Source organism: Bombina bombina, chromosome 2 (genome assembly GCF_027579735.1).
Source record: "Bombina bombina isolate aBomBom1 chromosome 2, aBomBom1.pri, whole genome shotgun sequence".
Lineage (NCBI taxonomy): Eukaryota > Metazoa > Chordata > Amphibia > Anura > Bombinatoridae > Bombina > Bombina bombina.
In genome coordinates, this window is record NC_069500.1 from 253,035,172 (window position 1) to 253,179,350 (window position 144,179).

Below are 144,179 nucleotides of genomic sequence, written 5' to 3' on the forward strand. Positions count from 1 at the left end.
GGGTTCTGGGAAGAGTTCTCCAAGTGGCCGTTGCCGCTGTTTGAATTTCCTCCGCAGCTACTTCCTACCCGGGTGTGCGTGTGACGTTGTACACGGAGGACCTATCAGGCAACCGGATCGTGGGGGGAGTGTTTCCTGTACTGGAGCCAAAAACATAATTTATGCTTACCTGATAAATTCCTTTCTCCTGTAGTGTAGTCAGTCCACGGGTCATCCATTACTTATGGGATTATGTCTCCTCCCCAACAGGAAGTGCAAGAGGATCACCCAAGCAGAGCTTCTATATAGCTCCTCCCCTCTACGTCATACCCAGTCATTCGACCGAAAACCAAACGAGAAAGGATAAACTATAGGGTGCAGTGGTGACTGGAGTATAATTTAAAATTTAGACCTGCCATAAAAACAGGGCGGGCCGTGGACTGACTACACTACAGGAGAAAGGAATTTATCAGGTAAGCATAAATTATGTTTTCTCCTGTTAAGTGTAGTCAGTCCACGGGTCATCCATTACTTATGGGATACCAATACCAAAGCTAAAAGTACACGGATGACGGGAGGGACAGGCAGGCTCTTTACACGGAAGGAACCACTGCCTGAAGAACCTTTCTCCCAAAAACAGCCTCCGAAGAAGCAAAAGTGTCAAATTTGTAAAATTTCGAAAAGGTGTGAAGTGAAGACCAAGTTGCAGCCTTGCAAATCTGTTCAACAGAGGCCTCATTTTTAAAGGCCCAGGTGGAAGCCACAGCTCTAGTAGAATGAGCTGTAATTCTTTCAGGAGGCTGCTGTCCAGCAGTCTCATAGGCTAAACGTATTATGCTACGAAGCCAGAAAGAGAGAGAGGTAGCCGAAGCTTTGTGACCTCTCCTCTGTCCAGAATAAACGACAAACAGGGAAGAAGTTTGGCGAAAATCTTTAGTTGCCTGCAAATAAAATTTCAGGGCACGGACGACGTCCAGATTGTGCAGAAGTCGTTCCTTCTTTGAAGAAGGGTTAGGGCACAATGATGGAACAACAATCTCTTGATTGATATTCCTGTTAGTGACTACCTTAGGTAAGAACCCAGGTTTAGTACGCAGAACTACCTTGTCTGAATGAAAAATCAGGTAAGGAGAATCACAATGTAAGGCCGATAACTCAGAGACTCTTCGAGCTGAGGAAATAGCCATCAAAAACAGAACTTTCCAAGATAACAGCTTGATATCAATGGAATGAAGGGGTTCAAACGGAACACCCTGCAAAACGTTAAGAACTAAGTTTAAGCTCCACGGCGGAGCAACAGTTTTAAACACAGGCTTAATCCTGGCCAAAGCCTGACAAAAAGCCTGAACGTCTGGAACTTCTGACAGACGTTTGTGTAAAAGCATGGACAGAGCTGAGATCTGTCCCTTTAAAGAACTAGCAGATAAACCCTTTTCTAAACCTTCTTGTAGAAAAGACAATATCCTAGGAATCCTAACCTTACTCCATGAGTAACTCTTGGATTCGCACCAATGCAAGTATTTACGCCATATTTTATGGTAAATTTTCCTGGTAACAGGCTTCCTAGCCTGTATTAAGGTATCAATCACTGACTCAGAGAATCCACGCTTAGATAGAATCAAGCGTTCAATCTCCATGCAGTCAGTCTCAGAGAAACTAGATTTGGATATTTGAAAGGACCCTGAATCAGAAGGTCCTGTCTCAGAGGCAGAGACCATGGTGGACAGGACGACATGTCCACTAGATCTGCATACCAGGTCCTGCGTGGCCACGCAGGCGCTATTAGAATCACCGATGCTCTCTCCTGTTTGATTCTGGCAATCAATCGAGGAAGCATCGGGAAGGGTGGAAACACATAAGCCATGTTGAAGACCCAAGGTGCTGTCAGAGCATCTATCAGCGCCGCTCCCGGGTCCCTGGACCTGGATCCATACCAAGGAAGTTTGGCGTTCTGGCGAGACGCCATGAGATCCAGATCTGGTTTGCCCCAACGCCGAAGCAGTTGGGCAAATACCTCCGGATGAAGTTCCCACTCCCCCGGATGAAAAGTCTGGCGACTTAGGAAATCCACCTCCCAGTTCTCCACTCCTGGGATGTGGATCGCTGATAGGTGGCAAGAGTGAGACTCTGCCCAGCGAATTATCTTTGAGACTTCCATCATCGCTAGGGAACTCCTTGTCCCTCCCTGATGGTTGATGTAAGCCACAGTCATGATGTTGTCCGACTGGAACCTGATGAACCTCAGAGTTGCTAACTGAGGCCAAGCCAGAAGAGCATTGAAAACCGCTCTTAATTCCAGAATGTTTATTGGAAGGAGTTTCTCCTCCTGAGTCCATGATCCCTGAGCCTTCAGGGAATTTCAGACAGCGCCCCAACCTAGCAGGCTGGCGTCTGTTGTTACTATCGTCCAATCTGGCCTGCTGAAGGGCATCCCCCTGGACAGATGTGGCCACCATAGAAGAGAATCTCTGGTCTCTTGATCCAGATTCAGCATAGGGGACAAATCTGAGTAATCCCCATTCCACTGACCTAGCATGCATAATTGCAGTGGTCTGAGATGCAGGCGTGCAAAAGGAACTATGTCCATTGCCGCTACCATTAAGCCGATTACCTCCATGCATTGAGCCACTGACGGGCGTTGAATGGAATGAAGGACACGGCAAGCGTTTTGAAGTTTCGTTGACCTGGTCTCTGTCAGGTAAATTTTCATTTCTACAGAATCTATAAGAGTCCCCAAGAAGGGAACTCTTGTGAGTGGTAATAGAGAACTCTTTTCTACGTTCACCTTCCACCCATGCGACCTTAGAAATGCCAGAACTAACTCTGTATGAGACTTGGCAGTTTGGAAACTTGACGCTTGTATCAGAATGTCGTCTAGGTACGGAGCTACCGATATTCCTCGCGGTCTTAGTACCGCCAGAAGAGAGCCCAGAACCTTTGTAAAGATTCTTGGAGCTGTAGCTAACCCGAAGGGAAGAGCTACAAACTGGTAATGCCTGTTTAGGAAGGCAAACCTTAGGTACCGATAATGATCTTTGTGAATCGGTATGTGAAGGTAGGCATCTTTTAAATCCACTGTGGTCATGTACTGACCCTTTTGGATCATAGGTAAGATTGTCCAAATAGTTTCCATTTTGAACGATGGAACTCTTAGGAATTTGTTTAGTATCTTTAAATCCAAGATTGGTCTAAAGGTTCCCTCTTTTTTGGGAACCACAAACAGATTTGAGTAAAACCCTTGTCCTTGTTCCGACTGCGGAACCGGGTGGATCACTCCCATTATTAAAAGGTCTTGTACACAGCGTAGAAACGCTTCTTTCTTTATCTGGTTTGTTGACAACCTTGAAAGATGAAATCTCCCTTTTGGAGGAGAAGCTTTGAAGTCCAGAAGATATCCCTGAGATATGATCTCCAACGCCCAGGGATCCTGGACATCTCTTGCCCAAGCCTGGGCGAAGAGAGAAAGTCTGCCCCCCCACTAGATCCGTTTGCGGATCGGGGGCCCTCACTTCATGCTGTCTTAGGGGCGGCAGCAGGCTTTCTGGCCTGCTTGCCCTTGTTCCAGGACTGGTTAGGTTTCCAGCCCTGTCTGTATCGAGCAACAGTTCCTTCCTGTTTTGGAGCGGAGGAAGTTGATGCTGCTCCTGCCTTGAAGTTACGAAAGGCACGAAAATTAGACTGTTTAGCCCTTGGTCTGGCTCTGTCTTGAGGCAGGGCATGACCCTTACCTCCAGTAATGTCAGCGATAATCTCTTTCAAACCGGGCCCGAATAATGTTTGCCCTTTGAAAGGTATGTTAAGCAATTTAGATTTAGAAGTCACATCGGCTGACCAGGATTTAAGCCACAGCGCTCTGCGCGCTTGAATGGCGAATCCGGAGTTCTTAGCCGTAAGCTTAGTTAAGTGTACTACGGCATCAGAAATAAATGAATTAGCTAGCTTAAGGACTCTAAGCTTGTCAGTAATCTCATCCAATGGAGCTGAGCTAATGGTCTCTTCCAGAGACTCAAACCAGAATGCCGCCGCAGCCGTGATAGGCGCAATGCATGCAAGGGGTTGTAATATAAAACCTTGTTGAGCAAACATTTTCTTAAGGTAACCCTCTAACTTTTTATCCATTGGATCTGAAAAAGCACAGCTATCCTCCACCGGGATAGTGGTGCGCTTAGCCAGAGTAGAAACTGCTCCCTCCACCTTAGGGACCGTCTGCCATAAGTCCCGTGTGGTGGCGTCTATTGGAAACATTTTCTAAATATAGGAGGGGGGGAAAAGGGCACACCGGGCCTATCCCACTCCTTGGTAATAATCTCTGTAAGCCTCTTAGGTATAGGAAAAACGTCAGTACACACCGGTACCGCATAGTATCTATCCAGCCTACATAATTTCTCTGGAATTGCAACCGTGTTACAATCATTCAGAGCTGCTAATACCTCCCCTAGTAATACACGGAGGTTCTCAAGCTTAAATTTAAAATTTGAAATGTCTGAGTCAAGTTTATTTGGATCAGATCCGTCACCCACAGAATGAAGCTCTCCGTCCTCATGTTCTGCCAATTGTGACGCAGTATCAGACATGGCTCTAATATTATCAGCGCACTCTGTTCTCACCCCAGAATGGTCGCGTTTACCCCTAAGTTCTGGCAATTTAGATAATACTTCAGTCATAACATTAGCCATGTCTTGCAAAGTGATTTGTAAGGGCCGCCCTGATGTACTTGGCGCCACAATATCACGCACCTCCTGAGCGGGAGACGAAGGTACTGACACGTGAGGAGAGTTAGTCGGCATAACTTCACCCTCGTTGTCTGGTGAAATTTTCTTTACATGTACAGATTGGCTTTTATTCAAAGTAGCATCAATGCAATTAGTACACAAATTTCTATTGGGCTCCACATTGGCCTTTAAACATATTGCACAAAGAGATTCCCCTGTGACAGACATGTTTAAATAAACTAGCAATTAGACTAGCAAGCTTGGAAAGTACTTTTCAAATAAATGTACAAGCAATATAAAAAACGATAATGTGCCTTTAAGAAGCACACAAAAACATCACAGTTGAAATAACATGAAGAAAATTAGTTATAGCAACCAAATTTTCACAGTTAATGCATAAAATTAGCAAAGGATTGCACCCACCAGCAAATGGATGATTAACCCCAAAAACGGATAACAATTTAAAATAAGCGTTTTTATCACAGTCAAAGCACAATCTCACAGGTCTGCTGTGAGTGATTACCTCCCTCAAAACAAGTTTTGGAGACCCCTGGGCTCTGTAGAGACGTCCTGGATCATAGAGGAAGAAATAGGAAGACTGTGACTGAATTTTTACTGCGCAATAAAGCGCCAAAATAGGCCCCTCCCACTCATAATACAACAGTGGGGAAGCTCAGTAAACTGATTTTATTCATAAATAAACGACAGCCAAGTGGAAAAATAATGCCCATAAAGTTTGATCACCAAGTACCTCAGAGAAAAACGATTAACATGCCAGTAAACGTTTTAAATGTAAAATTATGAAATGTTATTAAAAAGCCTGCTGCTAGTCGCTTTCACTGCAGTAGAGGCTTAAATATAAGTTAGATGTATACAGTATTTTCTTAGTGAAGTTCCATTCCCTAGAAATACCTCAGTGTAAATATACATACATATCAGCCTGATACCAGTCGCTATTACTGCATTTAAGGCTGCACTTACATTACATCGGTATCAGCAGTATTTTCTCAGTCAATTCCATTCCTTAGAAAATAATATACTGCAAAATACCTCCTTGCAGGTGAACCCTGCCCGCTGTCCCCTGTTCTGAAGTACCTCACTCCTCAGAATGGCCGAGAAACAGCAAATGGATCTTAGTTACGACCGCTAAGATCATATACAAACTCAGGTAGATTCTTCTTCTAATGCTGCCTGAGAAAGAACAACACACTCCGGTGCTGTTTAAAATAACAAACTTTTGATTGAAGAAATAAAAACTAAGTATAACAACCACAGTCCTCTCACACGTCCTATCTATTAGTTAGGTGCAAGAGAATGACTGGGTATGACGAAGAGGGGAGGAGCTATATAGCAGCTCTGATTGGGTGATCCTCTTGCACTTCCTGTTGGGGAGGAGACATAATCCCATAAATAATGGATGACCCGTGGACTGACTACACTTAACAGGAGAAATTATTTAAATTTATAATAGAATCACAGCCTAACTCACAGCTCTTTTTGAGGGCTCCCCACACCCACTTTGCACACTTCTACACATCTGATATTGGGAGCATATCAGACTTGGGGAAGCCAGTTGAGTCTGATCTACATATCACTCCACACCCCCCCTTTTCTAGTGCTCTTCATGTGCTAAAATATATATATATATATATATATATATATATATATATATATATATATATATATATATACACACTGTGTATATACATACTGTGTGTGTGTGTGTATATATATATATATATATATATATATATATATACATACTGTGTGTGTGTGTGTGTGTGTGTGTATATATATATATATATATATACTGTGTGTGTGTGTGTGTGTGTGTGTGTGTGTGTGTATATATATATATATATATATATTTACATATACATATATGTATGTATCTCAATATTAAAGCCCTTTGAAGCCTTTTTTTCCTAATAACTGAGGCATCAATACATCATATCTTTGAGCCCTTATAACTTTTTTGTGCATTTTTTTAATTTTTATTATTGGATGGTGTTATGAGTGTAACTATACTTTGAAGTGTATTTTTTGTGTTTTGTGCAACTTTTTTGTTTAGCGAATCAGTTTAACTAGAGCTCTGAGGACACAGTAACCCAACGCACGTTAACTTGAATTGCGCTCAAGCTTGCATTTACTTTAAACTTTTAATTCCGAGCGAAAAACTGACACACACAAGCACCTGCGATAAACCTTTTATCACTCATGCATAATTGTTAGTGCTCCAGTCGTAATCTGGCAAACAAAAAGACTGTGCTCTAAGGGCTCTTTAGCAAGAAGCACCTAGGAAGAGCAATATTAGTTCAATATGGAATTGCAAAATATTAGAGCAAGAGTATTACAATGTAGATGTATTAGCTTTCTAGAAACTGCCAATGATACAACCCTAGGCTGTAATTCAGAAAGCCGTATGAAATACCTGACATTAGTCATCCCATTAATATGATTAAAAAAAAATCTTTCTACAACCTTTTGGGGATATGGTCATTTGAATATTAGCACAAACAGTCTGTAAGTGCAGCACGTATATAGATCATTGCTTATTTACCAAGTACCATCAATACAATATATAACAAGTCATTTGTAATTTCAAGAATGTAATCATAGTAACTTGAAAATTGAGAATTGATATATGTGTAAACCAATCAATTTATATTTATTTTAACTATGTTGCTTTAATTTGTAGATTATTTAAGAAGATATTGAACAGCATATTTAAAATGTCAATGGAAGTCTTTTGGGTGCAATAATATCTTATAGTAGTATCTAGTGAAATAATTGTCTGATTTCATTTCTTTCTTAAAATATTTGTATTTGCACTTACCAGTAAATTCTACAGTCAAAATGACCCTGTTTGGTTTTTATGTCACTGAAATTGACAGCTGTAATGTAAAGTGCTTCAATTTGTTTTAAAAGAACAAGATCTATTGGTATAAGTTATTGATTTATCTAGATCAATAAGCAATTAACTCATCATGTAAATGTGTTTTCTTGAAAGATTTTAATAACCATGTCCCCATAGGATAATAGAAGTACTTACTGTTCCTTTGAAGTCAGAAACAAATTGATTAATACTACACCAAAAAGATCAAAAATGTTAGCAATCCTTGTATGTGGTGTGTTTGTTTGTGTAAACTGCCATTCAATAGTTTGGCAGTTGTTTGTTTTGTTTTTACATTAAAGGGACAGTTTAGTCAAAATTAAACTTTCTTGATTCAGATAGGGCATGCAATTTTAAACAACTCTCCAAAATACTTTTATAATCAAATTTGCTTTGTTCACTTGGTATTCTTTGTTGAAAGCTAAACCTAAGTAGACTCATAAGCTAATTTCTAAGCCCTTGAAGGCTGCCTCTTATTTCAGTGCATTTTGACAGTTTTTCACAGCTAGACAGCACTAGTTCATGTGTGCATATAGATAACGTGTTCACTGCAGTGGAGTTAAATTTAGCACTAAAATTAAGGTCTGAATGCAGGTCAAGAACTGAAATAAGGGGGCAGTCTGCAGAGGCTTAGATACAAGGTAATCACAGAGGTAAAACGTATATAAGTAGAACAGTGTTGATTATGCAAAACTGGGGAATGGCTAATAAAGGGATTATCTATCTTTTAAACAATAAACAATCTGGAGTAGACTGTCATTATTTGAAATGTTTCCAGTCTATGAAACACCTGAGTCTGTTATCTTATTAACACATCTTTATAATGTTTTTCATTATCTTTAATCCCTGAAGGATCTTAATAATGGCAGAAATCCCTGCTTAAGCACAGATCAATAAGTGGTAATGTATGATGCACCATATGAGCAGTGGCAGAGATAATATTTATTCCTGGTCAATCTAATCTGGAACAATAAGAAATGTTTAACTGAATTACTACATTTTGCTCCAATTAAATATCCTAATAAAAATCTTTTGCTAGAATTATAAACTTTTGTTTGCATTACTTTTTACACAATAGTATGTGAGGCTAACAAATTTTAATTTGTTTTTTCTTTCAAGTTATTTAATATATTAAGAACATTGTGGACCAGATTACAAGTGGTGCGCTATTATTTGCACGAGTCGTAATAAGCAAAATCGCGAACGTGCTAACATGCCCTATAATGGTTACACTATATATTGTTCAATTATATTGCAAGTGTGTATATACAAATATCAATACCTGGGATGTTCCAAGAAAAAAAACTATCATTGCTCTAAATAATCAGAGTATGTAATCTGCATTACTGACCATATTTTAATATATGTTTAACACCCATAATGGCATTAAACACATAGGTAAAGTCCCTCTTGTAAGAGTTGTAAGCATTAAAACTTCCAAACAGGATACAGCCATTGAGACAAAAATAATTTTGTTTCGTCAAATTAGTTTAGTTAAGTTAAATCATTTTCGGATCCATTCTTTATTCATATGCATTATTATATTCTGAACTTATAAAACAATGCATATGAATAAAGAATGAATCAGAAAAAAACATAAAGGATCTGAAAAAATGATTTAATTTAAGTTAACTAATATGCCGGTGATTGCCGAAACCAAATTATCTCAAATAAGCTATTAACCCCTAAACTGCCGTCTCCCCACATCACTAACACTACATAAACCTATTAACCCCTAAACCGCCGCCGCCCCACATTGCAAACACTAACTAAACCCCTAAACCGCCGTTCCCCGACATCGCCGACACTAACTAAACCTATTAACCCCTAAACCGCACCCCCCACATTGCCAACACTACCTAAACCTATTAACCCCTAAACCGCAACCCCCACATCGCCAACACTAACTAAACCTATTAAAACCTAAACCGCACCCCCCCACATCGCCAATACTACCTAAACCTATTAACCCCTAAACCGCACCCCCACACACACATCGCCAACACTAACTAAACCTATCAACCCTTAAACCGCAGTTCCCCAACATCGCCGACACTAACTAAACCTATTAACCCCTAAACCACACCCACCACATCGCCAATGCTACCTAAACCTATTAACCGCTAAACCACCATTCCCAAACATCGCCAACACTAACTAAACCTATAACCCCTAAACCGCCGGCCCCTGCATCGCAACAACCTAAATTAAACTATATTGACCCCTAAACCTAACACCCCCTAACTTTAACATAATTTAAAAAGACTTAAATTAAAGTTACAATTATTAACTAACTACCTATTTAAAAATAAATACAAACTTACCTGTGAAATAAAACCTAAGCTAGCTACAATATAACTAATAGTTATATTGTAGCTAGCTTAGGTTTTATTTTTATTTCACAGGTAAGTTTGTATTTATTTTAACTGAAAGATCTTTATTCCTGTCGGCTCCATCTTCATCCATCGTGGGACCGGAATCTTCTTCTTCCCTGCGGAGGCGGAGTGATCGATGCGCAGTGGCGGAGGTCCATCGGTCTGACGTGGAGGTCCTCTTCATGCAATCATCTGCCGCACACTGAGGATTCAAATGCAAGGTACCCCTTTTATACTGGGGTACCAATGCATTCCTATTGGCTGAAAATGTCAAATTAGCCAATAGGAATGAGAGCTGCATAAATCCTATTGGCTGTTCAAATCAGCCAATAGGATTTAAGCAACTCTCATTCCTATTGGCTGAATTTAATTTTTCAGCCAATAGGAATGCAACAGTACCACCAGTATAAAAGGGGTACCTTGCATTTGAATCCTCAGTGTGGGGCGGAAGATCGCATGAAGAGGACCTCCACATCTGACTGATGGACCTCTGCCTGGACCTCTGCATTGACCGCTCCACCTCTGCAGGGATGAAGAAGATGCCGGTCCTGCGATGGATGAAGATGCTACACCGCCTGGATGAAGATGCTTTGCATGACTTCAGCAACTGTGAGTACCTAAAGAGGGGTTAGTGTTAGGTTTTTTTAAGGTTTTTTTGGGGTGTTTTTTTTTTTTTTAGATTAGGGGTAATGGGCTGGTAAAAGAGTTGAATGCCCTTTTAAGGGCAGTAAAAGAGCTGAATGCCCTTTTAAGAGCAATGCCCATACAAATGCAATTTTCAGGGCAATGGGTAGATTATTATTTTTTTTAGTTAGGTTTTTTTATTTTGTGAGTTTGGGGGTGGGGGTTTCTAATGTTAGGGGGTGTTTGTTTTTATTTTTTAGCAAAAGAGCTGATTTCTTTACGGCAATGCCCTACAAAAGGCCCTTTTAAGGCCTATTGGTAGTTTATTATAGATTAGGGTTTTTTATTTTGGGGTATTAGAATAGGAATAATTTTTATTATTTTGGATAATTCCGTTTGTTATTTTTTGTAATGGTAGTTTTTTTTATTTTGTGTAATTGTAGTCTGTTATTATTTTTTGTAATTGATATAGTTATATTGTAGCTAGCTTAGGTTTTATTTTTATTTCACAGGTAAATTTGTATTTATTTTTAAATAGGTAGTTAATAATTGTAACTTTAATTTAGGTCTATTTTAATTATATTAAAGTTGGGGGGTGTTAGGTTTAGGGGTTAATATAGTTTAATTTAGGTTGTTGCGATATGGGGTCGGCGGTTTAGGGGTTAATAGGTTTAGTTAGTGTTGGCGATGTTTGGGAACGGCGGTTTAGGGGTTAATAGGTTTCGTTAGTTTTGGGGATGTTTGGGAACGGTGGTTTAGGGGTTAATAGGTTTAGTTCGTTTGGGGGATGTTTGGGAACAGCGGTTTAGGGGTTAATAGGTTTCGTTAGTGTCAGCGATGTTTGGGAAAGAGGGTTTAGGGGTTAATAGGTTTAGTTAGTGTAATATTATAACTTTAAGTAACAAATTAGTTCGCTTACACAGTAAATGGTCAGGTTTTTAAAAAGGTGGTGGATTTAGCCCTTAAGGGTCGATAGATACCCTAGGAAGTACAGCACCCAGAAACAGAAATGAAAGGAGGTGCTAGAATTGAAGAAAAGATGTAGACATATATATAATGCTGCACCAATTAGTAATATGGTTTTTTTTTCTTTTTTTTTTGGTGCTGGAAATGCTTAAGTGGCAACCCTTTGGGTGTCTAATGTTAAATCGAGTTAACCCCTTCCTGTTACTAATGTTAATTATGCCTTGTTTGTTTTTGTTCTTTTTTAGATAACAAATATGTATTGTGTACTGACAACAGTAGCACACATTGACTCCCTAGATGTGAAACCCCAGTTAGAACGCACTACATAACATATCAGATACTAGACCTGTTGGGGGGGGCCCTGTTGGGCCGTCCTACCTCCCTCTGTTTTACTTATTAACTTACTTTTCCTGTTCTCTTTCCTCAGACGGAATACTCCCGTCGGGCTTCTTCTCCCCCTCCCACTAAACTTCCCTATTGTCTTTGAAACTCCCCCCTCCCTCCTCTTTCTTTTTCTCTCCTCAATTTAGTTGGAAAATAGACACATCCAGTTAGCTGTTAGAGTGGTTTAAATCTTCAACACTTGAACACAACCAAAAAGCTCTGTCAAGTGCATTGCAGCCCACTTGTACACCAATCCAAGCGCCTATGGCACGCAATGCCACAATAAGTCACTTCAAAATAGCCTCACAAAATGTTAAAGGCCTATTATCCCCACAAAAACGCTCTTTAGCGTTTAACGACTTCTATAAAAAGCAACTAGACATTGTTATGCTACAGGAGACACACTTTAAAAAAAGAAAAGAACCAGCTCTATCACACTACTACTATGACCAACATTTTCTTAACTCAGGACCAACAAAACACAACGGAGTATGTATCTCTTTTAAAAGGGGAACATCCTTCGTTCTCCTACATAAATACCAAGATAATGAGGGCAGAATGTTGATTTTTGTTGGCCTTTACTATGGTAGACCGATTACCCTAGCCAATATCTATGCACCCAACCGCCCCGCCCCTTCCTTTTTCCGCACAGTTATCAACCACCTAGTGGATGTAGCCAAGGGCCCAATAATATTGGGGGGGGATTTCAACTTCCCTTTTAACCCGGCATTAGACACCTCATCGGGCAAATCATACATGAGACATAGTCAAATAAAAGCAAATTGGCAAGCCATCAAGAAAATACCTTTGTTCGACACTTGGAGGATCACACACCCCTCCACAAAAGATTTTACATTCTTCTCTCACCCACAACACTCCTATTCCCGGATTGACTATCTTCTCTGCGACCAAAATACCCTTACATCTCTAACTAACTCCAGACTGTATCATACCTCATGGTCAGACCACAGCATGGTATGTTCCATGTTTTCCTGGTCTTCTAGACCACAGCACCAGCAACACTGGAGACTTAATGATCACATACTGGCTGACCCACTTGTCACAACCGATGTAGTCGAGAAAACTACTGAATTCTTTGCTTTTAATGACCCAAGGGCTACATCGGCTTCTAATAACTGGGAGGCCTACAAGTGTTACATCAGAGGAGTGATATTAGATCACACCCATAGGCAGCGCAAACAGAGGGCAGCACAATACCTCACACTAACGACCAACTTTCAAAACTGCGAAAAAGCCTTGAAACAGAACCCCCTCTCCCCAAGTCTTCTTTTACAGTCGCGACTGGCTAGAGAGGATCTTAACCAATACCTAGTCAAGACTGCTCACCTGAGGGCAATCACCACTAAATCAAAATTTTACGTTGAAAGTAATAAATCCGGCCGCTTATTGGCCAGGTCCCTCAGAAAGAAAGGTTATAAAGCCTTTATCCCCAAAATAGTGGACTCATCAGGCACCCCACTCGTTAAAAATTCGGATATAGTGAATCAGTTTGCATCCTATTACTCATCTTTATACAACCTACCACAAGCTGATCCTATAACCAAAACAGATATGATCAATAATTATTTATCTTACATTAAACTCCCCACCCTCACTGCAGAGAGTAACGAGTCCTTAGACTCGCCTCTCACAATGCAAGAAATACTAGTGGCCATAAAAAACCTCCCACAGGGCAAAGCCCCCGGCCCAGATGGATTCACCCCTAAATTTTATCACCTATTCAAGACCCTCCTGAGCCCCCATCTTTTAGCAATGTACAACGCTTTGGATCATGACTGTCATTTCTCACAGTCTCAACTGGAGGCTACCATCTCGGTTATTCCTAAGCCCGGTAAAAATACGGAATTAGTTACAAATTATCGTCCAATATCTCTGATCAACATTGATATTAAGTTATACGCGAAGATATTGGCCACCAGAATTAATAATATTCTGCCCACGTTGGTTAACACCGATCAAGTCGGCTTTATACCAGGGAGAGAGGCCAAAGATAATACGATACGACTACTACAGACCATACACACTGCCAATATCATTAAATCCCCCCTAATTCTACTTTCCACTGATGCAGAGAAGGCCTTCGACGGGGTGGACTGGGATTTCCTGTGGGCCACCCTGTCGAAATTTGGCTTCTCAGCTAACTTAATCTCCCGTATTAAAGCACTATATAACTGCCCCTCTGCTCGTATTAGCGCTAACAATATCTTATCTCAGAAAATTCCTATCAGAAATGGTACGAGACAGGGGTGTCCCCTATCCCCATTATTGTTTGCCCTAACAGTAGAAGTCCTTGCAACCAGAGTAAGAGATAACGCCGGAATTGAGGGCATGCCCTTCGGGCCAGCCTGCCAGAAGTGCTTACTATACGCGGATGACATCATATTTACTATTCGTTCACCTTCCACTTCGCTACCAGCGCTACTGACAGAATTAGCGAACTATAAAAGGGTTTCGAACTTCTCTATTAATATGGAGAAGTCGAAGCTCCTGCCCCTTCACATAACAGATGAGGAACTGGGTTTTATTAAAACATACACTACCTTTCAGATAACCAATATCATTCATTATTTAGGTATAGATATATCCCCTATTCAGTCTGACCTGTTCGACCTCAACTACATCCCATTACAAAAAGAAACTCAAACATCTCTAGAGACGTGGCATAAGCAGGGTCACCTCTCGTGGATGGGCCGCATTAATACACTAAAAATGAGCATCATCCCTAAATTCCTGTACCTGTTTCAGGTCCTTCCCTTGGACATTCCCCAAACTTATTTAATACAACAACAAAAAGTATTTGATTCCTTTATATGGGCTCAAAAATGCACTAGAGTGAATAAAAACACCCTGTACCTTGATAGAGAACATGGTGGTCTAAGCGCACCGAATCTTGCAGCATACTTTAGGGCAGCCCACCTAGCGCGAATTGTGGCATGGAAACACTCCTCGCATGAAAAACCTTGGGTGCAGTTGGAATCCTACTTGGCGGGTGGTTATAATCTTGGAGATTTGTGCTGGATCCCAGCCAAGCATAGACCCCCAGAAGTTAAGGTTAACTACTACGTGGCAGCAACACTAAGGGTATGGGATAAAACATTAGCCTTAAACAATCCTATCTCAACTATACCATCCCCTCTAACCCCTGTCCTCAATAACCCCCTTCTAATACAACCACAGACCCTACAAACTCCGACAGTTGATAATTCTCCCTCTAATGTCCCAGCCCACCTGGCACTTAAGAATGGGCAAATCCGCTCCCAGTTAGAACTCTCGCAAATCTTAGGTCCCCCATTTCATCTCTGGTTCCCCTACCTACAACTGAGACATGCCATACTAAATAGCCCCTTCACAGATGACCTGACCAGAGCCTTGCACCCCTTTGAAAAATTGTGCACAACCACAGCCTTGAACAGGTCCCACATCTCTATGATCTATAAGCTTCTTAGAGGTTCGTTCCCAACTAAACGGCCATCATACATATCTAAATGGGAAGGGGAACTTGGCATTACCCTCACAGATACTCAGTGGAGTCATATTTTCACAGAAACCAAAAAATCATCCATATCCTTGGTGTTTGCAGAGATGAACTATAAGCTACTGTCAAGATGGTATCTAACTCCACACCGTCTTCACAGTATTTTTCCATGTTCCTCCCCTCTGTGCTGGAGGAAATGCGGAAATATAGGGACTCTCTCACACATCTGGTGGTCATGCCCCCTTCTTCAAAAGTACTGGGAGGACATAACTAAATACATTAATGCAACACTAGGGCTTTCCATCACGCTCTCTCATAGTATGGTTTTGTTAAATGACACCCCCTCAATTTCTTGTCTTTACCGTAAAAAATTATTCTCTTGTCTACTTAACTGCGCCAAACGCCTTATACCCCGGTTCTGGAAATCTACACAAACACCTGACTTACCCATGTGGTTAAGAGAAGTGGATCACATTTTATCATTGGAAAAAATACACTACACATATGCGGGACAACAAGATTTTATTGCAGACATTTTGTACATTTGGGAACAGAGACCTTCTCACTGACACAGTATGACATATAGCAATATAACACTCTATACCTCTTACTCCATGTAATGAAATGAAAATATATGTGTTGATAGAATTGTCAGAACTTATGTCAAATGTATAGACGGTGTGTAACCCCCCCTCAGTAGTTGTACCTCTATATGAAGTAATTAATTGCTTATGTACAATTGACTGCAACCATGATATCAGTAAGATAAGATTGGTGACTTGGAACTAGATAACATCAATCACTCGAACTGCCTGCTTACATATATGTGAATGCGCTACTGTAATGTGTCTAACAGTTTGTAATGTTACCCCTCCTGGATATTTGTTTGAAAACTCAATAAAATAGTTGATTACGGAGGGGCGGAGCCAGCAGCAGCAATGGAAGCTGTGTAATCTCTGAGCTCCGGGACCCAGTTCCATATATCAGCTCAAAACTACTCGCAAAGCCCTAGATTCCACTAAATAACATGCCCTCATAAACGCTCTATAGATCGGGAGTCAGGAGACAACATTTTTAAGCAGACCCAGCGGGCTTACTCTCGTCTTAAAACCTCACCGCATCTCTACCCGATAACGCACTAACGTTTACCCGGCTCGGAGCCAACCTTGAATCCGGGACTTCACTACGTTTCCTGACCATCTTGAGGGGATAGAACGGTGCCCTACACCACCCGGGCCCTAACTAGTGACAGGGGGAGCGAGTGCAGACAGGCACACTCATAGTGGAGACCAGCCGCTTATCCAGAGGCCTGCTGTACGGGGCCTAAAGATTTTAGCCTGCACAGTTAACCACGTGGCAGAATCACCACGCGGCAGTGTACCAACTAACACTACTCAGACCCCAGAGGTACTTGGGCTCTGCACCTGGCCCTTATTTCATCCCACTTTATTGGATATCACCATACTAACAACAGATCTGGTCCAGGCCTTTCCCTTTTTCTCTTCTAACCATAACTGCATAGGAAAGGGTATCTGTAACATTCTTTTACAACTTCCCCCTGCACAATGAATGCAAAACGCACTTCGAAACTGAATAAACCCTCTAAGATGCACAACCACAGAGACAGCATGGTCGCTCATTTTTTCTCGCCCCCTGCCTCAAAAGTGGGTGACAGTACTGAACCCGTCAAGTCGCCAAAAAAGAAATTACAGTCTTCGCAAGTACAAGAAGATGACACTGAGGAGAGCACACCTGTCCCCAACACCATCCTCTCTACCCTAGCATCCAAGCAGGATATAGCGGATATCATTCGCTCGTGTATCAGGGAAGAGATAGCAGAAATAAAGCAAGACCTCCACTCAGTGGGCAATAGAGTGGAGGCCTTGGAAGAATTCACGGACCACCTTCAAGTGGAAATCAATACAACTCAGGATTCAACAAACCATCACACAGCTCTTATAGCAGATCTCTTCGACAAAATCGAGGATCTGGAGAATAGGAGCCGCCGGAAAAATCTCAGAATCAGAGGTGTTCCTGAGTCGGTATTACCTAAAGACTTTCCAATCTATCTCCCAGCTTTATTCGCACATCTCAGAAACACCACTCCCTCCACAGATATCCCTTGGGTTCGAGCCCACAGAGCCCTTAGACCGAAACCCCCTGACACTGCCCCACCAAGGGACATCATCATGAAGTTTAGAGAGTTCAACGAAAAGGAGGAACTCCTAAACCTCTCTCGTAAGCACCAGCCTGTTAAATTCAGGGGGGTTGTTCTCCAATTTTTTCAAGACCTCTCCCAACGAACATTGCAAAGGAGGAGAGATCTGGCTCCTGTAACATCTCTTCTCAGACAGAAGAAAATCCTCTACAGGTGGGGATTCCCCTTTCATCTCTATGTTCTTCATGGAAATAGAAAGTTAATTTGCAGAACCCTAGAAGATGTCAACGCCTTTTGCCAGGCCTTGGAATTGGACCCTCCAGAAGAATTCTCTCCAGAGAACTCTCACGAACCCCCTAGAAAGAAATCTACAGGACCTGCCATGAGAGACTGGCAGCGTATTCCCCCCAAACCTCAGTCTAAACCGCAGGCCAAGCCCTCCGGCTTGCTCTCTAAAGTCACAACTTAATCAATTATTTTGTATCTTAGCTATCCCTACGAGCTGATCATTCTACTAGAGACTTTGCCCGGTGCTACAGCTTGGTCACTGGGTAATGTATAGCCTCATTGGCCATAAACCTTTTACTGTTAAACGACTTCTGATCTAGAAATAAGTAAATTTAGGAATTTAGGAATTATTGTATTGTACTGTTAGAAATATTTTACCAATGTAATTGAGCATTAGTTATCCCTAAATGTATATCACTTGCTATGGAATGGGTTATAATCCCTCCCTCTTAACACCAAAAGTTTAATGCTTGCATTAGTATCTAGATTTTTTACGAGAAAATGTATGTTTTGTTTTATGTTCTTATTCATGTTTTTTTTGCTATGCGACAGAGATACAGACCCTAGGGCATACTTAACACAACCTTCTTTCTATACTCTACAACCACACATGCATGCCTATCATTTATTGCAGTCATCTAATCACGGACACCAGTCACACCAGCACCATGGAAGGCCACACTAAAACTCTCACTTTACAGAGTCAGAATACCAAAGGCTTGAATTCTGCACAAAAACGCTCACTAGCCATGAGAGACCTACGTAGGATAGGGGGTGATATTCTTTTCCTCCAAGAGACTCACTTTTTAAAACATAAGGAACCTAATTATTTTGGAGGTTTCTATACTCAAAGCTTTCACAGCTCTTTTGACCACAAAAGGCACGGCGTAAGCATCCTAATCAGCAGACAGATCCCTTTTACTCACATCCACACCTACACTGACTCTGAAGGCAGGTTTTATGTGTAACTGGCACCCTGTTTGGCTCCCCGGTGACACTGGTCAATCTTTATGCTCCCAACACCAGACAGCTCCCCTTTTTCAGGAAAAGTTTCGCTAAGATTCTAGACCACACAATAGGTGCACTATATCTAGGGGGAGACTTCAATCTCCCCATTCAACCACATTTAGATTCCTCGAATCCTCGACCCACAACTCCTAAACACACAATCAAGCAACTATGGAAACTTATGCTAGACCAAACTCTATTTGACATTTGGAGATTCGTCCACCCTGAGAAGAGGGACTATACCTTTTTCTCTGCCCCTCATAGTTCATATAGTAGAATTGATTACCTTTTTACTAATCAAAGAGGCCTTTCCAATGTACTATCCTCCAGGCTTTCACATACCGTTTGGTCAGACCACTCGGCTGTACTAACAACACTCAAATGGCCATCAGCACCTGGTGGCAATTTTCAGTGGAAACTAGACGAGAAACTATTAGATTCCCCAACTCTAGTTCCTAACTTAGAAAAGCTTCTACAGGAGTACTTCAGATTTAATTCCTTACCGGAAACAGATCCTTTCGTTGTCTGGGAGGCTCATAAATGTTTTATCAGGGGGGAATTAATTAAACAACACGCACAAGCTAGAAAGAAAGCACGGCAGGTATACAATACATCCACTGACCTACTAGCCAAACTTGAATACGACCATAAGCGAAATCCTTCCTCCCCCCAACTATTAGCAGACTTAATGAAAGCCAGGAAAACTGTACATGACTTACAACTTAGTGAAGCTAATGCACTGGCCTTACTGACTAAACAAAAATTCTACTTTGAAAGCAATAGAGCAGGAAAACTCCTAGCACGCTCCTTAAAACTGAAAAAACTTAAAACCTTCATCCATGAAATTAAATCTCCAACGAACCAAACTGTCAATACCACTTCTGAAATACTTTCCCAATTTGAGGCATACTACTCTAATCTTTACAACCTCTCTAACCCTGACCGCCCCCCGGACCCCAGCAATGCCATAAACAACTACCTTCTAAACACCCCTTTACCGCAACTCTCTGATGCACAAGCAACAGAACTGGACGAACCTTTCTCAATGACAGAGCTCACAACCACCCTTAAAGACTTGCCATCAGGCAAAAGCCCTGGCCCTGACGGTCTCTCGGTCGCTTATTATAAAAAGTTCGCACCCACCCTGCTTCCACACCTCTGTACCTTATTTAACTTAGTTGACCAGGAACACCCTTTTCTCCCCCCTATGCTGGAAGCACACATTTCAGTGATCCCTAAGACCGGAAAACCCGCAGACAGCCCATCTAATTTTCGCCCCATTTCACTACTAAACGTAGACGTTAAGCTTTACGCTAAACTCATAGCTAATAGACTTAATAAGTTCCTCCCCCAACTAATTCACACAAATCAAGTAGGTTTTGTCCCCAAAAGAGAGGCGCGAGACAATACCATCAAAATCCTAAACTTAATCGAATACACGCAGTCACAAAACATTCCTTCTATCTTCCTTGCCATCGATGCCGAGAAGGCCTTTGATAGGCTGGATTGGTTGTTCCTTAGGTCAACGCTCACTCGTTTTGGCCTGAGCAACAAACTCATTGAGAAAATATTTGCCCTATACCATATGCCGAAAGCCCGTATTAAGTTAAACGATTCCCTGTCAAATGCATTCCCAATAACAAATGGAACGAGACAGGGTTGCCCTCTCTCCCCCATATTGTTTATTCTGGCCATGGAGGTTCTTGCCTCCAGGATCAGGAATGATGAAAAAGTCCACGGTATTTATATAGCAGATACCCACTACAAACTAACACTCTACGCAGACGATATTTTATTCTCACTGACTTCCCCCCCACAATCTCTAGAGGCCCTTTTACCGGCTTTGGGCATTTACAGTACTCTCTCCAATTTCAAAATAAATAAGCAGAAATCAGAGTTTCTAGGTATTGGCATCTCAGGCCAGACAGCCCAACAGATCACTAATCACTACCAATTCCGATTCCAACCTTCTTCCAAAAATTACCTAGGGGTAAAACTAACGTCCTCAAAAGAAGCTCTACACCAACAAAACCACCAACACCTTTTTGACTCCATCAGAACAGACATGAGAGCATGGCGCAACAAATTCCTCTCCTGGCTTGGTAGAGTCCAAGCATTCAAAATGAGCATCCTGCCTCGCTTTTTATATATGTTCCAAGCCCTACCCATACAACCCCCCTTACATTACATTCGTAGTGTGCAATCTTTCGTTAACGGCTTCATTTGGGCAAATAAACGCCCTCGAATCTCTAAAACCACCCTTTATAGGAAAAGGGATGAGGGGGGACTGGGAGTACCCAACCTCTTATTTTACTCACAGGCAGCACAACTGACCAGAATAGTCGACTGGTGCAAAAACAGTACTGATAAAGAATGGGTCAAGCTTGAGCATGATCTATCTACTTCTCGAAGTCTTGGGTCAGTTTGCTGGACATTCAGGCAACATAGGACACTACCATCTCTTACACCCTCGTTAGTGACTGATACACTCTCCACATGGGATCACCTTATAGGTTCACAAAAAGGCATATCGACCATACCCTCACCACTTACCCCCCTTCTACACAACATAGATTTTCCTCCACTACTTCAAAAACGGACCCAGGACCGGTACACACTATCAGCGGGTTTGCCCTGCCATCTTGTTCTAGAAAGAGGCACCATCATTCAGAAAACCGCCCTTGCGGACAGGAACATTAGCTTTTTTGATAGATGGTTCGAATATTTACAATTAGCACACTTTCTCTCCCACCATAAAGACAAACATAACCTGGTAAGAAACCTAAATCCATTCGAAACACTATGCCACTCCACATTATTAGCGCAGGGCACTCTCTCTAAGATATATAAAATACTAATTACTCTACACTCCAAAAACCTTCCATCATATACAAAAGCATGGGAAGCCGAGCTAGGCCATGAGATCCCCTCTGAGACGTGGGACATTATATTTCAACAAATGGGGAAGGCCCCCTCCTCAATGGGAATCACTGAAACGAACATAAAACTCTTAGAAAGATGGTACCTTTACCCCAGCAGACTCGCTAAGATTTACCCTCACACAGACCCACTATGTTGGAGAGATTGCAAACAAGTTGGTACACTCCTCCACATCTGGTGGGATTGCCCCACACTTCAGCCTTTCTGGTTGGACATCCATAGAGAAATCCAAAAGGTACTCAATACATCTATCCCCTTCAATCCTTTGACGCTATTATTTAACAAACCCCCTAAGATCAAATGCAAATACCGACAGGTCTTATTGTACATCATGCTTAGTGGGGCCAAGCAACTGATCCCTAGACTGTGGAAACAGCGACACATTCCTACTCAAAAAGACTGGGTACATAATGTCACTCTTCTCCTTTCCCTGGAAAGGTTTCACTATCAGAAAACAAAAAGGATGGATTTTTACTGCGCCATGTCCTTTTATTGGGAAACATACACTCTCACACTTTCTAGACCCCCGCCACAACTACCTAATAATTCCTAGTCACCCCGACACCTTATACAGCCACATCATCCCCCGTAACACATCTCAAAACTAGGACACATCTGACTCATCTGGAAATTCACCCTGGAGCCATACTTCCTCCGTGCTGGTTTGCTAGACCTTATACCCTATCACTTAACTAACTCCTTGATGACTGTAACTTACCTCTCACGTATATCAACATCAGTGAGACCTTTCTATCTTTCACATAGATCTCTGTCGCATTGCTTTGCTCTGTTTAAATGTTAATGTGGAAGTTTCATCCACATGTGTTATCTTATAAAAAAGAAAAATCCACAAGCTACTATGTCCAAGACCAGAACTTTATGCGGGACTCAACAAATGCATGGATTCTTGGACTTACATACAATGGTCATTACTGGTCTTGCCCTTTGTATATTTCACTTTCATTGTTTTTTCTTTTTTGTCTATGTTATACCACGCCGGATTGTTTCCATGGCAATTGTAAAATTAGTATTTATACCAATAAAGCTTGTTGGGAAAATAAATAAATAAATAAATAAATAAATAAATAAAAAAAAAAAAAATAGTTGATTACAAAAAAAAAAGGTGGTGGATTTAGAGTTATATGTTTTGACTCATGTAACTACACAATATTGTAGCATAAAAGGCAGATAAACTTTGTATCAGGTTAGTTGTAATCCAAAAGGAAGATATTATGACAGATGCTTGTGGAAATACGTATCATGATTGAACTGAAGATGAAAATAATCACAAAGAAATGTCAATTCAAGAAAGAAAATGGAGTCCAGAATGATTTAAACAGTCACAGGTAAGTATAATTAGAAATGCTGCAGATGCAGTCTTACCGCTACCGGAGCAATCAAACTTTACCAAATCCTTGAATGTAGGATAACTTCCTAGGCCGGTTGTGCAGAGTTGAGGAAGATAAGGATAACCGAACATGAAGAGTTCTCACAAACAGTTGCAGGAGAGCAGTCGGAGAACTCCAGCGAAGACCCGGAAGGTAGGAGGCGGAGATAGTTCCAATCGAGAGCAAGGAGTAGCAACTGTGCTGAGAGAGAAGGCTATGCTTCAGGTAGGTTGATGCAGGCGGTAGGATGCAAAGAATGAGCCTGCTAGGTAGATACGTAAGGGCGTAATTCACTGGCGTATGCAACAGTAATCAAACATTGATTAGTGGTTAAGCTGTGTTTAAATAGCCAAGCTGAAAGGAATACCTTAAAGCAGTGGCATATTTAGGTTTTGTGCTGTCCTAGGCACTCAAAATTCTGCTGCCCCCCCCCCCAAAAAAAAAAAAGGTTTTAAGCCTTTTTTGCCCTTAATATTTTTTTGGGAACAGTGTATAAAATGTTTTTTTTGTTGTTGTTGTTCATAAAAATTAAAAAAGAATATGGGCTAGCAAAACACTTGCATACAGATGGGTTTAATTGCATGCATCTCAAACTATTTTCTCCCTGAGAGAAGGGAGGGAAAATATGGGGAGGGGAGAAAAGGGAGGGAAAGCAAAGAAGGGAGAGAGAGAGAAGAGAAAAGTGGGAAGGGAGAGGAGAAAAGGGGGGAGGGTAATAAAGGAGTGAAAGAAGGGAGTAAGGGAGGGAGTTGAGAGAAATAAGGGAGGAAGGGAAAGAAATAAGGGAGGGAGTTGAGGGAGGGAGGAAAGGAAAGAAATAAGAGAGGGAGTTGAGGGAGGGAGGAAGTTGAGGGAGGGTGTTGAGGGAGGGAAAGAAGAATACACTTTGAAACAACCACTGCCCGTTTACTATTTACTCCATGGGTTCATGAATGCAGAGAAAGCTAGCTATTAGTAGCTAACATACATTAGTGCTGAGAGTTTACGATTAGACATCACAACTGATCTAAGCAGTGCACAGACGCATCCAGTCTGTTAGCTGCTAAGACCTGCAATAAGCACTGTGCTCACAGACCCACCACAGCTGACAAAGGGAGGCAGCATATCGGCACAAGGTCTTCTCCTCCAGCATCACCTTGTAAGCATATCCCCGGGCAAGTTTCTCACCAAGAACGCTTCCACTGCAAAAATGCCAGCAGCTCTAAATGAAGCAACGGTTTAAAGGAGCATTGCCTGTGAAGAGTAACCTTAATCAGCGCATGTACCTTGTCTTCTCTGTAAAAGCCTGCACTTTATCGGTCGCTGTACTTTGTGCTGGCTTTTAGAGAGAGGATAAGGCAGATGTGCTGCCCCTCCCAAATCTGCTGCCCTATGCACCGGCCTTGTTGGCCTAGGCCATAATACGCCCCTGCCTTAAAGGTATAGTGACCTAACATAATATAGTGTCAAAAGAATTTGAAATATTACAGTTAGTGTCGGCGATGTCGGGGAACAACGGTTTTGGTGTTAATAGCTTTATTTAGTAATTTAGTGTCAGCGATGTCGGGGAACTGCAGTTTAGGGGTTAATAGGTTTAGTTAGTGTCGGCAATGTTTGGGAACGGCAGTTTAGTAGTTAATAGGTTTAGTTCTTTTAGGGATGTTTGGGAACGGTGGTTTAGGGGTTAATAGGTTTAGTTAGTGTCAGCGATGTTTGGGAATGGCGGTTTAGGGGTTAATATGTTTCGTTCGTGTCAGCGATATTTGGTAACAGCGGTTTAGGGGTTAATAGGTTTAGTTCATGTCGGCGATGTTGGGGAACGGCGGTTTAGGGGTTAATAGCTTTAATAAATTATTTAGTTAGTGTCGGCGATGTTGGGGAACTGCGGTTTAGATAGAACAATGAAAAATTCCGAATATGAATAATGGATCCGAAAATTCGGAAACTAATTTATTCATTTTAGGAATTTTTTGGGATGTGCCGATTCGGAAATTTAAATGCATTTGAATCCCTGAATCGATCAAAATTTGGCCGAAATGAAGCGCACATGTCTAATGCAAACGTTCTGAGGCACCATGGGCATGTGCAAGAATTCCTAGTACTATATACAAATATACATTTTGTGATTGGCTGATGGCTGCCACATGATGCATGGGGAAGAAAAATTTAACTAACTGAATTTTTTAAGAAAAACATCTACTACTCATTTGATATTCAGACTAAATGATTCTGCATTGTATTTGTATAATGCATGTGTTGAAATATGCTATTCTACTATACATAGTGGTCCTATAAATAAACAAATGTAATAAATCAAAAATTTTAATTATTATTGGCATTATTAATTTATATTATCCCATGTTGTCTCTATATGTATATGTTCATATTTTTAATCACCTAATGTTATAGAAGTTGTTTTATAAATTGACTTTTGTATTTTAAAAATGTCTCAGATTGCATAAGTAAAAGGCCAATCAGTCTTGCCTACATAGAGAAGATGACTCAGTTAATATTATTATTATTATTATTATTATTATTATCAGGTATTTGTAGAACGCCAACAGATTTCACAGCACTATAAACATAGGTGGTATACAAAATAACATTTACAGGGGTCAAGTGGGTAGAGGGCACTGCAGAGAGTTGCACTGTTGTAGTCAGCTCTTATGAATGTGAACTACAAACAGCTGGGCTCATAGGCTTACATGCTATGGGGTTTAAGGGGATAGCAGTGGAGATTGGAAGGTTGGTGTAGGTTTTATGCATCCCTGAATAGTAGAGTCTTCAGGGAGTGCTTGAAGCTTTAAAACTAAAGGAGAGTCTTGTGGAGTGAGGCAGAGAGTTCCATAAAATGGGAGCCAGTCTGGAAAAGTCTTTTTAAAGGGAATGTAACAAGAGAGGAGGAGCGTAGGAGATCATGACCAGAGTGAAGGGGATGGCAGGGAGAGTATGTGGGGACAAGGTCAGAGAAATAGAGGGAAGTAGTGCAGTTGAGGGCTTTGTGTGTCAGAGTGAGAATTTTGTGTTTAATCCTGGAGGCAAGAGGAAGCCAGTGAAGGAATTGGCAGAGAGGTGCAGCAGATAAAGAGCGACGTGTAAGGAAGATGAGCCTGGCAGAAGCATTCATTATGGATTGTAAAGGAGCTAGGTGGCAGCTAGGTAGACCAGAGAGGATGGAGTTGCAGTAGTCGAGGCGGAAAAGGATGAGAGAGTGGATTAAAATCTTAGTTTTATCTTGTGTAAGGAAATGTCTAATTTTAAAGACATTGGAAGCGGCAGGCTTTAGCCAAGGACTGAATGTGAGGAGTGAAAGAGAGATCTGAGTCAAGTGTGACCCCAAGACATCGGGCATGTGAGTTTAGGGTAATGATGGAGTTATCAACAGTTATGGGGGCTGGAGATTTTGAAAGAAAGGGGGAAATAAGAAGCTCAGTTTTGGAGAGATTTAGCTTGAGGTAGTGAGAGGAGATCCAAGATGAGATATGAGAGAGACAGTTAGTGACACGGATTAGCAAGGAAGGAGATAGTTCTGGTGCAGAGAGATAGATTTGGGTGTCGTCGGCATACAAATGATAATGAAGCCTGTGGGACTTATTAAGGAACCTAATGATGACGTGTAGATTGAGAAGAGAAGGGGACCGAGGACAGAGCCTTGCGGTACCCCAACAGAAAGAGGTAACAGGCAGAGGATGCCTCAGAGAAGGCTACACTAAAGGTTTGGTTATACAGATAGGAAGAGAACCACAAGAGAGCTGTGTCACAGATGTCAAATGAATGGAGGGCTTGGAGCAAAAGAGGGTGGTCAACAGTTTCAAAGTCTGACAGATCAAGGAGGATAAGCAGAGAGAAGTGGCCTTTGGATTTTGCTGTAAGTAGGTCATTGGTAACCTTATTAATTGCTGTCTTTGTGGAGTGTAGGGGGCGAAATCCAGATTGTAGTGGGTCAAGGAGGGAGTTTAATGTAAGGAAATGGGATAGACGTGCATATACTAGCTTTTCAAGAATTTTTGAAGAAGGAGGGAGTAGGGAAATAATTTGGAATATTTTAAGACCAAACTATTAGCTTAGTAATGCATGTCACTCTACATGTAGAAATGCATTACTGTCAATTTAGGAGAGATAAAGGTCATTTTATGATTACGTAACAGATGCAGTTGAAGTGCAATTTATTTTCAGCCAAAGTAATTACTGATGTCATCAACAAATCTCCATCCTTGTTTATAAAAAAAAATAATGTGATTTTTTTTTTTATCTTTTGTGACATACGATTATACAAATGTATTTAAAAAAAATTCACTGGGTTAATATAGGGCATTAGTTTACTCTGATATCATGGTAAATTTTCAACACCCAGAAAACAATGACCTCAAGTCCATAAAATTGAGCAAAAAATCCTACTAATAATATGTTTGTTTTGTTTTTAGCACCTAATACTTTGAGGAAACACTTTGAGCAGGTTATTTTTGAGGACTAGTGGTGTGCATCAAAATGTGAAAAATATCACTTAAAAAGTTTAATGACACATAAAACACTACAGTACAGGTTAACCTTCTACATATATATCTTAAATTTAATTTAACAGATATGCTTAGCCCCACCAACTTTTCTCAGGATAAATGTGAAGCATTTGCGAACTTCTTCAGAGACAAAATTTCCTCAATCCGAACCGCTATCACAGCAGGCCAAACAGTTACACACCAGAACCATTACAATGGAATGCCAGATTGCCCCAGTTTATGGTCCACTTTTACAAATGTGAATATTAAAGGAGTTAAAAACACCATACAGAAGTTGCACCCTACTACGTGTGACTTAGACCCTGCTCCGGCTCATATCTGGATGCATTGAAACACTCGTCTCAGCCCTCACAAAAATAGTGCAGTGTTCACTAAAAACAGGAGACTTCCCAGATCCTCTAAAAGAAGCTGTGGTAAAAACACTCCTAAAGAAACCTTTATTAGACCCAGACTGCATGACTAATTACAGACCAGTATCCAACCTCCCATTTCTGGGGACATATTCAATCCTTTCCAGTCAGGCTTCAGATGCCGCCACAGCACTGAAACAGCGCTAGTCTGAGTGCTAAATGATCTCCTCATGGCAAAAGACAAAGGTGATTACTCCATCCTAATCCTCCTGGATCTCTCAGCTACATTTGACACCATTGACCATAGGAATCTAATAGAGCGCCTGCAGCACATCTGTGGTCTAGGAGGCACAGTCCTTAACTGGTTTAAATCTTTCCTCGCTGGTAGATCACAGAGAGTAATATCAGGATCAAGCTTATCAGCACCGACAGAACTGGCCTGCGGAGTTCCACAAGGATCCATCCTGTATCCCATGCTATTCGCAGTTTACTTACTACCACTGAGGGACATCGTTAACCAACATGGCCTAAGGTATCATTGTTACGCTGATGACACACAACTCTACTTCTCCTTTGCTCCAGATACTACAGACCCAGCATGCTGCATAAACAGTTGCTTAACAGACCTTATAGAATGGGTGAATGATAGTTGTCTTAAAATGAACCCAGACAAAACAGAGTTACTCTTAGTGAGGGGACCCCGGGCATCAAAAATATCCCACATACCCAACTGGCCTGGAGCTTGGAGGCTCTTAACTCGTTAGTTCAGCAAAGGTACAAAACCTCGGACTGCTGGACTATCTTTTAAACATCAGATTTCCTCTGTAATAAAATCTGCCTACTTTCATCTGGAAAACATATCCAGGATACAACACTTAATTCCAGCGGATGATATGCCAACATTAATCCATGCATTTGTATCCTCTAGGCAAGATTACTGCAATGCACTTTACTTGGGCCTCCCAAAAAAGAATTCCATCACCTTCAAACGGTACAAAACGCAGCAGCCAGACTACTGACCAATCAAACTCGCTCCTGCCACATAACACCTGTTCTCCACTCCCTGCATTGGCTTCCAATTAAATGGGGAACATATTTAAAAATTGGCCTGCTGACCTTCAAAAAATTAAACAACCAAGGCCCACAGTATCTGAAAGAGCTCCTGACACCCTACATCCCATCCTGCTCACTTAGGTCAGCCAACACATCCCTCCTCTCAGTGCCAAGAATAAGGACAAACTCAGGTTCCAGAGCAGTCGGCCACGCTGCCCCTACTTTCTGGGACTCTTTACCGTGCGCAATCAGAGAGACACCGTCCTTACAGACTTTTAAAAAAAAGCTAAAGACCCACCTCTTCCATCAGGCATTCAGTCCGCTTATCTGACCTTCAGAAACTCCTAACTTTTATCTCTTTATGTTAGTATATTTGTAAAGTGCTTTGAGTCTCACAGGGAGATAAGCGCTATATAAATCGCAAATTATTATTATTATTATTATAAGGTATACCTTATTTAAATCGTATTTGTTGTTAAATTTCCCTTATGGCATATGAATCTGAATCTGTAATGTAATTTGAAATGCAATGACCAATATTTAGTTGTGGTCTACAGGTCTTTTAAGTTTGAAAATAAGTCACAAACATCAAAAAGTGTGCCACACTATTTTATGTCTGATCTCCAGATAACAGTATGGTAAACATTGTCACACCATTAAACTGCATAAATCTCACCCAATGTAATAAAAAATGCCAGACGTCATCCACATATTCACATTCCAGCAGTCACTTTCTTAAATGGACATGAAACAATAAATATATTCCATGCACTACCCACCATTTTGGAACCTAGTTTTCACTGCAGGTATCTGAAGGATAGTTACTGCACATGTGCAAACACAACAGCACTGGAATGCTGTGAAAGCTAGATTTCAACATGGCGGCACCAATAATTAGAGGGAGGCAGAGAATAACCTCAATACTGTGATTTTAAAATATATTTAGTCTTTAATGTCCCTTTAAGTGACATTTATATAGGCCAGAGGTGACTGTCACTTTATACAGAGCAAAAACATATATAATATATGCTATTTATTTCTGTAATAAAACAATATGAAAATATAGCAGCCACAAAGAAAGTGCACTGGAACATCATGGAGCCGTCCACACAAAGTAATATAAAATTCGAAAATGTATTGCTTATATTAAAAACAAGTTAATAAGTTCAGCACACATCAAATCAAAGTGGTTAGGTAGATAGAAACACCTGCAGACACGTATCGTGTGCATGCCCCCTTGGTCACTGCAGTGACCAATTTTTGGATTTTAAATTACTTTGTGTGGATGGCTCAGATGTTCCAGTGCGCTTTCTTTGTGGCTGCTATTTGGTATGTTTGGCGTGGGGAGCAGACACGCTATCAGCAGCATTGACATCCTGTATACCACATGCCTACTCTCCATTGGGCCCGCGGAAAGAGAGACAGCTTTACAGCCTTCATGTTTTCATATAGGTGAGACTTATGTGCGCTTTCACACAGTGAATTGTTTGTACGATATACAATATGAAAAGATAACTGGTAAACTTAATTGTGTTTGTCATTAATTAGATGATAATCTCCTGCATAACAATCAAAAAATGTCTGTTCAAGTAGAGGACATATCACAAAATGTCTGTTTTTATGTCACCGTTAGGTATGGGAATTAGTACACGCTAATTTAAAAGTTGTTAGATTTGATATGTTATTTTCTTTTAAGCATTTAAAATAATTTTTAGCAATCCAGTTCGAAAAACAAATTCATAACCATAAACAAATAATTTCTTTACAGTTGGTGAAACAGCTGCAATTGAAAACATAAAGTTAAGTTCTATTGTAATTATGCAATAGCTGTGGGAATGAAAAGAAATATCCCTAAAACATATTGTAATTAAATGTATAGGCTATTTTCATTTGGACTAAAGTATTTAGGGAAATATGTATTTATACTTACTGAAATGGTTGTATACTGTAAATCATTGTCTTGAGTAATCTATTTCAGTAGATAAGGTAAGTATTGTGGTATACAGTATATCCCTAAATAACAGCAAATAAGTATAGAAATAAATTTTAATTTAATTTCTAAGTTTTTTTTAAGACAAAGGGCCCGATCCAATAAAAATCGTCGCCCGCAAAAGCTGGCGACGCCAATATTTGCAATGGTTTGGTATCCTATATACGGCGTAACCTAGAAGTTACGCCCGTATATTTCTGCCGTCGCCCGTAGTTTTTTGGGCCATAGGCAGGTATACCAAACCAGCGCAGTTTGGTATCCAATAAAACAGCGTAAGGACTTACGTGGCGAAAATGGAGAAATCTTACTCCATTTTCACCTCGCCACAAAAAGCAGCCGTAAGAAGCCTTACGCTGACTATTGGAGCCCCGTAACTACCTAAACTACCTGCTAAATAAAACCTAACACCTAACGCATGCGCAATGTCTATCTACCTGTCAACCGCGATCCCCCGCCGCAATCCCTAATAAAGTTATTAACCCCTAAACCGCCGCTCCCGGACCCCGCCGCCATCTACATAAACTAACCCCCTACTGTGAGCCCCTAAAACCGCCACCATCTAACTGATCTATCCCCTAATGTGAACCCCTAAAACCGCCGCCATCTACCTTATCTATCCCCTAATGTGAACCCCTTACACCGCCGCCACCTATATAAAAATTATTAACCCCTAATCTAATCCCCCTATACCGCCGCCAGCTATAGTATCTATATTAACCTCTAATCTAATATCCCTAAAGTAATAAGCTCTATTACCAGCCCTTAAAAGGGCCTTTTGCGGGGCTTTGCCCCAAAATAAACAGCTCTTTTGCCCTATAACCTGCCCTCCCTACACCGCCGCCACCTATATTAATAGTATTAACCCCTAATGTAAGCCCCTTACACCGCCGCCATCTATATTAAAAATATTAACCCCTAATTTAATCTACCTACCCCGCCGCCAGCTATATTATCTATATTAACCCTAAGTATATTATAGTTAATATAGTTATTACATTATATATATTAACTATATTAACCCTAATTATATTAGGGTTAATATAGTTAATATAGTTACTATAGTATTTATATTAACTATATTAACTCTATCTAACCCTAACACCCCTAACTAAATTCTTATTAAATAAATCTAATTCATATTATAAAATAAAATATTCCTATTTAAATCTAAATACTTCCCTATAAAATAAACCCTAAGATAGCTACAATATAATTAATAATTACATTGTAGCTATGTTAGGGTTTATATTTATTTTACAGGTAAATTGTTAATTATTTTAACTAGGTATAATAGCTATTAAATAGTTATTAACTATTTAATAGCTATCTAGTTAAAATAATTACCCAATTACCTGTAAAATAAATCCTAACCTAAGTTACAAATAAACCTACACTATCAATAAATTAAATAAACTAAAAATATCTATCTAAAAATACAATTAAATAAACTAAACTAAATTACAAAAAACAAACAAACACTAAATTACAGAAAAAAAAGATTACAGCAATTTTAAGCTAATTACACCTATTCTAAGCCCCCTAATAAAATAATAAAGCCCCCCAAAATAAAAAATTCCCTACCCTATTCTAAATTATAAAATACCCAGCTCTGTACCAGCCCTTAAAAGGGCTTTTTGCGGGGTATTTACCCCAAGTTAACAGCTCTTTTGCCTGTAAAAAAAAAGAACACAACCCCCCCCCCAACATTACAACCCACCACCCACATACCCCTATTCTAAACCCACCCAAACCCCCCTTAAAAAAACCTAACACTACCCCCCTGAAGATCTCCCTACCTTGTCTTCACCCAACCGGGCCGAACTCCTCATCCGATCCGGGCGATATCTTTATCCAAGCGGCAAAGAAGAAGTCTTCATCCCGGCGATGTCTTTATCCAAGCGGCAGCAAAGTCTTCTTCCATCCGGCGGCATCTTCCATCAAGCGGCATCTTCAATCTTCTTTCTTCGCTCCTCCAACGCGGAGCATCCATCCCGGCCGACGACTGAACGACGAATGAGGTACCTTTAAATGACGTCATCCAAGATGGCGTCCGTCGAATTCCGATTGGCTGATAGGATTCTATCAGCCAATCGGAATTAAGGTAGGAAAAATCTGATTGGCTGATTGAATCAGCCAATCAGATTGAGCTCGCATTCTATTGGCTGATCGGAACAGCCAATAGAATGCAAGCTCAATCTGATTGGCTGATTGGTTCAGCCAATCGGATTGAACTTGAATCTGATTGGCTGATTCAATCAGCCAATCAGATTTTTCCTACCTTAATTCCGATTGGCTGATAGAATCCTATCAGCCAATCGGAATTCTTGGATGACGTCACTTAAAGGTACCTCATTCGTCGTTCAGTCGTCGGCCGGGATGGATGCTCCGCGTCAGAGGAGCGAAGAAAGAAGATTGAAGATGCCGCTTGATGGAAGATGTCGCCGGATGGAAGAAGACTTTGCTGCCGCTTGGATAAAGACATCGCCGGGATGAAGACTTCTTCTTTGCCGCTTGGATAAAGACATCGCCCGGATCGGATGAGGAGTTCGGCCCGGTTGGGTGAAGACAAGGTAGGGTGATCTTCAGGGGGGTAGTGTTAGGTTTTTTTAAGGGGGGTTTGGGTGGGTTTAGAATAGGGGTATGTGGGTGGTGGGTTGTAATGTTGGGGGGGGGGGGTGTTGTGTTCTTTTTTTTTACAGGCAAAAGAGCTGTTAACTTGGGGTAAATACCCCGCAAAAAGCCCTTTTAAGGGCTGGTACAGAGCTGGGTATTTTATAATTTAGAATAGGGTAGGGAATTTTTTATTTTGGGGGGCTTAGAATAGGTGTAATTAGCTTAAAATTGCTGTAATCTTTTTTTTTTGTTGTAATTTAGTGTTTGTTTTTGCAATTTAGTTTAGTTTATTTAATTGTATTTTTAGATAGATATTTGTAGTTTATTTAATTTATTGATAGTGTAGGTGTATTTGTAACTTAGGTTAGGATTTATTTTACAGGTAATTGGGTAATTATTTTAACTAGGTAGCTATTAAATAGTTAATAACTATTTAATAGCTATTATACCTAGTTAAAATAATTAACAGTTTACCTGTAAAATAAATATAAACCCTAACGGCTAGATTTAGAGTTGGGCGGTAGCCGTGAAAACCAGCGTTAGAGACTCCTAACGCTGGTTTTTACCAACCGCTGGTATTTGGAGTCAGTCAGGAAAGGGTCTAACGCTCACTTTGCAGCCGCGACTTTTCCATACCGCAGATCCCCCTACGCCATTTGCGTATCCTATCTTTTCAATGGGATCTTTCTAACGCCGTTATTTAGAGTCTTGGCTGAAGTGAGCGTTAGAAATCTAACGACAAAACTCCAGCCGCAGAAAAAAGTCAGTAGTTAAGAGCTTTCTGGGCTAACGCCAGTTTATAAAGCTCTTAACTACTGTGCTCTAAAGTACACTAACACCCATAAACTACCTATGTACCCCTAAACCGAGGTCCCCCCACATCGCCGCCACTCTATTAAAATTTTTTAACCCCTAATCTGCCGCTCCGTACACCGCCGCAACCTACGTTATCCCTATGTACCCCTAATCTGCTGCCCCTAACACCGCCGACCCCTATATTATATTTATTAACCCCTAATATGCCGCCCCCAACGTCGCCGCTACCTACCTACACTTATTAACCCCTAATCTGCCGACCGGATCTCACCGCTACTATAATAAATGTATTAACCCCTAATCCGCCTCACTCCCGCCTCAATAACCCTATAATAAATAGTATTAACCCCTAATCTGCTCTCCCTAACATCGCCGACACCTAACTTCAATTATTAACCCCTAATCTGCCGACCGGATCTCGCCGCTACTCTAATAAATGTATTAACCCCTAAAGCTAAGTCTAAACCTAACACTAACACCCCCTTAAGTTAAATATAATTTAAATCTAACGAAATAAATTAACTCTTATTAAATAAATTATTCCTATTTAAATCTAAATACTTACCTGTAAAATAAACCCTAATATAGCTACAATATAAATTATAATTATATTGTAGCTATTTTAGGATTAATATTTATTTTACAGGCAACTTTGTATTTATTTTAACCAGGTACAATAGCTATTAAATAGTTAATAACTATTTAATAGCTAAAATAGTTAAAATAATTACAAAATTACCTGTAAAATAAATCCTAACCTAAGTTACAATTAAACCTAACACTACACTATCATTAAATAAATTAAATACAATACATACGAATAACTACAATTAAATAAACTAACTAAAGTACAAAAAATAAAAAAGAACTAAGTTACAAAAAATAAAAAATTATTTACAAACATTAGAAAAATATTACAACAATTTTAAACTAATTACACCTACTCTAAGCCCCCTAATAAAATAACAAAGACCCCCAAAATAAAAAAATGCCCTACCCTATTCTAAATTAAAAAAGTTCAAAGCTCTTTTACCTTACCAGCCCTGAAAAGGGCCATTTGCGGGGCATGCCCCAAAGAATTCAGCTCTTTTGCCTGTAAAAAAAAACATACAATACCCCCCCCCAACATTACAACCCACCACCCACATACCCCTAATCTAACCCAAACCCCCCTTAAATAAACCTAACACTAAGCCCCTGAAGATCTTCCTACCTTATCTTCACCATGCCAGGTTCACCGATCCGTCCTCCGAAGTCTTGATCCAAGCCTCCGAAATCTTCATCCAAGCCCAAGCGGGGGCTGGCGATCCATAATCCGTCTGAAGTCTTCTATCAAGCGGCAGCTGAAGAGGTCCAGAAGAGGCTCCAAAGTCTTCATCCTATCCGGGAAGAAGAGGAGATCCGGACCGGCAACCATCTTGATCCAAGCGGCATCTTCTATCTTCATCCGATGACGAATGGCTCCATCTTGAAGACCTCCAGCGCGGATCCATCTTCTTCTTCCGACGTCCAAATGAAGAATGAAGGTTCCTTTAAGGGACGTCATCCAAGATGGTGTCCCTCGAATTCCGATTGGCTGATATGATTCTATCAGCCAATCGGAATTAAGGTAGGAAAATTCTGATTGGCTGATGGAATCAGCCAATCAGATTCAAGTTCAATCCAATTGGCTGATCCGATCAGCCAATCAGATTGAGCTCGCATTCTATTGGCTGATCGGAACAGCCAAGAGAATGCGAGCTCAATCTGATTGGCTGATTGGATCAGCCAATCGGATTGAACTTGAATCTGATTGGCTGATTCCATCAGCCAATCAGAATTTTCCTACCTTAATTCCGATTGGCTGATAGAATCCTATCAGCCAATCGGAATTCGAGGGACGCCATCTTGGATGACGTCCCTTAAAGGAACCTTCATTCTTCAGTTGGACGTCGGAAGAAGAAGATGGATCCGCGCTGGAGGTCTTCAAGATGGAGACGTTCGTCATCGGATGAAGATAGAAGATGCCGCTTGGATCAAGATGGTTGCCAGTCCGGATCTCCTCTTCTTCCCGGATAGGATGAAGACTTTGGAGCCTCTTCTGGACCTCTTCAGCCGCCGCTTGATAGAAGACTTCAGACGGATTATGGATCGCCAGCCCCCGCTTGGGCTTGGATGAAGATTTCGGAGGCTTGGATCAAGACTTCGGAGGACGGATCGGTGAACCTGGCATGGTGAAGATAAGGTAGGAAGATCTTCAGGGGCTTAGTGTTAGGTTTATTTAAGGGGGGTTTGGGTTAGATTAGGGGTATGTGGGTGGTGGGTTGTAATGTTGGGGGGGGGGGTATTGTATGTTTTTTTTTACAGGCAAAAGAGCTGAATTCTTTGGGGCATGCCCCGCAAATGGCCCTTTTCAGGGCTGGTAAGGTAAAAGAGCTTTGAACTTTTTTAATTTAGAATAGGGTAGGGCATTTTTTTATTTTGGGGGTCTTTGTTATTTTATTAGGGGGCTTAGAGTAGGTGTAATTAGTTTAAAATTGTTGTAATATTTTTCTAATGTTTGTAAATATTTTTTTATTTTTTGTAACTTAGTTCTTTTTTATTTTTTGTACTTTAGTTAGTTTATTTAATTGTAGTTATTTGTAGGTATTGTATTTAATTTATTTAATGATAGTGTAGTGTTAGGTTTAATTGTAACTTAGGTTAGGATTTATTTTACAGGTAATTTTGTAATTATTTTAACTATTTTAGCTATTAAATAGTTATTAACTATTTAATAGCTATTGTACCTGGTTAAAATAAATACAAAGTTGCCTGTAAAATAAATATTAATCCTAAAATAGCTACAATATAATTATAATTTATATTGTAGCTATATTAGGGTTTATTTTACAGGTACGTATTTAGATTTAAATAGGAATAATTTATTTAATAAGAGTTAATTTATTTCGTTAGATTTAAATTATATTTAACTTAGGGGGGTGTTAGTGTTAGGTTTAGACTTAGCTTTAGGGGTTAATACATTTATTAGAGTAGCGGCGAGATCCGGTCGGCAGATTAGGGGTTAATAATTGAAGTTAGGTGTCGGCGATGTTAGGGAGAGCAGATTAGGGGTTAATACTATTTATTATAGGGTTATTGAGGCGGGAGTGAGGCGGATTAGGGGTTAATACATTTATTATAGTAGCGGTGAGATCCGGTCGGCAGATTAGGGGTTAATAAGTGTAGGTAGGTAGCGGCGACGTTGGGGGCGGCATATTAGGGGTTAATAAATATAATATAGGGGTCGGCGATGTTAAGGGCAGCAGATTAGGGGTACATAGGGATAACGTAGGTTGCGGCGGTGAACGGAGCGGCAGATTAGGGGTTAATAATAATATGCAGGGGTCAGCGATAGCGGTGGCGGCAGATTAGGGGTTAGTAAGTGTAAGGTTAGGAGTGTTTAGACTCGGGATACATGTTAGGGTGTTAGGTGCAGACTTAGGAAGTGTTTCCCCATAGGAAACAATGGGGCTGCGTTAGGAGCTTAACGCTGCTTTTTTGCAGGTGTTAGGTTTTTTTTCAGCTCAAACAGCCCCATTGTTTTCTATGGGGGAATCGTGCACGAGCACGTTTTTGAAGCTGGCCGCGTCCTTAAGCACCGCTGGTATCGAGAGTTGCAGTTGCGGTAAATATGCTCTACGCTCCCTTTTTTGGAGCCTAACGCAGCCCTTCTGTGAACTCTAAATACCAGCGGTATTTAAAAGGTGCGTAGCTAACGCACCCCTTTGGCCGCAGAACTCTAAATCTAGCCGTAACATAGCTACAATGTAATTATTAATTATATTGTGGCTATCTTAGTGTTTATTTTATAGGTAAGTATTTAGATTTAAATAGGAATATTTTAGTTTATAATATGAATTAGATTTATTTAATAAGAATTTAGTTAGGGGTGTTAGGGTTAGATAGAGTTAATATAGTTAATATAAATACTATAGTAACTATATTAACTATATTAACCCTAATATAATTAGGGTTAATATAGTTAATATATATAATGTAATAACTATATTAACTATAATATACTTAGGGTTAATATAGATAATATAGCTGGCGGCAGGGTAGGTAGATTAAATTAGGGGTTAATATTTTTAATATAGATGGCGGCGGTGTAAGGGGCTTACATTAGGGGTTAATACTATTAATATAGGTGGCGGCGGTGTAGGGAAGGCAGGTTATAGGGCAAAAGAGCTGTTTACTTTGGGGCAAAGCCCCGCAAAAGGCCCTTTTAAGGGCTGGTAATAGAGATAATTATTTTAGGGGGATTAGATTAGGGGTTAATATAGATACTATAGCTGGCGGCGGGGTAGGGGGATTAGATACTGGTTAATATAGTTTAATATAGCTGGCGGCGGGGTAGGAGCTCACATTAGGGGGTAGGTAACATAGATGGCGGCGGTGTTAGGGCTCACTTTAGGGGGTTATAGATTTAATATAGCTGGCGGCGGGGTCCGGGAGCTCCGGTTTAGGGGTTAATAACTTTATTAGGTGGCGGTGGGGTCTGGGAGCGGCGGTTTAGGGGTTAATAAAAAAAATTATTGTTAGGATAGTGAGGGGGGATAGCGGATAGAGGGTTAGACGTGTCGGGCTTACTTGGGGGAAGCGTGTTAGACAGTACGGGAGATTTAGACTTTAGTCAGGTTTTGTAGGCGCCTGCAGTTTCTAAAGTGCCGTAAGTTACTGGCGACTCCAGAAATTTGTACTTACGCAGTTTTCTGGACATCGCTGGTTTATCCGACTTACGCCAGTTTAGCATCTGACGGCGCCGTATATGGGATAGCTCGAGTTGCGAGCTGAAACTGCGGGCGACGCGGGTTCCCTCGCTTGCGCCAAAAACTACGCCGTATATCGGATCGCGCCCAAAGAGCTCTATTTATTAAGACTGTAGCTTATTTACCTCTTCACCATCTCCAAGGCCTAAAATGGGCAGTGTTGCACAAGCTTTTTCTTGTGCAATAGTAAATGTGGAACCTTATCTAACTGGAGCATGATAAATGGGGGCCTTAGAATCAGATAGGCCTTAACTGTATGTTGACCACGTTGAAATAGTTGTTTTGAAAGGGACATTGAAGACACTTTTAAAAATGAAAAGTGTACATTAGCAATAAAGCAATGCATTGCTAAAGATCTGCGTACAAAATAAAGGTTTCACAATCATTCAAAATAACAAAATGTGCATTGTTTTCTAGGCTAGGGGCATTCCCATTTAAAAGCCTCTAACGCATTGTCTATTTTATTTCTTTTGCAGTGGGCAATCAGGGAAAAACATAAATTAACTCCTGCATAGATCAAACAGTCCCTGTCTTAAATTGACAGTAATCTCAAAATTAAACATTCGTGATTTAGTTAGAGCTTGCAATTATAAACAACTTTCCAAATTACTTTTATTATTAAAATGTGCTTTGTTCTCTTGTTATCCTTTGTTGAACCATAAACCTAAGCAAGCTGATAGGAGCTGAGTAGTGTGCACGTGTCTTTAGCTGTTTATGGCAGCAGTATTTGCAACATTGTACTGCAATAAACAATGTTGCAAACATTGCTACCAGATGGCTATAGACACATGCACGCTCCTGAGTTTAGCTAGGATTACTCTTTAACAAAGGATACCAAGAGAACTAACTAAAATTGATAATGTGGGGTCAATTTATCAAGCTCCAATTTATCAAGTCCCGTGTTTTCGGCGAGCCTTCAGGCTCGCTGGAAACAGAAGTTATGAAGCAGCGGTCTAAAGACACTTTGATAAATATGCCCCATGATGTGCAAAATTAAACATTTAATATTCCTTTAGAAGAATATTTTATGGGTAATCCACTTGTGTGTTTAATGCTAATGTTTATATAATAAAAAATATCTGATGCAGAGTACAATTACAAAAAATACCTCTTGTATTGTCTCCTTTATTGCAGCTGAGCACTTTTAATTAATTCATTGAGACAATTTTTAGAATAGGTTTCAAGGGTAAATATTTTAAGTGAATTAAAAAACCTTCTGGTTTTTATCTGCCTTCAAAATCTATGGGCCGGATTACAAGTGGAGCGGGATTTAACGCTACCGCTCGAGTGCTAACTCCGCTAAAAGAAAGTATTTTGCGCACATCAGGTAGCGCTAATATTACAAGTTGCTAACCCAACGTGCACAAAAATCCGAACTTAGAATATCACACACGTGGTAATGTATTCCCTCATAGAAGTCAATGAAGCAAAAAAAGTGGAAATGAAACTTAACCCCTTATTCGCATGCAAACCCGATCTCATATTCTCAAGTGCACTACCCCAGCATGAAAATATGAATATTTTACATTCCAATGTTCTTCACAAAGAATAAGTTCTATGTGTTCATAAATGCTTATTTCTATATATATTTGATTTGTTTTTTTCACAAATATATATTTATACCTTGAATATATATATACAGTATATATGTTGCAGGTATAATCAGATATTGGGTAATCCTAGCATTACCCATGTAAGACGCACATGACCCAAGTGACTGTGGTTAAAGCCCGACGTAACATCCTAAATCTCCTCAGAGTGCATCAAGTCACTGCATCAAACATATATACGAAATAGTGTAGCTGGGGGAATTACATTGGGCTTTACCCACAGTCGCTTGGGTAATGTCCATTTTACCCGGTTAAATCCTAGAATTACCCGGATTCCTGACTTTACCCATTTTATTTATATATATATATATATATATATATATACTGTATATACAAAACCGGATACAGTTTGGGGCGTGTGTGGCAGACACGCCTGAAGTGGCAGCCTTTCTGATTGGATGACAACAGGGGTGTGTCCCCCGCCCACTCTCCATTGTGCCGGGCTACGTTCAATACACAGGGCTGCGGGAGGAGCGCAGACTACACAGTGAACTGTCTATACTTTATATACTGTATATATATATATATATAGTCTATATCCAATAAAGGGCTGCACTCACTGGATTTAGTTTCAGAAACCTTCAAATCTTTATTGTGGTAACGTTTCGGGGTTCGCAGACCCCTTCCTCAGACCAGACAACAGTGCAAGTGAACAAAGTGTGCAATATATAGCACTAGCCCCACCCATCACAAACATCAAAATTGCGCCAAAAATCCATCACCATGGTAACACACAAACAAGGCCCCATGACTATACCACCAGAAAACACAATCAAAATACAAAATAAAATAAAACAAACTGCATATGCAAGTATTTTGCATAACCTCATAGTTGAACACTAATATATACAATCATCAGTAGTAGTAGATATTCCGTAGTTACAATAGAATCACTGTAATTAGTTACTGATCCAGTTTAAGTAGCTTAAAGTATATTTAGACAAGCAATGATGGAAAACACACTAATCAAATAATCAAATAATCAAAGTAAACATCATGCAAGAAGAGGAATCTATCTATCAGTTGCACTGTTTAAAAACATATCCACCTCCCTGTATCAAGTTACAGGACTCAATCTTAAGGAAATATACACATAAGCCATATCATATAAACATGGCAACATAGATTAGGCATTTAAACTTCTAGCATTTGAACTAGATGAAAAATAAACAAATAATAAAAGTCAATCAGATATATATAGATATATATGAGGTCTGTTACTGCTAATTCAATGTCCCCCATATTTATCCCAAGGCTTGCTATGACCAATCCTATGTAAAAGTATGTGAGCTATAAGTACTAATCTGACATTCTGGCAGATACAAATATACAAAAATACAAAATTGTCAAGCCCCCTGGGCGCGCAGAGCAATGTGTTGTGTCCCATGCGAGTTGAATATAACAAAAAGGCCCGTAGTTCCCAGTATCAGGGTTCTATGCAGGATGTCTTAGCCGGTGTATTATACCCTAGTGTTGGGAGCTAAGATAGATGTAAACATGGGTGCGTGTATTTACCTATGTAGCAAGTCTGTGTACCGAGTCTGTAGTGCATCAGTGAAACAGGCGCGGCTCAACCCGGTATAGCGTGAGTGAGCTTGGAGCACGACCGCATGGCTAATTAGCATAGCCTGTCAGTCAGTCAATGGGCGTAGCTAGGTCACGGAGTGACAGCGGAGCCTGTGATTAGAGTTATGCCGGGCTGCTACTATACCTATCTCAACTGAGCTTCTTTGTGAGCCCCAAGAAAATCAAAGCTAGTATATCAGGCTTATATTAAATGGTCACATAGGTCTTAAATATGGTCTATTGTGAATAAGTATGTATAATCATATGTGTGCCTAAACATCAGAGCATTTGGTGGGAGCTATCAAAAACCGCTGTGTGCGTGATAATGGGAGGCAGGCAGATTCAGGATAAGACGAACCTAGAGCAACACGGATTTACTGCTTAAAACGTGAATCATTAGAAATTAAAAGATAAAAAATATAAAAAATTAAAAATAACCAAATTAATATTAAACCGTTAGTGAATAAATTAAATTAAATCAATAGCCAGCCTGCATCACAGGCCAAGTAGAGAAAAAAGGGGGGTAGTTGGGTACTGCCATCATGGGTCTTACATGCTCATAAGAGCCACTAGGGTGTAATTTATATGAATGTTAGATCATGCACCACAGATATTATTACGGGGTAATTCTATTTAGAATAGGCACCATAGTAACAGTTTGACGAATGGTATACCATAGTTCAATGGTCTAATACCCCTACAGGTCCTCCCAAATGTAACATGTATAAAACATACTTGTGCCCGAGAAGGTCACTCGTACAGTAGGATCTCAATACAGATATCATTGACCCCCTGTATACATATGGCAATCAAGTTGAGTTAGAGAGACACAATCAAAAGAGGGCACGCTACAGGTAGACATTTCAGTTGAGCCAAAATTTGCAGAGAATAGCAAAAGACAGAAAATATCAAAAAATCAAAAAATATATATCAAGGCAATATCAAGATGCTAAATGCACAGCGCCTACGGGTCACCATATCAAAAATGTATAGTACAAGTGCACCCTAACCAGCATATATAATACACTAAGTGCTGTCAATACGAATACATTGTTGTGCACAAGGACATATACAACTATGGTGAGTCAAGGCATCAGAGGAAACAGTGCCAATCATTCGACATGTTTAATCCTCTGGGGTAGATGGTATCTAGTCTATGGATCCATCTAGCCTCCATCTGCAAGAGTGTCCTGCCCCGGTCACCCCCACGCCTGAGGGGGGGGACGTGGTCAATTAAAATGAAGCGTAAATCTGTTACCTTGTGGCCTGCTTGCAAGAAATGTCTTGCCACCGGTTGATCCGAGGTCCCTTTGTCGATAGCAGTTCTTATCGCCGAGCGATGGTTTGCCATTCTTAAGCGTGCGTTGTCTGTTGTTTTGCCAACATAAAAACGTCCACAGCAACAGCTCAGTAGGTATACGACATGGCTTGTCGTACAGGTGATGAAGTGCTTTATAGTGAATTTCTGGGTAGTATGGGGGTGTCTGAATACTTTGCATGGGATCATACCGCTGCAAGTTGTGCAGCCCTTGCATCTGTAACAACCCATTTTGTTAGTTCTAAGCCATTTCTTGGTGTAACTATGTTGAGGATCTGTTTGCATAAGTATGTCCCTTAGACTTCTACCCCGTCTATAGCCCATGATTGGTGGATCCATATGCCCAAAGGGTAGTGTCCGGTCTGTGCCCAGAATCTCCCACCTGTTACGAATTGAATCTGCCAATGGTTTCTTTCCTCTGTCAAAGGTGGTTGTTAAGACCATCCTTGGGGTCTCTTTCCTAGTGATTGCTGGAGTGTCTTGTGCCATGTTTGTTTCAATTTCCTCTCTCACCTTCTTAATCAGGTTATCCTTATATCCCCTTTGTTGGAATTTCTCAGCCATCTGGTCCAGTTGGAGATCTCTATTTGTGGTCTCCGTGTTGTTTCGTACAACCCGTATCAGCTGTGATTTAATTATTGCCTTCCGGGTATGTGGGGGGTGATTGCTTGTGGCTTCTAGCAATGAGTTTCGGTCAGTAGGTTTAGAGAAAAGGGTTGTGAAAAGTCTATCATGTTTCTTATAAATCCGTAAATCAAGGAAATCTATCTTCTCTGGATCATATTTCAACTCAAATTTGATTGGGTTTGGTAGTGCATTGAGTTCGGTTACCCATTCAGTGAGGAGTCCCACTGGTCCATGCCACACAAAGAAGACATCATCAATGTACCTTCTATAGTGTCTTATCATTCCATGATTGAACACATCCATGACGTCTCTTTCAAATTGCTGCATGTAAAGGTTTGCATACGACGGTGCCATATTAGATCCCATGGCTGTCCCTGTCAGTTGCTGGTAGAAAGTATCTTCAAAGCGAAAATAGTTCAATTTTAGACATTTCTCAAGAAGATTTAGGATAAAGGTTGTGGGTGGTCCTATGTATGGGTACTGGTCCAATGCTGCTGCAATTGCATTTATACCCCCGGCATGAGGGATCACCGTGTACAAACTTCTCACATCCATAGTTACCAGGATATCATCCTGGGTGATACCCTCCACAGTGTTAAGTATCTTAATAAGTTCACCTGAGTCTTTGATGTAGGAGTCCATGGATCTAACGATAGGTTGTAGAACTACATCAACATATTGAGCCAATGGTTGTAGCAGAGAGCCCCTTGCGGAGACTATCGGTCTTCCAGGTGGGTTTATTTGGTCCTTGTGTATTTTTGGCAGGGTATAAAGTATCGGATGGATGGGATGTATAGTGCAGAGGAAGTCAAATTCATCCTGATCAATCCACTTAAGTTGTAATGCTTCTGTCAGTGTTGTATCAATCTCCATTTTGAATTCTTCAGTGGGGTTCCAGGTGAGTTTTTTGTATGTCACTCCATCATTGAGTTGCCTCAGTATTTCTGTCCGGTACTGCGTATAATTCATAATGACAATGGCCCCACCCTTGTCAGCCGGGCGTATGACAATATCAGGGTCAGAGGAGAGTGTCTTTATTGCCAATCTCTCTGTCTTGGTTAAGTTTGGACGATGAAATTCATTGTTACATTGTCCAGAATCCTTGGAAATTAGCCTAGTAAAAGTTTTGATACTAGTTCCACAGGTGTTAGGTTCAAATTTACTTTTGGCTCTAAATCTCTTGCGCTCTGTGTCCGCATTTAGATCTTTGAAATGTTCTTTAAGTTTTAGATTCCTCTGGAATTTTTGTATATCAAGGTACGTATCAAAGTCATTGTGTTTAAATGTGGGGATGAAGGTAAGGCCTTTGTTGAGAAGGCTATTTTCATCAGCCGTCAATGTCCTGTCACTGATGTTAATGACAATATCCAGTTTCTCTACCTGGGTGGTAGGGGTGGTCTTCTTGCCACAGTAGTTCCCCCTCCTCGGGTGCGGCCTCGGCCTCGGCCTCTTGTGTTGGCTGATCTGGTTGTGACCCCTAAAAAATGTGAGTTAGAAGTAGATGGTACCTGATCTGTATTTCCTTGTTCCACATAGTTAGCCTCATTATCTGATCCTGAGCTGCTGTCAACTGTGTTTAAGAATCTGGATCGGTATTGTCGCTGTCGTCTTGGTCTTTGTGTGTTTCTCTGTTGATTGCTACCATGTAGCCAATAGTAGACTTTTTTCTCCTTATAGTCATTGTCCACAGTGGCGATCTTCTGATTCTTAAAGGCCATGAGTTCTTTCTTGTACTCATTTACTTGTTTGCCGATCTTTTCCATCCATGCATTGTCAGGATCATCCATGAGTACTTGCAATTTCTGGTTGTTAAATATAGTTAGTTCTTCTCTGACTGTAGCCAAAATGTTTGTACATTCCTCAATGACAAGTAGAATCAGGTCCATTGAACACTTGTTAAGAATCTGACACCAGCGTAGGCAAAAGTTTTTATTATTCCTGCCTATAGTTGGCTGGTTCCTGATCCTGAATCCCCTTGGTATCTTATTACTCTTGTAGTATTTAGAGAGGTATACAGTGTGGAGTTCCAGGTCTGTCTCTCTCTTCCTCAGTCTCATTAGATTATTGAACACCGTTAAAGTAGTTTCAGTCTGTTCATTTTCAATCAGTTCTGAATCCACCAATATTCTTAGCGCATCCTCATTGGTAAATGCAAATGTTTTGGTGGTGAATTCCTCCTCTTGTGGATCCAAGTCACCCAAGGCCTCAGCCATTGTAGTAATGGTGTGTGCTTCAGTTATTGCTTGTACTTTACTTCACTCTATGAGGTAGCAGTGCAGAAATAAACACCAGTGTGTCCCAAAGTAAGGCCTCACCTAGGCCACAGTTTTGTAGTAGTATCAAAAAAGGAACCACCAGAGTGGAACCCACAGATGGAGTGAGGTTGTAGCAGATTAGTGGTAGTTGGGTGCTAGACACGTAGTATTACTCATATCCTCCGTGTGTGTCTGCACTCCCAATGCTGTGTAGTCATCAACCAGGGTGCAAAGTCAAACAAGTATACAGTCTATATCCAATAAAGGACTGCACTCACTGGATTTAGTTTCAGAAACCTTCAAATCTTTATTGTGGTAACGTTTCGGGGTTCGCAGACCCCTTCCTCAGACCAGACAACAGTGCAAGTGAACAAAGTGTGCAATATATAGCACTAGCCCCACCCATCACAAACATCAAAATTGCGCCAAAAATCCATCACCATGGTAACACACAAACAAGGCCCCATGACTATACCACCAGAAAACACAATCAAAATACAAAATAAAATAAAACAAACTGCATATGCAAGTATTTTGCATAACCTCATAGTTGAACACTAATATATACAATCATCAGTAGTAGTAGATATTCAGTAGTTACAATAGAATCACTGTAATTAGTTACTGATCCAGTTTAAGTAGCTTAAAGTATATTTAGACAAGCAATGATGGAAAACACACTAATCAAATAATCAAATAATCAAAGTAAACATCATGCAAGAAGAGGAATCTATCTATCAGTTGCACTGTTTAAAAACATATCCACCTCCCTGTATCAAGTTACAGGACTCAATCTTAAGGAAATATACACATAAGCCATATCATATAAACATGGCAACATAGATTAGGCATTTAAACTAGATGAAAAATAAACAAATAATAAAAGTCAATCAGATATATATAGATATATATGAGGTCTGTTACTGCTAATTCAATGTCCCCCATATTTATCCCAAGGCTTGCTATGACCAATCCTATGTAAAAGTATGTGAGCTATAAGTACTAATCTGACATTCTGGCAGATACAAATATACAAAAATACAAAATTGTCAAGCCCCCTGGGCGCGCAGAGCAATGTGTTGTGTCCCATGCGAGTTGAATATAACAAAAAGGCCCGTAGTTCCCAGTGTCAGGGTTCTATGCAGGATGTCTTAGCCGGTGTATTATACCCTAGTGTTGGGAGCTAAGATAGATGTAAACATGGGTGCGTGTATTTACCTATGTAGCAAGTCTGTGTACCGAGTCTGTAGTGCATCAGTGAAACAGGCGCGGCTCAACCCGGTATAGCGTGAGTGAGCTTGGAGCACGACCGCATGGCTAATTAGCATAGCCTGTCAGTCAGTCAATGGGCGTAGCTAGGTCACGGAGTGACAGCGGAGCCTGTGATTAGAGTTATGCCGGGCTGCTACTATACCTATCTCAACTGAGCTTCTTTGTGAGCCCCAAGAAAATCAAAGCTAGTATATCAGGCTTATATTAAATGGTCACATAGGTCTTAAATATGGTCTATTGTGAATAAGTATGTATAATCATATGTGTGCCTAAACATCAGAGCATTTGGTGGGAGCTATCAAAAACCGCTGTGTGCGTGATAATGGGAGGCAGGCAGATTCAGGATAAGACGAACCTAGAGCAACACGGATTTACTGCTTAAAACGTGAATCATTAGAAATTAAAAGATAAAAAATATAAAAAATTAAAAATAACCAAATTAATATTAAACCGTTAGTGAATAAATTAAATTAAATCAATAGCCAGCCTGCATCACAGGCCAAGTAGAGAAAAAAGGGGGGTAGTTGGGTACTGCCATCATGGGTCTTACATGCTCATAAGAGCCACTAGGGTGTAATTTATATGAATGTTAGATCATGCACCACAGATATTATTACGGGGTAATTCTATTTAGAATAGGCACCATAGTAACAGTTTGACGAATGGTATACCATAGTTCAATGGTCTAATACCCCTACAGGTCCTCCCAAATGTAACATGTATAAAACATACTTGTGCCCGAGAAGGTCACTCGTACAGTAGGATCTCAATACAGATATCATTGACCCCCTGTATACATATGGCAATCAAGTTGAGTTAGAGAGACACAATCAAAAGAGGGCACGCTACAGGTAGACATTTCAGTTGAGCCAAAATTTGCAGAGAATAGCAAAAGACAGAAAATATCAAAAAATCAAAAAATATATATCAAGGCAATATCAAGATGCTAAATGCACAGCGCCTACGGGTCACCATATCAAAAATGTATAGTACAAGTGCACCCTAACCAGCATATATAATACACTAAGTGCTGTCAATACGAATACATTGTTGTGCACAAGGACATATACAACTATGGTGAGTCAAGGCATCAGAGGAAACAGTGCCAATCATTCGACATGTTTAATCCTCTGGGGTAGATGGTATCTAGTCTATGGATCCATCTAGCCTCCATCTGCAAGAGTGTCCTGCCCCGGTCACCCCCACGCCTGAGGGGGGGGACGTGGTCAATTAAAATGAAGCGTAAATCTGTTACCTTGTGGCCTGCTTGCAAGAAATGTCTTGCCACCGGTTGATCCGAGGTCCCTTTGTCGATAGCAGTTCTTATCGCCGAGCGATGGTTTGCCATTCTTAAGCGTGCGTTGTCTGTTGTTTTGCCAACATAAAAACGTCCACAGCAACAGCTCAGTAGGTATACGACATGGCTTGTCGTACAGGTGATGAAGTGCTTTATAGTGAATTTCTGGGTAGTATGGGGGTGTCTGAATACTTTGCATGGGATCATACCGCTGCAAGTTGTGCAGCCCTTGCATCTGTAACAACCCATTTTGTTAGTTCTAAGCCATTTCTTGGTGTAACTATGTTGAGGATCTGTTTGCATAAGTATGTCCCTTAGACTTCTACCCCGTCTATAGCCCATGATTGGTGGATCCATATGCCCAAAGGGTAGTGTCCGGTCTGTGCCCAGAATCTCCCACCTGTTACGAATTGAATCTGCCAATGGTTTCTTTCCTCTGTCAAAGGTGGTTGTTAAGACCATCCTTGGGGTCTCTTTCCTAGTGATTGCTGGAGTGTCTTGTGCCATGTTTGTTTCAATTTCCTCTCTCACCTTCTTAATCAGGTTATCCTTATATCCCCTTTGTTGGAATTTCTCAGCCATCTGGTCCAGTTGGAGATCTCTATTTGTGGTCTCCGTGTTGTTTCGTACAACCCGTATCAGCTGTGATTTAATTATTGCCTTCCGGGTATGTGGGGGGTGATTGCTTGTGGCTTCTAGCAATGAGTTTCGGTCAGTAGGTTTAGAGAAAAGGGTTGTGAAAAGTCTATCATGTTTCTTATAAATCCGTAAATCAAGGAAATCTATCTTCTCTGGATCATATTTCAACTCAAATTTGATTGGGTTTGGTAGTGCATTGAGTTCGGTTACCCATTCAGTGAGGAGTCCCACTGGTCCATGCCACACAAAGAAGACATCATCAATGTACCTTCTATAGTGTCTTATCATTCCATGATTGAACACATCCATGACGTCTCTTTCAAATTGCTGCATGTAAAGGTTTGCATACGACGGTGCCATATTAGATCCCATGGCTGTCCCTGTCAGTTGCTGGTAGAAAGTATCTTCAAAGCGAAAATAGTTCAATTTTAGACATTTCTCAAGAAGATTTAGGATAAAGGTTGTGGGTGGTCCTATGTATGGGTACTGGTCCAATGCTGCTGCAATTGCATTTATACCCCCGGCATGAGGGATCACCGTGTACAAACTTCTCACATCCATAGTTACCAGGATATCATCCTGGGTGATACCCTCCACAGTGTTAAGTATCTTAATAAGTTCACCTGAGTCTTTGATGTAGGAGTCCATGGATCTAACGATAGGTTGTAGAACTACATCAACATATTGAGCCAATGGTTGTAGCAGAGAGCCCCTTGCGGAGACTATCGGTCTTCCAGGTGGGTTTATTTGGTCCTTGTGTATTTTTGGCAGGGTATAAAGTATCGGATGGATGGGATGTATAGTGCAGAGGAAGTCAAATTCATCCTGATCAATCCACTTAAGTTGTAATGCTTCTGTCAGTGTTGTATCAATCTCCATTTTGAATTCTTCAGTGGGGTTCCAGGTGAGTTTTTTGTATGTCACTCCATCATTGAGTTGCCTCAGTATTTCTGTCCGGTACTGCGTATAATTCATAATGACAATGGCCCCACCCTTGTCAGCCGGGCGTATGACAATATCAGGGTCAGAGGAGAGTGTCTTTATTGCCAATCTCTCTGTCTTGGTTAAGTTTGGACGATGAAATTCATTGTTACATTGTCCAGAATCCTTGGAAATTAGCCTAGTAAAAGTTTTGATACTAGTTCCACAGGTGTTAGGTTCAAATTTACTTTTGGCTCTAAATCTCTTGCGCTCTGTGTCCGCATTTAGATCTTTGAAATGTTCTTTAAGTTTTAGATTCCTCTGGAATTTTTGTATATCAAGGTACGTATCAAAGTCATTGTGTTTAAATGTGGGGATGAAGGTAAGGCCTTTGTTGAGAAGGCTATTTTCATCAGCCGTCAATGTCCTGTCACTGATGTTAATGACAATATCCAGTTTCTCTACCTGGGTGGTAGGGGTGGTCTTCTTGCCACAGTAGTTCCCCCTCCTCGGGTGCGGCCTCGGCCTCGGCCTCTTGTGTTGGCTGATCTGGTTGTGACCCCTAAAAAATGTGAGTTAGAAGTAGATGGTACCTGATCTGTATTTCCTTGTTCCACATAGTTAGCCTCATTATCTGATCCTGAGCTGCTGTCAACTGTGTTTAAGAATCTGGATCGGTATTGTCGCTGTCGTCTTGGTCTTTGTGTGTTTCTCTGTTGATTGCTACCATGTAGCCAATAGTAGACTTTTTTCTCCTTATAGTCATTGTCCACAGTGGCGATCTTCTGATTCTTAAAGGCCATGAGTTCTTTCTTGTACTCATTTACTTGTTTGCCGATCTTTTCCATCCATGCATTGTCAGGATCATCCATGAGTACTTGCAATTTCTGGTTGTTAAATATAGTTAGTTCTTCTCTGACTGTAGCCAAAATGTTTGTACATTCCTCAATGACAAGTAGAATCAGGTCCATTGAACACTTGTTAAGAATCTGACACCAGCGTAGGCAAAAGTTTTTATTATTCCTGCCTATAGTTGGCTGGTTCCTGATCCTGAATCCCCTTGGTATCTTATTACTCTTGTAGTATTTAGAGAGGTATACAGTGTGGAGTTCCAGGTCTGTCTCTCTCTTCCTCAGTCTCATTAGATTATTGAACACCGTTAAAGTAGTTTCAGTCTGTTCATTTTCAATCAGTTCTGAATCCACCAATATTCTTAGCGCATCCTCATTGGTAAATGCAAATGTTTTGGTGGTGAATTCCTCCTCTTGTGGATCCAAGTCACCCAAGGCCTCAGCCATTGTAGTAATGGTGTGTGCTTCAGTTATTGCTTGTACTTTACTTCACTCTATGAGGTAGCAGTGCAGAAATAAACACCAGTGTGTCCCAAAGTAAGGCCTCACCTAGGCCACAGTTTTGTAGTAGTATCAAAAAAGGAACCACCAGAGTGGAACCCACAGATGGAGTGAGGTTGTAGCAGATTAGTGGTAGTTGGGTGCTAGACACGTAGTATTACTCATATCCTCCGTGTGTGTCTGCACTCCCAATGCTGTGTAGTCATCAACCAGGGTGCAAAGTCAAACAAGTATACAGTCTATATCCAATAAAGGACTGCACTCACTGGATTTAGTTTCAGAAACCTTCAAATCTTTATTGTGGTAACGTTTCGGGGTTCGCAGACCCCTTCCTCAGACCAGACAACAGTGCAAGTGAACAAAGTGTGCAATATATAGCACTAGCCCCACCCATCACAAACATCAAAATTGCGCCAAAAATCCATCACCATGGTAACACACAAACAAGGCCCCATGACTATACCACCAGAAAACACAATCAAAATACAAAATAAAATAAAACAAACTGCATATGCAAGTATTTTGCATAACCTCATAGTTGAACACTAATATATACAATCATCAGTAGTAGTAGATATTCAGTAGTTACAATAGAATCACTGTAATTAGTTACTGATCCAGTTTAAGTAGCTTAAAGTATATTTAGACAAGCAATGATGGAAAACACACTAATCAAATAATCAAATAATCAAAGTAAACATCATGCAAGAAGAGGAATCTATCTATCAGTTGCACTGTTTAAAAACATATCCACCTCCCTGTATCAAGTTACAGGACTCAATCTTAAGGAAATATACACATAAGCCATATCATATAAACATGGCAACATAGATTAGGCATTTAAACTTCTAGCATTTGAACTAGATGAAAAATAAACAAATAATAAAAGTCAATCAGATATATATAGATATATATGAGGTCTGTTACTGCTAATTCAATGTCCCCCATATTTATCCCAAGGCTTGCTATGACCAATCCTATGTAAAAGTATGTGAGCTATAAGTACTAATCTGACATTCTGGCAGATACAAATATACAAAAATACAAAATTGTCAAGCCCCCTGGGCGCGCAGAGCAATGTGTTGTGTCCCATGCGAGTTGAATATAACAAAAAGGCCCGTAGTTCCCAGTGTCAGGGTTCTATGCAGGATGTCTTAGCCGGTGTATTATACCCTAGTGTTGGGAGCTAAGATAGATGTAAACATGGGTGCGTGTATTTACCTATGTAGCAAGTCTGTGTACCGAGTCTGTAGTGCATCAGTGAAACAGGCGCGGCTCAACCCGGTATAGCGTGAGTGAGCTTGGAGCACGACCGCATGGCTAATTAGCATAGCCTGTCAGTCAGTCAATGGGCGTAGCTAGGTCACGGAGTGACAGCGGAGCCTGTGATTAGAGTTATGCCGGGCTGCTACTATACCTATCTCAACTGAGCTTCTTTGTGAGCCCCAAGAAAATCAAAGCTAGTATATCAGGCTTATATTAAATGGTCACATAGGTCTTAAATATGGTCTATTGTGAATAAGTATGTATAATCATATGTGTGCCTAAACATCAGAGCATTTGGTGGGAGCTATCAAAAACCGCTGTGTGCGTGATAATGGGAGGCAGGCAGATTCAGGATAAGACGAACCTAGAGCAACACGGATTTACTGCTTAAAACGTGAATCATTAGAAATTAAAAGATAAAAAATATAAAAAATTAAAAATAACCAAATTAATATTAAACCGTTAGTGAATAAATTAAATTAAATCAATAGCCAGCCTGCATCACAGGCCAAGTAGAGAAAAAAGGGGGGTAGTTGGGTACTGCCATCATGGGTCTTACATGCTCATAAGAGCCACTAGGGTGTAATTTATATGAATGTTAGATCATGCACCACAGATATTATTACGGGGTAATTCTATTTAGAATAGGCACCATAGTAACAGTTTGACGAATGGTATACCATAGTTCAATGGTCTAATACCCCTACAGGTCCTCCCAAATGTAACATGTATAAAACATACTTGTGCCCGAGAAGGTCACTCGTACAGTAGGATCTCAATACAGATATCATTGACCCCCTGTATACATATGGCAATCAAGTTGAGTTAGAGAGACACAATCAAAAGAGGGCACGCTACAGGTAGACATTTCAGTTGAGCCAAAATTTGCAGAGAATAGCAAAAGACAGAAAATATCAAAAAATCAAAAAATATATATCAAGGCAATATCAAGATGCTAAATGCACAGCGCCTACGGGTCACCATATCAAAAATGTATAGTACAAGTGCACCCTAACCAGCATATATAATACACTAAGTGCTGTCAATACGAATACATTGTTGTGCACAAGGACATATACAACTATGGTGAGTCAAGGCATCAGAGGAAACAGTGCCAATCATTCGACATGTTTAATCCTCTGGGGTAGATGGTATCTAGTCTATGGACTTTTATTATTTGTTTATTTTTCATCTAGTTCAAATGCTAGAAGTTTAAATGCCTAATCTATGTTGCCATGTTTATATGATATGGCTTATGTGTATATTTCCTTAAGATTGAGTCCTGTAACTTGATACAGGGAGGTGGATATGTTTTTAAACAGTGCAACTGATAGATAGATTCCTCTTCTTGCATGATGTTTACTTTGATTATTTGATTATTTGATTAGTGTGTTTTCCATCATTGCTTGTCTAAATATACTTTAAGCTACTTAAACTGGATCAGTAACTAATTACAGTGATTCTATTGTAACTACTGAATATCTACTACTACTGATGATTGTATATATTAGTGTTCAACTATGAGGTTATGCAAAATACTTGCATATGCAGTTTGTTTTATTTTATTTTGTATTTTGATTGTGTTTTCTGGTGGTATAGTCATGGGGCCTTGTTTGTGTGTTACCATGGTGATGGATTTTTGGCGCAATTTTGATGTTTGTGATGGGTGGGGCTAGTGCTATATATTGCACACTTTGTTCACTTGCACTGTTGTCTGGTCTGAGGAAGGGGTCTGCGAACCCCGAAACGTTACCACAATAAAGATTTGAAGGTTTCTGAAACTAAATCCAGTGAGTGCAGTCCATTATTGGATATAGACTGTATACTTGTTTGACTTTGCACCCTGGTTGATGACTACACAGCATTGGGAGTGCAGACACACACGGAGGATATGAGTAATACTACGTGTCTAGCACCCAACTACCACTAATCTGCTACAACCTCACTCCATCTGTGGGTTCCACTCTGGTGGTTCCTTTTTTGATACTACTACAAAACTGTGGCCTAGGTGAGGCCTTACTTTGGGACACACTGGTGTTTATTTCTGCACTGCTACCTCATAGAGTGAAGTAAAGTACAAGCAATAACTGAAGCACACACCATTACTACAATGGCTGAGGCCTTGGGTGACTTGGATCCACAAGAGGAGGAATTCACCACCAAAACATTTGCATTTACCAATGAGGATGCGCTAAGAATATTGGTGGATTCAGAACTGATTGAAAATGAACAGACTGAAACTACTTTAACGGTGTTCAATAATCTAATGAGACTGAGGAAGAGAGAGACAGACCTGGAACTCCACACTGTATACCTCTCTAAATACTACAAGAGTAATAAGATACCAAGGGGATTCAGGATCAGGAACCAGCCAACTATAGGCAGGAATAATAAAAACTTTTGCCTACGCTGGTGTCAGATTCTTAACAAGTGTTCAATGGACCTGATTCTACTTGTCATTGAGGAATGTACAAACATTTTGGCTACAGTCAGAGAAGAACTAACTATATTTAACAACCAGAAATTGCAAGTACTCATGGATGATCCTGACAATGCATGGATGGAAAAGATCGGCAAACAAGTAAATGAGTACAAGAAAGAACTCATGGCCTTTAAGAATCAGAAGATCGCCACTGTGGACAATGACTATAAGGAGAAAAAAGTCTACTATTGGCTACATGGTAGCAATCAACAGAGAAACACACAAAGACCAAGACGACAGCGACAATACCGATCCAGATTCTTAAACACAGTTGACAGCAGCTCAGGATCAGATAATGAGGCTAACTATGTGGAACAAGGAAATACAGATCAGGTACCATCTACTTCTAACTCACATTTTTTAGGGGTCACAACCAGATCAGCCAACACAAGAGGCCGAGGCCGAGGCCGCACCCGAGGAGGGGGAACTACTGTGGCAAGAAGACCACCCCTACCACCCAGGTAGAGAAACTGGATATTGTCATTAACATCAGTGACAGGACATTGACGGCTGATGAAAATAGCCTTCTCAACAAAGGCCTTACCTTCATCCCCACATTTAAACACAATGACTTTGATACGTACCTTGATATACAAAAATTCCAGAGGAATCTAAAACTTAAAGAACATTTCAAAGATCTAAATGCGGACACAGAGCGCAAGAGATTTAGAGCCAAAAGTAAATTTGAACCTAACACCTGTGGAACTAGTATCAAAACTTTTACTAGGCTAATTTCCAAGGATTCTGGACAATGTAACAATGAATTTCATCGTCCAAACTTAACCAAGACAGAGAGATTGGCAATAAAGACACTCTCCTCTGACCCTGATATTGTCATACGTCCGGCTGACAAGGGTGGGGCCATTGTCATTATGAATTATACGCAGTACCGGACAGAAATACTGAGGCAACTCAATGATGGAGTGACATACAAAAAACTCACCTGGAACCCCACTGAAGAATTCAAAATGGAGATTGATACAACACTGACAGAAGCATTACAACTTAAGTGGATTGATCAGGATGAATTTGACTTCCTCTGCACTATACATCCCATCCATCCGATACTTTATACCCTGCCAAAAATACACAAGGACCAAATAAACCCACCTGGAAGACCGATAGTCTCCGCAAGGGGCTCTCTGCTACAACCATTGGCTCAATATGTTGATGTAGTTCTACAACCTATCGTTAGATCCATGGACTCCTACATCAAAGACTCAGGTGAACTTATTAAGATACTTAACACTGTGGAGGGTATCACCCAGGATGATATCCTGGTAACTATGGATGTGAGAAGTTTGTACATGGTGATCCCTCATGCCGGGGGTATAAATGCAATTGCAGCAGCATTGGACCAGTACCCATACATAGGACCACCCACAACCTTTATCCTAAATCTTCTTGAGAAATGTCTAAAATTGAACTATTTTCGCTTTGAAGATACTTTCTACCAGCAACTGACAGGGACAGCCATGGGATCTAATATGGCACCGTCGTATGCAAACCTTTACATGCAGCAATTTGAAAGAGACGTCATGGATGTGTTCAATCATGGAATGATAAGACACTATAGAAGGTACATTGATGATGTCTTCTTTGTGTGGCATGGACCAGTGGGACTCCTCACTGAATGGGTAACCGAACTCAATGCACTACCAAACCCAATCAAATTTGAGTTGAAATATGATCCAGAGAAGATAGATTTCCTTGATTTACGGATTTATAAGAAACATGATAGACTTTTCACAACCCTTTTCTCTAAACCTACTGACCGAAACTCATTGCTAGAAGCCACAAGCAATCACCCCCCACATACCCGGAAGGCAATAATTAAATCACAGCTGATACGGGTTGTACGAAACAACACGGAGACCACAAATAGAGATCTCCAACTGGACCAGATGGCTGAGAAATTCCAACAAAGGGGATATAAGGATAACCTGATTAAGAAGGTGAGAGAGGAAATTGAAACAAACATGGCACAAGACACTCCAGCAATCACTAGGAAAGAGACCCCAAGGATGGTCTTAACAACCACCTTTGACAGAGGAAAGAAACCATTGGCAGATTCAATTCGTAACAGGTGGGAGATTCTGGGCACAGACCGGACACTACCCTTTGGGCATATGGATCCACCAATCATGGGCTATAGACGGGGTAGAAGTCTAAGGGACATACTTATGCAAACAGATCCTCAACATAGTTACACCAAGAAATGGCTTAGAACTAACAAAATGGGTTGTTACAGATGCAAGGGCTGCACAACTTGCAGCGGTATGATCCCATGCAAAGTATTCAGACACCCCCATACTACCCAGAAATTCACTATAAAGCACTTCATCACCTGTACGACAAGCCATGTCGTATACCTACTGAGCTGTTGCTGTGGACGTTTTTATGTTGGCAAAACAACAGACAACGCACGCTTAAGAATGGCAAACCATCGCTCGGCGATAAGAACTGCTATCGACAAAGGGACCTCGGATCAACCGGTGGCAAGACATTTCTTGCAAGCAGGCCACAAGGTAACAGATTTACGCTTCATTTTAATTGACCACGTCCCCCCCCTCAGGCGTGGGGGTGACCGGGGCAGGACACTCTTGCAGATGGAGGCTAGATGGATCCATAGACTAGATACCATCTACCCCAGAGGATTAAACATGTCGAATGATTGGCACTGTTTCCTCTGATGCCTTGACTCACCATAGTTGTATATGTCCTTGTGCACAACAATGTATTCGTATTGACAGCACTTAGTGTATTATATATGCTGGTTAGGGTGCACTTGTACTATACATTTTTGATATGGTGACCCGTAGGCGCTGTGCATTTAGCATCTTGATATTGCCTTGATATATATTTTTTGATTTTTTGATATTTTCTGTCTTTTGCTATTCTCTGCAAATTTTGGCTCAACTGAAATGTCTACCTGTAGCGTGCCCTCTTTTGATTGTGTCTCTCTAACTCAACTTGATTGCCATATGTATACAGGGGGTCAATGATATCTGTATTGAGATCCTACTGTACGAGTGACCTTCTCGGGCACAAGTATGTTTTATACATGTTACATTTGGGAGGACCTGTAGGGGTATTAGACCATTGAACTATGGTATACCATTCGTCAAACTGTTACTATGGTGCCTATTCTAAATAGAATTACCCCGTAATAATATCTGTGGTGCATGATCTAACATTCATATAAATTACACCCTAGTGGCTCTTATGAGCATGTAAGACCCATGATGGCAGTACCCAACTACCCCCCTTTTTTCTCTACTTGGCCTGTGATGCAGGCTGGCTATTGATTTAATTTAATTTATTCACTAACGGTTTAATATTAATTTGGTTATTTTTAATTTTTTATATTTTTTATCTTTTAATTTCTAATGATTCACGTTTTAAGCAGTAAATCCGTGTTGCTCTAGGTTCGTCTTATCCTGAATCTGCCTGCCTCCCATTATCACGCACACAGCGGTTTTTGATAGCTCCCACCAAATGCTCTGATGTTTAGGCACACATATGATTATACATACTTATTCACAATAGACCATATTTAAGACCTATGTGACCATTTAATATAAGCCTGATATACTAGCTTTGATTTTCTTGGGGCTCAAAAAGAAGCTCAGTTGAGATAGGTATAGTAGCAGCCCGGCATAACTCTAATCACAGGCTCCGCTGTCACTCCGTGACCTAGCTACGCCCATTGACTGACTGACAGGCTATGCTAATTAGCCATGCGGTCGTGCTCCAAGCTCACTCACGCTATACCGGGTTGAGCCGCGCCTGTTTCACTGATGCACTACAGACTCGGTACACAGACTTGCTACATAGGTAAATACACGCATCCATGTTTACATCTATCTTAGCTCCCAACACTAGGGTATAATACACCGGCTAAGACATCCTGCATAGAACCCTGACACTGGGAACTACGGGCCTTTTTGTTATATTCAACTCGCATGGGACACAACACATTGCTCTGCGCGCCCAGGGGGCTTGACAATTTTGTATTTTTGTATATTTGTATCTGCCAGAATGTCAGATTAGTACTTATAGCTCACATACTTTTACATAGGATTGGTCATAGCAAGCCTTGGGATAAATATGGGGGACATTGAATTAGCAGTAACAGACCTCATATATATCTATATATATCTGATTGACTTTTATTATTTGTTTATTTTTCATCTAGTTCAAATGCTAGAAGTTTAAATGCCTAATCTATGTTGCCATGTTTATATGATATGGCTTATGTGTATATTTCCTTAAGATTGAGTCCTGTAACTTGATACAGGGAGGTGGATATGTTTTTAAACAGTGCAACTGATAGATAGACATCCATCCGGACCGACGACTGAACGACGAATGACTGTTCCTTTAAGGGACGTCATCCAAGATGGCGTCCCTCGAATTCCGATTGGCTGATAGGATTCTATCAGCCAATCGGAATTAAGGTAGGAATTTTCTGATTGGCTGATGGAATCAGCCAATCAGAATCTAGTTCAATCCGATTGGCCGATCCAATCAGCCAATCAGATTGAGCTCGCATTCTATTGGCTGATCGGAACAGCCAATAGAATGCGAGCTCAATCTGATTGGCTGATTAGATCAGCCAATCGGATTGAACTTGATTCTGATTGGCTGATTCCATCAGCCAATCAGAAAATTCCTACCTTAATTCCGATTGGCTGATAGAATCCTATCAGCCAATCGGAATTCGAGGGACGCCATCTTGGATGACGTCCCTTAAAGGAACAGTCATTCGTCGTTCAGTCGTCGGTCCGGATGGATGTTCCGCGCTGGAGGTCTTCAGGATCCTGCCGCTTCGCTCCGGATGGAAGAAGATCGAAGATGCCGCTTGGAGAAGATGTTTGCCGGTCCGGATGTCCTCTTCTTGCCGGATAGGAGGAAGACTTTGGAGCCTCTTCTGGACCTCTTCAGCACCGGATTATGGATCGCCAACCCCCGCTTGGGTTGGATGAAGATCTTGGAGCCAGGACGGATCGGTGATACCTGGATGGTGAAGACAAGGTAGGAAGATCTTCAGGGGATTAGTGTTAGGTTTATTTAAGGGGGGTTTGGGTTAGATTAGGGGTATGTGGGTGGTGGGTTGTAATGTTGGGGGGGGGGTATTGTATGTTTTTTTTACAGGCAAAAGAGCTGAAATTCTTGGGGCATGCCCCGCAAAGGGCCCTGTTCAGGGCTGGTAAGGTAAAAGAGCTTGTAACTTTTTTAATTTAGAATAGGGTAGGGAATTTTTTATTTTGGGGGGCTTTGTTATTTTATTAGGGGGCTTAGAGTAGGTGTAATTAGTTTAAAATTGTTGTAATATTTTTCTTATGTTTGTAAATATTTTTTTATTTTCTGTAACTTAGTTCTTTTTTATTTTTTGTACTTTAGCTAGTTTATTTAATTGTATTTATTTGTAGGAATTGTGTTTAATTAATTTATTGATAGTGTAGTGTTAGGTTAATTGTAGGTAATTGTAGGTAGTTTATTTAATTAATTTATTGATAGGGTAGTGTTAGGTTTAATTATATCTTAGGTTAGGATTTATTTTACAGGTAATTTTGTTATTATTTTAACTAGGTAACTATTAAATAGTTCTTAACTATTTAATAGCTATTGTACCTGGTTAAAATAATTACAAAGTTGCCTGTAAAATAAATATTAATCCTAAAATAGCTATAATATAATTATAATTTATATTGTAGCTATATTAGGATTTATTTTACAGGTAAGTATTTAGCTTTAAATAGGAATAAGTTATTTAATAAGAGTTAATTTATTTCGTTAGATAAAAATTATATTTAACTTAGGGGGGTGTTAGTGTTAGGGTTAGACTTAGCTTTAGGGGTTAATACATTTATTAGAATAGCGGTGAGCTCCGATCGGAAGATTAGGGGTTAATAATTGAAGGTAGGTGTCGGCGATGTTAGGGAGGGCAGATTAGGGGTTAATACTATTTATGATAGGGTTAGTGAGGCGGATTAGGGGTTAATAACTTTATTATAGTAGCGCTCAGGTCCGCTCGGCAGATTAGGGGTTAATAAGTGTAGGCAGGTGTCGGCGACGTTGAGGGGGGCAGATTAGGGGTTAATAAATATAATATAGGGGTCGGCGATGTTAGGGCAGCAGATTAGGGGTACATAGGGATAACGTAGGTTGCGGCGGTTTACGGAGCGGCAGATTAGGGGTTAAAAAATATATGCAGGGGTCAGCGATAGCGGGGGCGGCAGATTAGGGGTTAATAAGTGTAAGGTTAGGGGTGTTTAGACTCGGGGTACATGTTAGAGTGTTAGGTGCAGACGTAGGAAGTGTTTCCCCATAGGAAACAATGGGGCTGCGTTAGGAGCTGAACGCTGCTTTTTTGCAGGTGTTAGGTTTTTTTTCAGCTCAAACAGCCCCATTGCTTCCTATGGGAGAATCGTGCACGAGCACGTTTTTGAGGCCGGCCGCGTCCGTAAGCAACTCTGGTATCGAGAGTTGCATTTGCGGTAAAAATGCTCTACGCTCCTTTTTTGGAGCCTAACGCAGCATTTGTTTGAACTCTCGATACCAGAGTTAATTTTATGGTGCGGCCAGAAAAAAGCCCGCGGAGCGTTAACAGACCTTTTACCGCCGAACTCCAAATCTAGGCCTAAGTAATTATGGCATTTAAAGGGATCCTAAACCCAATTTTTTTCTTTCATGATTCATATAGCGCAAGCATTTTTAAGCAACTTTCTAATTTAATCCTATTATCAATTTTTCTTTGTTCTCTTCTTATCTTTATTTTAAAAAAGCAGGAATGCAAAGCTTAGGATCCGGCCCATTTTAGGTTCAGCACCCTGGATAGTGCTTGCTTATTGATGGCTACATTTTGCCACAAATAAACAAGCGTAATTCAGGTTCTGAGCCAAAACTGGGCCGGCTCATAATTTTTGCATTACAGACCCTGGTTTACTTTGGCCAATTTTCTATTAGTGTTCTGAATTGTTTTTGGCAATGAGCACTGCTCTGCTAGACAGCATTTTTAGGTAGCTACAAACTGAATTACAATGGCACCACAGTGGCAATCTCCCAATTATATAACTAAAGTTGTTTTCAATATGTATTTGCCTTCAATATCCATTTACTTTGTAATGTATATAAATATTTATATACATTTATTTATTGGGAGTGGTGCTCTGCATCTATAGAATAATAAACAAGATGTGAAAGAAATTCACAAAAGGATGCAATATAGAACTGTTTGCCTGGTATAGGCAGAATCATTTCTATTAAAATATAACTTTTATTTGTTAACTAAAATATGGGACCCATGAAAAAAAATAAAAATTTGTAATATAGTTCCTTTTTGTATAATGGTTCTTGTGTTATAGTAAATGTGTAGCCTTTGAGCTGTAAGCTTATTTACACAAGAATAACTGTCAAATGGTTAAAAATCTATAAAAAAAAAAAAATATAGTGGTTAGACAACCTAGGTTAATTTTGTATGGCACTATTGTATAGCTCTTTCATATATGCTGCTGACTACTAGTACTAAAGGCTTAGATACGAGGTAATCACAGAGGTAAAAAGTATATTAATATAACAGTGTTGGTTATGCAAAACTGGGGACTGGGTAATAAATGGATTATCTATCTTCTTAAACAATAAAATTCTGGAGTAGACTGTCCCTTTAAGCACAAATCAGTAATACAATTGTTACATGCTCTAACAAATTTGAGCATGTCATTTTTAAATAAGAATGCCCCATTAAGTATATATCAATGACATGATATCATGATTATTACTGGTTATTATGATTGCCTATCCAGGAAAAAGTTCAATTTTTTTTTTTTTAAATCTGCAAAAATAGAATAGTTTTAAAGAGGATGGGAAAAAAGCATACATTAATGCTAGAATTTAATTTCCCAATCAAACATTAAAAAGCATGTTAATCCTGAAATTAAATTCTATCATCAAATATATATTATGTTATATCCTTCAGGAAACCGTTATAGGTACTCACTACCCTTTAGGCTACACTATCTTACAGACTAATATTTGTGACTATAACTCCCACAAACCCCTGTTGCCAATTCGGTACTGAGCATACAAGGCTTTAACACCTTAAAGGTACATGAAATCCAAAATATGTATTTCATGATTCAGAAAGAACCCACAACTTTAAACAACTATCCATTTTACTTCTATTTTCTAATTTGCTTTGTTCTCTTGGTATCCGTTGTTGAAAAGCATACCTAGGTAGACTCAGAAGCTGAGAACAAGCTGCTGATTGGTGGCTACACCTATGCGCCTCTTGTGATTGGCTTATTGATGTGTTAAGCTAGCTCCCAAGAGTGCATTGCTGCTACTTTATTAATAGACACCAAGAGACTGAAGCAAAATCGATAATAGAAGTATATTGGAAAGTTTTTCAAATTATTATGAAATAAAAACCATCGGCTAGATTACGAGTCTTGCGTTAGCCTTAAAAAGCAGCGTTGAGAGGTCCCAATGCTGCTTTTTAATGCCCGCTGGTATTACGAGTCTGGCAGGTACAGGTGTACCGCTCACTTTTTTTCCGCCAATCGAGCATACCGCAAATCCACTTACGTCAATTGCGTATCCTATCTTTTTAATGGGATTTGCCTAACGCCGGTATTACGAGTCTTGGAAAAAGTGAGCGGTACAGCCTCTCCTGTCAAGACTTCTACCGCATTTAAAAGTCAGTAGTTAAGAATTTTATGGGCTAACACCGTAACATAAAACTCTTAACTAAAGTGCTAAAAAGTACACTAATACCCATAAACTACCTATTAACCCCTAAAACGAGCCCCCCCCCCCCCCACATTGCAAACACTTAAATTAATTTTTTAACCCCTAATCTGCCGACCGGACATCGCCGTCACTTCAATAAATATATTAACCCCTAAACCGCCACACTCCCGCCTCGCAAACATTAGTTACATTTTATTAACCCCAAATCTGCCGTCCCTAACATCGCCGCCAGCTACCTACATTTATTAACCCCAAATCTGCCACCCACAATGTCGCCACAACTATATTAAATTTATTAACCCCAAAATCTAAGTCTAACCCTAACAGCCCCCTAACTTAAATATAATTTAAATAAATCAATATAAAATTACAACAATTAAATAAATTATTCCTATTTAAAACTAAATACTTACCTATAAAATAAACCCTAAGCTATCTACAATATAACTAATAGCTACATTGTAGCCATCTTAGGATTTATTTTTATTTTACAGGCAACTTTGTATTTATTTTAACTAGGTTCAATAGTTATTAAATAGTTATTAACTATTTAATAACTTCCTAGTTAAAATATTTACAAATTTACCTGTAAAATAAACCCTAACTTAAGTTACAATTACACCTAACACTACACTATAATTAAATTAATTACCTAAATTAACTACAATTAATTACAATTAAATTAAATAAACTAAAGTATGGAAACAAAAAACACTAAATTACAGAAAATAATAAAATAATTACAATTTTTTTAAACTAATTACACCAAATCTAATCCCCCTAATAAAATAAAAAAGCCCTCCAAAATAAAAAAATCCCTACCCTATACTAAATTACAAATAGCCCTTAAAAGGGCCTTTTGCGGGGCATTGCCCCAAAGTAATCAGCTCTTTTACCTGTAAAAAAAAATACAATACCCCCCAACATTAAAACCCACCACCCACACACCCAACCCTACTCTCAAACCCACCCAATACCCCCTTAATAAAACCTAACACTACCCCCTTGAAGATCACCCTACCATGAGACGTCTTCACCCAACCGGGCAGAAGTGGTCCTCCAGACGGGCAGAAGACTTCATCCAATCTGGGCAGAAGAGGACCTCCAGACGGGCAGAAGTCTTCATCCAGGCGGCATCTTCTATCTTCATCCATGCGGAGCGGGTCCATCTTCAAGCCATCCCACGCGGAGCATCCTCTTCCATCCGACTACTAACACTAAATGACGGTACCTTTAAATGACGTCATCCAAGATGGCGTCCCTTGAATTCCGATTGGCTGATAGAATTCTATCAGCCAATCGGAATTAAGGTAGAAAAAATCCTATTGGTTGATGCAATCAGCCAATAGCATTGAGCTCACATTCTATTGGCTGATTGGAACAAACCAATAGAATGCGAGCTCAATCCTATTGGCTGATTATATCAGCCAATAGGATTTTTTCTACCTTAATTCCGATTGGCTGATAGAATTCTATCAGCCAATCGGAATTGAAGGGACACCATCTTGGATGACGTCACTTAAAGGTACCGTCATTTAGTGTTAGTCTTCGGATGGAAGAGGATGCTCCGCGTCGGATGGCTTGAAGATGGACCCGCTCCGCTCCAGATGGATGAAGATAGAAGATGCCGCCTGGATGAAGACTTCTGCCCGTCTGTAGGTCCTCTTCTGCCCGGATTGGATGAAGACTTCTGCCTGTCTGGAGGACCACTTCTGCCCGGTTGGGTGAAGACTTCTCAAGGTAGGGTGATCTTCAAGGGGGTAGTGTTAGGTTTTATTAAGGGGGGATTGGGTGGGTTTTATAGTAGGGTTGGGTGTGTGGGTGGTGGGTTGTAATGTTGGGGGGGGGTATTGTATTTTGTTTTACAGGTAATAGAGCTGATTACTTTGGGGCAATGCCCTGCAAAAGGCCCTTTTAAAGGCTATTTGTAATTTAGTATAGGGTAGGGATTTTTTTTATTTTGGGGGGCTTTTTTATTTTATTAGGGGGATTAGATTAGGTGTAATTAGTTTTAAAAAATTGTAATTATTTTCTGTAATTTAGTGTTTGTTTTTTTTCGTACTTTAGTTTATTTAATTTAATTGTAATTAACTGTAGTTAGTTTAGGTAATTAATTTAATCATAGTGTAGTGTTAGGTGTAATAGTAACTTAGGTTAGGGTTTATTTTACAGGTAAATTTGTAAATATTTTTTTTTTTTTTTTTTTTTTTAAATAATTTTTATTGAAGTCTTAAAGAAATACAATATATGAAGGGTATGCCTCAAAACATTTACAGATAGATGTATACACAATACAGTTAGAAGAGTAATGCATTCAAATACCACTAGCGTTACTATAAAATGTGGGCTATCTTATAGAGAGACTTCAGTTTTATTATAGAGTATCATAAAAGTTAAATAAACAGAAATGGTCCTCTCCCAGCTAGATAAAAAGAAGATTAGGGTATCTATTCAGAGAAGCTTGAGGCTAGCGAGGAGGTAGCTCTTATAATTTTATGGGGAAGGGGGATGCAGCGGGCAAGAGCCGCTCAAATAGAGTAGGGGGGGAGGGGTGGAGGGCGGAGCCAGCTAGTAGACTATGCATATAGATTTAGCGAGTACAATGCTCAATTAACAACCAACAGACAAACTAAACAGCCATAAACGAAATAGCATCAGAGATACCCTTATAAACCTTCCCTCTGTGGCTTTAGTAGGAGATCATAATCTGAGTCTTAATCCAACCAGTAATACAAGTGAATTGACTTTCTATAAAATGGATAGGGGTAACTTCCAACATTATTAAGTGGGGGGGGGACATTAGTATGTATGGAATATAAGGGATTTCCAGGTGAGCCCCTCCCCTAGGGAAATACCAGCTATAGGCGATGTGGGAGAAAGGAGTAGGGGTATGACCCGCAGGCAACCAGTACTGGCGGGAAAGGGAGGGGCCCACCAGAAACAGATAATTTGTATTAATATTAAACTCAACGTAAGCAATGTCATATCCTAGGAACATAAATATAATAAAGCATAAGCATAGCGTGATTCTATAAACAGTTATAAGAACAAAGAGTATTAAATACATTAAGTGTACCCACTAGCGCCTAAACATATACACATCTTTGCGGGCGGATGAAAAAACAAACTATATCTATATCTTAGCTTAGTCTTTGAACTTATGGTCAAGAGAATTGTCACTCTTAGATAAACATGATCAGATATCTAATATCATAGGATTGCCACTAAAAAAGAGTAACACTGCAACGTCTTGCTAATAATTCCCAGAGACAATTACTACACCCAGGTTAAGAATAGATGGCCAGTTATCTCTAACTACTTTCTAATATATTGGGGGAAGGTTAGGCTAATATTACATTATAAGGGTTAAATGCCCATAGAGAGCAATATGACATCCTAGACCAATATCTTATAGTAGAGGTAATGTGAGAGATGGACATAATAAATGTGGAATATCAAGGGCAAGCAATATATAATACATTCACAGCTGCATAAAATGGTGTATGAGCTTCACAGGAACCAAACATCTAAGGGATATAATGTAGAGCCCAGTCATACCAATATAACAGGCCTGAGTTAAAGGGGCTAAATACCTAGGGACAGTGGTATATGACACGGGTCTGAGCAGGGTAGAATATAATAACATTGCTACATCTCTCTCCTAGGGTTAACTATGAAAGAAAAGGAGAGATAATAATAAAAATAAAAAAAGAGAGAGAGAAAAAGGTACATCAGAGAAACCACTGCTATATAGCTAACATTACAGGGAGGATATTATAATGTCCCGAGCTATGGGTTCACATGCATCAGGCCCAAAGGCCATCATCCAGGGAAGAAAGCATCTAATGACAAATGGCTTGAAATCCCAAAAAGTATACCCAGTCTGATAAGAGTCCCCATGTTGTAAATATAACAGTGGTCTGCTGCGGCTTGTGTGAGGGGTAACTGGGCACTGCCCGATGTTCGTGTAACACCTAGTGAAAGTCCTGAGAGATATGATCATTACATGCACTGGATAAAACAAGAGTTTATTTCTCTCAGAGAGCAGCAGTGACTGTCATAGTGTCCCACATGGGGTTCAGGGGGAAGAGTGCTGTGGGTCGATGAGCTATGCGTGCAGCGTATCCCCATGGAAAGTCAGATGGCTAACCTATGCCTAGTCTATGCGGTATTAACGGGAGAACTAGAACCCCCTCTGCTATGAACAGCCAGCCTGTACCGGAGTCTGTGGGGGATACTGGTTTGTCGACCCTCAGTTGCGCTTTCAGCAGGACATGTAGTTGCGGTCTAATAGGCCCTGTTGCTGGAAGATGTGATACTCGCTTTCGAGGGATTTGCCACGATGGCGTGCAAAGCTGTAGTTGTGTTTGGTGTGCCCCATCTCTGTGGCTTTCAGGCTTCTTAATGTACAGACCTCTTTTTCCCGTGATAGAGGAGACCATTTCAGGATGACAGTTGTAAAAAGGGCCGATCAGAAATTTTGACACTCCGCATGAGCCAGGGAGGCCGACCGGATCACTCCCGGCGTCAGTAGAGGGTTCAGTAGCGGTGGGTTTGGCTGTAGTAGATCGGCATGGTTGCTGATCATGACTAGGTGCGGCACATGATGGGGCACTAAGGGACCTCTCTGGCTTCTCATTCCTGAACGGAGTTTTGACATCGCTCAGGGGGCTTGCTCTGTCCAATCTGTCTCGTATTGGGAACGACGGTTGTGCCATAGCAGTCCTTAAACAAGCTGAAAGGTCATCATAGGTAGCTGAGACTTGCAAAGCGAGTTCCCGCAGAGCCATATAAACGGTTGATGAGGTTTCCTCCATGTCGGACGCCATAATTGCTGTAGGCCTCAGAGACCTGGGTGTTTCCCAGACTACGATGGCAATCAGTGGTATAATCTAGTATGGGAACGAAGTGAGGAGATCCCCCAACCTTGTAGAAGTAATCCCATCTTCCCAGAGGTGTCCTTAGATAAAATTGCACATGTTTTAGCTCCAATTAGTCGTTATAATAAATATATTTCTTCAGGAGCTCTTTGAAACACGTCCTCCATGCTTGGTTGATGGCTCCGTCCCCCAAATTTGTAAATATTTTAACTAGGTAGTTATTAAATAGTTAATAACTATTTAATAACTATTGTACCTAGTTAAAATAAATACAAAGTTGCCTGTAAAATAAAAATAAATCCTAAAATGGCTACAATGTAACTATTAGTTATATTGTAGCTAGCTTAGGGTTTATTTTATAGGGAAGTATTTAGTTTTAAATAGGAATTATTTATTTAATGATATGAATATTTATTTAGATTTTTTTAAATTATATTTAAGTTAGGGGGTGTTAGGGTTAGGGTTAGACTTAGATTTAGGGGGTTAATAACTTTATTATAGTGGCGGTGACGGCAGAATGTAGGTGGCGGCGGTGTCCGGAGCGGCAGATTAGGGGATAATAATAAAATGCAGGTGTCGGCGATGTCGGGGGCTGCAGATTAGGGGTTAATAAGTATAAGATTAGGGGTGTTTAGACTCAGGGTTCATGTTAGGGTGTTTGGTGTAGACATAAATGTGTTTCCCCATAGGAATCAATGGGTCTGCGTTAGGAGCTGAACGCTGCTTTTTTGCAGGTGTTAGGTTTTTTTTCAGCCAGCTCTGCTCCATTGATTCCTATGGGGAAATCATGCACAAGCACGTTTTACCAACTCGCCGCTACCGTAAGCAGCGCTGGTATTGAGGTGAGATGTGGAGCTAAATTCTGCTCTACGCTCACCTTTTTGCAGCTAATGCCGGGTTTAAAAAAAAACATAATACCAGCGCTACTTTAGGTGAGCGGTGAGGGAAAACTGTGCGTTAGCCACGCACACCATTACCAACAAAAACTCGTAATCTAGGCAATTGTGTTTCATGTCCCTTTAAGGACCAACAACATAACCTGTACATCGCTGGTCTTTCTATGGGGTTTGAATACTTTATAGCTCGGTCTCGACGTCAGTGGCAAGACCACCCTATTCCGGGTGGCCTGCTGTAGGGATTGAGGACATAGTAGCATGGTCTTGCCGCTGGCAGCTAGGCCAGCGCTATTATGGCCTGAAAGACCCTTAACGACGTACAGGGTTAAGGGATTAAAACTTACAGATCTGAACAACCCCTGTTTAAGTCCATTACCATAAAACACCTGCTAATATCTACACAAATCTATACAAATGTCATATTTCATAATGCTTTTAACAGTATTGTTTTGCCGTATGGTTAACTAATTTTCAGCGGTAAGAGATAGATAAATATTCCTTATTTTTCAGAACGTGTGCAATTAAAAAGACTGTGCATAATTTGATCACGGAAGTAAATTGGAAAACCTCTTCGTCTGCATGCTGTGTCTGAATCATGGACATTTAGTTCTGACTTTAGTGTCCCTCTAATAACTGCAAAAAAAATATTAATCTATTTCAAATGTTTCAGCAAATTCATTTATGCAAGTTAAAGTTTTCTGAAAAACATGGATTAAAAGGGACAGTCTACTTGATTTTTTTTTTATTGTTTAAAAAGATTGATAACATTTATGGCCTCTAAACCTCTAAATCTCTGCCTTTTTCTAAGTCCAGTGCATTTTATTAGCTTTTCACAGCCAGACACTGTTAGTTCATCTGTGCCATGTAGATAACATTGTGCTTACCCTCTTTTAGTTATCCATGAGTTAGCACTGATTTTATAAAATGCAAGTATGTAAAAAGCAATGAGATAAGGGACCAGTCGGCAGAGGCTTAGATACAAGGTAAACACAAAGGTAAAACGTATATTAACATAACAGTGTTGGTTATGTAAAACTGGGGAATGGGTAATAAAGGGAGTATTTATCTTTTTAAACAATAAAAATGTCAAGTAGACTGTCCTTTTAACATTGAACAGTCCTGTGAATTTAAACTATAGCTGCACACTTATGCAGCTTTAATATTGCTGCTAAAACATTGAAAATAATTTTTGAATCAATAATCTCTCATACATACGGTCACTTAAAGCGACACTGAACCCAAAATTCTTCTTTTGTGATTCAGATAGAGCATGCAATTTTAAGTAACTTTCTAAATTACTCCTATTATCAAATTGTCTTCATTCTCCTGGTATCTTTATTTGAAAAGCAAGAATGTAATTTTTGATGCCGGCCCATTTTTGGAGAACAACCTGGGTTGTTCTTGATGATTGGTGGATAAATTCACCCACCAATATTTAAGTGCTGGCCAGGGTACTGAACCAAAAATTGGCTGGCTCCTTAGCTTAGATGTCTTCTTTTTCAAATAAAGATCGCAAGAGAACTAAGAAAAATTGATAATAGGAGTAAATTAGAAAGTTGCTTAAAATTGCATGCTCTGTCTGAATCACGAAATAAAAAAATTGGGTTCAGGGTCCCTTTAATCATGCATGATTAAGGACCATGTAGGTCCAAAACAATGTACCTTTTTTTAGTTTTTTTTGTATCCTCCAATAAATAAATTATCACCAGTAACTACTGTGGTGCTGTCACATCTTTTGTATGGATATATATATACAGTATCTCACAAAAGTGAGTACACCCCTCACATTTTTGTAAATATTTTATTATATCTTTTCATGTGACAACACTGAAGAAATGACACTTTGCTACTGTCAGGTTCTGTCAGACTTGTCAGCAAGCTAGGATCGATGAAAAGACAAAGTTTTACTAGTAAATTGAGCCACAGCGGCTGAGATGAAAAAAAAGTTGTTTTGCTTCTGGCAGGTGTGAGGAGAACAGATAAATCACCTAGATGGTGATCTGAAAACCAATAACTACCAGCAGTTAATATAATGGTTCTTAATGAGTGCTAGAAAACTAATGCTGCCACCAGATAGTTTATAATCATTGCAGCATAGTTCTAAGCAGGAACCAATATAGGAACATACATAGTATGCAGTAAGGGTTAATATTTCAATAGACAGCGGAATCTAGCAATAACAGGATTACACAGTTCAGCTTAGGTAGGCAAGATTCTTAGAACAGGCCGTTTAGTTAGAATATATATATTTACTGGCAGTACCTTGATCCGTATGGTTGGTGTATAGTACAGACTTCGGTAGTCAGGTAGGCAGAGGATCAGAGCGGTGAGAGCAACGGAGCGGCAGCAGCAGTTGGTTGTGTCGGCTTGATCTGTGAAGCTGGCGTGTGATGTCACCGCGGATGGATATGAGATCCGGCAGTCTCAAGGAGAAGGAGTTCCGTGTAGGAGATACACAGAGGCAATCCGTGCAGCCAAGCAACCAGAACAATGAGAGCTGCTATTAGGTAGGTAGAATGTGACAACAAAATCACTGAAGTAGAAACTCAGAACGGTCACGTAGTTTCAAGAGTATAAGTGCAATGCACAAGGCTAGAGTAAGCTTTAACACAACAATACCAAGCAAGGAAAAAAGGGGCTGCTGGGAATTTATAGGAGTGAAGAGATGAACACAATTTAAATTTAAAGGTACAGCACAGTATAAAAGAATAAAGTTTGGTTTGCTGCATGACATCCTGACAGCTACAATGTATAGTAGTGAGTGTACAACCTGTATAACAGTGTAAATTTGCTGTCCCCTCAAAATAACTCAACACACAGCCAATAATGTCTAAACCATTGGCAACAAAAGTGAGTACACCCCTAAGTGAAAATGTCCAAATTGGGTCCAATTAGCCATTTTCTCTCCCCGGCGTCATGTGATTCGTTAGTGTTACAAAGTCTCAGGTGTGAATAGGGAGCAGGTGTGTTAAATTTGGTGTTATCGCTCTCACACTCTTTCATACTGGTCACTGGAAGTTCAACATGGCACCTCTACATAAAGATGGCCTAGGCTATAAGAAAATTGCCAAGACCCTGAAACTGAGCTGCAGCACGGTGGGCAAGACCATACAGTGGTTTCACAGGACAGGTTCCACTCAGAACAGGCCTCGCCATGGTTGACCAAAGAAGTTGAGTGCACATGCTCAGCATCACATCCAGAGGTTGTCTTTGGGAAATAGACGTATGAGTGATGCCAGCATTGTTGCAGAGGTTGAAGGGGTGGGGGGTTAGCCTGTCAGTGCTCAGACCATACGCCGCACACTGCATCAAATTGGTCTTCATGGCTGTCATCCCAGAAGGAAGCCTCTTCTAAAAATGATGCACAAGTAAGCCCGCAAACAGTTTGCTGAAGACAAGCAGACTAAGGACATGGATTACTGGAACCATGTCCTGTGGTCCAATGAGACCAAGATAAACTTATTTGGTTCAGATGATATCAAGCGTGTGTGGTGGCAACCAGGTGAGGAGTACAAAGACAAGTGTGTCTTGCCTACAGTCAAGCATGGTGGTGGTAGTGTGATGGTCTGGGCCTGCATGAGTGCTACTGGCACTGGGGAGCTACAATTCATTGAGGGAACCATGAATGCCAACATGTACTGTGACATACTGAAGCAGAGACTGGGCCACAGGGCAGTATTCCAACATGATAATGACCCCAAACACACCTCCAAGGCAACCGCTGCCTTGCTGAAGAAGCTGAGGGTAAAGGTAATGGACTGGCGGCCAAGCATGTCTTCAGACCTAAACCCTATTGAGCATCTGTGGGGCATCCTCAAATGGAAGTTGGGGGAGTGCAAGGTCTCTAACATCCACCACCTCCGTTATGTCATCATGGAGGAGTGGAAGAGGACGCCAGTGGCAACCTGTGAAGCTCTGGTGAACTGCATGCCCAAGAGGGTTAAGGCAGTGCTGGAAAATAATGGTGGCCACACAAAATATTGATATATATATATACCAGAAGAGAGAGAACAGCACTCCTGAGATATAACAAAAGCTAGAATAACTTCCATGCCTGTTCATTTCTATTGCAACTCAGGGTGCACCTTCTTTTAGCACACTATGCCTTTTCACAGAGAAAGAATATCCTGTAGCATATCAGTCTGACCCTGCCCAATGACAGTCCAGCGCCGAAGTACCAGGCAATTCTTCTCTGAACAAGAGAAAAAACAACCTGTGAACCTCATTAGTGAGGTGCAGTTGTATCTCTCTAAGGGCATGTGTGCACGGAGTCCACGTATGACACCCTTGGAAATGAACAGGCATGGAAGTTATTCTAGCTTTTGTTTTATCTCAGGAGTGCGTCTCTCTCTCTTCTGATATAGATATATATATATATATATATATATATATATATATATATATATATATATATATATATATATATAAGTCCCAAAGAAAGCCAGCACTCTTTGGTATTAAGATCAATCAAATCTCTTTAAAGCAAATTGTGGTATTTCGGGGTTTCACCCCCGTCCTCAGACCATTATTAATAATAATGGTCTGAGGACGGGGTTGAAACCCTGAAACGTCACAATTTGCATTAAAGAGATTTGATTGATCTTAATACTGGAGAGTGCTGGCTTTCTTTGGGACTTTATTGAAACCTTTGCTTTGCAGCCCGGCCAGTAGTGGTAACTTCAAGAGTGCTAAACCAGGTTGGACTTCATATATATATATATATATATATATATATATATATATATATATATATATATATATATATATTGTGTATGTAATAATACTTATACATTCATCTGCCGCTACATGCCAAGGGCACACTCACATGTGTAATGGCACTCTGACAGGCCTGCCCGGTATTTCTTATGCGTGAACGTCTCAGAGTTAGTAGTAGCCATGGCCCTGCTGTTAAGAAACCCGGAACTAGAGTATTTACATGATGATTACAAATATTACCTGGTATGAGATGGCTGAGGTGGTTGAGTACCCCTATAAAATACATATATACTGTATATGTATGTATATATGTATATATATATATATATATATATATATATATATACTGTATATGTATGTATATATATATATATATATATATTCTGTGTGTGTATATATATTTTACTGACACAATCTGCCTGTCTCCTAAACCCCCCATCATGATTTTTAAGACACCCCCTCCTTCCCCTGCATTCAGACCTCTGTAACACTTTGTCTTTTTAGCCTGTGTTTTAAGATATAATCTGTAAATTCCATCAAATTGGTCAGTATTGCTTCAGACTTGAAAAAGGAAGACACTCTTCCGAAAGCTTGTCATCTTATAAATGTATAGTTAGTCCAATAAAAAAGTATAATTGCTGAATGCAATACTCTTGTTATTTTGATATCTAAATCTCTGGACTAACACGGCTACGCCAATCACCGTGACTATGGAAGATACTGAATACAGCCGTAATAAGAAGCAATGAAACTGATCACAAAAGAAACACAGATCAACAGTGATATTTTCTTCTTATCATCCTGCAAAAAAATGAATCTCATTCCTAATGGACTGAAAATTAAGAATCCACTTGCAACCACTCATAACTCTGAGCATGCTGAAAAACTTTGCAGACGTACCAGTGAGAAACTGAGAAACAATCTAATTCATCAACTATACAGCAAAAAGCAAAAAATAAAAGACCATAAGCAGCTTCTACTACAAAAACTACAAGAAAATAATGGATTTAAGGAAGAAATTAAAAAAGAAATGCAACACTTCTACAAAACACAACAAAATTTTATCAAGAAGAAAAAGAAGAAACTTGCATGCCTGTCACAAAACAAAAGCAAACACCAAATGCAAGAAAATAGAGCTCCAGGTGACAGATCAACTACAACAAATGACCAAACATCTACTGACAATAACAGCACCTCATTCAAAACACAAACTGTCACCAACCAAGAAAACCATACAGAAACCTCAGGGATTGTGAACCTTTCAAACTACCACCAATCAGAACCAGAGATATCAGTACTGTCTAAAGGATTATCATTCTGTCCAAGTACAAATCTAGACAACATACAACTGTACTCAGACTTAGAAGAATTCTTCAGGAGATTGCGGCTAAAAGAATTTTTTTATGACAAATAAAATACCAGCACTATGGAGGACTACAATGGAAGCAAAAATAACACAATCTTCACACCTGCACCAGGACACAACACAAAATTTGACAGCTATATTGAAAGCTTCCGGTTGAGAACAGCATCCCTGCTTAACACACAGCAGAAAAAAATAATGTATAACCTCTCACATTTAGAAAAAAAAACGCTATAAAAAACTTAAAAAACAATGAAAATATTACCATTAAGCCTGCAGACAAGGGAGGAGCAGTGGTGATCATGAATACACAGGACTACATCACAGAGGGAAATAGACAATTATCATATCAAACCTATTGCAATAAACTGGAAAAGGACCCCACACAGGAATACACTTTGCAACTTAGAAAACTAATAAAAACATTCCTTAAACATACGCAACATAAACTGGACAAACGGGTGCCTTCTAACCCCAGCATAGGGACATTCTACATGCTCCCAAAAATCCACAAACCAGGGAACCCATGGAGACCAATAATAACTGGCATGGACACGCTGACTGAGCAAATATCGGGCCTAGTGGAGAATATTCTTAAGCCCGTAGTTATCAACACCACTAGCTTTATAAAAGACACCACTGATTATCTTAACAAAATCAGCCAGATAACAGAATTGCCAGAGGATACGATACTTGTGACAATGGATGTGGAATCCCTGTGCAGCAATATTCCACATAAAGATTTCCTCCTTTCTTCCCTCAGACAGCTCTAACCAGACATATAGTGCTTCTACAGTCAGTAAACTTACAGAAATTATATTCACCCACAATTATTTCATCTTCAATAACTCCATCTATTTAAAAACCATGGGAACAGCCATGGGCACCAAAATGGCACCACAGTATGCAAACCTCTTTATGACTGATTTAGAAGAGAGATTTCTAGCTACTCACCCTCACAAACCCTTCAAATACTTTCGCTACATAGATGATATTTTCATCATATGGACAGAAGGAGAAAAAAACCTAGAGCATTTTCATAAATCATTTTAATCTATTTCATGCATCAATCAAGCTTAAAATTGACTTTTCTAGAGACTGTGTCAGCTTCCTGGATACAACAATTTCCATCACAAATGGCAAATTACACTCATCTGTATACAGGAAACCAACATATGCAGCTACCTCCACAGCTCCAGCTCCCACCCCAATCACATAAAAAATCCATAATCTACAGTCAGGCCACCAGATATCACAGAATTTGCTCAGACACCAAGAACCGTGACAAACACCTCATCACACTGTCCCAATCCTTCAGAGAAAAAGGTTAAAAAACAAGGGTTATAAACAAACAAATTAACTCTGCCCTTAATACCCCACGTGAACACTTGCTACAATACAGGGAGAAGAAAAACATATCACGTATCCCACTAGTTTTCAAATATAACCCTGCTGTAGATGGAATATGAAAAATCATAAAAGACTTACAGCCACTACTCTTAGAGGATTCCACACTCAAAAAGATCTTTCCAAAACCCCCTATCCTGGCACTCAGACAACCATCCAACCTAAAACAGAAACTGGTCCACAGAAAGCTACCCCTTGATAAAAAGAACACCCTGAATGGAACCAAGCGCTGCAACAAAGCTCTATGCAAACTATGTCAACACATCTGTAAAAGCAGCACAGCTAATCACAAGAGTAAATGCTATAACATTAGAGGGACATATTCATGTATATCTGCAAATGTGGTACACATGATACATTGCACTACATGTGAAGAGGGATGTTATATTGGAGAAACAAGCCAAAAACTGGACTTTCGGATGGACTAACACAGACACTCAATCAAAAAACACTGTGAAACAAAATACTGTACCCCTGTTGGTCACCATTTCACCCAACCTGACCACTCCATCCAAAACCTCAAAATCAAGATTCTCAGAGGCAACTTCAAAAACACCATGGAAAGAAAAATCTTTGAACTGAAAATGATAATGCACTTCAACTTGCTAAATTCTGGACTAAATGTGGACTCTGGTTTCTTAACCCATTATCAAACATTTTTGTAATGTACTTCCATATACTGTAGTCAATTACATTATATTTTCCACACTCTCTATGCATAGGTATGCAGCTTAGCCTATGTCCACACTTTTGTCATTATTATTATTATTATTATTATTCCCCCTTTCTCTTTCCTTTCTCCTTTTTTGACTATCTTATATTCCCCTGTATACCTAATTTCCCATCTTTATTCATATTGATTCTATGTTGATATATAACTTTATGTCAGTATATGCTTTGTGTATGGAGCTTGATGCCCCGTGTTTCTGGCGAGTCTGCAGGCTCGCCAGAAACACCAGTTATGAAGCAGCGGTCACAAAGACCGCTGCTCCATAACCTGTCCGCCTGCTCTGTGCAGGAGGATACACATCGCCGGAAATCGACCCGATCGAGTACGATCGGGTTGATTGACACCCCTCTGCTGGCGGCCGATTGGCCGTGAGTCTGCAGGGGGCGGCGTTGCACCAGCAGCTCACAAGAGCTCGCCGTATTCAGCGAAGTCTGGCGGACCTGATCCACACTGTCGGATCAGGTCCGCCAGACTTTCATAACTTGGGGCCAAAATCTGTAAATTCCATCAAATTGTTCAGTATTGCTTCAGACTTGAAAAAGGAAGACACTCTTCCGAAAGCTTGTCATCTTATAAATGTATAGTTAGTCCAATAAAAAAGTATCATTGCTGTTCCCGGGTTTCGGCACACAAAAAAAAAAAAAAAAGTATAAATGCTCAATGCAATACTCTTGTTATTTTGATATCTAAATCTCTGGACTAACACGGCTACTCCAATCAACGTGTATATATATATATATATATATTTATATAAACAAACAACAAAGTATTAGCACACATCCAAAATGAAACCACACTTATTTTGATATAAAGTCTGCAAAAAATGCCTGTTTTAAAGGATATAGAGTTTTAAACAGGCATTTTTTGCAGACTTTATATCAAAATAAGTGTGGTTTCATTTTGGATGTGCGCTAATACTTTGTTGTTCGTTTATATAAATATATATATATATATATATATATATATATATATATATATATACGTTGATTGGAGTAGCCGTGTTAGTATATTGGTCAGTATTGCTTCAGACTTGAAAAAGGAAGACACTCTTCCGAAAGCTTGTCATCTTATAAATGTATAGTTAGTCCAATAAAAAAGTATCATTGCTCAATGCAATACTCTTGTTATTTTGATATCTAAATCTCTGGACTAACACAGCTACTCCAATCAACGTATATATATATATATTTATATAAACAAAGAACAATGTATTAGCGCACATCCAAAATGAGACCACACTTATTTTGATATAAAGTCTGCAAAAAATGCCTGTTTAAAACTCTATACTCTTAAATAATATTGGGATCTTAGCCACACAATATGGCCATATTCTGCTCAGCCAGTCACCACTTACAAGGTGTCCCAAAATAGACTGGTCCTAACACTATAAATTTTAACCTTACTGGGCTAATTACTTTGATTCTAATATAGAATTCCAACTCTGTGGTTCTATGCCTCATTGCATGAGGCTGCCTGGCTTTATATAGCCTTAAAGGGACAGTTTACTCAAAAAAAATCTCCCCTTTAATTTGTTCCCAATGATCCACTTTACCTGCTGGAGTGTATTAAATTGTTTACAAGTAGCTCCTTTACCCTTATATTGGCATTTGAAATAGTTAATTTAGCATGTGGTATCCCCACCTATTCTGAAAGTTTGTGGCCGCAGGTCCCAGCTATAGATAAGCTTTGTAAACACAGCCAGCAGAAGAAATTACACTCCCAGTGTGATAAAGCAGAGAGAAGGTAATAAAATGTTTATTTTCCATTGTTCTCTCAAAGTATTGGTGATTGTTTTAAGGACAGATATAAGATAAAGAAGCAGGTATATGTACACAATGTGATACAGTAATGAGATCTGATTATACCTACAAGCTCAACCTATTTTATTAGGCTGTGGCTTCAAAACACAAAATCAGAGCTTTAATATACACAAATAAACCTTAAAAACTAATTTTCATAATTTTTTTACTCTGCAGTTGGTAAAAAAAGCAATTGTAAACACATTAAGGGAAAAACTATTTTACAGTATACTGTCCCTTTAATGACACTGCCTGGAACACACCTGAGCAGGTCTTTAGTGGTGTGCTTTAACCAAAGAGATTTGGTCAATCTCCCTGTAAGAAATACAGCAAATAAAACATAGGGGTTTGGTTAAGCACACCTTGCAAAAACATATTATATATTAATGCACATATTGTGGGAGTGCTGCCAAAATGACCAGAGTAAATACAAACAAACAACAAAGTATTAGCGCACATCCAAAATGAAACCACACTTATTTTGATATAAAGTCTGCAAAAATGCCTGTTTAAAACTCTATATAAAGCCAGGCAGCCTCATTAATATATAATATGTTTTTGCAAGGTGTGCTTAACCAAACCCCTATGTTTTATTTGCTGTATTTCTTACAGGGAGATTGACCAAATCCCTTTGGTTAAAGCACACCACTAAAGACCTGCTCAGGTGTGTTCCAGGCAGTGTCATTAAGGCTATATAAAGCCAGGCAGCCTCATGCAATGAGGCATTGAACCACAGAGTTGGAATTCTATATCAGAATCAAAAGATTCAGCCCAGTAAGGTTAAAATTTATAGTGTTAGGACCAGTCTATTTTGGGACACCTTGTAAGTGGTGACTGGCTGAGCAGAATATGGCCATATTGTGTGATTAAGATCCCAATATTATTTAAGAGTATAGAGTTTTAAACAGGCATTTTTTGCAGACTTTATATCAAAATAAGTGTGGTTTCATTTTGGATGTACGCTAATACTTTGTTGTTTGTTTGTATTTACTCTGGTCATTTTGGCAGCACTCCCACAATATGTGCATTAATATATAATATGTTTTTGCAAGGTGTGCTTAACCAAACCCCTATGTTTTATTTGATATATATATATATATATATATATATATATATATATATATATATATATATATATATATATATATATATATATATATATATATAGTGCATTTTTATACTAAACCCAAATCTTTACTTTCATGATTTGCATAGAGCATGCAATTGTAAGCAACTTTCTAATTTACTCCTATTATCATTTTTTTCTTCGTTCTCTTGGTATCTTTATTTGAAAAAGCAGGAATGTAAGCTTACCAGCCGGCCTATCTTTGGTTCAGCACCTGGATAGAGCTTTCTGAGTAGTGGCTAAATGTAACCACCAATTTAGCAAGCGCTATCCTGAACCAAAAATGGGCTGTCTCTTAAACTTTAGTTCCTGCTTTTCAAATAAAGATACCAAGAGAATGAAGAAAAATTGATAATAGGAGTGAATTGGAAAGTTGCTTAAAATTGCATGCAAATCATGAAAGTAAAAATGTGTGTTTAGTATCCTTTTAAGCACTCCTTTGCAATATATATGCAAACAAATTGGATTGTTTAAAAACCTTTGGAATTTTTTCATATTCAACAAGATTTGCATTGTTTTAAGTTTCAGTCTCTTTATTATTATTATTTATCTTTGTTTGGTCAGACATAAATGACCCTCCTGCATTGATCGAGAAATCACTGTAGCATGTTGGTGGGTCAGACTTCTGGGGCGAGATTACATATGCGGTGCATGCTTCAGCGTAACTGCTGAAACCTGCATCACCCGTAATTTCACCTTGCACATCGGGGAATCACATAAACCGCGCCAGCAGTTCATATACTGACGTAAGTCGGATAAATTGGCGATGTCCAGAAATGTGAGTAAATACACATTTCTGGAGTCGCCAGTGACTTACCACAGTTTATAAACTGCCGGTGCATAAGAAAAGAAAAAAAAAAGGTAACTCTCCCATAACAGTCTAACCCGCCTCCCAAAAATAAACCAGAGACACCAAAACCCCTATATCTGCCATCACCCCACATCGCAACTAATAATAAAAGTATTAACCCCTAAACTGCCAAAAAACACAACTCAATATACCTAATTAAACTATTAACCCCTAATCTGCCATTCACCCACATCACAATCTAACTAATACGTGTATTAATCCCAAATCCGCAATCTCCCCACATCGCAATCTACCTAATAAAGGCCTAGATTTAGAGTTTGGCGTTAGCCGTCAAAACCAGCGTTAGAGGCTCCTAACGCTGGTTTTGGGCTACCGCCGGTATTTAGAGTCAGTCAGGAAAGGGTCTAACGCTCACTTTGCAGCCGCGACTTTTCCATACCGCAGATCCCCCTACGCCAATTGCGTATCCTATCTTTTCAATGGGATCTTTCTAACGCCGGTATTTAGAGTCGTGGCTGAAGTGAGCGTTAGAAATCTAACGACAAAATTCCAGCCGCAGAAAAAAGTCAGTAGTTAAGAGCTTTCTGGGCTAATGCCGGTTCATAAAGCTCTTAACTACTGTGCTCTAAAGTACACTAACACCCATAAACTACCTATGCACCCCTAAACTGAGGCCCCCCACATCGCCGCCACCCTATTAAAAAAATTTAACCCCTAATCTGCCGACCGCAAACCGCCGCCACCTACGTTATCCCTATGTACCCCTAATCTGCTGCCCCTAATACCGCCGACACCTACATAATATTTATTAACCCCTAATCTGCCGCCCCCGCTATCGCTGACACCTGCATATTTTTTTTAACCCCTAATCTGTTGCTCCGTACACCGCCGCAACCTACATTATACCTATGTACCCCTAATCTGCTGCCCCTAACACAGCCGACCCCTATATTATATTTATTAACCCCTAATCTGCCGCACCCAACGTCGCCTCCACCTACCTACAATTATTAACCCCTAATCTGCCGACCGGACCACACCGCTACTATAATAAATGTATTAACCCCTAAAGCTAAGTCTAACCCTAACACTAACACCCCCCTAAGTTAAATATAATTTAAATCTAACTAAATAAATTAACTCTTATTAAATAAATTATTCCTATTTAAAGATAAATACTTACCTGTAAAATAAACCCTAATATAGCTACAATATAAATTATAATTATATTGTAGCTAGTTTAGGATTAATATTTATTTTACAGGCAACTTTGTATTTATTTTAACCAGGTACAATAGCTATTAAATAGTTATTTACTATTTAATAGCTACCTAGTTAAAATAATTACAAAATTACCTGTAAAATAAATCCTAACCTAAGTTACAATTAAACCTAACACTACACTATCAATAAATTAATTAAATACAATACCTACAAATAACTACAATTAAATAAACTAACTAAAGTACAAAAAATAAAAAAGAACTAACTTACAAAAAATAAAAAAATATTTACAAACATTAGAAAAATATTACAACAATTTTAAACTAATTACACCTACTCTAAGCCCCCTAATAAAATAACAAAGACCCCCAAAATAAAAAATGCCCTACCCTATTCTAAATTTAAAAAGTTCAAAGCTCTTTTACCTTACCAGCCCTGAAAAGGGCCATTGCGGGGCATGCCCCAAATAATTCAGCTCTTTTGCCTGTGAAAAAAAAACATACAATACCCCCCCCCCAACATTACAACCCACCACCCACATACCCCTAATCTAACCCAAACCCCCCTTAAATAAACCTAACATTAAGCCCCTGAAGATCTTCCTACCTTATCTTCACCATGCCAGGTTAATCGATCCGTCCTCCGAAGTCTTCATCCAAGCCCAAGCGGGGGCTGGCGATCCATAATCCAGCTGAAGTCTTCTATCAAGCGGCGGCTGAAGAGGTCCAGAAGAGGCTCCAAAGTCTTCATCCTATCCGGGAAGAAGAGGAGATCCAGACCGGCAACCATCTTGATCCAAGCGGCATCTTCTATCTTCATCCGATGACGAACGGCTCCATCTTGAAGACCTCCGACGCGGATCCATCCTCTTCTTCCGACGTCCAACTGAAGAATGAAGGTTCCTTTAAGGGACATCATCCAAGATGGCGTCCCTCGAATTCCGATTGGCTGATAGGATTCTATCAGCCAATCGGAATTAAGGTAGGAAAATTCTATCAGCCAATCAGATTGAGCTCGCATTCTATTGGCTGATCGGAACAGCCAATAGAATGCGAGCTCAATCTGATTGGCTGATCCAATCAGCCAATCGGATTGAACTTGAATATGATTGGCTGATTTCTGCCAGTACTTAAGCTGGCTGTGACAATTGTGAGGTGGGGGAGGGAAGAGACCTGTTTTTGAGGGGGGTCAGGGGAGGGATCAGGGGTGGGATGTGTCAGGTGGGAGGCTGATCTCTACACTAAAGCTAAAATTAACCCTACAATCTCCCTACAAGCTACCTAATTAACCCTTTCACTACTGGACATAATACAAGTGTGGTGCGCAGCGGCAATTAGCGGCCTTCTAATTACCAAAAAGCAATGCCAAAGCCATATATGTCTGCTATTTCTGAACAAAGGGGATCCCAGAGAAGCATTTACAACCATTTTGTGCTATAATTGCACAAGCTGTTTGCAAATAATTTCAGTAAAGAACGTCTGTGAAAAAGTTAACGATTTTGTTTATTTGATCACATTTGGCGGTGAAATAGTGGCATGAAATATACCAAAATGGGCCTAGATCAATACTTTGGGTTTTATACTACACTACACTAAATCTAAAATTAACACTACAAGCTCCCTACAAACTACCTAATTAACCCCTTCTCTGCTGGGCATAATACAAGTGTGGACCGCAGTGGCATTTAACGGCCTTCTAATTACCGAAAAGTAATGCCAAAGCCATAAATGTCTGCTATTTCTGAACAAAGGGGATCCCAGAGAAGCATTTAAAACCATTTGTGCCATAATTGCACAAGCTGCTTGTAAATAATTTCCGTGAGAAACCTAAAGTTTGTGAAACGTTAGTGAAAAAGTTAAAGATTTTTTATATTTGATCACATTTGGCGGTGAAATGGTGGCATGAAATAAACCCCAAAATAGGCCTAGATCAATACTTTGGTTGTCTACTAAAATATATATATATATATATATATATATATATATATATATATATATATATATATATATATATATATATATGTCAAGGGATATTCAGGGATTCCTGACAGATATTAGTGTTACAATGTAACTATCGCTTAACTTTGAAAAACAATGGTTTGGAAATAGCAAAGTTCTACTTGTACTTATTGCCCTATAACTTGCAAAAAAAGCAAAGAACATGCAAACATTGGGTATTTCTAAACTCAGGACAAAATTTAGAAACTATTTAGCATAGTTTTTTTTGTTGGTGGTTGTAGATGTGTAACAGATTTTGGGGGTCAAAGTTAGAAAAAAGTGTGTGTTTTTTCCATTTTTTCATCATATTTTATAAAAGATTTTATAGTAAATTATAAGATGAAAATAATGGAATCTTTATAAAGTCCATTTAATGGTGAGAAAAACGGTATATAATATGTGTGGGTACAGTAAATGAGTAAGATTGGAAAATTACAGCTAAACACAAACACCGCAGAAATGTAAAAATAGCACTGGTCCTTAAAAGGGCCTTTTGTAGGGCTCTTTTACATTAAAAAAATACTAAGTCCCCCCTAACAGTAAAACCTCCCTCACCCACCAAACCCCGAAAATAAAAAAAAAAACTAACACTAAAAAAACCTAAACTATCCTTTGCCCCTAAAGGGGCATTTGTATGGGCATTGCCTTTAAAAGAGCAATCAGCTCTTTTGCAGCCAAAAAAATCCCTAATCTAAAAAAAAAGCCACCACAAAAAATAAAAAAAAGCCTAAGTCTAACCCCCATATAGGTACTCGCCGTAACTGAAGTCCGGCGGAGAAGATATTCTTCCAGGCGGTGATGATCTTCTTCCAGGCGGCGATATCTTCTTCCAGTGTGGGGACCTCTTCTATCTTCAGGACCAAGGCGACGCGGAGCGGAGGTGACTGCGTAACAGGATCGGCGTGAAGGATACTCTTCGTACGATCGTCACCGCACACTGAGGATTGAATGCAAGGTACCCGTTTAATATTTGGGGTACCTTGCCTTCCTATTGGCTGAAATTTTCAAATCAGCCAATAGGATGAGAGTTACTGAAATCCTATTGGCTGATTTGAACAGGGGTTTGCGGTTTAGGAGTTAATAGGTTAATTAGGTTTATTGCGATGTGGGGGTTGGAGGATTAGGGGTTAATAGATTTTATTTAGTTATTGTGGTGTTGGGATGGCGATTGACAGGTAGATATTGCGCATGCATTAGGTGTTAGTTAGAACTTCCAGGGAGTTACAGTACTTATATATTCAGCGCAAGGCTTGCTGCGTCTGCCTATGTGTGGGGAGGTGAAAATGGAGTAAAATTTTAATTGAATTTTCGCCGCATAAGTCCTTGTGCTGAATATGTGATTCCGATTTGCGACGGGGTTCTATGTTAGTTTATGGGAGTAAAATTAGCGGGCGACGGGTGAAATATATGCGCTGCATTTATATGCGGCGCTGTATATGTGATTACAATACCAGACTAAAAACTGAAGACGTCGGCTTTTGCGGGCGATGCCGCATATCATATGTAATCTCGCCCCTGAAGTCTTCAGTAGTCACTCTCTGGGGGAAATGGGGAATCCACATGGATGTATTTCAATTTTGAATGGAAGCATTTTTGTAGTATACACGTATTAGCAAAAATGTTTTTAATAAAAGCTATAGCTGTTTCAAAATTGTATTTAAGTATGCACCGTGCACCAGCATTTTAAACACAACACTTGCTCACAGAGCCTAAGGTGCTTATATCATCTGGTAATGACTCAATTTGTTATGTGCTGACATGATACAAGCCCCACTGCTGCTCTGAGCAGCTGCAATATTTAAAATGCTTGTGCTTTGAGAATATCTAGCTATGCTTCACATGGACGTGCAAAGAAAAATGTTAACACTAAAACAGTGATAAATTTTACTAGAAAAATGTTTTCCAATACATCTATATTGCAAATATGTTTCTATTCAAAGATGTAATTCATCTATGTACATTTCAATTTTGACTGGAATGCCCCTTTATTAATGTTCATTTAAAGGGAACCAATTATTAGTTTGTAAGGATTGTGTGTTCCTGGATTGTAAGGTATATGTAGGGTAAGTGTGCATGTAAATACTTTTTTCACAGAATTTTTCTGCCCATTATTTTTCATAAGTCGTTTTGTCATTTTTGGTGTGGAAGCCCCTGGTGCATTTCACATCTGTTTTGTCAGAAAAACCAATAAACATAAGATTCTTCCCCCAGCAGTAATATTGCTTGAAACATTATTGCGCTTACATTGTGGCCTCAATGGGGCCTTGGCAACAGTGTAGGTGAGATATTTTGGTAGCTGAAATATTACCATTAATTTAGCAAGCCCTACCCAGGTGCTTAACCAAAAATGCGCCGGCTCCTAAGCTTACATTCCTGCTTTTAAAATAAAGATACCAAAAGAACAAAGAAAAATAATAGGAGTAAAAAACACAGTTGCTTAAAATTGCATGCTCTATCTCCCTGGTGTTCAAACCTGTCCGCGGGCCTCCCTAACAGGCCAGATTTTGAGGATATCTGAACTAGAGCACAGGTGAAACAATCAGCTGCTTAGTAAACCTGGTTATTTTACCTGCTCTCATCCAAGGTAATCCAGAAAACCTGGATGTTGGGGAAGTGAGGACAGGTTTGAAAACCAATGCTTTATCTGAATCATGAAAAAAATCATTTCTTAAAGGGTTTAATATCATGTCTTAAAGGGTTTAATATCCCTTTAAGACAAAGCCCAGCCTTACATTGCATTAAGAAGAATTAAGAGTGAATAATTGATAAACCAATACTTTTCCAAAGAATATTTGCTGTTCTTGACTATTTGTTTAGGTATGGAATAGATGTTAGCTGACATGATACCAAAATGTATTTAATCCTGGGAAACTTGTTAAATATTTTAACAGTTTTGACTCTGGGTTTAATCAAAAGTCAAATTGCTCAAATCACTACCATACAATCATTACAGATTTCAACTACTAACTGCTTAGAATGTTTAAAATAGTTCATTATAAAATGATGCAAAATTACTTGAAATTATATTTTACAAATGAATACATCTTTTTAGATTTATTGTTATCCAGTTATCTATTTCTTGTCTTGTCCAAGAAAAATATCTGTTTTTCCTGTTTTTGAATGATTACCCAGTACAATTATAAGACAACTTGCTGTTCTCATTATATCATACACATTATTCTGTCAGGTTAAAATGACACTGTACATCTTCTAGCATATATACAAGTACTAAATAGGTTGAATTTCTGATTTTTGTGCATTAAACAAAAATGTGCAGTAAGCTAACTTTCCATTTAAATGAAAACAAATGATGCTGTATCAATCGTGTATTTCTTACTAATGTTTATTGGCTGATAGGCTGATGTGTACTTCCCGCTAATACTTATAAGTTTATGGGTACTTCCTGCTATTCCTTGGTGAGCAGCAGTAGGGAGTGACTGTCAGCGAGACTCTTAGGGCGCGATCTGATATACGGCGCAGGTTTCGGCGCAAGTGTGGAAACCTGCGCCGCCCGTAGTTGCACCTCGCAGAGCGACCTATCACATATATGGCGCCGACAGTTCCTAAAGTGCCGTAAGTCGGACAAACTAGCGATGTCCAGAAATCAGCGTAAGTACAAATTTCTGGAGTCCCCAGTGACTTACGGCACTTTAGAAACTGCCGCCGCATAAAAAAACTAACTAAAGTATAAAATCTCATGTTACTGTCTAACACGCCTCCCAAACATAGCCCGACACGTATACCCCTATATCCGCAATCCCCCTCTCACTCCTAACAATAAATGTATTAACCCCTAAACCGCCGCTCCCGGACCCCGCCGCCACCTATATTATATGTATTACCCCTTAATCTGACCCCCTACACCGCCGCCACCTATATTATATGTAGTACCCCCTAATCTGACCCCCCTACACCGCCGCCACCTACATTAACTATATTACCCCCAAATCTGATCCCCCTACACCGTCGCCACCTATATTAAATTTATTAACCCCTAATCTAATCCCCCTACACTGCCGCCACCTATTTTAAATATATTAACCCCTAATCTAATCCCTCTACACCGCCGCCACCTATTTTAAATAGATTAACCCCTAAACCCAAGTCTAACCCTAACACCCCTAACTTAATTATTATTTAAATAAATCTAAATAATATTAATATTATTAACTAAATTATTCCTATTTAAAACTAAATACTTACCTATAAAGTAAACCCTAAGATAGCTACAATATAATTAAAAATTACATTGTATCTATTTTAGGGTTTATATTTATTTTATAGGTAACTTTGTATTTATTTTAACTAGGTACAATAGCTATTAAATAGTTAATAACTATTTAATAGCTACCTAGTTAAAATAATTACAAAATTACCTGTAAAATAAATCCTAACCTAAGTTACAAATACACCAACACTATCAATAAATTAATTAAATAAACTACAAATATCTAAACTAAAATACAATTAAATACATTAAACTATATTACAAAAAAAACAAACACTAAATTACAAAAAATAAAAAAAGATTACAAGAATTTTAAGCTAATTACACCTAATCTAAGCCCCTTAATAAAATAAAAAAGCCCCCCAAAATAATAAAATTTCCCTACCCTAAACTAAATTAAAAAAGTAATCAGCTCTATTACCAGCCCTTAAAGGGACACTCAGGTTAAATTAAATTTTCATGATTCAGATACAGCATGTAATTTTAAACAACTTTCCAATTTACTTCCATTAAAAAAAATGTGCACAGTCTTTTATATTTACACTTTTTGAGTCACCAGATCCTACTGAGCATGTGCAAGAATTCACAGACTATACGTATATGCATTTGTGATTGGCTGATTGCTATCACATGGTACAAGGGGAGTGGAAATAGACATAACTTTGAAATTTGTTATAAAAAAATCAACTACTCATTTTAAGTTCAGACTAAGTGCTATTGCATTGTCTTGTTATCTTGCATTTGTTGATTATGCAAATCTAATGTGTTGACTGGTCCTTTAAAAGGGCCTTTTGCGGGGCATTGCCCCAAAGTAATCAGCTCTTTTACCTGTAAAAAAAAAAAAGATCAACCCCCCCCATTACAATCCACCACCAACACACCCCTACTCTAAAACCCACCCGATCCCCCTTAAAAAAAACTAAGTCTAACCCCCAAGTGCTCCTTACCTGTCCTGAAGACCGGTGGAGAAGGTCCTTTTCCAGGCGGTGAAGTCTTTTTCCAAGCAGCAACATCTTCTTCTTCCAGGAACCAGCCGGCGCGGAGCGGAGGAGTTGAAGACCGATAACCGCGGAGCTGAAGACCGTCCACTCTGGAACTGAAGACCGGCGATGCTGGAACTGAAGATCGGCGATGCTGGAACTGAAGACCGGAGCCATGGAGCGTGGAGGATCCTCTTCATACGATCTCTGCCGTACACTGAATAGGAATTCAAGGTACGCAATTAAAAATGGCGTCCCTTGAATTCCTATTGGCTGATTTGAGCCTTCAAATTCAAATCAGCCAATTGGATGAGAGCTACTTTAATTCTATTGGCTGATTTGAATAGCCAATAAAATAAGAGCTACTGTAATTCTAATTTTTTATAGACTTGTTGTCACTTATTTTATATCAAAACTATTTTTCTTTTTCAAGACAAGTTCTTTTTACAAAAACAAGGGACTGCAATGGGCTCCAACGTCGCCCCCACATATGCCAATATATATATGTCTCATATAGAAGAAAGATCTGTATATCCACATAATTTATTTTTATCACATGGCGCCGCCTGGTGGTAGCCTATTGACATTTGTTGAACATCTTAACTCTTCTGTCACAGGGCTTAAATTTACACTTAAAATTAGGTGTAGAATTTCTAGGCACTTTTGTCTATGAAGAAAAAGGTTTTATAAAACAGATTTATATATTAAGCCAACTGATAAAAACAAAATTCTACAATTTGACAGTTTTCACCCAGATAACACACTAAGAGCCATACCAAAAAGCCAATTTCTAAGAGTTAAAAGAATTGTATCAGATAAAGACAAATGTAATCTAAGGCTAAATGAAATGGCAGAAACATTTAAAAAGAGAGGTTACCCAGACAAATTGATTAAAGAAGAACTAGAACTTGTTAAAATGAGTGACCAAGTAGTGAGGAAACAAAAGAAAAAGAAAGGTGATAGGATGATATTTGTTACCCAATACAATACCCTGGGCCCTAGGATATCACGTATTATAAATAAATACTGGCATATACTGAAAGACTGCAATCCTTTTGTTGAAGAATTTAAAAATAGTCCAATGATAGCATACAAGAGGAACAAAAACCTGAGGGATTATTTAGTACGAGCAGATGTAGGTAGCACAAAAAAAGCTCAGCAAACTAAAATAGGATCTGATAATATTGGTTGCTACCCATGCTTTCACTGTAGTCATTGTAGCTCTATAATCAAAGGTAAATATTTTTATCAGCCAATCAATGGAACTAAATATTCTATTAAAAAACATCTAACATGCAAAAGTACATATGCCATATACATAATCAAATGTCCGTGTGCTAGGATTTATATTGGAGAGACGATCAGGGAAGTAAGGACCAGGATTACAGAGCATAAATCCAATATCAGGTCAAAAAATAAAGATGCCCCAGTTTCCTGTCACTTCCTCTCTATGGGTCATAACATAAGTCAATTAAGTTTTCAAGTAATACATCAGATAGAAAAACCCAGGAGAGGAGGTGACAGAGAACATATTTTGAAAAGAAAGGAAATGTTCTGGATTAATAAATTAAATACCCTAGACCCCAATGGTTTAAATAAAGATTTTGATTGGTCTTTGTTCTTATAAATAATGAGATAATTTTTGCTGTATCTGTTGTGCTAATGATTCTGATTTAATGGAGGATTTATATAGGTTTGTGTAGTTTAGAAAATTTCCTTTTTAAAAAATAGTTTTTAATGATACATGTGTAGTGCAACTAATAGTAAATACTAGAGAAAGAAATGTTCTTTATTGTATTATACATGTGTAATTTTAATGAATGACCACTAGATGGCATTGTATTAACAGGTATAAAAGACACACCTGTATACTGACAAATTAGACATGATTAAGAACCAGTAAGTGGTTTGAAACGTTGTTTGTTTATGGACCCTGTGAAAAGAAAATAAAGGTCTTTTTATTATATCCTGGAGGCTGGAAATCCGTTTGTTTGAGTATCACGTTGGACCTGGCTAGTCCTATTCCTTGCCACAGGACAAAGAATTAACAGGTGCTGTATCCCATACCTATTATTAAACAGCCATAACCTCCGCCTGCAATAACCCCTACACTACTTAACCCCTGATCCGCCACATCCACCATCGCAAACTACCCCACTACACTATTAACACCTAAACTGCCACAACTCCCATTGCAAACTACTCCGCTACACTATTAACCCCTAAACTGCAATAACTCCTACTCTACTTAACCCCTAAACCACCATTACCCCATCACAATAACCCCCTGCTCTATTAACCTCTAAACCACCATTTCCCCAACCGCAATAATTTACTACTCTATATTAACCCCTAACAGCTAACCCTTTCAAGACCCCTTACCTAAGACCTGCTAAGTTACAAACAATAAAAAAACACTACCAGTAAAAAAAAAAGAAAAAGCATTACGAAAAATAGAAAATACTAAAAAGAAATGCCCTATCCTTAAACTAAAGTACCTTAAAAAAAGCCCCATTAAAAAACCCTAAAATAACCCCACAAATAAAAAAATCGATCTTAAAAAAAATCTAAAAATCTCCCTGAAAATGGCATTTGCCAGGCAGTGCCCTGTTTTAAGTGATTATAGCGCTTTTGCTAAGTGATCTTATCTCTTTTTTAAAAAAAATCTATCCCAAAAAAAAGCCTAACGCTTGAACCCAAAGTTTAGACTCACCATCTTGAATCCGGCTCCATGAGGGGGCAGCAGCTGGTCCACTGCAGTACTCCTCGGTCCCATGATGGCACTCCTGGATCTTCTTGGGTGGTCCTCTTTTGATCTTCCATCCAACCTTCTTCATGCTGTCCCCAATTGAATTCAAGATTCACGCTTATATAGGGGTGCCCTTGCTTTTCTATTACCTGTTTTTTAATTCCAATAGAATGAAAGCCTTTTCTACTGGCTGATTTGAATTGAAAATAAAAAAATAAGCCAATAGAAATGCAAGGGCACCTCTATATAAGGAGAAACCTTGCAATCTATCTTCATTGTGCTGCAGTGATAGCATAAAGAAGGATTGAGTGGAAGATTAGAAGAGGACTGCCCAAGAAGATCGAGGAGAACTGCCAGGGGACTGAGGAGCACCACCATCGACTCGCCACTGCCCCTCAAAGGAGCAGGATTCAAATTTGGGGTTTAGTGTTAGGTTTCTTTTTTTTTTATTTGTGGGGTTATTTTAGTTTGAATATAGGGTTTTTAAAGGGGGATTTTTTTAGGGTACTTTAGTTTTAGGATAGGGTAGTAGTGTATTTTATTTTGGGTATTTTTTCTTTTCTTTTAATGCTAGTGTTATTCTATTTTTTGTAACTTAGGGGGTTTTAGGTAAGAGGTCTTGGGGGGGTTAGCCATTAGGGGGTTAAGTAGTGTAGGGGTTATTGCAGTGGGGTAATAACGGTTTAGGGGATAAGTAGGGTAAGAGTTATTGCAATGGGGTTGTGGTGGTTTAGGGGTTAATATTGTAGGGGGTTAATAGTGATGGGGGTTATGGCAGATTAGGTGTTAATAGTGTAGTGAATAGTTTGCAATGGGGATGTAGCGGAATAGAGGTTAATAGTGTAGCATGGTTAAAAGAGTAGGAGGATGTGGAAGTTTAGGGCGTTATTAGAGTAAGGGGTTTTATTTCAATGGAGGTTAGCGTGTGAGTATAGTTATGTTTTTTTTAACTTCCCTGCTCAATTTAAATCAATGAGGTTATTGTGAGATTGCAAATGTAATATCCTGTGGTTAACTTTTTGCGTGCGCCGGGTTTCATGCGAGCATAACATTTTTACATTCAACTTGTATTACCAGCATTTTCTGATGCATGCAAAAAGTTAACTTCTAGCAAAGTTAAAGCTTGAGCGGCAGCGGTAATTTCCACTCCACTTGTATTCTAGCCCTTTATGAGGCATTGCATTTCCTTTTAGCCAAAAAATCTCAAGATTAAAATGAATATAGCAAAAGAGAATTGATTGAATGCAAAGTTTGTTTATTAATTTTTTTTACCTATTTTTAAAAATAGTGGCCTAGATTACGAGTTGTGCGTTAGCTTTAAAAAGCAGCGTTAAGAGGTCCTAACGCTGCTTTTTAATGCCCGCTGATATTACGAGTCTTGTAGGTACTGGTGTACCGCTCACTTTTTTGGCCAGACTCTGAAATACCGCAAATCCACTTATGCCAATTGCGTATCCTATATTTTCAATGGGACTTGCATAGTGCCGGTATTACGAGTCTGACAAAAAGTGAGTGGTACACCCTCTCCTGTAAAGACTGGTACCACATTTTAAAGTCAGTAGTTAAGAGTTTTACACTACAATGCCGTAGCATAAAACTCTTAACTAAAGTGCTAAAAAGTACACTAACACCCATAAACTACCTATTAACCCCTAAACCGAGGCCCCCCAACATTGCAAACACTAAAATAAAAATTTTAACCCCTAATCTGCCGAACCGGACATCGCCGCCACTATAATAAACATATTAACCCCTAAACCGCCACACTCCCGCATCGCAAACACTAGTTAAATATTATTAACCCCTAATCTGCCGTCCCTAACATCGCTGCCACCTACCAACATTTATTAACCCCTAATCTGCTGCCCCCAACGTTGCCGCCACTATAATAAAGTTATTAACCCCTAAATCTAAGTCTAACCCTAACACCCCCTAACTTAAATATAATTAAAATAAATCTAAATAAAATTACTACAATTAACTAAATAATTCCTATTTGAAACTAAATACTTACCTATAAAATAAACCATAAGCTAGCTACAATATAACTAATAGTTACATTGTAGCTAGCTTAGGGTTTATTTTTATTTTACAGGCAACTTTGTATTTATTTTAACTAGGTACAATAGTTATTAAATAGTTATTAACTACTTTTTAATAACTACCTAGTTAAAATAAAGACAAATTTACCTGTAAAATAAAACCTAACCTAAATTACAATTACACCTAAAACTACACCATAATTAAATTAATTACCTAAATTAAAGACAATTAATTACAATTAAATAAAATTACAAAACTAAATTACAAAAAATAAAGAAATTACAAGATTTTTAAACTAATTACACCTAACTCCCCCTAACAAAATAAAAAAGCCCCCCCAAAATAAAAAAAGCCCTACCCTACACTAAATTACAAATAGCCCTTAAAAGGACCTTTTGCAGGGCATTGCCCCAAAGTAATCAGCTCTTTTACCTGTAAAAATAAAAAGTACAAATACCCCCCCAACATTAAAACCCACCACCCACACAACCAACCCTACTCTAAATCCCACCCAATCCCCCCTTAAAAAACCTAACACTAACCTCTTGAAGATCACCCTACCATGAGAAGTCTTCACCCAACCGGGCAGAAGTGGTCCTCCAGACGGGCAGAAGTCTTCATCCAGACGGCTTCTTCTATCTTCATCCATCCGGCGCGGAGCGGGTCCATCTTCAAGACATCCGACGCGGAGCATCCTCTTCTGTCCATTGCCGACGACTGAATGAAGGTTCCTTTAAATGACGTCATCCAAGATGGCGTCCCTTCAATTCCGATTGGCTGATAGAATTCTATCAGCCAATCGGAATTAAGGTAGAAAAAATCCTATTGGCTGACGCAATCAGCCAATAGGATTGAACTTCAATCCTATTGGCTGATCCAATCAGCCAATAGGATTGAGCTGGCATTCTATTGGCTGTTCCAATCAGCCAATAGAATGCCAGTTCAATCCTATTGGCTGATTGCATCAGCCAATAGGATTTTTTCTACCTTAATTCCGATTGGCTGATAGAATTCTATCAGCCAATCGGAATTGAAGGGACGCCATCTTGGATGACATCATTTAAAGGAACCTTCATTCAGTCGTCGGTAATGGACAGAAGAGGATGCTCTGCGTCGGATGTCTTGAAGATGGACCCGCTCCGTGCCGGATGGATGAAGGTAGAAGATGTCGTCTGGATGAAGACTTCTGCCCGTCTGGAGGACCACTTCTGCCCGGTTGGATGAAGACTTCTGCCCGTCTGGAGGACCACTTCTGCCCGGTTGGGTGAAGACTTCTTAAGGTAGGGTGATCTTCAAGGGATTAGTGTTAGTTATTTTTAAGGGGGGATTGGGTGGGTTTTAGAGTAGGGTTGGTTGTGTGGGTGGTGGGTTTTAATGTTGGGGGGGGATTTGTAATTTTTTTTTATAGGTAAAAGAGCTGATTACTTTGGGGCAATGCCCCGCAAAAGGCCCTTTTAAGGGCTATTTGTAATTTAGTGTAGGGTAGGGCTTTTTTTTATTTTGGGGGGCTTTTTTATTTTGTTAGGGGGATTAGAGTAGGTGTAATTAGTTTAAAAATCTTGTAATTTCTTTATTATTTTCTGTAATTTAGTGTTTATTTTTTTTGTACTTTAGATAATTTTATTTAATTGTAATTAATTGTATTTAATTTAGGTAATTAATTTAATTATAGTGTAGTGTTAGGTGTAATTGTAATTTAGGTTAGGTTTTATTTTACAGGTAAATTTGTCTTTATTTTAACTAGGTAGTTATTAAATAGTTAATAACTATTTAATAACTATTGTACCTAGTTAAAATAAATACAAAGTTGCCTGTAAAATAAAAATAAACCCTAAGCTAGATACAATGTAACTATTAGTTATATTGTAGCTAGCTTATGGTTTATTTTATAGGTAAGGAATTATTTAGTTAATTGTAGTAATTTTATTTAGATTTATTTTAATTATATTTAAATTAGGGGGTGTTAGGGTTAGACTTAGGTTTAGGGGTTAATAACTTTATTATAGTGGCGGCAACGTTGGGGGCGGCAGATTAGGGGTTAATAAATGAAGGTAGGTTGCAACGACATAGGGGGCGGCAGATTAGGGGTTAATAAATAAAATGTAGGTGTCAGCGATGTTGGGGGCGGCAGATTAGGGGTTCATAAGTATAATGTAGGTGGCAGCGGTGTCCGGAGCGGCAGATTAGGGGTTAATAATATAATGCAGGTGTCGGCGATGTTGGGGCGGCAGATTAGGGGTTAATAAGTGTAATATTAGGGGTGTTTAGACTCGGGGTTCATGTTAGGGTGTTAGGTGTAGACATAACTTTTATTTCCCCTCAGGAATCAATGGGGCTGCGTTACGAGCTTTACACTGCTTTTTTGCAGGTGTTAGGTTTTTTTTCAGCCGGCTCTCCCCCATTGATTCCTATGGGGAAATCGTGCACAAGCACGTTTTACCAGCTCACCGCTAACGTAAGCAGCGCTGGTATTGAGGTGAGATGTGGAGCTAAATTTTGCTCTACGCTCTTTATTTTTGCGGCTAACGCTGGGTTTGTAAAAACCCGTAATACCAGCGTTGTCTGTAAGTGAGCGGTGAGCATAAACTGCTCGTTAGCACCGCACAGCCTCTAACGCAAAACTCGTAATCTAGGCGAGTGTTTTTGAGTTTTAAAAACTAAAAAACATAAACATTTACTCGTATACAATAAGATACATTTTCAGATATTTTATTCAATCCCCCCTGCACATTTTCTTTGTAATTTTCTTTGTGGTCATAGAGGCATTTCAGTACATTTATCATAATTTAAAACCTTTCAACAGCAATCAGGAGAACCAGAAATATTTAGTTTCAAAGTCTAGTAATGACAATATATTGCACTCAAATGTTTGTTTGAAAATGTTTAACATTATTCTAAGGCAACAGCATTTTCCTGTCTAGAACACCATTCTTTTAATATTAACCTTGCTTAAGGCAACAGAGCCATTGCCGTTACTTACTCCAGAGAACATTGTTTTTCTTGGAAAATTCAGTTTTGATATTTCTATGATGTATCATTTTTTGCTCCTCAAATAGCAAATCAAATGTAATGGCCAAAGTAATTCTAAGATCAGACTTTCTGGTTACGTAAAAATCGACAATTAAATGTTAAAGAAGCATTAATGACACAAAGTTATATCTCCCATAAAATGTTAATCAAAGGGACACCCAAAATGTTTCTTTGATGATTCTCATAGAGCATACAATTTTAAACAACTTTCCAAATTACTTCTATTATCAAATCAGTTTCATTCTTTTGTATCCTTTATTGAGAGAGCAGCAAAGCACTAATGGGAGCTAGCTGAATACATCTGGTGAGCCAATACAAGAAGCATATATGTGCAGTCACCAATTAGTAGCTAGTTCCCAGGAGTTTATCACTGCTCCTGAGCTTGCCTAGGGCCTCTGATTGGTCATAAAAAAAATGATCAGGAATACAAATTTAAGGCTTTCCAAGGGTTTAACTGCTCTTAAAGGGACAGTCCACATGGCACCAACATGCACCCCTATCCAACTGCTGCACTCTGTACACCCCACACCACCTGGTGCCACCTCATGCAGAACAAAGGGGAATACAGTATGTCAGGGAAACTTTCTTTACTTGGCCATTTCAACATGGCCGCCAAACTCCTCCTCCCTCCTCCTTGTGGGTTTGGTAGAAATCGCTCCCAGCAGTGTGTGTGACTGAACTGGATCACATGAAACACTCGATCAGAAACATCGCGCATGTGCAAAACTACGGCGGGCGTCATCAATTTTACAAGTGAGAGCCTGATCATTTGATGCTACTACACAATAGACATGCCCACCGAAGGAGTTATGCTGCCATCTCATAACGGCTGAATAAGAAAGTATTTTTTAAAATACTTTTTTCCTTTAATCCTGTACGAAGCGGCACAGGATGGCATGGGGTGCCTGCAGCACAGCAATTACAACAAGATACCTGACAATCCCGTGTAGACTGTCTCTTTAAATATAAAATCCCTGAATATTCTTCTAACAAAACAACAGCTTTAAATTATTGTAAACATTATTGTTTATGCACATTCTTTACAATACAGCATGTAAATGCTGATATATACTATAAAATGCACCACCAGCGGCATACGGCTATTTGTAGAGCTGGATTTTTTCTTGTAAAAGAGCAACTTGTGCAAATGCAGATCTTCGTGTGTTGCACTTTCACCGGAACAAATCCAGCTCCGAGAATAGCCGGATGCTATGCTGATTGCGTCAATATTCAGCAAACCTATCACTTTTTTCGTGCAACTTTCTGTCGGTCCAAACTACTTAAATAAATGTACTTGTTCTTTTTTTTATTTGTTTATTAAAAAAAAACAAATAAAGATAAACAAAAGTGCTAATGAATGGAAAACGATGATTGCACCACACTTCATAATAACTACTCCAACAATTAATTAAGCTTATACTTTAAAGGGACATAAAACCCACAAGTTTTCTTTTATGATTCAGATAGAACAAACTATTTTAAACTACTTTCCAATTTACTTCTATTATCCATTTTTTTTTTCGTTTTCTTGTTTGCCTTGATTGAAAAGCAGAGATGCAAACACAGGAGTGTGAACATGTCTGCAGCACTATATGACAGCAATTTTGCAACAATGTTATACATTAGAAAGAGCAGTAGGTGGCAGCACTATTTCCTGTAGTGCTCCACTCATGTGCACACTACCTATCTAGATACCTCTTCAACAAAGAATAACACAAGATTGACTCAAATTTGATAATAGAAGTAAATAGGAAACTTTGTAAAAATGTCATTCTTTTTTTCTATGCTGCAATAATTAATTATTAATTAATCATACTCCTATCTAAATGGGTAGTATCATTGTTGTATTTGTTATATTTTGTTTTTCTTTATTAAGTTTCAATATTACACAAAAACATAATGTGAAAAACATTAGTATCCTGTAAACAATCAAATTCTTTCTCTTGATTCGTTACAGTTTTTTCCAAAGATAAGGTATATGGTTTTGGAGCAGATCCCTCAAGAAAAATTTATGTTGCATTCCACAAAGTTCAAGAGAATTATAGAATTGACCACAGTGTTCTCCACAGTTTCCATAACATCAATTGGAATAACATTTAACAACAAAAAAAAGCCAAATAAACAATCAAGTTACCAGTATAAATTATGTCTAATAACTGTGTATTCAGTGCATACAGTTAAATAAAGTATCATTGTGAAAGAATTACATCTAAATGTGTCCATGTTTTTTAATAGGTGGGTATATCAGGACTGTATTTATTAATTAATGTCCCCCAATAGAATAGCATATCTTGAAAAAAAAAACTATTTCCCCAAAGTGTAATAATGATATTAAAGTCCTGTCAACTAGTACCTGCCAGTCTTTGCAGGGGATTTAAAGGTCCCATTAAACCCCAATAGGTATATTTGGAGACTTCCTATACTTGAGGAATAGCTGTTTTGCTGAGTTGAGAAGAATTTGGAAAAGATGACTTTTAATTTTGCAGGTGATACCATGGCTTTGACTAACATTAGTATTGTATAATCTCTGGCCTTAGTTTAAGTTGTATATTTAGGATTACATTAATTACTTACATTGGAATTACTACATTAATTCCAATAAGGGCAATTCCAATGTGAACTGGCACCAAGGTAACCCCCACCACTGGGGTTGCAAATTATTTTTTTTAGGTTTTTTTGCAGGTGTGCAAGCTAACAGACCAGCACCACGGTCTGTAAAAGTAATATCCAAAGTAGTATAGCAGCACCATCAATTTAAAATAAAAGAATTATTTTATTAAGCCAACATAAAACAGACAATGTTTCGGATTTTCATCCTTAATCATGTCTAATGTGCATACATTAAAAATCAACCTTAAATAGGCTGTAATCACGCCCCCACATACACCTCTACTTATCTTAACCCTTACCTCTACAAAATCACATCTATATCCAAAGACAATGCCATCTAGTGGTCAAGGTATATATTAGTTAAACACATAGTCAAAGTTATTACTTAGATCAAATTTTTTGGATCAAATTTTTTTGGGAGTCATTAATATATTGTATTCATCATATTCACATTAAATATCTAAATAGATTAATTATCCATTCATTATAAGCATACTGCCCAATCCATTTCCCTATTCATCCCATTTGGGATCATAGTCCCTAGTTCATGTATCCAATATAACTCCCTATTAAGCAGAATTTTAGTTCTATTTCCCCCTCTTCTGGGCATTCTTACATGTTCCAGTATCTGAAATCTTAACTGGTTTATTTGATGTCCTGCCTTAATAAAATGATTGGACACGGGCCGCCAGATTACCTGTTCTGATATTGCTCTTATGCATCATTTACAACATCCCCACAAAATGTGGAGCATATCCCATTTTTAACCACATCATCTCCAACATCTTTCACTAGCGGTATGAAAAATGTGTTTAATTTTTATTGGGGTAAGCTACCATTGCATCATAATTTAAAAAGTTATTTCTAGGGCCTTTGATGAATGACCTGAGTTAGCATTTACCTTAAACCTGGCTAACCAGTCTTTCTGTGTATTCACTTTCTCAACTGTTGACAGGAGGTGGGGCATTTTTGACATCTCAGAACAATTTTATATAATGTGGATATTACCTTTGTAATCAGTTTGTCCTCTATGCAAAGTTTTTCAAAAGTTGTAAATGGGGCAAACGATAGTTTTTTTTTTGTTTATGAGTAATAATAAAGTGAGTCATCTGATGATATCTAAGCCAAGGTTGTAGAAAATAATTTCCTAGGTGCTCACTCTGTTGTTTCGGTAAGATCTTTTCTTCCTCAGTTAACAGATATATAGGAATATAATTCTTAAAATCAGTTATGTCATATGAACTATTTTCCCCTCTAGGAATTCTGTTACCTAGTAGGGTAGTTAATGGTGAATACTTGGAGGATATTAGAGGGTATTTGTTACAAAGGTACAGCCAGTCAGACCATGTGTCATTTACAATGAATGAGGGGGATATTTTAAGTTTATTAGGGATTTCTTGGCTCCAGCACATTTCATACAGGTGGGATGTGTCTATAAGGTGTGTTTCCAACAGCAGCCAGCGTTTATTAATTTCTGTGTTGAGTTTGCACCATTCTGTTATTCTTTGTAATGAAATAGCTAATTTATATGCCATGAGGTTGGGTACTCCCAGACCCCCTTCCTCGGTGAGAGTGTGGAGTGTTTGTTTAGATAGCCTAGGTGGTCTACAATGCCATATTTATGGTCAGATTACAAGTGGAGCGCAAAATATTGCTTTCTTGAAAGCAATATTTGTGCTCCACTTTGTAATACCAGTGCACTCTAATGTGCGCTGGTATTACAAGTTGACAGCAATGCGAATGCCAGCTCGTGTTCACATTGCTGGGAAGCATTGCGCTCACTAGAGTGCACTTTCATAGGCTCCAATGGGAACCTTGTTTTGATGCCGTCAGAGATGGCACAGAACCTAAGAGCAGCAAAGGGGGTAAAAAGTGCAACGATGGCAGCAATATTAAATAAATATATGTTTATATGCATATATACATATATATTTATGTGTTAATATGTGTACATACACATATTAACACATAAATATATATGTATATAAGCATATACAAATATATTTACTGGGAATGCACAGTTCCCATAGACCACAATGTAAAGACACTTTTTAGTGCAGTTTTTTTTCTCCCTCTAACTTTACCTCAAAATACTGCCTAGTGCAGTTATTTTATTAAAAAATAAAAATGCTACCATTTTTATTTTTTAATAAAGTACACTACACTGTATTTTGGGGGCATTTGGGACACATTTATAAAATTATCAAGAGATCTGATCTCTGGTTAATTGTATAAGTGCTAATTGCTACTGCAAGCTCACGGTAGCAATAGCCAGCCACTTGTAATGGCTTGTTATTTACCACACGTCCGCAAATGGGAAAATTGGCCTGTTTGTGGCGTGCAATAAATTAGTGCTCCACTTGTAATCTCCCCCATAATCATTAATGATTTTCTGTAGTATGTGGATATCGGATTCCTGGTATCGGTAAGGTTTGTAAAAGATAAATTGCCTTAGGTAGTAGCATCATTTTGGTTGCTTGAATTCTACCTAACCAGGTAAGATTTTTAGAAAGCCAAGAGGATGCTAACTGTTGAAATTCTGCAATTAACTTACCATAGTTATGTTTGCTTAATAAATTAAGGTTTGACGTAATATACAACCCAAGATATTTTAAAGCTATGTTTTGGAGTTGAAATGGGCAGCATTGCAAAAAATCACTAATTGTTTTGAGGGAAATATTTTTTGGTAGCAATTAGGATTTAGTAACATTTACTAAGGAGTTGGAAACCTGACTGTATTCTTAAAGCTCTTCCAGTACCACAGAGAGAGAACCAATTGGATGTGTAAGTGCCATTAAAATGTCATCAGTGAAAATCGCAATTTAATGGCCAAAGGTTTGAATGAAATGATAAGCAAAAGAGGTGAAAGGGGACAACAAAGAATACACATGTGGCACTTACAGACATGATTATCTTATAGGTATCGCTCAAAAGGTTAAAACAACTTTTAATAGAGATTTATTCAAACTTAAAAACTAGAACTGTATTTAAAAACACATAAATGGGTTAGGTAAAATGAAAAGAGGGTTGATGATCAGGAGAAGAGCGTTACATACTGAGGTATAAATTTATAGCACATCTATCTGCACAGATTATAGTACTTGTAGTAACTGGTGTGGATCTAATTACAGACCCTAATACCACAAAGCCAATAGGTATCGATGCCTATTAGGGTCTGTAATTAGATCCACACCAGTTACTACAAGTACTATAATCTGTGCAGATAGATGTGCTATAAATTTATACCTCAGTATGTAACGCTCTTCTCCTGATCATCAACCCTCTTTTCATTTTACCTAACCCATTTATGTGTTTTTAAATACAGTTCTAGTTTTTAAGTTTGAATAAATCTCTATTAAAAGTTGTTTTAACCTTTTGAGCGATACCTATAAGATAATCATGTCTGTGAGTGCAACATGTGTATGCTTTTTTCAGTTGTTTACTAAAACCCTTCTTTGTCAAGCATATTATAATACACTGCACCCCAATCCAATACAATATTGTGCATTTTGACTTAATAAACTTTAACTTTATGGAAGACGTGTAAACAGTCCAATACAAGTAGTGCCATTGTTTTTTCTTTAGTTAGTGGAAGGGGACAACCCTGACGGGTCCTATTACAGAATTTTTGAGAGGCAACTTGCGCTGTTAGATTAGAATAAAGGGTGAATACTTGTTTTAGAAATGTATGGGAAAAGCAAAAATGTACCAATGTTGACCATTTAAAAGACCAATCAAGACAATCAAATGCATTTTATGCGTCTGTTGAAAGGTATATGGAGGGTGTTTTAGTAGAGGTAACAAAATCGAACAAATCTAGTACTTTTATGGTAATGTCCTTGGCCTTTCTCTGTGGTACAAATCCCACTTGATCTAGATGTATTATGTGTGGTACAACACAGTTCAGCCTAAATGCTAGTATTTTGGCATATATTTGTATTGGTTAATTGGACATCCTCTCTCCTTTAAAATACAGCTTGTAAAATAATTTGTGATCTCTTAGGAAGTGTGCCTGGTGGCATAGGAAACGCATCAGGTCAGTTGTTGGTATGACATAACTTGAAAATGTTGTATGTACTTTTAATACAATAAATATTGAACTTTTAAATTGCACCTGGATGGAGTCTCCATTCTCTCTCATTTTCATTGGCAGTTACATATATTTTTATGTCAACATTTAATAATAAAATCAGTCTGAAGTTGGCAGGAGTGGTAGGGGACTTACCTGCTTTAGGTAAGACCGAAATGTGTGCTTGGAGCATAGTATCTGGGAAATGTATTTGCTCCAGTATTTGATAAAAAGGGTAGTGATATGGGGTATGAGATGCTTTGCGAATGTTTTATAATATAAGCCAGAGAACCCAATGTGTCAGGGGTTTTATTAGGTTTTAATTTTTGAATTTCTTATACCTCTTTATCTTGTATGGGTTCTAAAGTGCATTTTAGATTATTAGGTATTTGTGGTACTGCCATATTGTTCAAGTACTTCTCACATAGTTTATTATGTGCTTCCTTATTTCTCTCTGTAAATAAATTATATAATCTATGATAGAAGTTTTTACATTTGTCTGCTATGGCTATAGTATCTTCTATAAGGGGACCTTTATTGGTGACCAGTGAATGTACATAAGATTTTTGGTTTTGTTTTTTTAAAGTTCTCGCTAAAAGTTTGCCGTTTATTTCCTTCATTATTGAAAGGTTTTTGAAGTAACCTTTGGGTTTGATTTCAAGTACTTTGTTCATGTTAGTCAATTTCTCTGTTAGTTGTGCGAGTATAGAAGTTTCATTAGGATTTAGTTACGTACATGTATACGTAATAATACATGTATGTATTATTTCCTGGGCTAAAGAGTTATATTTATTCCCCTCCTGTTTATTTTTTGGGGCTTTTAGTTTTATAAGTTTGCCTCTTAAATAGCTTTTATGGGCTTCCCATATTACTCCTATATTTATATTGGAGTTATTATTTTCAGATAAGTATGTGCTTAGTTGCTTTTCAAAATGTTGTATGTGTTTTGGATCATTAAGATTACAGTCATCCATTCTCCAGTTAAATTATTTTAGAGATGCAGATGGCCAGTGTACAGTACCATTAAATGCTCCCACCAGGCTGTATGTTTGATTTTAGCACCATTGCTGTAGGAAAGAGCCAGGTGATTCACTAAGATGTAGTCTAGTTGGCAATAACTTTAGGTGGGTAAAGAAAGTACAATCTCTTTTTTGAGGATTTAAATACCTCCAAGTACCATGGATTTTGCCAAATGGAATCCAGGAAATGATGAGGGCCTCTCATACTAGGATTAGAGCACTCTAAATTGGGATTTAATGGGATGTTTAATTCTCCTGCAACAAACAATGGACCTTTTTACAAAAGTGACTTTTTAAATCAAAATATCCTGGTGTTTATTAGGAGCATACACATTCACTATAGTGATGGACCTGCCAAAAAGGAGACCTGAAATACTTAGATATTTCCCTTCATTTTCCTTATCAATTTGCATCAATGTAAAGGGCAATGATTTGTTGATAAGGATGCTCACTCCATTTATCCTTTTTGATGGATTAGTGCTATGGCCATGTTGGTTATAGTGTGATGAAAAATATTTAGGAAAATTATGTGATTTAAAGTGTGTCTCTTGTAAGAAAACCATATCACCCCCACGTTATTTTATATCCCTTAGCATCATCCTCCTTTTGTTTGGGCAATTGAGACCTTTTTCATTTTAAGATATAAAAGTTATGAACTTTTTTTATCCCAGATTTAAGCAGTTTAATGTTAGAATGGTTATCTGGTGTCAGTATGTATATTGATTATAAACTCTTTGGAAAATCCAGCATGTTAAATCCATAATTGGTAACTTTCTAGGTCTTATAACTATTAAAATATAACAATTTAAATGAACAAAAACATATATATGAGAATTGAAATTCTATGAGGAAACAAAAAAAAGTTACACTATGTAGGGATTATATATTAAATAAGGTGCAGACAAAATCTCCAATAACATATCATTAAGACTGATATATCAGGGTAGATTTATTAAATGTTGGAACTATAGCAAATCATGTCTGCTCGACATCGCTAAATGCTGATAACATACGCTGTCTGCTTTTATCATTACACAAGCATTTCTTGGGAAATGCTTGAGCAATACTGCCCCCTGCTCACTGGTGGCCAATCGGCCACTAGCAGGGACTGTCAATCATCCCGATCGGATTGGGATAATTTCAATCCGCCAGCTAAAAGGTCTTATGACCACTGCTTCTTATCTTCCGTTTCAGGCGAGCCTGAATGATGGGTCTCCAAAGCAGCATTCACTGCTTCATAAATGGAGCCCATCATGTACCCTAGAGAATATTGAATTATAAAGGAAAACATCAAGTAATGTGATACAACAGTATCATATGAATAAAACTTTAATAACATGAACTATGCAAAAACACACCACAGATACAATGAGCAAATCACTACTCACATACGGAGTAGTAAAAGGGTACATGATCAGCCTAGTCTCAAAGTCCATCAGCTGGAGCAGACGTCATGAGGTATGAAGAGCTTGGTTATTCTCCAATTGTTCTATTCTTTGTCTTGTGTCTGTGATTTCCTCTCTTATACATCGTTTAACCTTTGTGATCAATGTGGTAAATTATTTTTGTGATGGAAGGGAGGTCAATAATGCTTTAGGAATAGTAACAGCTTCTACTGTGTGCCCTTCTTCTGACTCTGATGATGGAGTAGAAGCTCTAAGCATAGGGGTGGATGATGATGTAGCTGGAGAAGCAGAAGGTTAAATTAATTTAAATAAATTATTAACAGAAGTAGTAGATGAAGGGTGTGACTTTACAGTCTTCTCTGATCTGTTTAATTTCTTAGGTGACATGTTGACTTATATGTGTAATCAATGAGATTGAGTGCTTATAACAGGATAAGTCCACAAGACAAGTGATGTACTCTGTATATATATTTAGCAAGCCAGCCAAACTACACAGTGTGTTAATATATATTTATATGTGACACAAATACAGGCTCAATGAATATTAATGCTGTCAGTTGAAGATTTGAATGTGCTAGCTTCAGTGAGGTACTCTCTTTTGCAAAATCTAAAGTATAATCTATCTATGCAACAGCATGCTATACAGCTTTAGTAACAGAAATGAAGCACCATCACAGGTATGCGGTTCAAAAAAGCTTGCCTTTATTTTCTTGAACAGCAATTGAGATATTTACATGTTCAGCTTAGGATGGAAAGTATTGGGACGTTCCCAGTGACCCACTGACGCGTTTCGGCTCGCTGGCACACTACGATTACGGGCAGCGAGACGAAATGCGTCAGTGGGTCACTGGGAACGTCCCAATACTTTCCATCCTAAGCTGAACATGTAAATATCTCAATTGCTGTTCAAGAAAATAAAGGCAAGCTTTTTTAAACCGCATACCTGTGATGGTGCTTCATTTCTGTTGTCAAGGAGTATCTGTGTAATCATTGGTGAGCACACACAGTACAGCGGTTTCCACCACGCCCCACTGCAAATACTGTGACGGAGGAACGCCCGGCACGCCAAAGCGTACACACACGGAAAGACAGCAGAGACGCACAGGACGCCGAGAAAGGAAGAGCCGGACTTTCCGCAATAGTGGAGTCTCCAGGGTAGAATACAGGTGAACATTTATTTTGTTTGCATTTTGTTTGCATTTGATGGTATTCTATATGGAGATGAATTCCGGACAAAGGCGATTGTGAGTGGTTCTCTATAAGTTTGGTCTATGTGGTGTGTGTACTGAATAGCGTCAAAGGGCATGTATTACAGAGGCAATTAGCAGTGGGGTTTTTGAATGGACTTTGACATAAATGGATACGTGACAGGTGCTGAGCAAAGGTGTGAATATACAGCTTTAGTACTCTATGATATTTTGAGCTTATGGGAAATTAGAATAACAGTTCCATTCAAATAGGAGCTTTTTCCTTTGATATTTTTCTTGTAGACTAACGGCAGAGTTGCCAGAATGAATTTAAAAGGAGAGGTTTATTCATGGTTCTTAATAAGCATTAATTCGAATCTAATTATTAAAAGAATTTGAATCGAATATTACATTTAAAGAAAGCATTAGAAATACTATTAAATTAAACAAATTTGAAAATGTTGTACAAACATTAAAAATTTGAAACTAATTAACCAATGTGTTAAAAGTAATTTCATTTTTCGAATGATGCAAAACATTCGCCATTCCTAGTATAAATGTTGCATAAAACAGGACTCACTCACTATTTTTGTTTGCTTAAAACATTCAGGTGCATATTTATCAAGCTCTGTATGGAGCTTGATGCCCCTTGTTCGCAAACAGAAGTTATGAAGCAGCGGTCTAAAGACCGCTGCTCCATAACTTGTCCACCTACTCTGAGGCAGCAGACAGAAATCAACCCGATCGAATACGATCGGGTTTATTGACACCCCCCTGCTGGGGCGGCATTGCACCAGCAGTTTACAAGAAGCGTATGCTGTCGGCATTTATTGATGTCTATTGATGTGCGGCGGACATGATACGCTACTTTGTATCATGTCCGCTCGCACATTGATAAATATGCCCCTCAGAATCAAAATAAACATTAAAGTGTATAAAGTATAAAACAAACAAAATCAGCACAAAAACATGACAAATCCATCTATTTGTTTGCAGCAAACTCACAATATGCATATAACATGCAGTAAAAACTGGCTTAACCACATCATTTTTAGCTTTTTTGCTATCACTCCATTTAAACAAAAAGAGAGCCTTGTTTTTTTTTTTTATTTACCTGTCAAAACTATATATTTTTTACGTAGACAACCCAAGGTATTTATCTCGGCCCATTTTGGTATATTTCATGCTTCTGTTTTACCGTCAAATGTCATCATATAAAAAAAATCATTAACTTTTTCACAAACTTTTGGTTTCTCATTGAAATTATTTACATACCGCTTGTGCAATTATGACATAAATGATTGAAAAAGCTTCTCTGGGATCCCCTTTGTTCAGAAATAGAAGACATACATGGCTTGGTCATTGGTTTTTGGTAATTAGAATGTTGCTAATTCCAACTGTGAACCACACTTCTATTATTCCTGGCAGTGAAGGGGTTAATCAGGAAGCTTCTAATGTTAATTTTAGATGTACTGTAGAGATTACCCTCCAACCTGACACTTCCCACCCCTGACCCGTATTATTTAATTTTGTTATTCTTTTTGTTATTTTTCTGTGGTGTTGTGGTTCCAACACCTCCCGCCTCCAGTGATCCAACTTTTTTTCTGTAGTGTAGCTTCCAATCCCTCCCTCTTTCTTAAAATATTTTTGTAGCATAGGACCCCTCCCTCTCCCTCCTCCTCCCTCACTTTAAAAAACACCCCAAAATATAATACCTATACTAACACTAAGCTATAGCAATAGCCCTTAAATGGGCTTTTTGTAGGGCATTGCCCTCAAGCGATTTAGCTCTTTTTTTTAAAATAAAACACAAAACAAACACTACACCATACTACAAGTAATCCACACCCCCACACCCAAAAAAAGGATATCTAAAAAGGGCATTAATTAATTAATATTAGAATTACATTGATTTTTTTTTTTTTATGTATGTCAAATGTCATTGTTTCCTAAACTATTACCAACTATCATCTTCAGACAAATATTGAATTGGCTTCAGGCAATTATTTATTTGCAAAAAAAAATAAAAAAAAAATTCAGGCAATTATTTATTTGCAAAAAAAAATACAAAAAAAATACAAAAAATATATATTTTATATTCTCACCGTACACATAGTAGAAACTACATTTAATAAAAATGTATAAACATTTGGCAATGTCTAACAGCATTAGTCTATTGAAAATGTTCATTTCCTGACTACTGCAGGGAACAGGATTAAAAATAGCAATTTGCTGATTAACCTGTGATGAGTCATACAGTTACATATTTACATATCAGTTGAGGTTTTTTTTAAAAAGCTATTCAGTTCAACCTATTTAGATAACCTATAAATAATGTTTGATAACACTAATACACAGGGAAAATAAATAAAGCTTCAGTTAATGGTTTTCTATTCTTTCTAGACACGTGCGTTTCTTTCCGATTCGAAATTCAGACGAATTCAACAAATTCGGAGATTCAAATTGATTCGAATATTCGAATTACCCTAGCAACAAAATTAAACTAATCCCAATGCATTTGTAAAGAATAAATCCAAATTAGTTCAATTCAATTAAATTCAATACAATTCAGTATAAAAATTAAATTGAGATAGAACCGTGAAATAATTACGTTTGTGTAACATGGAATTCAATTCAATTCAATACAATTCAATTCAATACAATTCAATACAATTCAGTATAAAATTAATTTTAGTGAGATAGTACAGTGAAATAATTCCGTTTGTGTAACTTGGAATTCAATTCAATACAATTCAGTTCAATACTATTCAATTCAATACAATTCAGTATAAAAATTAAATTTAGTGAGATAGAACAGTGAAATAATTCAGTTTGTGTAACTTGGAACCATCTGAATCAACATAACACATACCGAACCTCCGAATTTACTAATCGAATCCGAAACGAATACATCTGAATACATCCAAATTTATTTGAATCTGAATGAATACGAAACGAATACATTCAAATGTATTAGAATGCTTATCGATCCAAAACTAAATTAAAAAAATTCAGAATCTGTCCGAAACAAAACACATTTTTCCGCTGTGCACATGTCTAATTCTTTCTAATAGGGAAAATCAGAAAAGGTATTGCCAATTACTTTTTTCTCGTAAAGGGATAGTATGCTGTAAAATTGTTTTTCCCTCAATGTATTTCCAATATTTTCCCCCAGGAGTGCAATTTCTTCTGCTGGCTGTGTTTACATAGAGTGTCAATACCCTTGGCTTAAGTCAAAAAACTTTCAATATAGGTGGGGATACCTTACCACAGGCTGAATCAGATAGTTAAAATGCCGAAATAAGGGTAAACAAGTTACTTATAAACAATTAAATACACTCCAGCAGGTAAACTGTAAACTGTAGGGACAGTCTACACTGAAATTGTTATTGTTTAAAAAGATAAGTAACACCTTTAATACCCATTCCCCAGCTTTGCACAACCAACATTATTATATTAATATACTTTATAACATTTAAACCTCTAAATATCTGCCTGTTTCTAAGCCACTATAGACAGCCTTTTATCACATGCATTTTTATTTGCTTTTCACAACAGGAGACTGCTAGTTCATGTGGGCCATAAAGATAACATTGTGTTAATGCCTGAGTCAATAGATAATAAATAAATAAAAAGTCATGTGATCAGGGGGCTGTCAGAAGATGCTTATATACAAGGTAATCACAGAAGTAAAAAGTAAATTAATATAACAGTGTTGGTTATACAAAACTAGGGAATGGGTAATAAAGGGATTATCTATCTTTTAAAACAATATAAATGATATTATAATCACCTTCATATTTAATTAAATTGTTTCCAAATTAAGCTTTTTGGAAGATATACTCAGGGGTGGAAAAATGTTTCCATAGATAACCAGTCAGAGTAAAAAAAAATACTCATGTTCGTCTTGGATTGTATTTGCTTCCTAAATAAAGAATATGCCACCAAAAATGCATTTAAATAATAATCATGTAATGAACACATATCAACTTGCCAACATTGAATAAATTTAGTATATTTGGCATAAAGTCTCCATATACATATAACTGTAAATACATTAACCAACATTAAACTATTTTAACACAATATTCCATGTGACAACATAATAATGCTTTTGCTACACCTAAATAATACCTCTAATATGGATCCCATCCCAATCCATTTGAGTTTGCCATGCAAAAACTGTGTTTTTTGCCGTCCTTTTTAAATAATTTCAATGCATTATAAGCTTGATTAGTAATGAAAAATGAATAAAATAAGACAGCACTGACAAACATATCAGTCACATAATTAAGGAACTGCCACCTCCAGTGAACAAAAATAAAAAAAGTTGATTCAACCATTTTATTTGAATGAAAATGGCCCTTTATTTATGGTGCTACATACAGGTATGTCCAAAGCAAAAAAGACATTGTTTCAGACCAGTTATAACAAAAGGCTTGTTGTTGTTTTTTTGGGGGGACCCATGTAGTAAAATAAATAAAAGGTCAGTTTTAATTTAAATAAAAAGCTGGAATATTCTTTTTTCTTCTTAAAAGGGAAGAGTCCACAGCTGCATTCATTACTTTTGGAAATTTAGAACCTGGCCACCAGGAGGAGGCAAAGACACCCCAGCCAAAGGCTTAAATACCTTCCCGACTTCCCTAAACCCCCAGTCATTCTTTTCCTTTCGTCACAGGTGGTTGGCAGAGATGTGTCAGAAGTTTGAGATAGTCTCGTATGGAGGATAGTACTCTTCCCAATGGGACTGGAGTTTTAAGTAATCCTGTCAGCCTCTAAGTCTGAGCAAGGGTGAAAGTTAGAGTCCGGAGATGCAGAGGGAGTTCTTCTGCGAAACCATCCCGACTCATATTAACAGCTCCTTGGTAATCAGCGTTGGCGAGTTTTGCTGCCTACCTTTCTTCACTCAAGTCCATGTCAGAAGCGAGGCTACTATCTGTCACACTTGAAGGGCCGTGTTCCTGTTCCACGGCGTAGATTCCGGTAAGATCATTTAATTTTATTTCGATATGTGATTGTAATGGTAACAAAACAAGGTAGGGTCCCAGTGGGACTCCTTTTATCTTAATAAGAAATCATGGGTTAATATCTCCTGATGGGGGTTATTGAGCAGGGGGGACTTTTAATCATGTTAGTTATATGGTTTTATCTGCAAATGTGTAGCTATACTTAGGCTCACGGCCTTTACGGAACATAGCGGCCTTCTTTAATGATGCGCTCTCTTATGATTGCGCAACCTTTTTGTCACTGGCACAGTGCACCTCGTGACGGGTGCGGTTTATGTTGTCTGGTTCACAGGAGGTGGTGAGTGCCCCAGCCATTGGGGTGTCAAAGTGTGCCAGTTAGTTTGTTTTTTTTGTAATCCCAAGATTATGGAGGATTCTGATATATGTGTCTTGTGATGAATATGAAATGGCCCGGGTAATTAATACTCATCAGTTATGTTCCGGGTGCCGTTCTAGAGTACTCTCTTCTCCTGAATTTGGTAGTATAGAGTGCGTTGAGCCATTCGCCTCCGAGGTTTCCATGACCCATGAAGCGCCTGCCCAAGAACCTTTCCCGGCTACGCACGCAGGTGTCCCTATGGCCTTCACTCCTTCTCCGGAGAGTGGATTGTTTCCGCCGGAGGTTACTGCACGGTGCCGCATGGCCATTTCTATGGCGCTGTCTCATTTATATCTCCCAAGTGAAGTATTTCTCCGATACTGTCAATGCTCTGTTAACCTAGGTCCATCGAGCGTGGGATCGCCCAATTCAGTTTAACCTTCTGGAGAAACGTTGGTCCCTGAGGCTTTAGGGGCCCCAATCTTGAAGCCAAGGTCTCCAGTAGATCCGGCGAGGGATGATTTTGCCTTCCATTATAGGCTGGCTTGCCTTCGGGTTCTTTTAAGACATGCTTTGGCATTGTTAGAGGATCCCAGAGGGATCCGAGGCCTTAGAAGATGGATGGCAAAAATTGATATGACGTTAGAGGGATGAAGCCAATCTCCTTACCGTATTTATTTATTTTTTGTTTTCTTTATGTTTTTCGGTTCCATTTCTGAGCTTGGATGAATGGGGCCTCTACGGCTGGTCCTGTTGTCATTCTCATTCACCTTGGGCATTCACTCGATGGGTGCTGCCTTTCATTTTATTTGTGATCCGGATGGATGTGTTTAATTTGCTTTTCCTTAAAGGGACATGAAACCCACATTTTTTCTTTCATGATTTAGAAAGAGAATGCAATTTTAAACAATTTTCTAATTTACTTATATTATCTAATTTGTTTTATTCTCTTGATATTCTTTGCTGAAAAGCATATCTAGATATGCTCAGTAGCTGCTGGTTGGTTGCTGCACATAGAAGCCTTGTGGGATTGGCTCACCATGTGCATTGCGTTTTCTTCAACTAAGGATATCTAAAAAATGAAGCAAAATAAATAATAGAAGTAAATTGCAATGTTGTTTAAATTTCTATTCTCTATCTGAATCATGAAAGAAAGATTTTGGGTTTAGTGGCCCTTTAAGCTCAGGTCTGTTAGATTTCATTTTTATAAATGTTCTTCTCTGGAACCGATACTTGCGACTAGTGGTCGGGTTGGAACTCCCTCAGCACTTGTTGAATTTTAGAATTTTCGTTTTCTAGTTCATTTATAGATCCTTCGGGACAAATTTTCTTGGACCTTGAACAGTTCCAGAGTGTCCTTATACCAGGCTGGCACTGGTCGGGCACTTTTTCAGCTGTTACCAGGGTTAATGTCATCTTCATAGTGCTGAGAATGCCTCTTGGCATATTCTATGGACTCCGGGCTCGGATCCTACCGAAGTTTGAGGTCTGTGGTTTATATGCAACTTCTCCGGACGGAGGGTTGTGCGTGTCAATCTAAGGTTGGTCGGTTCGGGCTACTCGTCTGGGCTATGAATCTGCTTCTTGCAGACAACTTTTAGGTTCCTCAGGTCCCCGGGGACTAAGAACCGTTATTTCCTTTAAATGGAAGTTGGGAGATGTGTGTGACATGTTTGGTCTGGTGTGCCGGGTGATTTACATTTGGGTTTTCACTCGTGGTCCTTTCGGATGCTGACTCTTAGCCTATTGTGCTCTTCCTGCAGTGGCAGAGTATTATCCTTCCCCACTTTTGGGGGGATCATCTGGTCGGGTGCGAGGGCATGTTTGTCTCCTCTGTTCCGAATTCTGTTACTCTGAGAGGTGGTGTGCAGGGGTTCCCTGCCTTCTGTGGGAGCTACGGCTCCAGCGTTTGACTGCTCAAGGTAATTTTCCTTGAATAATAGCTTCTTCAAGCTCTCTGACTGTCGTCTATTCCATTAGGATGCTCTCAGTCGGACTACAGTCTTGACATTCAGGTGTTATGCGCCACTGCCTGTGGCATAGTGGATATTCCATCTGCCTGGGATCTGAGAGACTAGGGTTCATTTCTTGGTTCATCCCTATTATCCTCGATGTTACGCTAGCCTTGGGGCTTGTCAGTAGAAGTGTCATGGTTGGGTACGGAGGGCCGCCCTTCGAGGGTCAGGCAGTTGTCAATTTTTTCTCAATACTTCTCTTGGGGGTGGTGCCTTACGTTAATTCTCTTAGATGGCAAGCAGGGCCTTGGGTTATCATTTGCCTTTGGGGATTGATGTTACTCTGCCAGTGTGTGTATCACATTTTGTCGCTTGCTTATGAGATTTCTTGTGATCCATTTGCACTGGGTGCTGATTCTCAGACGGTGCAGGAGTCCTTCGTGACTCAAGGGTTTGAGGCTATTTCTAGATTGCCAAGTCTACAGAGTTTAGAGGTGCGCTCCTCCTTGGAGGAGGCAGTTTAGGGTTCTTTCAGAGATTGGATCTTTTGATCGGTCATTGTCAAGGACCCTGACCTTGGTCCATGTCTCTCCATGGATGGGTGTGGACGGTTCGGTTCATGCTTGAAGTTTGTGGTCCCGCGAGCCCCTTTCATAGGGTCTGGGGCTCTGTGAAAAATGCCTATCTGAGCTTGGGCTTTAGGTCTTTCTGATGGGCTCCTACCTGTCTTCTGGTGCACCTACAATGTTCCTGTAGACTCCAGATGCTTTTCACCTGGGTTGGCGAACTGGCCGAGGAGTCTCACCTCTATGGTATGGGTTTTTTCCGTTGTTTTAATTTCCTTCTCTTTCAGAGTAGGATTTGGGTTCCCCAGGTTCGGAATTACCTTAGGCCTAGATTTGGAGTTTTTTCGGTAACGACCCGAAAAACTAACGCTGGCTTTTTTCTGGCCGCACCATAAAAATAACTCTGGTATCGAGAGTCCACATAAAGGCTGCGTTAGGCTCCAAAAAAGGAGCGTAGAGCATTTTTAACGCAGCTTCAACTCTCGATACCAGAGTTGCTTACGGACGCGGCCAGCCTCAAAAACGTGCTCGTGCACGATTCCCCCATAGGAAACAATGGGGCTGTTTGAGCTGAAAAAAAACCAAACACCTGCAAAAAAGCCGCGTTCAGCTCCTAACGCAGCCCCATTGTTTGCTATGCGGTAACCCTTCCGACGTCTGCACTTAACACTCTAACATGTACCCCGAGTCTAAACACCCCTAACCTTACACTTATTAACCCCTAATCTGCCGCCCCCGCTATCGCTGACCCCTGCATATTATTTTTAACCCCTAATCTGCCGCTCCGTAAACCGCCGCTACTTACATTATCCCTATGTACCCCTAATCTGCTGCCCTAACATCGCCGACCCCTATATTATATTTATTAACCCGTAATCTGCCCCCCACAACGTCGCCTCCACCTGCCTACACTTATTAACCCCTAATCTGCCGAGCGGACCTGAGCGCTACTATAATAAAGTTATTAACCCCTAATCCGCCTCACTAACCCTATCATAAATAGTATTAACCCCTAATCTGCCCTCCCTAACATCGCCGACACCTAACTTCAATTATTAACCCCTAATCTGCCGACCGAATCTCGTTGCTATTCTAATAAATGTATTAACCCCTAAAGCTAAATCTAACCCTAATACTAACACCCCCCTAAGTTAAATATAATTTAAATCTAACGAAATTAATTAACTCTTATTAAATAAATTATTCCTATTTAAAGCTAAATACTTACCTGTAAAATAAATCCTAATATAGCTACAATATAAATTATAATTATATTATAGCTATTTTAGGATTTATATTTATTTTACAGGTAACTTTGTATTTATTTTAACCAGGTACAATAGCTATTAAATAGTTAAGAACTATTTAATAGCTAAAATAGTTAAAATAATTACAAATTTACCTGTAAAAGAAATCCTAACCTAAGTTACAAATAAACCTAACACTAGACTATCAATAAATTAATTAAATAAACTACCTACAATTACCTACAATTAACCTAACACTACACTATCAATAAATTAATTAAATACAATTGCTACAAATAAATACAATTAAATAAACTAGCTAAAGTACAAAAAATAAAAAAGAACTAAGTTACAAAAAATAAAAAAATATTTACAAACATAAGAAAAATATTACAACAATTTTAAACTAATTACACCTACTCTAAGCCCCCTAATAAAATAACAAAGCCCCCCAAAATAAAAAAATGCCCTACCCTATTCTAAATTACTAAAGTTCAAAGCTCTTTTACCTTACCAGCCCTGAACAGGGCCCTTTGCGGGGCATGCCCCAAGAAGTTCAGCTCTTTTGCCTGTAAACAAAAACATACAATACCCAAGCCCCCCAACATTACAACCCACCACCCACATACCCCTAATCTAACCCAAACCCCCCTTAAATAAACCTAACACTAAGCCCCTGAAGATCATCCTACCTTGTCTTCACCATACCAGGTTCACCGATCGGTCCAGAAGAGCTCCTCCGATGTCCTGATCCAAGCCCAAGCGGGGGGCTGAAGAGGTCCATGATCCGGCTGAAGTCTTCATCCAAGCGGGGCAGAAGAGTTCTTCCATCCGATTGAAGTCTTCATCCAAGCGGCATCCATCCAGAGTGAAGCGGCAGCATCCTGAAGACCTCCACCGCGGAACATCCATCCTGGCCGACGACTGAACGACGAATGACGGTTCCTTTAAATGACGTCATCCAAGATGGCGTCCCTCGAATTCCGATTGGCTGATAGGATTCTATCAGCCAATCGGAATTAAGGTAGGAATATTCTGATTGGCTGATGGAATCAGCCAATCAGAATCAAGTTCAATCCGATTGGCTGATCCGATCAGCCAATCAGATTGAGCTTGCATTCTATTGGCTGTTCCGATTGGCTGATCGGAACTATTTATGATAGGGTTAGTGAGGCGGATTAGGGGTTAATAACTTTATTATAGTAGCGCTCAGGTCCGCTCGGCAGATTAGGGGTTAATAAGTGTAGGCAGGTGGAGGCGACGTTGAGGGGGGCAGATTAGGGGTTAATAAATATAATATAGGGTTCGGCGGTGTTAGGGGCAGCAGATTAGGGCTACATAAGGATAACGTAGGTGGCGGCGCTTTGCGGTCGGCAGATTAGGGGTTAATATGTGTAGGCAGGTGGAGGCGACGTTGAGGGGGGCAGATTAGGGGTTAATAAATATAATATAGGGGTCGGCGGTGTTAGGGGCAGCAGATTAGGGGTACATAAGTATAACGTAGGTGGCGGTCGGCAGATTAGGGGTTAAAAAAAAAATTCGAGTGTCGGCGATGTGGGGGGACCTCGGTTTAGGGGTAAATAGGTAGTTTATGGGTGTTAGTGTACTTTAGAGCACAGTAGTTAAGAGCTTTATAAACCGGCGTTAGCCAGAAAGCTCTTAACTACTGACTTTTTTCCTGCGGCTGGAGTTTTGTCGTTAGATGTCTAACGCTCACTTCAGAAACGACTCTAAATACCGGAGTTAGAAAAATCCCATTGAAAAGATAGGATACGCAATTTACGTAAGGGGATCTGCGGTATGGAAAAGTCGCGGCTGGAAAGTGAGCGTTAGACCCTATTTTGAGTGACTCCAAATACCGGCGGTAGCCTAAAACCAGCGTTAGGAGCCTCTAACACTGGTTTTCACGGCTAACGCCAAACTCTAAATCTAGGCCTTAGTATTTGTGGAGTCCTGGGGATCCTTGGTCCTGCCTTGCAGGGGTTTTTCCCTTCCTGCATTTCAGGCTCCTGGGAGGGGAGCTGTGATGTAGTGTCTGGTTCCCCCTTTCCTGCAGCAGGAGGCTGAAAGTTATCTCCTGTGGGGGCATCTACTACGTGTATCCAATATAGGAATGCTGAGGTTTTTGGGGGACTTCTTCCCTTGGGAAGTGTGTCCTTTTGTCCACGAGTAGGGGGTCTCGTCCCCGAGCACAATGTTTTTCCTGACTCACTGAAGCATGCCGTTTGTAGCAGCGGTCTAACAGGGGAATTTGTTCCTTGTTGATCCTCTCTTTCCTTTCCCGTAGTCTGGGACTCTTGTGTTTTGACTAGCCTTAGGCCTGTAGCTGTTATGCTGGAGGGAAGGTTGGGGATCAGTTACTCTATACAGTGTTGACCGTTTTCTGCTGTTGCCTCTCCTTTGAGGGAGGACTTTGGATGTCTTCCCTCTTTCTACTGGCGTCTGGTGCCGGTAGGGGGCGATTCTTGGAGTGCTATTTGGTGGGCTGCAGCCCTTGGATGTTTGCAGTTAGAACCATCTACAGTAATTTGCTCAGTGATGGTGTATCCAGTTACAGCTCAGTGCTTTTGTCTGGATGCTAACAAGCTTGACGTGCCTTTTAGAGGTTTGATTTAGCAATAGAGTAAGCCTTCCTTTGGGTATATATACACCTTCAAACCCTTCCATGTTAAACACATTGTCATATACTATATCCAAGGTTAAAAACTATTTTGGGGTTTTATAATAGAAATACCATTGTTCTATATGTATATACACAATATATATGTGTGTGTGTGTATATATATACATATATATATATATATTTATGTATACATATATATATATATATATATATATATAAATAAATAACCTTTGCTTTTACGTTAAGAACAATGCTATTCAAGTTTTCTTAATGTAACTTTCTGTAATCCACTTGAAATCTAGACCTTAGTATGCATGTGCGTGGAAGTTGTGATATTCCTATTTAACACTTTTTCTTTCTACCTTCTACTATGTTCTCAATAACATGTCAATAAGTATAATCATTAAAAAATGAAGAAGAACCCCTTTACTACCAGGAATTTCAGAGAAAAACTTGCCCAAAATACTGGAGAATTTTTTACTATCACTCCATTTAAACAGAAATAGTGCCTTGTTGTTTTTTTTTTATTTACCTATCAAAACTATCTGTAATGTAGTGACCCATCCCTCCCTCTCCCTTCAAAACATATTTTCCGTAGTATAAGGTCCCGCCCCCCATTCCTCTCCTTCCCCTGTTAGGCCTACCACCCACCTCCTGCCTTCCCTCCCACACCTTTCATCGGCACCAACGTATGATCATTACAGACAGTGTCACTGTCTGTAATGATCTGGCTGTCTGGCTTCATATGGCACTGATCATGCTTCGTTACCATATGAAGGCACATGTCCAAACCATACAAAAAGCAAGTCTTAGTTGTCAGTAGACAACTGAGACTGATTGGGCTTCCAACATATCGGACATAGATCTATGTTATGCGTTACACTGGGCTCTACAGGTAGAGCTACGTCAGATTGGGGTAAGGGGTTAAAATTGAGGAAATCATATATCCCAAGTCAAAGCAATAGGTTAAAATGGAACAAAGTGGGACCTGTGAAATATTGTGTACATGTGTTTCATCAGGTGAATCCTATATACATACTCTTACTGGTAATTAATGAATAAAATTAAACATTTTAGTTCCTGTATTCTGAATGTATTATATTTGATCATATATTTATATGGTTTATTTACATTGGAAATTTTGTTAAAGGCACAGTTTGCTTGTTTTTTTTTTGTTTTTTTTAAGGTTTAAAAAGATAGCTTCTTTACTATCCATTCACCAGCTTTGCACAACAAACATTGTTATAGTAATATACTTTGTAACCTCTAAAACTCTAAAATTCTGCCTGTTTCTAAGCACTTGTTGTCTGCCTCTTATCTTAGTGCATTTTATTAGCTTTTCACAGCCAAACAGTGCTAGTCCATGTGTGTCATATGGATAACATTGTATTCACTCCCGTGTAGTTATGCTGGAATCAGCACTTATTTGGCTAAAAAGGAAGCTTGTAGAAGCTCTACATTTTTAATGTAGATAAGGGGGCAGTCTGTGCTTAAATACAAGGTAATCAAAGAGGTAAAAAGTATATTAAAGGGACAGTCAAGTCCAAAAAAACATTTCATGTTTCAAATAGGGAATGTAATTTTAAACAACTTTCCTATTTACTTTTATCACCAATTTTGCTTTGTTCTCTTGGTATTCTTAGTTTAAAGTTTCAATATGGAGAAAGTTTCAATATAGCAGAATGTTTAAACTGCAGAGCAACTTATTGCATTTATTTGCTCTGGTGCTCCCACTGCAATCTGCAGTATGTAGGGTTAACCACTAGGGAGGTAAGGTCTTGAATTCGTGAGCATTTATCCACTGTAAAAGTGGGCAAAATTAGTACACCTTTAGTGGATCATTTTGTCAAGAAACATGATAAGAATTGTAATTCTCTAAGATGGACAATCATAGAGAAGGTCAAACCAAACAAGAGAGGAGGGGACATGTTTCAAACATTGTCCCGCCAAGAGATGTATTGGATATTCAGACTTCGGACCAAGTTACCCCTTGGTCTGAACTCTGAATATGATTTTATAAATTACTGGAGTTAATCATCCTGTTGAAACTAACCAATATATATATATATATATATATGGGCTTTGCAATGGTAAAGTCATATCCTGGGGTGTTTTCAATATAATTTATATACTACACATAGGTACACTGAATTAACATGAGCATGTGTTCTGAAAGTATCATTAATTAAACGAGATCCCATACATTTAGAGTAAATCAATTATTTATTTATAAACTAGTTATATCCGTCAGGATATATATGTTTAAAATAATTTCTCTTTTCATTAATATTCAGTCAGCTGCCTCTACCATGATAAAGAATCTCTCTACTCATTAGTACCACTAAAATGGGTTTTGCACAAGGATTAATGTGATACACTCCATGAGGAATATTTACTAAAATCTAAAAAAAGTGTTTCTAAAAAGAGATATGTTTCAAACTTTAAATCTCAAGATTTGGAGTATTAAAATAAAAATTAAATTCAAACATTTATCCATAACTCAATAAATTGAAAATTTATAGGATAATACCATGTCCTAGCAATAACTTATGATTTATCAGCTAGTCAGTTATTTTGTATATAGTAATACTATTTAAACTGTAGATTATGGCATTTAAACGGTTCTTGTTCAGTTTTGTATAATGAATCAAATTTACTATGTATTGAACGTATGATTGATCCCCTGTACCTTTAAATGTGAAAACCAGGTAATTTCCTGTGACCAATCAGGGCCCAGTGAGGGCTTTTTAAATTTGTGCACATACTTTGTTTTTAAGGACTATGAATACGGCTCACGCCGAAACATGTCAGTCTTAGTTAGTCAAAGGGGAATGATGTCCCATCACTTTTAAATAATTGAAATAAAGATTTTGTTTTTTTACTATTTTGTTTACTGGCGACTCTCCTTTTTGGAACTTTTATTTTTGGATATATTATTGCCATAAAAGCCAGTAAAACACCCTGCAGTATCGTTTGTGTGCAGCAGCTTTTATGTATTTTTCCACCTTTTGAAGGAGCGCAACCCAAGGATATCTTTTCAACTACCAGTCACACTATTCTCCTCCTGCTTTTATACCTGCATTGGATCTTATACTCAACCGGAGTTGAGTTCCGTGAGAACCCCTAAGCAGCCGGTGTATGCGTAGCAAGGAGGCGTGGTGTAGTCACTAGGAAAGTGACGTCATCGGCACTACGCGAACAAGGATAGTCGCTCAGCCGCGCAGTGTGGACAGACCGGAGTCTGGGAGCAGAACTATTACACACCTGATACCAGGTAAGAAGCAATTTATTTACTCACTTGCTCAACCTCTTAATGGGGACAGACCGGGTTCTGGGAGCGATAAAGCCTCAAGCAGGAAACTGAAGCCCTTTACTACTACTATTGTTGTTGTTCTACTGTTTACATTGTGGCATGCTCAGCGCTTAAGGGGTTCTGAAGAAATTGGAGAGGCAAAAGTGTGTAAAGAGACTGCTCGAGTACTATCATATTAGGAAGAAAAAAATTTACATATGCAGACCCACTAAAAGCTGCAGATATCCATAAATGGGGCGCTATTTGTACAGACTCAAAGGTGTAAGAATTGCAACTACCTTATGATTTTGACAGGTTGCTCAATACACATTATCATTAGTGTTGGATAGTCTGCTGGATTATACTAATATTGACATTATACACAGACAAGTAAATACTATAGTGTCTGAGTGAACTCTCTTTGCTTTATTCTTAGTTTAAAGCTAAACCTAGGAGGTTCATATGCTAATTTCTTAAACCTTGAAGGCCGCCTCTAATCTAAATGCATTTTGATAGTTTTTTGCCACTAGAGGACATTAGTTCAGGTGTTTCATATAGATAACATTGAGCTTATGCACGTGAATTTACCATGGAGACAGCTCTGATTGGCTAAAATGCAAGTCTGTAAAAAGAACTGAAATAAGGGGGCAGTCTGCTAAGGCTTAGATACAAGGTAATTACAAAAGTAAAACGTGTATAATTATAACTGTGTTGGTTATGCAAAACTGGGGAATTGGTAATTAATGGATTATCTATCTTTTAAAACAACAAAAATGCTGGTGTTGAATGTTCCTTTAATATAACAGTGTTGATTAAACAAAACTAAGGAGGGGGTAAAAGAGGGATTACATATCTTTTCAAACAATAAAACATTTCCAGTACACTGTCCCTTTAAGGGTGCTGATACTGAAAATCAGAAACACAGGATAGCCCTCTATGGATAAAGCTGAACTTGGTACAGGAACACAGAATCTCAGGATAGCAGTCTATATATAATAAAGCTGCAGCTGACTCAGGACCTCAGGAACACAAGATCTCAGGATAGCAGTCTATGGGTAAAGCTGCAGCTGACTCAGGACTTCAGGATAGCAGTCTATAGGTAAAGCTGCAGATGACTCAGGACCTCAGGATAGCAGTCTATAGGTAAAGCTGCAGCTGACTCAGGACCTCAGGAACAAAGGATACCAGGCTATGATTAAAACTGTAGCTGGCACTGGAAGACAGGATCACAGGATGACCCACTTCAGAACAAGGGACCCTAAATGGGTTGGACAAATGGCAAATGGCTGGGTAGAGTAAGACCACGCCTGGACTGAATGGTGAGCCCACATCAAGGTTAGAACACTGTAGCAGCAGAATCACAGAAAATCCAAAATCAAGATGCCAAAAGGCCAGATACAAAAACAGGATCAGGCAGCAACACAAGCCAAAGTCAAAAAGCCATGAATTCTTCAACCAATATACAACAGACAGACGGTTAGATTACGAGTTTTGCGTTATGAGTGAAAAAGCCTCATAAGGCTGCTTTTTTACTACCGCTGCTATTACAAGTCTTGCAGGTATAGGTGTACCGCACATTTTTTTTGGCCGTAAAGCAACGTAACTACCACACCTTTCAAAAAGTCCTTTTTCAATGGGACTTCCATAGCGCCGGTATTATGAGTTTTGCCAAGGAGGCCAAAAAGTGAGCAGTACACCCTATACCGTCAAGATTCGTACCGCCATCTAAAGTCAGTAGTTATGAGTTTTACATTACAAATCTGTAGCATAAAACTCATAACTAAAGTGTTACAAAGTACACTAACACCCATAAACTACCTATTAACCCCTAAACCGAGGCCCTCCCGCATCGCAAACACTATAATAAAATGATTAACAACTAATCTGCCGCTCTGGACATCGCCGCCACTTAAAAAATGTATCAACCCCTAATCTGCCGCTCAGGACATCGCCCCCACTATAATAAACATATTAACCCCTAAACCGCTGCACTCCCGCATCGTAAACACTAGTTAAATATAATTAACCCCTAATCTGCCGCCCTCAACGTCACCGCCGCCACTATACTAAAGTTATTAACCCCTAAACCTAACGCTAAGTTTAACCCTAACAACCCTAACTTTAATATAATTAAAATAAATCTAAATAAAAATTACTATCATTAACTAAATAATTCCTATTTAAAACTAAATACTTACTTATCTGTAAAATAAACCCTAAGCTAGCTACAATATAACTAATATTTACATTGTAGCTATCTTAGGTTTTATTTTTATTTCACAGGCAAGTTTGTATTTATTTTAACTAGATAACTGGTTGGTAAATAGTTATTAACTATTTACTAGCTACCTAGTTAAAATAAATAATAATTTACCTGTAAAATATAATCTAACCTGTTTTACACTAACACCTAACATTACACTACAATTAAATAAATTACATTAATTAAATACAATTAACTAAATTACAAAAAAATAAACACTAAATTACACAAAATAAAAAAGAAATTATCAAATATTTAAAAAATTACACCTCATCTAATAGCCCTATCAAAATAAAAAAAAACTAACACTAACCTCCGAAAATCCACTTACAGTTTTTGAAGACCGGACATCCATCCTCATCAAGCCGGGAGAAGTCTTCATCCAAGCAGGCAGAAGTACTACAACGAAGTTATATTGTAGCTAGCTTAGGTTTTTTTTGTTAGGTGAGTATTTAGTTTTAAATCGGAATTATTTAGATATTAATTGTAATTTTTATTTAGATTTATTTTAATTATGTTAAAGTTAGTGTGTGTTAGGGTTAGACTTAGGGTTAGGTTTAGGGGTCAATAACTTTAGTATAGTTGCGGCGACGCTGGGTGCGGCAGATTAGGGGTTAATAAGTGTAGGTAGGTAGCGACGACATTGGGGGCGGAATATTAGGGATTATTAAGTGTAATGTAGGTAGCGACAACATTGGGGTGGCAGATTAGGGGTTAATAAATGTAGGTAGGTGGCAACGATGTTTGGGCGCCAGATTAGGGGTTAATAAGTGTAATGTAGGTGTCAGCCATGTCATGGGCAGCAGATTAGGGGTGTTTAGACTCAGGGTTTATGTTAGGGTGCTAGGTGTAAACATAACTTTTCTTTCCCCATAGGAATCAATGGGGCTGCGTTACGGAGCTTTACGCTCCTTTATTGCAGGTGTTAGGCTTTTTTTTAGCCGGCTCTCCCCATTGATGTCTATGGGGAAATAGTGCACGAGCAGCGCTGGTATTTGTGTGCGGTATGGAGCTCAATGCTGCCATATTGCCTGCTAACGCCGGGTTTTTGCAAATCTGTAATAGCAGCGCTATAGGGAGGTGAGCGGTGGAAATAACACAAAACTCGTAATCTGGCCGAGAGTTTCTAACTATCTTATAGCTACAATAACAGGGCCCAAAATACAGGACAAAACAGCCTTATGTCATCTGTGAATTACTGATTACGAACACCAATAAAACCAGGTGTGCAGGTAGATATCTGCAAGTACCAAAGTAGAAGTCCCAGAAATCTAAATTCCACTAGTGGCTTAAATGGGAGTGATGAGTTATGAACCAGATGTCACAAGTTTGAACCCCACAGACCAAGTTGGCTTTCACAAACATTCAGAGCATAGGTATGAACTAAGTAAAGTTAAACCTCATGGAGGTACTAACTCCAAGAGGTTACTTGTTAAAGGGACATTCAACCCAGTTTTTTTCTTTCATGATACAGGATAGATCATGCAACTTTAAACAATGTTCTAATTTACTTCTATTATCAAATTGTCTTTGTTCTTTTGGTATCTTTTGTTGAAAAGCGGGGAGGTAAGCTAAAGAGAACACTCTGTCTAGTGGCATTTTTGCAGGAATAATATTCATTTGCAAGAGCACTAGATGGCAGCATTATTTCCTGCTGCCTACTCAACAAAGAATACCATGGGAACAAAGTAGATATACTAGAAGTGAACCAGAAACCTTTTTTTAAACTGAATCACAACATATATATTTTTTTACTTTTATTATAATATTTTCAAATTCTGCTGCTCTGATGCTAACAGAAGCTTATACCAAAATCAGAGGTAGAAAATACATCTGTTCCACTAAGATCTGGCATAGGACTTAATGTAATGAAAGTGTAACATACCCAAGGGACTGAAAGTTTCACCAAGTCAGGAAAATTATACATATATATTACATATATACAGTTTTTCTTATAGTTTCCATTTTTTGTATCTACGTTGCCTTTGAGATCAGCATGTAAATCAAGCTTTCATCATGGGAATTTTGCATTTATCTTGGCAATACATTGAAGCTAACTGATTAAATAAACTGTCAGTAAACTGAAGCAAATATTATTTTAGTTAATCCTATGTGACCTTTAAAATAACATATTGGCCATACATATATGAAATGGGAGTATTATCCCAATAATAATAATAATACTAAACCATATTGGGTAACAAAAGTCAATAACTCTTGAGGCAAGTGCCCATGTTTTTAATTTGTTTTTCAAAAAAGATCTACATGAATATAGTGTTTGTTTAAACATATTCATTTCTTGTACAAATGCAGCCACTCATAGGGGGTACATAATTGTTAGATTTCTAGTGATCATGAGGAGAGTATATATAATATGTTATTATGATTGCAACTGGTAATGTTCTAATAAAAAATATATTATCTGGGCTCAAACAGTAAATTTATTTGGACAATAATTTTTTTGGAAACAAACTGCTCTCTGTTTAAGCATTTGCAGTTAAAGGGACTGTCAACACCAAAATTGTTATTGTTTAAAAAGAAAGATAATGTCTTTACTACCCATTCCCCAGTTTTGCACAACCAACATTGTTATATTAATATACTTTATAACATCAAAACCTCTAAATTTCTTCCTGTTTCTAAGCCACTACAGACCGCCTTTTATCACATGTTTTTTTTATTAGCTTTTCACAACAGGAGACTGCTAATCCATGTGGGCCATATAGATAAACATTGTGTTCACTAAAGTGGAGTTGTGCAGGACGCAACACTAATTGGCTTAATGCCAAGTAAATAGATAAGGGGGCTGTCAAAAGAGGATTAGATACAAGATAATCACAGAGGTGAAAAGTATATTAATATAAGCATGTTGGTTGTGCAAAACTGGGGAATGGGTAATAAAGGGATTATCTATCTTTCTAAACAAAAACAAAAATCTGGCGATGACTGTCCCTTTAATCTTCTTTGGAGACAGTTGTAAAATTGACATTCAAGTATATATTTATATTTTATATGTATCTGCATCTTGAAGGAGATATATTAAAAACTTGTTTTTTCTTAGAAAGATTCTCCTGTCCCGAATACAAACCAATTTTTGTTGTATTGTTTGTTAACTCACGTGCTTATGCACCAACTCAGCTGAGAAACCAGAGAGGAATGAATTCATTGGGATGGGATGTGCACAAACATGTTTTCCTCATTGTTTTAATAACAATTAAAACAGCTTTAAATGGATATTTTCACATTTTTAATTATCCCTCACACCTGTGCATGATAAATATGCAAGAATAAACATTTTTGTAAATTGAAGGGACAGTCAAGTCCAAAAAAAACTTTCATGATTTAAATAGGGAATGTAATTTTAAACAACTTCCCAATTTACTTTTATTACCAATTTTGCTTTGTTCTTTTGGTATTCTTAGTTGAAAGCTAATTCTAGGAGGTTCATATGCTAATTCCTTAGACCTTGAAGACTGCCTCTAATCTGAATGCATTTTGAACACTAGAGGGCATTAGTTCATGTGTTTCATTTAGATAACATTGAGCTCATGCACGTGAAGTTACCCTGGTGTGAGCACTGATTGCCTAAAAAGCAAGTCTGTCAAAAGAACTGAAATAAAGGGGCAGTTTGCAAATGCTTAGATACAAGGTAATCACAGAGGTAAAAAGTGTATTTATATAACTGTGTTGGTTATGCAAAACTGGGTAATGGGTAATAAAGGGATTATCTTTTTTTAAACTACAAAAAATCTGGTGTTGACTGTCCCTTTAAATCCTGTTCTGAAAGAAAAAAACATACCAAAAATGAAATAACACAGTAACAGCAATTTAACTCACATAAAGGACTAGATTACGAGTGGTGTGCTAACTGTTTGCATAAGCAATATCAGGTTTTTTTTATCAGCTTTTTGCAAGCAACGGAAATAGCTCGGGTATTACGATTTACACTCGTCGGGTTAGTGAGACTGAGAGTTAACGTAAAGGGTAGGTGAAGAAAAAAGTTGCATTAAATACAACATAAATACACTTAAAAGTACAATAACACTCATATAAATACTGTCTAATAAAAAAAGTTATAAGTCCTCTAAAATATATAAGATTATATAGATTACAGCTTTAGACACATGAAGATAAAAATATCACAACAAATAAAAAATAAACAATAAATGTGGTAAATATTATATAAAATCTTAATAGCTGGGGGAACTTCCGGGCGGCGGCCATCTCTGGACGCAAAACTGTTTGCTGCTCACACCTTCCTGCTGAAACTACAGAATATTGCAAGATATAGCCAGTATTTGGGCTTTAAATTGCTGGAAGCAAGACTTTGAAAAGTTTATCTTTCATTTGATGCCTCCCTTCTTAAGATCGTGCAGCACCTACTGTTACCAGAGCTATTTCAAGGCTGAGGCCTTTTCAAAACCCCCCAGTGACTCCCGCACGGGAAATCACTGTCGCGCAGCCCCAGTTGTCGGCTGTTTATTATATAAGTACTTACCATCTTCTCCATGGATCCTTACACCACTGTGGGCTTTCTGGAGGAGCTGCGATACTTACTAACTAACCACCTTATAGCTTTTGAAGATTCTCTGTCAGCAACGCTGAGTACTAATGGCGGCTGCCCCGCTCAGAAACCTATCCTACCCAAACCTCATCCCACGGAGCGCATTAGAGAGGCGGACATGGAGCCTCAATGTTTGCTTCCCCTACCTCACAACACTAAGGCCAAGCCGGATCCCACAGAGGTGGGTTTTGCAACGGGTTGGGAGGGAACAGCTCACCCAGCACGGTCGGATATACTTGGAGGCACCGGAGGTGCAGACAGACCTGGCTCCATGCAGCTGCGGGAGCTATGTGGTCATGCACCTACATGGACCATGGGAGTAGACTCTGCTCTAGGCTCTGAAACCTTACAACTACAAGTATTGCATTCGATGTACACCCTCCCGCCACCCATGCCGATTACCTTACCAAGTACCCTGCCTGCAGGAAGACTTACCGGCATACAGGAGACTGATCATTTGAGCCCAGATTCGACAGACATGGATACGGCAGGGAGGGGAGCTCCCTCTCTGGCAGCTGACAGCTGGGCCGCTCTACATTCGAAGACAACGGATAATCCGAAGCAGCTTGTCCCCAACAGCCCGGCTGTCATAGCAGGGGTAGAATTGGCACCCGAACCTGCCACAATACAGCTCCAATGCAATAAACCAGCGGACGAAGCACATAGGAGCTGCGCGAGTGTAGGAGTAAATCCCCCTCATACCTCTGAAACTAGCGGTGGTTCTGCTGACATGGGCCAACTATCTCCCGCAGCAAGCCTGGAATACATACTGCCAGCAACCCCGGGGACCGCAGCTTCCCTCTGGGATACTCCAAGTACAGAAGTATGGCCGCACTCCCTCATTACTTGCGGTCCAGCCACCGGAGTGATTAGCAGTGCTGCTGCATTGTATCAGACCTCCCGACAACTGCCAGCTATTTGCGACCACACGATGATAAGGGGAATACTCCGGGTCTCAGTTAATCTCTCTCAACCGACCCCATTGCTTTACCTCAAGTTTGTGTTTGCCGATCCAGCTCGCAATGTCACCTGGTTGCAGGGAAAAACTCTCTCTATAACTCAGGTTCTGAACTTTCGGACTGGAGTGGGCTGACATACTTGGAAGGTACCTTTCTTATGCTCATCGGATCTGCAGGGTAAGAGAGTACTTCTACAGTCTCCCTATAGACATTTCAAAACTGCCTGTTAAGTTTTACGGAGGTGCTTTTCACTAGACGGAACTTTTAATGAGGACCATGTGGTCTGAGGCCTCAAGTTTACTGTTTCTCCAGGGATCTAACATTTAAGAGACCTAATACTAACTGTGTATTCCTTCATTTTTCTCGTCAACCTGCCCTCGCAGTTAAACACAAAAAAAAACAAAAAAAAAAACGCTTTAGACTTATTTATCTGCTCTTTGCCATATTCTGAATAGCACAATTTTATATCTGTGAACATAGTTTATTAATATTTGTCCTCAGATATTGTATTTTATACTTATTGTTGTCAGTGATGGATACATATATATATTAGCTATTCTTTTATGTTTGGGATATGTAGCAATGCAGCATTTATAACCCCAAATGTTTTAAAATTGTCTATTACTTTAATTAGCTTCCAGAAGGCTTGTAGTTATTTATGCACTAATCTAGAAGACCCAGTTCACTTTCACTAATTTTGCTGGTCAGTGTGTATTGGACTCTCCTATCAAATGCTGATGTATAAATGTGAAATTTTGCTACAAATTTGACTCTCAGTGCGCCGCCTCACACAGTACAATCGCCTCTAATTTTGTCCCTTTTACCATTTAGCCTAAGCACAATATCACAGGCTTTATATATGCTCCCATGTCACTTTTGACTGTAGCCATTATCCCAACTTCATCTCCCCCTAGATGTACCAGTAGCTCTAAACATGCTTCCTTAAATACACCCCAACATAGAGGTCTTAGATCCACTCCAATTTTACCTCACTGTACCCTAACCCATCCAATCAGAATCCCAAAACCAATTTTCCTTATTGACGCTTAACACGTATAGGTAGGCCCATAAGTGACCTCTAATGTTCCAGGAGGAGGGTAAAGTTGTTGTTCTAGTTGCATTGTTCAAAGAAAACGGAGATTGAACTTGTGTATTTCTCCACTACATATACAGTACTTCTGTAGGACTAATTACCACTTCTGTTCTATGTAATTGCCAACCTGTATTTTATACCCTCTAATCATACATCCTGCAAAGTTATGTATAACTCTGAATTGGTTTATTGACACTGTATGTTTTGCAATGGCTGTACATACGGCATTTCTGTACTGTTTTTATTTTTCAACCTTAATAAAAATTATTTAAAAAAAAAAAAAAAAATCTTAATAGCTCGTGTAACTTTCAAAGAATATACAGTACATGCACATATATACAATGTCCTTATGGTTGTCTTTTTATTTACACAGTACCTTAAAGGGAACATTTTTCTTTCATGACTCAGATAAAGCATACTATTTTAAACAGCTTTCTATTTTACTTCTTGGTATCTCTTGTTGAAAAGCAGAAAAACATAATCTCAAGACCGTGCACATGTCTGGAACACTATATGGCAGCAGTTTTGCAAGAATGTAATCCATTTGCAGGAACACTTGATGGCAGCATTATTTATTGCCAGGCAGTGCTCCAGACTTACTAGTTATATGTGTATCAAAGAATACCATGGAAACTAAGCAAATTTGATAACAGAAATAAATTGGATTTTTTTTTAAACTATATGCTCTGAGATATAAAGAGGTTTTGAAGAGGTTGGATATGTTGATAACAGTTTTAGATTTTTTTAAGTGTATGTTGAAAAAAAAGAGATTGTAATATATGTTATTAGTATTATCATATGGTTATATGTTGCATAATAGTCTACATAATGGTTTTAATTGAGTTGTTACAAATTGAGCATCTAGTTGCTTTTTACCAAACAAATTGTTAGCTATAAAGGTGTGTGAAAAGGATACATTGTATCTACAAATTTGGCCTTACACATTCTACAATCACTTTCTTTTGCTGGTTGTAACATTCTCAATAAAGTTTATTATGTTTTATTTAACTTAACACAATGACATCTATTTATCAAGCCATCAACCGCAAACACGCTGGAATTCTGCAGCGTATTTGTGGCGAGCCTGATTCGCCTTAGTTATCAAACCCTACAGACCGGCAAAAGTAGAATTTTGTGACGTAACATACGATCCGCCGGACTCAGTCCGAAACAGATCGATGCTTACATCACTCCAGATGTTCCGAATGCAAGTTCGGCACTATCTGACTACTTTTTCTAGTTATCAAATAACTAGCATGTACGCTCGGCACTTTTCCGGCCCAGCGTACCTGGTTTTCAATCCGCCGCCCTGGATGCCATAGGGATCAATGGGAGTCTGAAAGCAGCGAAAGTTCATGTTCGCCGCTGCCTGATATCCCATTGATTCCTATGGTAATGTCTACACCTAAAACCCTAACATGTACCCCGAGTCTAAACACCCCTAATCTGTCCCCCCTACACCACCGCCACCTACATTATACTTATCAACCCCAAAACCACCGCTCCCGGAGCCCACCGCCACACTAATAAACTTATTAACCCCTAAACCGCCGCTCACAGCCCCTGCCGCAACTAAATAAAGTGTTTAACCCCTAAACCGCCACTCCTAGAGCCCACCGCCACCTACATTATATTTATTAACCCCTAATCTGCCCCCCTACACCGCCGCCACTATATTAAATGTATTAACCCTTAAACCTAAGTCTAACCCTAACACCCCCTAACTTAAATATAATTTAAATAAATCTAAATAAATAATTCCTATTTAAAACTAAATACTTATCTATAAAATAAACCCTAAGCTAGCTACAATATAACTAATAGTTACATTGTAGCTATTTTAGGATTTATTTTTATTTTACAGGCAACTTTGTATTTATTTTAACTAGGTAAAATAGTTATCTATTTAATAACTACCTAGTTAAAATAAATACAAAAGTACCTGTAAAATAAAACCTAACCTAAGTTACAATTACACCTAACACTACACTATAATTCAATTAATTACCTACATTAACTACAATTAACTACAATTAAATAAAATTAAATAAAATCTAAAGTACAAAAAAAAACACACTAAATTACAGAAAATAATAAAATAATTACAACATTTTTAAACTAATTACACCTAATCTAATCCCCCTAACAAAATAAAAAAGCCCCCCAAAATAAAAAAAGCCCTTCCCTACACTAAATTACAAATAGCCCTTAAAAGGGCTTTTTGCAGGGCATTGCCCCAAAGTAATTAGCTCTTTTACCTGAAAAAAAAGTACAAACCCCCCCCAAACATTAAAACCCACCACCCACACACCCAACCCTACTCTAAAACCCACCCAATCCCCCCTTAAAAAAATAACACTAACCCCTTGAAGATCACCTTACCGGGAGAAGTCTTCACCCAACCGGGTCTTCATCCAAGCCGGGCAGAAGAGGTCCTCCAGACGGGCAGAAGTCTTCATCCAGACGGCATCTTCTATCTTCATCCATCCGGCGGGGAGCGGCTCCATCTTCAAAACATCAGACGCGGAGCATCCTTCCTGGCCGACGACTACCCGACGAATGAAGGTTCCTTTAAGTGACGTCATCCAAGATGGTGTCCCTTCAATTCTGATTGGCTGATAGAATTCTATCAGCCAATCGCAATTAGGGTAGGAAAAATCCTATTGGTTGATCCAATCAGCCAATAGGATTGAGCTTGCATTCTATTGGCTGATTGGAACAGCCAATAGAATGCAAGCTCAATCCTATTGGCTGATTGGATCAACCAATAGGATTTTTCCTACCTTAATTCCGATTGGCTGCTAGAATTCTATCAGCCAATCGGAATTGAAGGGATGCCATCTTGGATGACGTCACTAAAAGGAACCTTCATTCGTCGGGTAGTCATTGACCAAGAAGGATGCTCCACGTCGGATGTCTTGAAGATGGAGCCACTCCGCGCCGGATGCATGAAGATAGAAGATGCCGTCTGGATGAAGACTTCTGCCCATCTGGAGGACCTCTTCTGCACGGGTTGGATGAAGACTTCTGCCCATCTGGAGGACCACTTCGCCCAGCTTCGTTGAGGACTTCGGCCCGGTTGGGTGAAGACTTCTCAAGGTAAGGTGATCTTCAAGGAGTTAGTGTTAGGTTTTTTTAAGGGGGGATTGGGTGGGTTTTAGAGTAGGATTGGGTGTGTGGGTGGTGGGTTTTAATGTTGGGGGGGTATTGTACTTTTTTTTCAGGTAAAAGAGCTGATTACTTTGGGGCAATGCCCCGCAAAAAGCCCTTTTAAGGGCTATTTGTAATTTAGTGTAGGATAGGGCTTTTTTTTATTTTGGGGGGCTTTTTTATTTTGTTAGGAGGATTAGATTAGGTGTAATTAGTTTAAAAATCTTGTAATTATTTTATTATTTTCTGTAATTTAGTGTTTGTTTTTTTTGTACTTTAGATAATTTTATTTAATTTTATTTAATTGTAGTTAATTGTAGTTAATGTAGGTAATTAACTTAATTATAGTGTAGTGTTAGGTGTAATTGTAACTTAGGTTAGGTTTTACTTTACAGGTACTTTTGTCTTTATTTTAACTAGGTAGTTATTAAATAGTTAATAACTATTTAATAACTATTGTACCTAGTTAAAATAAATACAAAGTTGCCTGTAAAATAAAAATAAACCCTTATATAGCTACAGTGTAACTATTAGTTATAGTGTAGCTAGCTTAGGGTTTATTTTATAGGTAAGTATTTAGTTTTAAATAGGAATAATTTATTTAGATTTATTTAAATTATATTTAAGTTAGGGTTAGAGTTAGACTTAGGTTTAGGGGTTAATAAATTTAATATAGTGGCGGCAGTGTAGGGGGGGCAGATTAGGGGTTAATAAATATAATGTAGGTGGCGGCGGTGTAGGGGGGGCAGATTAGGGGTTAATAAATATAATGTAGGTGGCGGCGGGGTCCGTGAGTGGCGATTTAGGGGTTAATAAATTTATTAGAGTTGCGGTGGGCTCCGGGAGCGGCAGTTTAGGGGTTAATAACTTTATTTAGTTGCGGTGGGCTCTGGGAGCGGCGGTATAGTGGGTAAACAGTATAGTATAGTGTGGGTGTTTAGTGAAAGGGTACCAAGAAAGATGTAAAAAAGCCAAAGAGCAGCGAGATCGATGACTGTTAGTTAATAACAGTCCACTGCTCATCGCTCCGTACTTTGTGCGTGGCTTTTTGACAGCTTTTTTTATAATTTTGGGGAACGCATTCAGGTCCACGGCAGCGATGTTAGGCGAGTGTATTGGTGCCGTCGAATGCAGGTAAGTTGACAGCTTGATAAATAGATGCCATTGTCTGAACTCTTTTTTTCTATGTCTATCCTAATATACTAGCAAGTTGAAAATTATATTTTCTCTCTCAATAATAAATCAAATTGTGGAATCAGTTAAATAATTAAAAGATTAAGAAATTTAAAAAAAAAAGTGAAAAATAAGTTAGTTTCAACAGAACGAACAAATACCAATCCCTTCATATAAAACTTATATAAATAGTTACAGCATGATGACAAATAAAACTTGTTTTACAAAGGTACATTTTGCATATAGCCCCCCCTCTACAATGACTACACATATTTTAGAATAAAAAACAATAATTTCCATAGGCACATTTTAAACAGTAAATCAACTGTTGTAGAATGTATGTATTTATTTCCCCTTGGTCTGATGAAGGGGACGGTTTGATCTCCGAAACGTCACAACAATAAACCACATTTTGTTTCTTCAAAGTCCAGTGAGTGCGGATCTACTTTATACTATAAATAACCACTGTTCCTGTCACCCTGGAAGTTTACTGAGAAGGAGTTGAGAGTGCATATCCCACAATTACCTTTGTATTTATTTATATATATTTTCTACCATGTGAACTAAACATAGCGTTTATGTATGTAAACCCTTGACAAGGTAATGTGAAATGTTTAAAAAATCAATGTACATTTGACATGCTTAGTACCTTTTGCCTTTGGGTGAATTGTATTTAAAATTCTAGCTTGGGACAAGTGTCAGTGACAGCCTTAGGTCATTTTTTAAGTATTGTTTTGTATTTTCAATATGAAACAAGGTTATTTGGAGTTCTAGCAATTATACATAGTGCATTTTACAAAATTTAATATACGTTTTTTTCAGTTTACAAAAATATAAAATCTTTATAATCATATTGTACATTCAAACTGTAACCTGGCACAACAGCACATAAGCAGCTATTTTTAGTCCATTTAATAATTTAAAATAAGCTGAGTGGTATATTTTAAATAATGTAATTGCTCATAATGTACAAACATAGACACAAAAAGGATCCGTTTGTTTTTCAAGGATAAAAAATGTAGTTATTATTCCAGAGGTACAATATTCCAAGTCTAAAGAGCAATCATTAGACCTTATTTTTAAGAAATCCCTTATCTTGGCTACATTAATAGTGTCACTATTGTTACGACAATCATGTTAGTAATAAAGAGATGATCAGCACATATACCATATATAAGGTTACATATTTTAAGAAAAAATAAAAATGGGAATAAAATATATTCTGACTAAATACTTACTTCTGTAAGAAAAATAAAGGATGCATCATATTTAATTTCAGTCCCAACCTTATTTATCTCTTTTTTGCATTCTGCAATATGCTTAAACATTAAGCTCTAAAATTGTTTATTATGCATATGAAAGAGAAACATATAAATAAGTTAAAATATTATATGCATGAAAAAGGTTTCAATTTAAACTATCAGAAATGAACAAATAATAAAGCTTTATTAATCCTCATTGGTTGATAAGGGAAGCCACCCCAATCCTAACAAGAAAAAAAAGGTTTATTCATAAAATGCAGGTTAATGCTTTTAAAAAGTTCAGTGCACTTTTGAGATTTTCACTGGTTTAAGTAATGCTCCTTAGTGACAAAAGTTGATATTTGTTTACATTGTCACCAATTCAACATGAGGATACTCTATCCAAATAATGTCTAACAACAGCGACTGCAGTTTAGATCCATAAACATCATGTTAAAGGGACAGTCTACACCAGAATTTTTATTGTTTTAAAGATAGATAATCCATTTATTACCCATTCCCCAGTTTTGCATAACCAATACTGTTATAGAAATATACGGCTAGATTACGAGTTTTGCGTTAAGCTGAAAAAGCAGCATTAACAGGTCCTAACGCTGCTTTTTCACTACCACTGCTATTACGAGTCTTGCAGGTTTAGGGGCCCGCACACTTTTTTGGCCTTACCGCCAATCGGAATTAAGGTAGAAAAAATCCTATTAAGGTAGAAAAAATCCTATTGGCTGATCCAATCAGCCAATAGGATTGAGCTTGCATTCTATTTGCTGATTGGAACAGCCAATAGAATGCCAGCTCAATCCTATTGGCTGACTGCATCAGCCAATAGGATTTTTTTTACCTTAATTCCGATTGGCTGATAGAATTCTATCAGCCAATCGCAATCTAAGGGACGCCATCTTGGATGACGTCACTTAAAGTGATATTAATTCGGAAGAATCTGTCGTTTGGGTTTTAATGTTGGGGGTTATTGTACTTTTTTTTTCAGGTAAAAGAGCTGATTTCTTTGGGGCAATGCCCCGCAAAATGCCCTTTTAAGGGCTATTGATAGTTTAGTTTAGGCTAGGGGTTTTTTTTATTTGGGGGGGACTTTTTTTATTTTGATAGGTTAGATGTAATCAGCTTAAAGATCTGTAATTTGTTTTTTATTTTCTGTAATTTAGTGTTTGTTTGTTTTTGTGATTTAGTTAATTAATTTAGTTAATTTATTTTATTGTAGTGTAGTGTTAGGTGTTAGTGTAACATAGGTTAGGTTTTATTTTACAGGTAAATTTGTCTTTATTTTAGCTAGGTAGTTATTAAATAGTTAATAACTATTTAATAACTATTCTACCTAGTTAAAATAAATACAAACTTGCCTGTTAAATAAAAATAAACCCTAAGCTAGATACAATGTCAATAATAGTTATATTGTAGCTAGCTTAGGGTTTTTCTTTTTATAGGTAAGTATTTAGTTTTAAATAGGAATAATTTAGTTAATTATAGTAATTTTATTTAGATTTATTTAAATTATATTTAAGTTAGGGGGTGTTAGGGTTAGACTTAGATTTAGGGGTTAATACATTTAATATAGTGGCGGCGACATTGGGGGTGGCAGATTAAGGGTTAATAAGTGTAGGTAGGTTGCGGCGACATTAGGGGCGGCAGATTAGGGGTTAATAAATATAATGTAGGTGGCGGCAATGTTGGGGGCAGCAGATTAGGGGTTAATAAGTATAATGTAGGTGGCGGCGGTGTCCGGAGCGGCAGATTAGGGGTTAATAAGTATAATGTAGGTGTCTGCGATGTCGGGGGTGGCAAATCAGGGGTTAATAAGTGTAAAATTAGGGGTGTTTAGACTCGGGGTTCATGTTAGGGTGTTAGGTGTAAACATAACTTTAGTTTCCCCATAGGAATCAATGGGGCTGTGTTACTGAGCTTTACGCTGCTTTTTTGCAGGTGTTAGATGGGGAAATCGTGCACAAGCATGTACGACCAGCTCACCACTGACTTAAGCAGCACTGGTATTGGAGTGCGGTATGGAGCAAAATTTTGCCCAACGCTCACTTCTTGTCTTTTAACGCTGAGTTTGTAAAAACCTGTAATACCAGCGCTGTAGGTAAGTGAGCGGTGAGAAAAAACTGCTTGTTAGCACCGCACAGCTCCTAACGCAAAACTCGTAATCTGGCCGAGAGTTTGTACCTCTGTAATTACCAGGTACCTAAGCATCTTCTGGCATCCCCTGATCACATGAGTTTTTATTTATTATCTATTGACTTGCATTTTAACCAATTTGTGCTATGTTGTGCCGACTCTTAAATAACTCCACGGGCATGAGCACAATGTTATCTATATGTCCCACATGAACTAGAAGTCTCCTTTTGTGAAAATAAAATAAAAAAGCATGTGATAAGAGGCTGTCTGTAATGGCTTAGAAACAGACAGAAATTTAGAGGTTTAAATGTTATAAAGTATATTAATATAACAATGTTGGCTGTGCAAAGCTGGGGAATTGGTAATAAAGGCGCTATCTATCTTTTTAAACAATAACAATTTTAGTGTTCACTGTTCCTTTAACTACAACCAGACCATACTATGAAACAGATAAGAGCCACCTCCCTGTTAACTTTCAATAAGATTTGTAAAGTAGTTTTAGCTGTAACCTTGTATAAATAGCCTTCAATATACCCAATGTCAAATGCTAAACTAAAGTAATTAACTTCAAATTTTCAATATTAAACTATTAAAAGACAACTAAATTTGTCCCTTCATTAAAACATAAGCTTTTTAAAAATAGATTTACTTTACCTAGAAAATACTCAACCAAAATTATAATTTTAAGAACTTCCAAAAGCAAACCATGTTCTGAAATATGAATTTATAAAAAAAAAAAACAATTTGTATTATTTTTCCTTAATTAGGATCTAGAGCTTCAGCTCATAATCACATTTTTCTTTAGCAAATGGAATTTTCTCTTAATCTATTTTCCTGAGTACAATTTCATATTCAATCCTTGAAATTGTTAATTTAATCTTACAGCAAACTGACTTTTTTACTAATTACCACTGTCTTAAATTTTCTACAGCTGCTGCACATATCTTTTGTTCTCTGTCAGACTCAGATCAACTCATTTTGTCTATTTTACCAAGACATTAAGCTTTAATTTATATTATTGTATAGTCTTTTGTTTTAAACAAGGAACGAAGTCTGAGAAACGTTACAAATATTGAATATTTTTTCAAATTATACAGACATTATCTCCTGGATACAGAATGTGTTACATGTCTAGTAAATTAAAGTATGAAAAAAAAAAAAAAACATTTTTTAAAAATTGATTCATTTTGCATTAGTTCCTTTCACAGCCTGCAAAAATGAATCAGCATCCACCTCTTGTTTGATCTGCCTTTTAGATAAATACAAATGGTCTAAAAAAACTAGATGAAATTATAGCTAAGGTGATAGGCATTTTTATTTAGCACAGTCACAAAAGGAGAACTAGATAGTAATGTCTTTGGGACTGAGCTATAACACTTTAAAGAAACATCGAACACTAAATACATTTCATGCGCCACCTTTTAATTATAGAAGATGCCGTCATTTTGGAACCTAGCTGCTGCCATATGCAATCACAGCAGCAAAGAATTACAGTGAAAGCTACATTTCAACATGGCGGCATCCATGACTAGAGGAAGTCGGGGAATAACCTAAATACTATGTTTATAAAATGTATTTAGTGCTTAATATCCCTTCAAGCTGGTGAGCAAAATCACTTTTGGCTGTTATCCACTATATGAATGCAATAGGTTAGTTGTTGGGCACATCAAATCAAGATTAACTTCCTTGTAAATAAAGTACATTGTGCAAAGAATTATGATCACTAAAAGCAAATAGCCTGTAACATTAAAGAACATTAAACACTATTCTGATTAATATATGGTATTTTGCATTCATTTTTTATTGCAGATTAACTACTTCTGAGCTTGTTACTGTCTGTTTAAAAGGACCATGTTGCTAAGCAATACACTGAACCCAAGAGTTAATTAATTCAAGTTTTAATACTCTCACCATTTGGATTTACAATAAGATATCCTTGAGAAAATATGTCATTAACAAACATCTACTTCTTTAGAAAACAAAACATAGATATTTTGACATTTCTATTGAGCAGCACTTTGACATCTCTCTATACAAAAAGGATTGATGTCTGTAAGGTATTTAGAATTTGGTACCTATCTCTTGCAGATAAAAAAGATTAATGAAAATAAATAGGAATCCATTGAGTCTTCAGTCTCCATGCCACACACAGTCATCATTTCCTTGTTATCAAATTGAATCCTAGCAGCTGAGCCTAAGGAAGTTGTTAAAGCAATTAAAGGCTTCTGTCCCTCTGCTCTTTGCACGGTTGCCATAGCATCACCTTCGTACATCACTGTATTCATGATGTCAGTGCAGTATGTGTGTGGGGAATATATATATCAACTATATGACTGTTTCTTATGCGCTCATGCAGTTTATAAGTCCTGGGCATTATCTCTAGTCAAGTTTCTTATTTGATCTTTTTTTAGGCACAGTGACAATTGTGTCTGTCATAAATAATATACTTCAAGTATAAAGATTCTGTTTTAATGCCTCTCATTATTCTAAACCTTTACCAGTTACTTCATACATTGGATAAACACTTAAAGGACACAAGTGAGCACAATGTTATCTGTAAGACACACATGAACTAGCATTGTCTGGTTGTGAAAAGCTAATAAAATGCAATGTGAAAAGAGCCGGCCTGCAGGAGCTTAGAAACAGGCAGAAGTTTAGAGGTTATAAATTAAAATAACAATGTTGATCGTGCAAAGCTGGGGAATGGGTAGAAAAAGCGTTAATTATCTATCTTTTTAAACAATAAAACAAAAATCAAGTAGACTGTCCCCTTGAATAGTAAATTTGGATTGAGATCAGGAAAATTGGACTGGCATATGCTAAGTATAGGACCATTTTTTTCACCTAAATAATAATGTTAAGTGCTGCCAATAAACAATAAATGGTTGACTGTAATTGCATTGACATCAAAAAGGTTTATAAAATTGTAAAGGGACACTCAAGTCAATATTAAACTTTCATGATTCATGATAGAGCAGCCATTTTAAACAACTTTCCAATTTACTTTCATTAACAAAATGTGCACACAGTATTTTTTATATTTACAACAGCTCCTACTGAGCATGTGCAAGAACTCACATAAAATATGTATATGCATTTGTGGTTGGCTGATGGCTGTCACATGATACAGGAGGAGTGGAAATAGACATAACTTTGAAGTTTGTAAAAAAAAAACCAGCTATTGCATTGTCTTTTTATTATGCAAATCTACTGTATTTACTGGTCTTTTAATTATAACATTTCACCAAATTATATAAAATTGTTACTTGCATTTGTCATGATTTGAAGCTATTGCTTAAATGAAAATAACTTTATTTAAACACATTAGATAGTTCTTAAAAATATTAAATGAAGTAACATTTGTTCATTCTTTTTACATTAAACATGAATATTTTGCCTTAGTATTGGAGCATGAAAATGCATGCAAAACATTAAAATGAGTAAATCTAACAATATTAGAAACAAAACACATACATAACGTCTAAAAATATAGTAGCCAATGAGGAGGAAAAATCACCTAGTTGACCATGCAGGGCTTCAAACAGCTTTCTGGACTCCCAAGTTCCAGTTTCTGAAGAAGCTATTGCCACCATCTGTTGATCCCTACACTGTTAGAGAATGAATACAAAAAA